Source organism: Macaca nemestrina, chromosome 3 (assembly GCF_043159975.1).
Source record: "Macaca nemestrina isolate mMacNem1 chromosome 3, mMacNem.hap1, whole genome shotgun sequence".
Classification (NCBI taxonomy): domain Eukaryota; kingdom Metazoa; phylum Chordata; class Mammalia; order Primates; family Cercopithecidae; genus Macaca; species Macaca nemestrina.
In genome coordinates this window covers 88,872,661-89,016,839 of record NC_092127.1, presented here as the reverse complement: position 1 = coordinate 89,016,839, position 144,179 = coordinate 88,872,661, and the positions used below count along the sequence as shown (strand labels likewise).

General features: G+C 37.8%; 1 protein-coding gene across 11 annotated transcripts; it reads right to left on the bottom strand.

Annotated features, from left to right (window-relative positions):
- Nucleotides 1-34,472: 34,472 nt before the first annotated feature.
- Nucleotides 34,473-126,944, bottom strand: LOC105486358 (DNA damage inducible transcript 4 like). 11 transcript variants are annotated; one of them, XM_071093258.1, is made up of 8 exons: nt 126,443-126,944; nt 126,016-126,155; nt 124,324-124,370; nt 95,884-95,974; nt 52,814-52,863; nt 39,313-39,462; nt 38,381-38,458; nt 34,473-35,234 (listed from the first exon to the last, which is right to left on the bottom strand). In XM_071093258.1, the coding sequence occupies exons 2-7, from the start codon at nt 126,104-126,106 to the stop codon at nt 38,408-38,410; spliced, it is 480 nt and encodes a 159-aa protein (XP_070949359.1). In that variant the 5' UTR covers nt 126,107-126,155; nt 126,443-126,944; the 3' UTR covers nt 34,473-35,234; nt 38,381-38,407. The 11 variants fall into 11 exon arrangements, 8 of the variants coding, with proteins under 8 accessions (XP_070949359.1, XP_070949356.1, XP_070949355.1 ...); XR_011621145.1 differs by lacking the exons at nt 34,473-35,234; nt 52,814-52,863 and adding an exon at nt 47,044-47,148; XR_011621146.1 differs by lacking the exons at nt 34,473-35,234; nt 38,381-38,458 and adding an exon at nt 47,044-47,148 and having other exon boundaries at nt 39,324-39,462.
- Between the last annotated feature and the right edge of the window lie 17,235 nt (nt 126,945-144,179).

Genomic DNA, 144,179 nt, shown 5'->3' with positions numbered 1-144,179 from the left:
GTGTCTTTCAGTTTCTCTAGAGGACGGTATTGTGGTTGTAAACATCATTTCCAGCTATGGTTATCCACTTGGGATCACATTGCCTTTTCCTGACAGCACCTGCTATCCTGGGTAGAATCAATGTACCCTGCTTCTTTTAGCACACTGCTGTCCCCTTTGAAAAGTTCCCTTCAATCCCCTACCTGTCACTGATCACCACTCCACCCACACTCCATACACTGGGAAGTGAGCAGTCTGCTACCTCAACACCCGGCTCTCTGGGTCTGACTGTTTCTTTCTGCCTCTGGCTGCACAGAGACCAAGTCTCAGGGAACTAACAATGCCTTTCTCTTTGACCAGGGGCAATTCTTTCTCTCCTTTACATTTAAGGCTTTTGGACTTTTCCTGAAGATTTGAACTCTCTGGCTTGAGACATCTCACTATGTTTTTGTTTGTTTTTAACTTTTAATTGTAAACTTCATCACATATAGAGTATATATTATATTTTGTACAATCTAAATAATATTACTAAAATGAGTGCTTGCATAGCCATACCCATACCCATACCCATCTTAAGGAAAAGCATGCTCCAGGGGCTCTGAAATCCCGTGTGCCCTGCCTTAATTCTGTTCATTCTCCTCCCTACCAGATGCTAAGTTGTTTCTTTGCTTGTCTTTATAGTTTTGTCATTACATCACTCAGAATTTCAACAGGAAAGAAAAGCCACTATAAATGATTTAATATAGGGGTTATTACAGGACTTACACGTTATGCCTCATATAGCTTTTCAGTGAAGATCTGAAAGGGGAAGTGCGAAAAATGGAGGAAAAACCACTAACCAGCCCTCCTGAAGCATCATGTCAATGGGTAAGTGAGAATTTCACGGAGGAGCTAAGAATCCAAGTGCATCTAGCAACGGGAGTGGGGCCACAAAGAGGGAGATGGAGGAGAATCCTATGGGAAGTGATTGCCACTGTAGCTTCCCCTTCTGTGGGTCTGTTATTGGTCAACAGGCCCCCAGTGAGGAAGAAGGGCTGGGAGCTGAGTTGAGGAGAGGAAGTATAAGGGGCAACCTCCTGGCACTTCTGCATCTGTCTATCACCACATTTGACGGCACAGTTCTTTTGAGAAAATTGGATGCTTCTTCACTCTGCTTCCAATATCTTGTTCAAGTTCCTCTTTTGACCAAGTTTAACTTTAATCTGCACAGGGTAGAGAACTCCAGGATATATAGTTCCTAGCTTAGTCAGGTTGTCAATAGAATAAACCAGCACTGCCATCTGTAAATAAATCCTTAGGCAGTATACTGTTTAGTTTTGGCTTTATTTTATCATAATAGGAAATATGCAGCATATTTTTTTCTATGACTTGCTTTTATCTTTTTAAATTATTGTTAACATAAAATTTGGGAAATCCTTCCAGTTGTTTCATTCACTTTTAATTACTGTATATGATATTCCAAAATATAAACATATAATTTATCTATATATAATTAGATATTTGTTTATCCCCCAAATATTGCTCTTCTGAGTAATGTTTCTATGAATATTGTATGTCTTTTCATGCACTTGTGCAAGGCTTTCTTTAATACATACATATAGGAGAGAAATTGCTGAGGAGTAGAATACGCTATATACACCTTATTATATATTGTCAAACTGTTTTCAAAGGACTGTTTTCAAAGGAGGTTGTACTGATATACTCCCACTAGCAGACTATAAGTGTTTCTGTTGCTGAACATCCTCATATGAAGATACTTGACATCATATATTTTAATATTTGCAAAATCAGGGCAGTATAAATGCCATTTGATTTCGGTTTTAATTTGTTTCCCTAATTACTAATGAGACTAGACATCCTTTATTTGTCTCTATTCACCATAAGTATTTTCTCTTCCCTGAAATATCATCTTTTGCCCTTTTTAATAGTTCTTCATACATTTTAGATAATGACTTTTTGTTGGTTATTTGTATTGCAAATATTCTCTTGCAGTTTATGGTTCATGACCAATATAAGACATTTCTGTCTTGCTGTTCTATTCCATTCATCTACTTACCTATCCCTGTTCATTTTCACACTGGTTTGTCTTATCATGTTCTTTATAGTGTCTTCTGATGAGCAGAAAGCCCAAATTTTAGTATAACCAAATGTGGCTATTTCCTCCCCTTATAGTAACGCTGGGTCTTACATAAAGCATCCTTGCTTTCCTCCAGTCATAAAGATATGCCTGGTATTGCCTGCTAAAATTGTTCTGGTTTTGCCTTTTACATTGAAGTCTTTAGTCCTTGTTATGGTTTGAGTGTTTGCCCCCTCCAAAACTCATGTTGAAATTTAATTGCTATTGTAACAGTATTGAGAAGTGAGACTTTGAAGAGGTATTAGACAAGAAGAGCTCCACCTTCATGGGTGGGATTGGTTCCCTTATAAAATGGCAAGTTTGGTTCCCTCTTTCTGTCTTACTCTCCCACCTTCTGCCATGGATGATGCAGCAAGGAAGCCCCAGCAAGATGCCAACACCTGGATCTTCAATTTTCCAGTCTCCAAAACTGTGAACCAATACATTTGTTTCTTATAAATTACACAGTCGGTGGTATTCTATCATAGCAGCGTAAAATGGACTAATATAGTCCTTAGTTTCCCACAGATAGGTAATACATATTTATAATAGAGTTTTTATATATTCATGGGTTTGTTTCTGGCCTTTAATCTGTTACATTGATTTTGATATCTGCAAAGGAAAATGTCTCCATCTTGTTCCTCTTTAGCATTGTCCTGGTACTTCTCATGTAGAAAAACCATATGCTTTTCAACAAATTTTAGAAACAAATTGTCAAGTTCCCTAAAAAAATTGGTGGTAATTTTGATTGGAATTGGGGAACAACGGAAATCTTTACAAACTGCTGATTTGTTCCCAAGAGATAAGTTCCTCCTACTCATAAGTTTATGGCTGCCATTTGAAGACTCTATCATCCTTTTTGGCAGCTAATTTTGGCCATGTGTGGTAGAGTACTTGTAAACTAGTTGCAATTATTCCTTTCCCTGTATTCGTACTCTTTTGCAATGTGATTTTGTTGCTTCTCCTTTCATTATGCAGAGTCTGTTTCACACCCTCTGAGTATGAGCTGGCCTCATGACTTGCTTTGCCTAATAGAATGCAGTGGGAGTGATATTGTGTCAACTCTGAACCTAGACCTCAATAGGGCTTTTGTGCCATTGCCCTCTCTTAGAATTTCACGGTTGTCTGTGACTAAGCTTGGACTGGCCTGCTGGATGGTGAGAGACACATGGTTAACCACCTCATCTCCTCAGCTGACAGTCAGTGAAAACCACCTAGCTGACCTGCAGATGATGAAAGATGTGTGAGGGATTCTAATAGAGACAGAAACTACCCAGCTGAATGTAGTCTATATTACCAACGCATGGGATAATGAGCTGAATAAAATGGTTGTTGCTTTAAGCCACTGAGTTTTCAGGGTGGGTTGTTACTCAGAAATAGCTAATCAATACCATGTGATCAAGTTCTTACCAGTATAATGTAAGCAGAAGTGACACATACTCATTTTGCTTCAATAGCTTTCCCCATACAACAGGCTGATATAGAGGTCAACTAACTTGGACCATGCAGATGCAGACAGAGCTCTAAGATAGTTGATCTTGAAGTGTGGTCTGCAGACTCTTGCAAGTTTGCATGACATTTTGAGGGTCTGAGAGGTCAAAACTATTTTCACTGTAATATTAATTTGTTATTTGCTTTATACACTATGTTGACGTTGACACTGTGGGTGCAAAATTAATGGTGGGTAAAACTGTCACCTTAGCACAAATCTAGGCAGTTCATTCTATTGTAAAAGTAGTCATTCGATTCATCACCACACAGTAGTGAAAAGTGCCAGTTTCACCTAAGGTTTTCCTTGATGAAGTAGTAAAAATCACTAATTTTATTAAATCTTGGACTTTGAGAATACATCTTTTTGACATTCAGTGTGACAAAATGGCAAGTGTACATCCAATTCTTCTGCTGCCTGCCTAAGTACGGTGGGTGTCTCAAAGCCCGTGTGTGTTTGAATAGCTGAACTTGCTTTTTGTTGTTTTGTGGTGTACCACCATTCACATTTAAATAGGTAGACAGAAAAACTATGGTTATTTAGACTTGGGGATTTCAGCAGACATTCTCTGAAAATGAACGAAGTCAGCCAATGTTAAAATTTGAGCAGATAAGCAAAAATATATTTAAAAAAAACTTATATTTGCTGCCACGACCTCAATAGCTTCCCAATATTTAAATACTTCTGTTGATTAAGTTGGCAGTATATTAATTAATATGTTTTTAAAATATTGCATAATGAAGTGTGTTAATCCTATAGGATTATAGGAGAGTTATACCAAAACTTAATAAGTTATAGGATAGTTGCAGGGTAGACTCTTAAACCTAATATTAATGAACTGTTCATGTCCTATGATATTAAAATCCATTGGTTTATCATGCAATTTGAACCTACATTAACTCAGTTCACCAGTATTTTCTAAGTGACCAATGTATGTTACTACCTCACACATAGTAAAAAAAAACCCATGTAAATTGCATGATAAACCAATGGATTTTAATATAATAGAACATGAACAGTTCATTAATATCAGATTTAAGATTCTACCCTGCAACTATCCTATTACTTATTAAGTTTTGGTATAACTCCCCTATAATTCTATAGGGTATTCTATCCTAACTATCCTATAACTTGTTAAATTTTGGTATAGTATCCAACAAGAATAGCCATAATTATCTCAAAAGACTATTAGAGTAGCCCTTCATTTTCCAACTACAAAGCTCTGTCTGGCTGGCTTTTATTCATCTGTTTTAATGAAAACGATACAGTGAAACTGACTGAATGTAGAAGAATATATGAGAATCTAACTGACTTCTATTAATCCAGGTATTTAATATTAAAGAGATTTCCAAAAACAGAATAATTTCACTCTTCTCATTACATTTGTGTTTTAGCAAATAGATCTATTTTTCCCAGAAATATATTACTTATTTTCATATATAATGAGTTGAGTACTATTTTTGAATGAATGAATAAATATTGTAAAAATTTTAGTTTTAATTTTGAATGCAATAGTCATTGATAGATATAATTCATAAAATCCAAAGCTCTTTGGGGTCCTCAGAAATTTTATTTTGACATGATTTTTTTTTTACAGAAGTTTTAGGTACACAGTAAAATTAAGTGGAAAATATAGAATATAGAGAGTTTTCATATACCCTTCCTCCCCAAATGCACACAACCCCCCCAACTACCAACATCCCAAACCAGAATGGTACATTTGTTACAACTGATGAATCTACATTGACACATCCTTATCACCCAAAGTCCATACTTTAGAGTTTATTCATGGCATTGTGCATTCTATGGGTTTTGACAAATGTATAATGACATGTATCGACTATTATAGTATCATACAGAGTAGTTTTACTGCCTTAAAAACTTCTGTGCTCTGCCTACTCATCCCTTCCTCCCCATAACCCCTGACAACCACTGATCATTTTAGTGTCTCCATAGTTTTGCCTTTTCCAGGGTATCCTGTAATTGGCACCATACAGTACGTAGCCTTTTCAGATTGCTTTTTTCACTGCATAATATGAGTTTAAGGTTTTTTCATGTTTTTTATAGCTTGAAAGTTCATGTCTTTTCAGCACTGAATAACATTCAATTGTCTGGATGTACCACAGTTTATTTTTGTACTCACCTACTGAAGGACATCTTGGTTGCTTCCAAGTTTTGGCAATTTGAATAAAGCTGCTGTAAACATCCACGTGCAGGTTTTTTTGTGGACATGTTTTCAATTTATTTGAGTAAATACCAAGGAGTATGATTGCTGGATCATATGGTAAGCATATGTTTAGCTTTGTAAGAAACTGCCAAACTGTCTTCCAAAGTTGCTGTACAGTTTTGTATTTCTACCATCAATGAATGAGCTTTTTCTCTTGCTCCGCATCCTTGCCAACATTTGGTGGTGGCAGTGTTTTAGATTTCATGGGTTCTCAATAATTTTTAAGAGTATAAAAGGGTTCAGGGGGCAACAGATTTAAGAGCTATATCCTTAGAGGATGGCTGGGTACATGGAAGAAAATTGAGTGCTAAATTAATAAAGAGAACAGTCTTTCTGATCCAGAAAGTCAAGCCTCAGTCTTATTTAATCTTTGTTGACTGGGTCTCTCTGTTACAGAAGCTTAGCCTTCAACTTGCTTTTATATTCATGTTAGAGTAAGACTCTTCATGCCTCAGTTTCAATAGAGGCACTAAGATAGTAGCTATTGATAGGCAAATGGAGAGTGGGACATATCTGTAAATAAAGACTTAGTAAAGGAATTCTCTGAGAACCAGTTCCCTGACTTAGCAGAGCAAGGAAATAAAAAATGTTCAGAAGATGGGAAGGAAGAGAAGATTGCTAAATAAATGTATTTAGGAATACTTTTTTTCATGCTCTAAAATCTCATCACCTGCCTTTGGGAGGGAGGTGGCAGGGAATTTTACATACTTGCCCAAGCTTAGTGAAAGAAAGGGCTATTTGGTGAACTTTGAAATGCATTCCCTGTAGTTAGGAGAACTGGTGCCTGACTCTCTCTGAGACAACTAAGGTGAACTGTGGTTTGGGGTCTGATTCTTGTCCAGAAAGTCTAGAAGGAGAGACAAGGGATGATTAATTGCTTTCACAGTGGTTGCTGCCACTCTGGGATCAGCCTGCATCAAATACATTGTCAAGGCAAGGGATGTATGTTTCAAATGCACTAGATGTGGGCTGCACAGGAGTAGTGATCCAGTGGAATTCTGCATCTGTCCCATAGGCCTCCTGGAATGAAGTCCTCAGCAGAAAGAGTACGGAAGTATGCCTGAGAAAGGAGTTATAAGTGACCACCTATAAGGGAAAGTCAGCCTTCTGGGTCAGGGATACTGCAGGAGAGAGTGGCACAGTGGTAAAATACAGAGAGAGAAACCCAGTAAAACCCCACCAGAGAGGGAGGTCAGCTGAAACCACTAGCCAGGAGCATGCAATATGAGACCAGTTCATTGTAAGTTAGTCCTCTCTTGCCCCTTTCCCTTTCTCCCTCCTCTGAACCCACACAAGAGGGCCAGGACTCATGACTCAGCTGGGGAAAGCATTTTGAACAAACAGAGAAGCAGCTACCACAAGTGCCTTTCTCACTCCAGACTTCCAGCCTTATGGGGGAGTCAATGAGAGCAGGAGCATTTAGTCAAGTTCAGAGTTTCAATTATTGTGTGTGGCTGCACATATAATATTTGAATTAGACTTTTTCCCCAATTATTTTTATGGTGGTAAAATACATATGACATAAGATTTACCAGCTTAACCATTCTTAAGTGTACAGTCTGGTGTTATCAAATACATTCATAATGCTGTGCAAGCATCACCATCATCCATCTTCATAACTCTTTCATTCTGCATAAACAGTAACTCTTCATTACCCTGGGCCCCTGGCAACCACCATTCTGCTCTCTGAAACTGAGGCTTTTTTTGATGTGACTAAACTCATTGTATAACTGTCACTGAACAGTGGAATTTAAAAATTCTTAGACCTGATAGAGTTTTTATTCTGGTGTAGGTAACTACCCAGCTGAATAAATTTTAGTAAGATAATGGAGAGCCAAAAGCAAAGTTGTATTTTAATTATGTCATGTATCATGCATGCATTTTCAACATACCCAATATTAAACTCATCGGTTTTGTATATATATTTTAATTTTTCAGGTTTTTTTTCTTTTTAGAGATGAGGTCTCACTTGGTAGCCTAGGCTAGAGTGCAGTAGTGCAATCATAGCTCACTGCAACCTCAAACTCCTGGACTCCAGTGATCTCCTGCTTCAACCTCCCCAGTAGCTAGGACTACAGGTATGCACCACCACATTTGGCTAGTTGTAAAAATTTTTTGTAGAGAGGCTCTCACTATGTTGTTCAGGCTGGTCTTACACTCCTGGCCTCAAGTGATCCTCCTACCTAAGCCTCCCAAAGCTCTAGGATTACTGGTGAGCCACTGTGCCTGGACCCAGATTTTCTTTAAGAGGGTGCATTTCCACCAATAAATAGTTAAGAAAATTACTCAAATGATTTGCAAGTTCATGGATGTGTAATTAAATAGGCAGCAGGTCGTTAGCCTGAGGCTCTCTGAGTACTTTCGGTTCTTACATAACAAATTACTACCTAACTTAGTGCATAAACAAGTTGAAACCTAAATTAGGAGTATATTTTTTTCTAACAAATAACCAGGTTTCAGCCAATGACAAGTAGTACAGCTTTAGCCAATCACAGGAAGCCAATTGATAATACCATGCCCAAATAAGGCAAATGCCTCATCACACCATGCCCAAATAAGGAAGATATCTAGCTGTAACCAATCAGGTGATTTCTCTATTTTGCTTCTGTGTTTGGCCTAGGAAACCTCACTGCTCACACTGCTGGGTGGAACTCTGTGAACCTGCTCTGGTTTTGAGTGCTTCCTGAGTCATGAGTCACTCTGTGCAAATAAATGTTGTTAAATTTATTGTGTCTAAAGTTTTTCTTTAAACATGGGAAGGGTAATGAATTTAGTTTGGAAATGTTGGCTTTGAATTATCTGGCCAGGGAAAATGTGGATTGGACAATTTACAAATAAAGTCTTAGAACAGTGATGAACAGATAGTAAGAATTACAAGTTATCTATTATAATGATTGTTATTTTGGATCTAAATGTATGATGCAAACCTATTCACTTCCCTGCCCATAGACCTGATGCTCATACCCAATAATTTAAAGAGGAAGAAAGCAATCAAATAAAAAATACCAATTTTTCTGTCTGAAGTAGAGTATGTTTTCTAATCTCTTCTCTTCCCACCTTCAAGCATTAGATTAAAGATTCTCTGAGATTGTAAAACCTGACTGTATTTCTGTGTGCTACAGGTGTCAATCACTATTCAGGCACTTCTTTGGCAATTAGTGGAGTATTCTTCTCAGTAAATTATAATCTAGTTCAGTTTATATTAATTATACTTTGGTAGCAATGCCATTATGTGAATGTTAATTTTATTAACAATATATTTTGACTATGGTGGATCTGCAAATTAGAGACAATTTCATTGTTTTTTAAAACTTTATTATGTTGTACTTTTGCTGAGTATTAAAGCATGAAAAATGTATTTGAGGCACATCATTGTATAAAAGCGTAGTTATCTTCATTTCATTTATGTTAATTGAGCTTTGTTTTCTGGAAAATGTTTTAGTATTTTGATTGAATTCTTTAAAAATAGGTTTGACAAAAATAAAAGGCAATTAATTTTGACAGAATATCATTTTTGTTGGCAAATTATATGTATAGTAATCTAAATTACTCACTAAGTTTTGAGCAATTATGTAATAAAAGAATCCGAAGAGTTGAAGTTCCAAATCTCAAAAAAGGTAGCACTTGCTTTGGTCTTAATTGATTCATACTGATTTATGAAATCATCCTGTATTTATCCATCATTAGTCTTTCACTATGCACTAGCCATTGTGGGAGAAAAAGCATCTTTTCTTTTCTCTTTTGGTAAGCAGTAGTATCCCTAAGGTTTTTTGAAATCGTGAATAAGATTAGGTTAATTTGTTAAGTTATTAATCTACTCAATAACTGCTTAGGAAGAACCTATTATGGGCTAGATACTCAACAAGATATTGGGCTTATGAAAAAGAAGAGGAAGAAGAAAAAAAAAAACTTGTGAACTTATATACTGTTCTTGCATTGCAAACAGATAAAAACCATGTAAATGAATAAATTAATAATATAGCTTCTAGAGAATGGTAGTGCTATGAAGAAAATAAAATATGGCAATGGAACAGAGACCAACTCTTTCTTTATTAAAATAACTATTCTTCTGTTATTCCAATTGATAAAAAAGCTTGTAGTTCATATTACTGTCATCTATCTTTATGTTAAATAATTTGCTAACATATATTGAGCATGTACTTGGTGCTAGGTACTGTTAAGCACTTACATGCATTATTTCATTTAATCCTCAACACTCTCAAAAGAGTGTTATTAATATTTGCATTTTACACATTAGGACACTAAAGTTTAGAAAGGCTTATTGCCTTACTTCAGGGCACATGAGTTGTAAAAGGTACAGCTGGGAATCAAATCTAAGTCAGCATGAGTCTAAAGTTGCACTGTTCAGTACGGTAGCTATCAGCACATGCATTTAATTTAAATTTAAATTAATTAAAATTTAAGATTTAGTTTTTAATTGTACTAGCCACATATTAAGTGCATAATAGCAGCATGTGGCTGGGGCTGCCATGTTGGACTGCATAGACAGTGTAATCCATAATCTCTCAACATTGAAGACAGTTCTATTGGACAGCATTGCCTAGAGAACAGCTCTTATCGATTCAACTATACTTCCTCCTTCTCACTATATGAAGAATTATTTTGTTCAAGTGTCTAAGTTTTCTGTCTTTGACTTTCAGAAGAGCAGTAGAAATATTTCTTTTTGGGTTTTCGATTGATATTAAACATTTACTGAATGTCTATTATAGGATTTTTTTCTATAACTCTCTTTTGTCCTCAGGGAGTGGTGCTTTCCTTTCCTTTGGAGAAACCCAAAGTTTTTGTATTACTCCATTGTGTGCATGTCTGCTTTCAGCTATTCCTTTAGCATCATGGGTCTTCTTCTACCCCAGCTTTGCTCCCAGTCATCTTGCAATAACACTTGAAGCTCAGCACCACTTAGTACCATTGACACCTTTTCTCCACTGAGGCCCAAGATGGAGGGGTGGGACAAGTTGCATTTTCCTGTCACCACCCACTGTCTTCAGCAGCCCTAAAGCACTATCTGAGACTGGGAATTTCCACATTAGAGAATGAAAGCAGAGGAAATTACAATTAGAAGAGACAGTTTAGCTCAATTGTACTTTACCTTGAATCTCAGAGAAATTAGACCACAACTCCCCAGTCACCTTAGCTAGCTGCCAGGGGATAGCATGCCTACCCTCAGGCTATTTTGGGCTTTTTTGGCTAATTGTCCCACAAAAAATTCTTTCTTTCTTTCTTTCTTTCTTTCTTTCTTTCTTTCTTTCTTTCTTTCTTTCTTTCTTTCTTTCTTTCTTTCTCTCTCTCTCTTTCTTTCTTTCTTTCCTCTCTTTCTTTCTTCTTTCTTTTCTCGCTGCCTGCCTTCTTTCCTCCCCTCCTTCCTTCCTTCTTTCCTTCCTTCCTTCCTTCCTTCCTTCCTTCCTTCCTTCCTTCCTTCCTTCCTTCCTCCCTGTCTTTCTTTCTCTCTCCTTTCTTTCTTTTGAAAGGGTCTCACTCTGCTGCCCAGACTGAAATGCAGTGGTACAATCATGACTCACTGCAGCCTCAACTCCCCAGACTCAAGTAATCTTCCCACCTTAGCCTCCCGTGTAGCTGGGACTACAAGCACACCACCATGCCTGACCATTTTTTATTTAAAACATTTTTTTTTTTTTTTGTAGAGACAAGTGTTCCAATGTGTTACCAAGGCTGCTGTTGAACTCCTATGCTCAAGTGATACTCTTGTCTCAGCCTCCCAAAGTGCAGGGATTATAGGCATGAGCCACCATACCCAGCCAAAACAACCCTTTTTCAAGCAAGCTTCTTAGTGTTAAAAAAAAAAAATCTAGCTCTCCTCTCTACTGCCAAGTATAAAAATCCCAGGAAAGCCTACGCTTTAAGGGAAAATGGGCTGTATGAGTGAAGGAAGTGTTTGGCTACAGTCCTCTAGTCAGGGGAGGCCTCAACATGAGTTTCCTTCTTAAAACTCCCACCAGCAAAGTTGCAGACCTGTTGGTTCCTTTACTGGATGTTTTAGTTCATTTTGTGCTGCCATGATAGAATACACAGGCTGGGTAATTTATAATGAACAGAAAATTCAGAAATTTCTTATGGTCTTGGAGTCTAGGAAGTGCAAGATAGAGGAGCCAGCATCTTCTGAAGACCTTCTTGCTGTGCCATCCAATGGCAGAAGGTGGAAGGGCAAGAGAAAGCAAGAGGGGGCCAAACTTTTCCTTTCACAAAGGCACCAATCCCACCAACAAGGGTGGAACTCTCATGGCTTCTCAAAAGTCTCACCTCTTAATTTGGTCATATTGGCAAATAATTTCAAAATGAGTTTTGGAGGGGATAAAAATTCAAACCATAGTACTGGCTAACCTATAATATAAGCAAAAGCTTCTAAGAGAAAGTGTTGATGTTATTCTCAGAGACGGTAAAATCTAAACTGATATTGAAGTAAGAACATTTTCTTTGTTGGTGAGAAACCTGTCCAGAGCAGCTCTAGGCATTAATAACCACCAGAGTAGTACAGGATGGCAACTTTTTGTTACTCTGGGATAAGTGCAGCATAGGTTATAGTCTATATTTAGCAATGGGGTTTTGTCAGATTAAAGGCTGTGAGTGTGGGGACAGGGTTCCTCAGCTAATTCCTCCAGCCACATAAAGATGAAGTCCATGGCCCTCTACTCCTAGCCTAATGAGAAGTCAAGTAAACACCTCAACACAATCCAATGGACTGTGTAATGTTAGGCAGAAGAGCCATAGGAGATACAGAAGAAATCTGTCACCATCCCTGGGGTTATTAGATGGACATCCTCAAGAACAGCCTTGGGAGGAAGTGACATTTAAGCTCAGTCCTTAAGGATAGTCCTTAAGGTAGATATTTGTCAGAAAAACAAAAGGGTGATTGGGAAAAATGATACAGTGGCAAGGATAAGAAAAGTCTTAGATAGTTTTCTCAGTTTATTATAACGTATTTTATTTGGACAAATGTGTTCAGTGACTTTGAATGTGGCATTAAAATATAATAAAATATCAGAGGATAATCCATTTATCGCATTCTTTTTTCATTGTTTGCCTCCTTTTTCTTCAATTTCCCAAAAAAATTTATTACATACCTGTTATGAATGAAACTACAAACTATGTGTACTGGGGTTAAAACAAAGATCAGTAATGAAAATAAGGTTCCGACTTTAAGGAGCTTACTTCAGGTAAGGCAAAGGCAAATACATTCAAATATAGACAGGTTAGAAAGTCAGCTCCATTAGAAGGTAAATATTGGCAAGAGGCTAGGGGATTTCAGGAGAAACAAGGATAGTGAGAGATCAAGAAAGTCTTCATATAGAAGGTGCCATTTGAGTTGAGACTTGAAAGCTGTATATGGGATTCAGAAATGCAGAGGTGGGGACAGGTAGAAGGAAGAGAATAGTGAAGCAGGGAGCATAATGATTCAGAACATTGCCCTGGAGCTAAACTTGTCTGGGATCACAGCCAGGCTTTCCTACATACTGTGTGACCTTAAGCAAGGTGCCTCAAGTTTTTCATTTCTAAAACAGAGATAATAGTGATAGCCACCTAACAATGTTGTAAAGATTACCTGAGTTAACATATGTAAAGCACTTAGAAGAGGGGCTGGCATACAATGAAGACTCTTTGAGGGTTGGTTATTATCATTATGATCAAAGATTGCACATATTAGGGAATAACAAATTGATTTGCCTAGAATACCAAGTGTGTGATGGGTTGGGAAGAAAGGGCTGGAAAGGTAGGAAGGTGCAAGATCATGACTAGCCTTAAATATCAGCCTCAGAAATATGGGTTTTCATTGTACAGATATTAAGGCATCACTGGAAGTTTTGAGCAGATAAGAAACATGGTCAGTCTATTTATATATTTAAATAAATTATCACATGAATAATCTACCATAATTCTACCATTCTCTCTAACAAATTACTTACTGAAGATACAATTGACGGCAAGAAATACAGAAGTATTAATTTATTTCGGAATTGGGATAGGTGGGTTGGTTTTGTTTATATCCACAAGACTGTAGAGCTGTTGCTTTTGCAACAAAAGTAGAAGAATTTGTGGTTTATGTTTGAGAATTGGGCAACTTATAGCAGGCCATTAATCAGTGTTGAAAGCATACCTTCATAGTTATTGTCCAGGTCTATAATAAATAGTCAATACATTCTTTAATATATATGAACATGAATTCTTATTTTGCTTGCTTTTGATGCAGAAAATAAATCAAGAGAAGACACAGTCTTTACTGTTCTAAAGCTTGTAATTCATTGGGCATTACAGACAAATGTATAGCACTTTTATAACATAGTATGGTAAATGCTATACAATAGGGTTACTGATTGGATAACTAGATTTAGAGAGATATGAAAGCTGATAAGTGATAGATGGTTCAGAGTTTGCTAGGCAGAAGCAGGCTGCAGGTTTCAGACAGAGGGAACAGAATGTGTAGAGACCTGAAGGCAAGAGAAAACATGGGCAGGGTTTTACAAATATGTATATATGAGTGGGAATATCATTTATCAATACTAATATTTTCACTTATTGTTTCTGCAGTTGTATTGTAGACAGTGTCACAAAGCCAGGTGGGCTGCATGAAGTCTGTTGGCTGTGAGTGCTCATCAATGCATTAGATGAAAGACACTTAAGAAATAAGTCAGTGAAGACCCAAGGAGGTAGCTTGAGTTAATAATCTCAAACTCAAGTGAGAAGGAAGAGTATCCATAATACATATCAAGATTTGTATGTGGAAGGAGAAGAGCTCAAGAAATCTTATGACTCATGCTTACCAATTTGCTGGAAGAAGATTTTTGTGTCATTTATATATAAATAGTGTATATTGCCAGACACAGTGAGTTTCAAACATAGGGCGTTCTAGTGTGTTAGGTTTTACAATATTAGGTTAGCATAGTGTTCCTTAGTGTTTTATTTTGATGGCTCTGCATGGCATATAGTAAGCACTCAATAAATATTTGCTATGACTCTATTATCATTTCATCATTATTAAGGACAATAAGATTCAAGATAATTTAGCAAGGAAGTCATGTAGAAGCCACAGTTGGAAAACACCACAAATATAGTCAGCTTTTGATTATTTGTTCTCTCTCCCGTAGTCATTTTATTTTTTGTGGCTGTTTTTACACAAAAGAAATATGGAAAGATGTGACTCAACTCCAGTAAAAGATTAGTTTTGGGAGTTGTTCAGTTTTGATTCCCTGAACAAGGCCTATTACCATCACCCCTAAACAGAAAGTGCTGGTAAATTGCACACGAGGGGATTTTTCAATAAAGCTGCTGATAGAAGACTATTCAAGTTAGAGGAATGAAATTGTTGTCTGTGTTGTTAGAATTACATCAGACTGGCTGAACTACTAAAGGAAGGCTGCTACTTTGATTAGAGTATATTTAGGAAATGTATTCAAGGATGACTCAATGCAAAAATTTAAAGCCAGCTGCAAAGGAGCTTGGGAATGAAGGAGAAAACACCTGGGAAGATTAAAAATAGAAATAAAACTCCTCCCCCACTGCCTCATGCCCACATTCACTAATATAAGCAACTACTACATATCCCTCTTCCCAAAAAAAGCTTCAGAGTTTCCAGATTATGGGCAAGAAAATATTCATATTTTTGTTTTGTATACAATCATAATTTAGGCAAGCGAAATGGAAAAAATAACTTTGTAATTAGTTGTATATCTTATACATCTTATATTTATCACAAATATGTTTTTGTTTACCTTCTAACTTACATTTTAGGTTCAAGGGGATACGTGTGCAGGTTTGTTACATGGTTATGAGTTACAAGGTTTGTTACATGGTTACTAGGGTTTGGTGTACAAATGATTTTTTCACCCTCCTCCCACCTTTCACTCTCAAGTAGTCCCCAGTGTCTGTTGTTGCCATCTTTATGTCCATGAGCACCCAATATTTGGCTCCTACTTATAAGTGAGAACAGGCAGTATTGGGTTTTCTGTTCTTAAATTAATTTGCTTAGGATAATGGCCTCCAGTTCCATCCATGTTGCTGCAAAGTACATGATTTCGCTATTTTTATGGCTGCATAGTGTTCCATGATGTATATATACCACATTTTCTTTATCCAATCTACTGTTAGTAAGCATCTAGGTTGATTCCATGTCTTTGCTATTGTGAATAGTGCTGCAGTGAATGCATGTATGCAGGTGTCTTTATGGCAGAATGATTTATATTCCTTTGGGTATATATCAAGTAATGGGATTGCTAGGTCCAATGGTATTTCTAAGTTCTTTGAGATATCTCCAAACTGCTTTCCAGAGAGACAGAACTAATTTACATTCCCATCAGCATGCGTAAACATTCCCTTTTATCTGCAACCTCACCAGTGTCTGTTATTTTTCGACTTTTTAAATAATAACTATTCTGACTGGTGCGAAATGGTGTCTCATGCAGTTTTGATTTGCATTTCTCTAATGATTAGTGATGTTGAGCATTTTTTCATATGCTTGTTAGCCACATTTATGTTTTTTTTGAGAAGTTTCTGTTTGTGTCCTTTGCCCCCAAAATAGTTTTTTTTTAATTTATTTTTTATTTTTTTTAGGGAATTTGGCACCATGTTTGTAAAGCAGACATTTAAATGGTATTAACTTGTTTAACTCATATTTACTGGACACCTTCTAAGCACCAGGTATTAAACAAAGTACTAGAGATACAGTAGTGAATAAGACAGACTTACTGCCTGAAGGAGGAGATAATCATTAATCAACTAACCATGCAAGTAAATGTCAAACTGTAACAGTGATAAGTACTACAAACAAGAAGGGTATGCACCCTGAGACCGTATAGTAGGGCATTCAACCTAGTTTGATGTAAAGGAAGGCTTTCCTCTGAAGGTGTTGTTTCAAGTCAGATCTGAAGGATAGATGGGGTTTATTAATAGATAGATAAGGACGGTAGGCCATGGGAGAAGAGTGGCTCAGACAATGAAAGAGAACATACAAAGACCCTCTGTTGTAAGGGAGCCTGATCTAGTCAAGGCACTGGGAGCAGGCCAGTGTGGCAGAGCTCAGAGAGTAGGGGTGAGCACAGTGAGATGAGGCTACACAGGGGTTAGCAATACAACCCCTAATTTTAAGCTGGCACATGACTACTTGGAAAAAAGACTACATTTCTCAACTTCCTGCAGCTGGGTTTGGCCACATGGTTAAGTTTTGGCCAATGAGGTGTAAAATGAAGTACAAGTTGCAATTTCCAGCAAGTGTCTTTAAAGTGAGAAGGCATGTCATTTCCCCCTACTTCATCCTTCCTGTTGGTGGAAATTTGGATTATGTGGTTGGTGCTCAAGTAGCCCTTTTGAACCACGAGGTGATCTTGGGACAGAAACTCTGCATGCCAGAACCACAAGGTGAAAGGAACCTGGGTCCTAACACTTGAGTGCCATGGTGGATGTGGCCTGACTACACGACTTTTTGGGGAGGGGAATTAAAATGTCCTTCCCTCTTGTTGATGCCACTATTATTCATGATTTTTTTTTATGTTACAGAAAATCTAATTGCAACTGATAACCCTGAGGTTTCAGCAGGCTAAAATTAGCCCAGCTAAATCCATTGAGGGTACTCTACTGCCACGTTTTTTTAAAATTTGTCATTGATTGTAGAGTGGAGAAGATTACTAGCTTTGTTAGTCAGTTTTTGTATCACTATAAAGAAATACTTGAGGATATTCTGCTTCTGGTGAGGGTCCCCCAAATCTCATGACCTTTTCACATTTTGAAATACAGTCATGCATTCATGACAGTTCCCCCAATTCTTAACTCATTCCAGCTTACTAAAAAGTCCCAAGTCTCAAGTCTCAAGTTCCAAATCTTATCTGGAGATGATGTTCTTTCAACTATGTGCCTATCAGATAAAAAACAAGTTATGTACTTCCAAGATACAATGTTGGTAGAGGCATTGGGTATACATTCCAAAAGGAAGAAATTGGCCAAAAGAAGGGATAATAGGGCCCAACCAAGTCAGAAATCCAGCAGTGCAGGCATTACATTTTAGAGCTTTAACATAATTCTGGACTTCATGTCCCACATCTTCGTGTGAGGCTTGGGATCTCAGGGTTCTGGGCAGCCCCGCTGCTGTGGTTTTGCAGGGTGCAGGCCATGTGGCTGGTCTCACAGGTTGGAGTTGAGAGATTGTAGCTTTTCTAGGTAAAAGGTGCAAGCTGCCAGTGAATCTACCATTCTGCAACTCCACTAGGCCTCCTTCCTGCAACTCCACTAGGCAGTGCCCCAGTGGGGATGCTGTGTGGGGGCTCCAAACCCACACTTCCCCTCAGTATTGCCCTAATAGTGCTTCTCTGTGAGGGCTCCACTTCTATGGCAGGCTTCTGCCGGGCACCCAGGCTTTTCCATACATCTTCTGAAATCTAGGTGGAAGCCACCAAGCCTCCTTCATGCTTGCATTCTGAGCATCGGAAAGCTTAACACCACATGGCAGCTACCAAGGCTTATGGCTTGCACCCTCCAGAGTCATGGTCCAAGCTGGATCTGGGCCTCTTTGAGCTGAAGCTGAAACTATAGTAGTCAGAATGCGGGATGCAGTGTCCCAAGGCTGCACAGGGCAGTAGGGCCCTGGGTCTGGCCACCAACATCATTCTTTCCTCCTAGGCCTCTGGGCTTGTGAGGGGAGGCTGCCCTGAAAACTTCTGAAATGGCTTCAAAGCCCTTCGTTCATTGTCTTGGATATTAGTAGCACTTGGCCTCCCTTTCAGTCACACTAATCTGTACAACATAGCCTGCTTGGATTCCTCTCCTGAAAATGCTTTTGCTTTCTTTACCACATGGCCAGGAGGCAAATTTTTCCATTTTTTTTGCTCTGCTTCCCTTTTCATTATAAATTCCAACTTTAAATCATTTCTTCACTCCTGTATCTAATCATAGGTTGTTGCAATCATCCAGGCCACATCTTGGACCACTTTGCTTCTTATAAATTTCTTCTGCCAAATATCTTAGGTCATCACTCTTAAATTCAAACTTCCACAGATCTCTAGGTCATGAATCCAACCCAACCACATTCTTTGCTAGGGTGTAACATGGGTGACCTTAACTCCAGTTCCCAATAAGTTCCTCATTCCCATCTTCCTCACTTCATCAGGCTCATATTCACTCCATATTTTGATCAGCATTTTGGTCACAACCACTTAACAACTTTCTAAGATGTTCCAAACTTTCCTTCATCTTCCTGTCTTCTGAGTCCTTCAAATTCTTCCAACCTCTGCCCGTTACTAAAAGCCACTTCCACATTTTCAGGTATCTTTATAGCAACATCCCTCTCCTCAGTACTAATTTTCTGTGTTAGTCAGCTTCTGCATTGCTATAAAGGAATATCTGAAACTAGGTAACTTGTAAAGAAAAGAGGTTTAATTGGCTCACAGTTCTGCAGACTGTACAAGCAGGGCTCCAGAATCCGTTTCTAGTGAGGGTCTTAGGAAGCTTACAATCATGGCAGAAGACAAACGGAGAGCAGATGACGTCACATGGTGAGAGTGGGAGCAAGAGAGAGAGAAGGGGGAGGTCCCAGAGTCTTTTAAACAATCAGGTCTCACATGAACCAACTGAGTAAGAACTCACTCATCACCAAGGGGATGGTGCTAAACCATTCATGAAGGATCTGCTCCCAAGATCCAATCTCCTCCTACCAGGCCCCACCTCCAACACTGGGCATCATTTCAACATGAGATTTTGAGGGGACAAACATCCAAACCATATCACCAGCTAACAAGAAGTTCTATTTGGCTGCCTCCTTGACTTTATTTTAGCACTGCTGTGAAGTAACTGTAGCATGTTACACGGGGTAGGGATTCTTAAAAAATATTTAGGAAAAGTGTGAAAACCTGAACTATTGTATAATGAGTTAAAAAATAATTCAGATGATCAATGTATATCTTTCAGTTAAGTAAAGCCTCCTTCCTCAAGGAATGACTCTCAATTAAAGGGAGACAGGAATCCAGGAGGAAGGAGAAAACATTCTATGTCCTTGTTTAGTCTACGTACGTCCTGATGAACTAATGGCTGTACTTTGAAACATAGAAGGCCCTGGATAAAACCATCTCTACGTTAGTTTAATTTCACATTTCCTAGGCTACATCAACTTAGGGCAGTGGTTTTCAAATTTTCTCAGTTGCAAAACAGTTTCTTAAGCAAAAGCTTACATGGAAGCTATAATACAGAAAGTTGGAGGGCATATAGCTGCTCTGATTAACAGAGATTTCAGGGACAAAGAACCCTGCCTCAGTCTCCTCCAGCCCCCCTCCAGCTGTGTGTGACTCCTGCACAGGTTTTAGTGGAACACCTCAGGGTTCCAAGGAGTATAGCTTGAGAAACAATTTTGGGAATTTTAAAGGTATATAGTAATGGCTGCAAAATATCATTTTTTTTTTTTTTTTTTTCTGGCTTTACCCTGATCTCTTGAAAAAGTCCAATGCCCCTAAGGTTCTTCTCAAAATTTTCTGGATATTTCTGGATGGAGTCAGCTAAATTGTCACCTACTCTTGCCTAATCATCCTGTCTGGAGTTGCATCCCTCAATTATGTTTTAAATATTGATAAGTGCTTCTATTTAAAAATTTTAAATTTCAATAGCCTTTGGGATACAGGAGGTTTTTGGTTCTGTGGATGAATTGTGTAGTGCTGAAGTCTGAGATTTTAGTGCACCTGTCACCTGAGAAATGTATATTGTACCCAATATGCAGTTTTTTAAATTCCTTACCCTCCTCCCACCCTTCCCGTTCTGAGTCTCCAGAGTTCCTTATTCCACTCTGTATACCTTCGTGTGCCCATAGTTTATCTCTCACTTATAAGTGAGAACATACAGTTTTTGGTTTTCTATTCCTGAGTTACTTCACTTAGAATAGTGGCTTCCAGTTCCATCCAAGTTTCTGCAAAAGACATTGTTTTGTTCTTTTTTAAGGGCTGAGTAGTATTCTGTGGTGTATATATACCACATATTCTTTATCCTCTCATTAGTTGATGGGCACTTATGTTGATTTTCTATGTTTGCAATCATGAATTGTGCTACAATAAACATGCCTGCAAGTGTTTTTTTTTTGTTTTGTTTTGTTTTGTTTTGTTTTTTGTTTTTTTAATATAATGACTTCTTTTCCTTTGAGTAGATACCCAGTAGTGGGATTTCTCGATTGAATGGTAGATCTACTTTTAGTTCTTTAAGAAATCTCCATTCTGTTTTCTATAGAGGTTGTACTAATTTACATTCCCACCAGCAGTGTAAATATGCTCCCTTTTTACCACATTCACACCAGCATCTATTGTTTTTTGACTTTTTAATAGTGGCCATTCTGGCAGGGGTAAGGTGGTATTTCATTGTGGTTTTAATTTGTGTTTCCCTGATGATTAGTGATATTGGACAGGTTTTCATGTTTGTTGGCCATCTATATGTCTTCTTTTAAGAAATATCTATTCATGTCATTTGCCTACTTTTTGATGGGATTATTAGTTTTACTCATGCTGATTTGTTTGAGTTTCTTGTAAATTCTGGATATTAATCTTTTGTTTGATGCAAAGTTTGCGAATATTTTCTCCCATTCTGTGAGCTCTCTGTTTACTTGGATGATTATGTGTTTTGCCGTGCAGAAGATTTTTAGTTTAATTAGGTCCCTTTTATTTTTGTTGTTGTTGCATTTGCTTTTGGGGTCTCAGTCATAAGATCTTTGCCTAGGTCGATATCCAGAAGAAAGTTTTTCCTAGGTTTTCTTCTAGAATTTTTATGATTTCAGGTCTTAGATTTAAGTCTTTGCTCTATCTTGAGTTGATTTTTTACACGGTGAGAGGGATCCAGTTTCATTCATTCTTCTACATGTGGCTCTTCAGTTTTCCTAGTACCATTTATTACATAGGGTGTCCTTTCTTCAATTTATGTTTTTGTCTGCTTTGTCAAAGATCAGTTGGTTGCAACTATTTATCTTTCTTTCTGGGTTCACCATTCTGTTCCATTGTTCTATGTATCTACTTTTATACCAATACCTGCTCTTTGGTAACTATAGCTTTGTAGTATAGCTTGAAGTCAGGTAATGTGATGCCTTCAAATTTGTTCTTTTTGTTTAGAATTGCTTTGGATATTAGGGCTCTTTTTTGGTTGTATACAAATTTTAGGATTTTTATTTTTAGTTCTGTGAGAAATGATGTTGATATTTTGATAGAAATTGCATTGAATCTGTATATTGCTTTGGGCAGTATGGTCATTTACATAATATTGGTTCTTCCATTCTGTGAACATGGGATGTGTTTCCATTTGTCTGTGTCATCTATGATTTCTTTCAGCAGTGTTTTGTAGTTCTCCTTGTACTAGGAGGTCTTTCACCTCCTTGGTTAAGTATATTCCTAGTTTTTTTTTTTTTTTTTTTTTTTTTTTGCAGCTATTGTAAAAGAGATTGAGTTTTTAATTATATTTTCAGCTTGGTCTTTGTTAGGGTATAGCAGTGATACTGATTTCTGTACATTGGTTTTGTAACCTGAGACTTTGCTGAATTCATTTATCAAATTTCGGTGTCTTTTGGAGGAGTCTTTACAGTTTTCTAGGTATACGATCTTCACCACAGGGCCATGTTTGACATATTTATTTGCAGGACTTTTCCCTCTCAAAAAATTTGTCTATTTCCCAGTGTATAATCTCTTTCTTCTTTGTAAAATAAGCTCCATGAGAGTAGGGACTTTGTTTGGTTTACTGCTTTATCATTGGCGTCTGGCACAGTGTTTGGCCTGGAGAATGTGTTCAGTCAATTTTTTTGAAAGTATATTAATTTCCTAGGGCTGCCTTAAAAATTATCATAATCTGGGTGATGGAAAACAACAGAAACTTATTCTGTTACAGTTCTGGAGGCCAGAAGTCAAGCTGAGGTATAAGCAGTTCAATGTCCCCTCCACAGACTATTAGCGAAAAATCCTTTCTTGCCTCTTCCAGCTTCTGGTGGCTCCAGGCATTCCTTGGTTTGTGGCTGTGTAATTCCAATACTTACCTCAGTCTCCATATGACTTTGATATCTGCTTCTCTATATCTCACCCCTGTACCTTTTTTTTTTTTTTTCTTGTTGCCCAGGCTGGAGTGCAATGGTGTGATCTCGGCTCACCGCAACCTCCAATTACCGGATTCAAGAGATTCTCTTGCCTCAGCCTCCTGAGTAATTTGGATTACAGTCCTGTGCCACCAGGCCAGGCTAATTTTGTGTTTTTAGTAGAGATGGGGCTTCTCCATGTTGGTCAGGTTGGTCCCTGTTTTTTGTAAGGATACTTGTCATTGAGTTTAGGGCTCACCTGGATAATCCAGAATGATCTCATCTCAAGACCTTTAATTTAATGACATCAGCAAAATCCCTTTTTCCAAATAAGATCATGTTCATGGGTTTTAGGGGATTGGACATAGACATATCTTTTTGGAGTGTAACCACTTAACCCACTACAAAAAGCATGCTTAAAGGATTCGTGAATGACAAGCTAGCCCTTGGAAACCTGTGCTGTCTGCCATTTTCTTTTTCTGTCCTGGCTGCCTGGGGTGATGCTTCCTGTCATATCTAATGCCAAAAGTAATAGCTCTATCTCCAGTGACCACTAAGGCAGGACAATCAGCCGGGAAGCCAGAGATATTGTCAAAGAAAAATTTTACAAAGATTTGTTTAACAGACTTTGTTTGATCAAAGAACAACTCGTGAATTGAGCAACACTCAGAACCAGAAGAGGTTTTAGGGAGCTCCGCCCAGCAGTGTGAGCAGTAAACTTTTACAAGATGAACACAGAAGAAAAATAGAAAAAAATCATCTGATTGGCTTCCGATAGGCGTTTGCCTTATTGGGCCACAGCATGTTAAGGCGTCTGCTGCCGTTTGTTATGCAGGACCTCAAAGTATGAGACAGTCCCAGGCCAAGGGTCTCCTGCTTATTTAATGTAACAACACCAAGATTGCAAATTTCTGAAGGTGGGTCCTTAATAGCTATGCCTAGGGTTGCTGTCTCTAGGCTATGCTGAAGCTGCTGGTGCCTCATCTGTTAGTGGACGTCAATCCCGGTGTTGCACTCTCTTCTCTAATTGCCAAAGGAGGAGTTAGCTTCCGGCCTTATCATTGCAAGGAAAGAACTGAAGCTTGGAGGGCTGAGTTGAAGATGAGTCTGAATGACTAAAACTGTGTTTTTCCAAAATCACCCCGTTCCGCTTTGAAACAAACTTGTGTTTTCTCAGTTTCTCCTGAAAAGGAAAAGTTTCTCACCAGGAGTGTCGTGGTGTTTTGTGTATATAAATCCCTGCTGGGTCCATATCTATTCCCCACACATGCCTGGAGTCGAGGCTGAGTCATTTATTATTTATTCCCCAGCATGATATAGCTTTATTGCTTATGTTCACTAGGGTTTGGGAAATGAAGACTCAGGAAGCAGAAACACACCAGCTACAAGAGTCTGACATTTGTTTATGAGCAGGACGGCCTTGACTTATTTTTCTACTTTTTCTCTTGCGTTTCTGGGAACGGATCTAAGAAGTGGGCCCTTGTATGCAGTCACCGAGACAGCTGTTCCCATGAAAATCAGGGCTCGTGGAGGACACGCAAATGCTTCTCTGTCAGTCTTCAGCCAGCTTGCTCTGCCTTCTGCTTTCCTGGTGAGGATTAAAAGAGGATTTCAGAGCTCTCCTCCAATTTGATGCCATCATTTTGATGTCTGTGCCACCCGTAACTCCAATTTCTAAACTTGAGAGCTGTACAGGCCTGTTACAAAGTGGTTACCTTCTAACCACTAACTTCCGAGAAAAACTTGGATCACTGAGGAGAGAACGAAGACAAATATAATTGAAGCCCAGGTAGTTTTTCTGAGGCCTCATGCTTTCTTTTTGCAGAGAAACCTATGATAGCTGGTGGCCACTAGGGGTCCCCAGCAGGCTTTTTTAAAGAACCAGAGGCTCCTGCGCTCCGCACGCCTCCCTTTCCTTCCCACAGATGCCAGGGGTAAAAACAACTTTAAACTCTGACGTCAGCCAGCCAGGGGAGCCACCCTGTTGTGCCCATAGGTATAGCTAAGCTTCTGAGGAGTGGGGCCTAGTGCTTTCCCTGTCAGCCCAATTTTCAGCTTAAATCATTGCCTTAATGTTATTTTAATGTGCTTAGGGTCCCTGGGGGACAGAGTGGGTGGCAGGGGAAGAGCATTTAATTTCCTTTGGAGTTTGGAATGTGCCTGACGCTTCTCAAGTACTTGGGTGAATATGAGAGTCTGCAATCCTTGCAAGAGCAAGCAACTTTGGGGGCCTTCTCCTTATTTGGCAAACTTCAAGGCAAAGTTAAATTTTTGCTAGGGGAGAAGAAAAAAAAGGAAATAAACATTTATTAAACATCTGATATATGTCATGTGCTTTACATTTATTATACTATTTAATCTTAAAAATAACCTCATCAAGTTGGAGTTATTGTTCTAAATGCTCATATTAGGAAGGAGACATGCAGATTAAACAATTTGCCTACTGTTGTACAGCTGATAAATGACCCGGGTAAGACCACAGCACTGGTCAATTTGGATCCACAATCCAGGCTATGCTATGGGTATCCTTCAGCCTTCTGGTTTTACTGTGACAGCTCTCGCAAAGGAATATACTCATTGTTTTACCTGAAGCTTTTAAAGTACATAACCAAATCCAAATCTATAAAGGTGAAATAGCGCTTTTCTGGATAACAAAAGTAAAGCCTGAATGTAATCAAGTGAATGCTTATTAGGGATATTTTGTCCACCAGGTGCTATGTCTAATGCAGGTTCTGTTGAGGGCCTCGTGTGCTTAATTCATAATAAGAAAAAAAAAAAAAGCACTACTGTTAGGATGAACGTATTGTTTTGACCAGAATGACATAGATTGGCTGTGTCCACATCAACTAAATAAAGTGAGCAATTATCTGATGAATTGCTGCTGAAGAGAAACACTTGATTCTTTACCACATTACTAAAAGAGTAGATTGACAAATAAAGAAGAATATATCAGGCTTGAAGGTTGGCCAAAAATTGCCAGCCAATACTCTGGAAGTTTAGCAACAGGGAAATATCATAAGGGTTTATTTTAATCAGCCGTGTCACAGTGCCCAATCCAGAGCCTGGTGTAGTGTAGGCTCTCTGTAAAGGCAGAATCAAAGTTGAATAATGTTTTTAAAAATGTTTATAGGCCCACTGTGAACATCCCAGTGTTCCTTCAGCTGAAGTCACTTCATGTTGACTCAGTACAATCTGCCCTCCAAGCGAAAGTGTAAAATAAGAAACCGAGGCTTAGATGCTTCAAACACCAAAGCACCCTCTTCTTGTATTCCCCCTAATTATTAGTAGAGTAAGGTGTTTGCCTATTATGAGTCTCCCAGTGCTTACATATTTGCAGGAAATATGCCTCGTCCTCAAGTATTACACTTTCTGCATAATCTAGTTTTATCATATAGAAATTCCAAGGATTTGTGAAGGTGAAATGACTCTGAAGTCCATTGGATGAGGCTTATTAAGTGGCCCATTTCTTCTGAAATTCAGGGAGCTGAACTACAGTAAGAAGGATGGATGGTCAAAACACATATTATGTAATTTTTAGTCACTTGCACATGACTAAAACCTTAACCATGGTCAATGTAGGAGAAAATGATAATGATGTGATTTATTTGTGCTCACGTTACCATCTCCCCACCCAACAGTGCCTTAAAATAGGTAAAACGGATAAACTAGTAGCACCCTTTGTAAAAACATTAATGCCCACTTTCAAAGGAAAACAAAGTAAGGAAAGGAAAAAGAAGATCTGAAAAGGAACATCCAAAGGTGGGGTCTTAATTCCATCTGTGCTCATAGGAGACAGGGGGTGACATCATTTGGTAGAGAGGATGTCTGAAAATTCAGACTCTTGAAAAGAACAACGTCAATCTATTCTCACTTTCAAAATGTGGAAAAGAGGAATGGTAATGACAACATTTACCATTTATTGAGCACTTCTTATGTGCCAGGTTCTAACCTGACCTGAACCCTAAAATAATTTCTCTTAATCCTTAGAAGTTTGATGTTATTATCCCAATGTGTATGAGGAAAAAACTTAAAGAAGTTAGTATTTGCCTACCCTCCTACAGCTCATGAGTTTTCATGGTTTCTCGAGTTGTTGGGAAGATTTGCTAACGCTGGTGGTCTCACTGTGCTTTTTCACTGGGGCATGTGGTTATGGGTTAAATAGTGGTGGCCTTGGCTTAGGGTTAGCAAAAGTAATATTAATAATAGCTGCAAGTTATTGAGTGTCCACTGTGAGCCAGTCTCTTCACACTGATCATCTCTTAATTTTCACCAAATTATCTGCAAGGAAAGTTTTATCTTTTCATTTCCAGAGAGGAAAGAAAGTTTCACTTGACTGAGGAAACTGAGGTTTATGTTGCAAGAAAGTGATGAAACCAGGATCAAAGCTGGCTTTGCCCATCCCCCAGCCTGTGTTCTTTCCACCTTCCAGGCCCTGCCGGCTGTCCTGTGAGGATAATTAGCAAACGCAGACGTGCTCGCTCGCACAGAACACGCTCCCTCTGGTGGAAGTCAGAGAGGTACACAATGAGGCCCTTGTATGAGTCAACCCTTTCTGGGTTTCAGGAGAGTCTAACCTTGTTTCTTACTTTGTCATCTCCTGTTCCTTAGCTAAAGACCCTAAATATGCATCTTCTATTTGTGACTCTGTTTTTCTGTTTTGCTTATTATTATTAAAAATAGCTGACAAAACAAACAGTAGGGTAACTTACAAAATATGAATGAATGACACATCCCCACAGTCTCTCCTTTTTTTGTTTTATTTTGTTTACTTTCCCATTTTAGACACCTTGGGTGGTTAGCAAACTCTACCAGAATATATCTTACTTGTTTTCAGGATCTGTCAGAAAATTGTTATGTTGTCTTGGATCCTGAGCCTGCTGTTTAGCCCACACCCTTGTTTGGCATGAGGTGAGACTAGGAATAAGAGAATAAGCTGTTGCTTGTATAACATTTCCATAGAGAGGAAGTTATTATATGACACCCAAGTGGAGAAACTCTTCTTCTTAATCCAGGATGACTGAGGAGGCCAGCGCTCTCCTTTCTGCTCTGGAACCATGAGCCTGCATTCCCTCGCTGCCTTTGGCACCCTGGCTTTCTGCCTTCATGTTCTGAATATGTTGTTTTTTTCTCTCCCGTTATGCTGTAAACTTTGTGATAGTGGGGACTGAGTTCCCTAACTGTTTTTATCCTGGTTCTAGTAGTAACTGGTTTTCAGTCAGGCTTGGTGGAAACAAATATAAAGAAGATAAATAGATTGGATATGAGTTTAAGTACCTGACAAGGAATTTGGACATTATTTTATAGTCCAGTAGTTCTCAACCTTTTTTTTTCTTTTTGCTAGGCCAGTACCTGGCGATGTGATACACTCTGACCAGTGATTATTATCCTCTTTTCTTGAGTGCATGCGAGTGTGTTTTGGGAGGTGGGGAGAAGGCAGGCACAGGCAGCCGTCTAGTAAGAAGTTCCAAAGAAAGGCATCAAGTTTTTGAAAAAGAAAAAAAAAAAAATCCCCTCATGGCATGTGAAAGCCATCCTCCCAGCCCCGACCAGGGCAGTGGAGAGAGTGAACAGCCACTGAAGTTTTTGAGTGGGAGCATGGGAAGATGAGACGTATTTTTGGAATGTCATTGCTCAGGTGTACTGGGCTGGGAGTAGGCACGAACTCAGACATAGAAGGAAACTGTAGTCCCTTTGTTTTAATGCTGTGAAAATCTGAGCTATATTGTGGTTAAGGAGCTGAAGAGGAGGGGTGAATGTGAGACATACAATGAAGGAATACTTGATAAGAGCAAGAAAGAAATAATTATTACTACCTTTAGAGAATCTGATCTTCCCTGATGGGGAAAGAGCGATTCCATTAACAGTTACAGGGCAGTAAAATGGAAAACCCAGGGCAGAAGACGTTTTCACTTTCTTAAGTTGACATCAGTTAGAATTAACTATTGTTTAACTTTCATATTTGTAAATAGTTTTGTAGTCAAGCATTCTTCCTTACAAATATTTATTTTGTTGGAGGATGTTTGCTAGGTACAAATAATTTGATGGCACAACTGTTTTTGCACATGTTTCATCCTCTCTGAATTAAGACCCTTTCTTTATTTTTCATGAGATCTTTATTGATGCTAACATGTGAGAGCATATACCTTACAGAAATATGTGTGAGTGAAAACAGTTTGAACAGATGGAATTAGTCAAATTCTCTTAAGTTCAGATTCTTGTCTATAGATCAGTTTCTACAATCCAGATCTTAGTCCTTTCTTTTCTGTGGAAAATATCCCATGGCTTAATGGGGCAGATACTCTTCAAAGATAGCTGTCAAATCCTCTCCTTCCTTTGTGCATGTGCTGCTTTTTTCTATCAGGAGGTGGGTGCTATCTCTGTTTTTCTAAATCTTGACAGGCTTTAACCAATAGGAAGTGGCAGAAGTGAAGCTCTGCTGCTTCAGGGCCTTGCCATTAAGAGGCCTGGCAGTGTCTGCTTTTGCTGTTTTGGATCTCAGCCTCGATGCTGTAAGGAACTCTAGGCCATCCTGCTGAAGAGGAAGGTCACGAGGAAAAGCTCTTGAAGATCATAAATCATGGAGAAGGAGATGGCATGTGAGGGAGAACCAAAAATGCCCCAGCTAAGAGTCAGCACCACAACTGGAGACATGCTCAGCCCCTCCACCCGCTGAGTGCACCACATAGAGCAGACACAATCCAAGCAATAATAAATCACTGTTTGCACCATTAAGTGTTAGGGTGGTTTGTACATATTGGTTAACTTACTCACTTATCTACTTAAAATTCCTTTTTATCATGTAATGATTAAAAGAGAAAAATAAATGTAGGTTACAATGCATGATAATAAAACAAGCACTTATGTGAACTCCCCAGGTGAGAACTAGAATATTTACAAAACTATTGAAGCTAAACCTGTGGCCCAATTAGAGATAATCACCATCTTCAATTTAGTTATCCCCTTGCTTAAAAAAAAAAGCATCATCATTTATCTGTCACCAAATAATGTAGCAATTTATTGGAGCAGGAATCTTTGAAGAAAACTGTATTCTGAGTCCTATCTCTTTGTTAATCTCTGAAAAGGAGGATATATGGGGATTATAGCTTAACTTCAAGATCTGAAAGAGAGATTTCAAGTGTATGACTCAGAGAGCTCTGCGTGTGCCCCCTACCTCTGGGAGTTGAGTGGACAGAGATGGACTGGCTAGCTGCTTTCTTTGATGGCATAGCCAGGCAAGTTTCTGTTGCTGAGGGATTAGCCTGAATTCCCAAGGTTTATCAAAGAAAAGGTAGTGCTAGAGTTTTTCATGGACCAAGGGCATTGAGAGAGAGAGAGAGAGAAGTTTTTAGTCATGACCAGTATGAGCATCCAGAGGGCCAAAGAGACCCCAGCAGCAAGAAACCAAGTTCTGAGGTTCTCAAGGGTTGGTGAAGGAAAATCAAATAATAACCCAGAAGACAGACTCACAAGCTCAGTTAGGGTAACTGCAGGACAGAGGGCTCCAATGATACAGATCTCTGAAAAGCCCAGGAGAGCCCCTACAAGATAGTTTTCTTTAAACCCCTGCCATGTCCAGAAGGCCTAAAGACAACTCACAATCATACTAGTCCAAGTCACACATTTCTTACACTCTTTCATCTCTTCTCTCTTTGGGCAGAGAGAGGAGATGAGCTGACCCTCTTGCTGCTCAAAGTGTGGTCCCAGGACCAGTAGCAAGAGCATCACTTTAGGGCTTGTTAGAAATGCTGAAACTCAGGCCCCACCCAGATCTATTGAATCATCTGCATTTTAACAAGATCTCCAAGTGATCTGAATATGCATTAGGGTCTGAGGAGTATGGAAAACCCAAGTTGGTGTTCACAAATTGGTGGAGGTGCAGTGGGGAAATCTTCCTGGGAATGCGAAAAATCAACTGTCCTCCCCCACTTGAAATAGAGGAAAGCCTTTCTCATTAACCAAATCTTAGAAAGTGGGTAATTAAAGTAAAGTTGCATTTCATTTACATCCCTCATGTTGTGTGTGTTCTAAATATCAAGCACAGGCATTTGATAAATGCTAGTTTATTTCTTTCCTTTTCCACTTTTATAATAGTTGTTTCTCAAACTGTGGTCTGCTTCAGAATCTCCTGGGCTGCCTGAGCTTCAGAGCTAATGACTCAGACTTTGGACTCCACATGTTTTGGTTTATTTTTGTTTTTTTTAAGAGAAAGAGTCACGCTCTGTCGCCTAGGCTGGTATGTAGTGGCATGATCTTTGCTCACTGCAGCCTTAAACTCCTGGGCTTAAGCAATCCTCCTGCCTAGGCCTCTCAAAGTGCTGGGACTGTAGGCATGAGCTGCTACTCCAGGCCTCATCTGCAATTTCTATAAACATCCTAGGTAATTCTTATACACTCTAACACTTAGGATGACTGATCTAGCACTCGCTGGGTTCCTAGACTTTGCCCTGTGGCTGCCATTTCTTTCTCACCCCAGTGTTCCTGTATTATTACTCTAAAGCTGGTCACATCAAAACCATGGGAGAGGGGAAGACCAGCAATGAGAGGAAGGGAGGGTAAATTCCATAATGTTGCTGAATGAAGACCATTACCCTCAATCTTTTCCCAGCTTCTGCTCTCTTGCTTTGTGTATACATAATCCCGTCTTTCTGTCCTAGCCCACCTGAGTTTCCTGTCTCCTAACCCTCTGATAGTCTTAACAAACACTAGGAAGCACAACCTGAAAATGGGGTAAATCCACTTGCCCTGCAACAGTTTTGGAGAGTGGGAGGACCAGCTCTCCCTGCCAGGGCTGTGTTTGTCGGTGGAGGTGTGCTCTCAAGCCCCGGTTGGAATGCCAAATGAATCTTGTTACAGAACCTAATGGAGTGTTCTTACTCACACTTTAGATCAGAACTGTGGACTGGTCTGAGAAAAAGACCAATATTAGCAATGGTTTTTAGTGAAAAATCTATCAATTTGACTTACGAATTTGGGAGACTTTAACCCATTTTCAAACAGGGGACTGCTTCTGATACTCTGTCAAAGCTTGCAGAAGTTAAGGGGAATCTGTTCATTCACAGCCTCCTTGGGATATGATAACGTCTTTCTAAACAAAAGAAGCTGAGAGACATCTCAATTACACCTATAGATGCCTCCGTCACTGGTATATGGCCACTCTGAATAACGATATGGCGTTAAATTCACCAGAAAGACCAGCTTGTTGTAAAAAGGATATTTTTGGTTCTGAATGCAATTCTCATTTGTAAAAAGGATTCCAGAATCAAATGTCCAATGATTTCTTTTTGTTTAAGACAGGCTTTGTGATATTTCTTAGGCTGCAGGGGAGGTGGAAGGCTGAAGGCTGCGGGAAGGTAATGGGCATGTGGAGAGCCCTGCTGGGGCTGTGTCTGAGCTCCTCCTGGGAATAGCTTTCCTAGAGAATGGGACTCCATGGCCTCCACATTTCTGAGGGATTGTCACAAACCTGTTTGCTGTCAGGAACAAAGCAAGAGGCAGAGTGATCCCAAAGCCCTCTTGCCCAGAATATCCTGCTGCTGACATGAAATGCAACTTACAGAGGAGGAAAGTGTCATTTTTACACACTTAACCACAGGTGTACAGAGGAGCCCTTGGTGTCTTTCTTATCTTTTCCATGAACATCTCACATCCATAGGGAGAGAAGCCAATTCTCTCCAACAGCCTTGGAAAAACACCTGCTCACCAGTGAAGGTTGTGTGAGTCCTACCTACAGTTTTATATAGAATTTGGGAAGAAGAAATTTGGAGGCCTTGATTTGGGAAACTGTGATGTTTCTCATATAAAATAGAGTCATGTATATTGCATTTTAATAAAATAATGTATTAGGTAGATAAATGTTATATATTATGCTTGAATATTTATAAAATATTTCTTCTCTAAAGCAATGTGGTTCAGTGAAAGAAATATGCATGTTAGCATGAGTCAGAGATAGGTACAAATTCTGATTTGCCTACTAGTGAGTTAAGTGTTTTGGGGCAAATCATTGGAAGTCTATCAGAAGTTTTCATCTACAAAACAGAAATAGTAATAGCAATCTCACAGAGCTATTATGGGATTAAATAATATAACAACATTTAGCATATACCTGCACACAACAAAGAGCCAATAATATTTGTTTAAGACGTTTCCAGCCAAATTCCATTTTCATATATACAGTAAGTTAAAAGCATCTTGTGTAACAAAATCAATTAATTGTGGTCACAATCTTAGGAATGTTTAAAGTACAGAATTTTATTTCATTTTTAAAAAAATGGAGTCAGGGTCTCACTCTGTTGCCCAGGCTGGGGTGAAGTGGCACAATCATAGCTCACTGCAGTTCCTGGTCTCAAGCAATCCTCCCACTGCAGCCTTCAGAGTAGCTGGAACTACAGGAGTGCACCACCATGTCTGGCTAATTTTAAAATTCTTTTTACAGAGATAAGGTCTCACTAAGGTTCCCAGGTTGCTCTTGAATTCCTGTCCTCAAGTGATCCTCCCACTTCAATCTCCCAAACTGTTGGGATTGCAAGTGTAAGCTGTCACATTCAGCCCAGAATTTATTTAAGATGGTGACCTACCCTATGGGCTAATGGAATAAATTTATTTTATATTTAATTAGGTTTCTTGATGGATTACCCATCGTGGAATGAAAAGTCAGGTCAAAACCTAAAAGGAATAAGAAAATCTCCATGAACTGTATATAAGTCTAAAAAATAATGTAATGATAGTGAAGAGTAAAAGATATTAGATTGAATGAAAAGTTGATTGCTCCCAACCTTCCTTTTATTTCCCGAACCTCAAATCAAGCTAAATCCCATTGTTTTTCATTTTGAGAATTTTCAGGAAAATAGGAAAAAAAATTCACAACGTGAGGGAAGTTGTAAGACATGGGAAATGATAGAGTGCTTTGCACCCAGGCCTGTGGAGCCTGACTCCCCTGCTGAGATGGTAAGTAGAAACCTCATTGGATTTTCCCCTCTACTTTTAGTTTTGAGGGTATTTTGAAACTTACCAAATGTTCTTATGTCTCTATTTTGTCACTGGACGACCACCTTGGATAATGGCTCTTCACTCCGGTCACACTTCAGAAGATGCCAACAGGACAACCGAGCAGCAGGTGCCCTGCCTCAGGTGGACAGCCTCCAGTCTTGGTGATAACTATACATTGTGTCATGTTCCACATATCCATATAAATCTCATACATGTTCACTTTTACTTTAAAATATTTATAAAAGTTTGTAATTTGAAAAATATTTACTTAAGAAGAACATATTAAGTGTCTATATGTGACTCTGTATTAAGTCAGCTTCACTAAACTGGAACTATGTTTTCCAGAATTCACTTTCCTGTATGTTTCAGGGTGAGGGATGTCCACAAGAGAAATTTTCATAAGATTTGGGAAACAGAAGAGAAGCCCAGCCATTTTTGTATGCTCTGAAATTTGGTGCATGGTGCCAGGCATGATGGCAGCCTGTGCATGCTGTCACTAATCTACTTGGCCTACCTGGGTGGCCAGGTGGATAGCACCTGGATCTGTAGCTTCTCCAGTTCTTGCTGGATTGTCTGCTCTGGTCACTCTGTTTTCTAGCTCTATGTCAATGGGGATTAGCTTCTCTTGCAGGTCACCTGTGTTGTGGGTTGGATGTAGTGAGAGACAGATATTGGTTCTAGTCTATCCTTGTTCTCTACCACTTTGCATCCAGCTGTTCTTCCCAACTACTGTTCCAGCTTGCCTATTGCAATCTCAGGCCCCACATCAGATGCAGAGAAAAGATCTAGCTACTTTGTTTTACATGACTCACAGTAGTACTGCTTCTCTGGTTGACCCCTGACTGATACAGCCTATATATGTCAGACACTGTGCTGTGTTTGGAGATAGCAATGGTGAGCCAGTTCAGTACCGACCTTTTATATAGAGCTTAAAGTCTAACTTAGGATATTATTATTACAATAAAAAGAAATAACACGTGTTCTTTTTAACTTTCAATCAAGCTGAGGGTGTTTAATAAGCTTTCATTTTTATAGCCCTTTTTTACTTTTCAAAGAGCTTTCTTGTTATTTGCTCACTATTACATCTTTAGAGCTGTGGAGAAGACTAAGCAGAGATTTAAGAACACTCCTATTCCAAGGTTGCACAATTTGTAAGTGGCAGGAATGTAGTCTTCTGGTTCATATTCCAGTGCTTGTCTTAATATGAAAGTTATGAAAATTAATCAAATTTTGTACTTTCTTGGAGCAAAGGTTACTATCAGATCAGTTGTGTCTACATTTCACCAAAATATTTACCAATCCAGAAAAAAAAAGCCAATATGAGATACTTGGCACCACGTAGGAAACCACATTGGATTTCTCAGTTTTCAAACAATTATCTTGACGTCAAGATGTGACCCTAGAAATATGAAAAAAATAAAATGTCATTTGTCTTGGTGACCTTTCCTTTGATGCTAAGCTTCATGTAATAGGCATCTACAGGTTTCACTTTTAGACTGTGTTCCTCCACAGAGTGGCAGGAGAGATGCTGAAATTTGTGCCAATATTTCACTGGAGGTGATCATTTTCAATCTATGTACACAGGGACACAGCTGGAGTGACAGACACTCCTGCCAATTATGCCACCTAGATGGATTTTGACAAAAAAAATGATAGTCATGACAGCATTTCCTCCAGAGCCTAAAAACTGTGAGTGGGTCAGAAGAGTTATCTAGTCAGCTCTAGATTCTGTCTCCTTCTAAGCAACCAAAAGCAGGGTTGTTCCCCTCTGTGATGTCATTCCCTGAGAGTCAGAGTATGTTTCTATCATCCTTAATGTGGTTTTAAAGACATTTTATTATAAAATTAATGTATGCTGTTTTGTAAAATTAAACTCTGTAGAAGGTTATGGAAAAAAAAGTACCTCCTGTTTCCCCTCCACTATTTTTACTTCCAAGAGTTAGTCATTCTCAAAAAGTTATGTGTGTGTGTATATATATATGTGTGTGTGTGTGTATATATATATAATATATAACTGGATATATATAATATATATATATAAATGTGTGTGTGTGTGTATATATATATTTTTCTATAATTTGGAGCTATTAAATATTTGAGGCCTATTTGTTATAGGTGTTGAGTTATATTGGCTAACAAACATGTATGTGTTACCAGGGACTAAAAGAAAACAAATATGTACATGTTGCCAGGAACCAAATAAGCTTTTGTCTGTTTTGTTCACTGCTATAATTCCAATACCATGAGTACTGCCCAGTATTTAGTAGGCATTCTGTAAATGCTTGTTGAATGAGTAAATAGGCTTTCAAATGTCTAGAAATGTGTGTGTATATATATATACACACACATATATACACACACACACATATATACACATATACACATATACACACACACATATATACACACATATATATACACACACACATATATACACACACATATATGTATACATACATATACACACACACACACACACACACACACACATTTCCAGACATTTTAAAGCCTATTTACTCATTCAACAAACATTTACAGAATGCCTACTAAGTACCGGGCAGTACTCATGGTATTGGAATTATAGCAGTGAACAAAACAGACAAAAGCTTATTTGGTTCCTGGCAACATGTACATATTTGTTTTCTTTTAGTCCCTGGCAACACGTACATGTTTGTTAGCCAATATAACTCAACACCTATAACAAATAGACCCCAAATATTTAATAGCTCCCAATTATAGAAATTTATTTCTCACGAATGTAGCACAGTTGGGCCATGAATAGTCAAGCAGGAACTCAGGAAGATAGAGGCACTGTATCACCTTTAAGAGACGGATTCCAAGTTTTTGGAATAGTGATCTCTAGGTTGGTCAGCGGAGAGGGGTTATGGAGGAGAGCGTGGGGGAGAATTTTTATGAGCTAGATTTGGGGGTTAGAGCACCACACATCCACTCCACATTTAATTGTCTAGAACTCTATGATTTCAATACACCATGTACGTGTGACCTTGGGCAAACTATTTAACATTTCTGTGCCTTAGATTCCTCATCTGTAAAGTGCAGATAATAAGAATTTGTTCTTTGTAGGGCTGTTGTGTTGATTAAATGATATAATACATATAAAACCTTTTGAACAGCTCCTACCACAAAGTAAGAACAACAAACATAGACCGGGGAATGTAGTCTTCTATTTGTGTGCTGGGAAAAAGAAGGGAAGATCATTTAAGGAAAAGGTAGTTGTTTCTGCTCAATAGATCTAAACTTGTTCCTTTGCACAAGTGGGATCAAATTTTAACTACTCTTCAGAAACAGTTTTTAACGTATTCCAATTAGTTTTCTATGTTAGAACTATAACTCTACCTATCATTTTTAACAGGTATTTAGTATTTGCTTCCATTCCATATAGATGTAACATAATATATTTAACTGTATTGATTGACATTTTGGTAGTTTCTAGTTTTTATATTACAAACAAAGCTTTAATTATTATTCTCGTTCACAGATAGTGGTGCATATCTACACTGTATGCTGAAAATTCTTGGAAATGAAATTCCTAACTTTAGAGCAATTAAATTTAGCAGAGTTTGATTGAGCAAAGAACAATTCTCAAACTGGGCAGCACTGAGAACCAGAAGTTAGAGAACTCTGCTCAGCACGGAGGTCAGGGAACATTTATAGACAGAAAAAGAAGGTACTCAAACAGCTTGCTTAGCTGCAGCTGGGTGCTTGCCTTATTTGGACATGGTCTGATGCATTGGTAGCCTATGACTGGCTGAAGCCCAGCTACTGTGATTGGCTGAGATTCAGTCTCTTGTTACTTGTAATAATTCCTGAGTTAGACTTTCAGTTTGTTTAGGTGCTAAGTTAGGTAGCAGTTTGTTTTGTAGGAAACTAAGGTACTAGGCATTCTCAGGCCAAATTTGTTTAACTTAACACCATATGACAACTAATAAAAACATTTGGCTACCAAATGCAGGAAAATTAGTCTTTTTTGAGGTCTTACGGATTAATTACAAGTCCAGCCTTATCGTTATTATATTATCTACTTTAAGGCAAAATGGGGGAATACTACAACTATTTAAAATTTTTTTTATCAGGGCAAAATAGTTCAATTTCTAAGGGAATAATATTAATAATAGCTGTGATTTATTGAATGCCCATTGTATGTCTAATTCTTATAGAAATCTCCTAAAATATTTAACAGATAATAAAACTAAGGATCTTAGAATTTAAGTAGACTGTCTCACGTCACATAGGAAGTTTATGGTAGAGTTGCTAGTTGAACACAGTTGTGCCTAATTCCAAAAGACATTTTCTATGTGAGTCAGTTTCCTAAAGAGAAAACTAATGCTCCTCAGGACTCATTCTGCCATGAGATGGGAATAGAGCTTGAATTGGCCTGGTTTTAACTGCAGTACTACTCCCACCTCGCACCTAGGAGTAGAAAGTTCCTACCTATCCCTCGGTCGTCAGTTCACCTTACCTTACCAGTTAACCCAGAGCTGGGAGGACCCGGGCTAAGTCAGCACCCAGCACCCAGGTACTTACCCGCTTGCAGCATCTTCCCCACCCTACTCAGATTGCCTCTTTCTTAGTTTCATCCATGCAGGCTTCTCTAGGTGTGGTCTGTAGAGAACCATATGGAAATCATCTGGTACACTGGTTTAAAATATGCTCTGGGTGTTGGATTCAGTAATCTGCATTTTAAATAAGCTCCCCAGGTATTTTTATGTACAATGATTTCAGAACCACTTTCCTTAGCTTTTCAAGGGAGAGAGACTGTCTTATTCATTGTTCTTTCCAGGGGTTCTGATATTTATTATGTGCTCATTAAATATTTCTTAAGAAAAACTAATGAACCAGCTTGTAGTTCCTGAACAAAATCTGGCCTATCTCAGTAACCTTGGCACTGAGCACATGCTTAGTGCATCATAGGAATTCAATAAGTGTTTGATAAAAGAAGTTTTAAATGGATGAATAAATGGCAAGGAATTACTCATTTTGGACTGCTTCTGTTACTTTGAGCAATTCATAAAACCTCTCTGAACCTGAATTTCCACATTAAATAGATGAGATAATAAGACTCATTCCCAAATCTCGCAGCTCATTGTGAGTACCAAATCCTTAAATGAAATTATATGTATAAACCATTTAACACGATGTCTGGCATAGAGCAACTGCTGAATTACATGGTGTCCATTATAAAGATAATAATGCCTGTAAAAATGCTCCATAAAGTTCCATGCAGATATCAAGCACTACAAGCACTATGATTATTTCCATTAGGCACTTTAATCAAGCTGACAATTGTGCTTTGCTTGCCTATTAAATAGGTGGTTTCTAGGAATACCAGCAGGTGTTTGACATGCAAAGGGTTCAGAGAAAGCAGGAGGTGAGTTGCAACCCCTACTACTTGCTTCCTGTGTGGTCCAGCAGAAAATTTGGGCCAGGACAATATCTAGACTGATTGACTGACTCACAGAAGCGGCGGCATCCTCCCTTGAGGAAGCAGCTGTCTTCTTAGCCAATTCTTCCAGAGGACTATAAAAGGCACTCCTGGTCAGGTTGGGAGGGGAAGGAGCTGATGAGAGAGCACAGGCTTGACGAGTAATCTCCAAGTATTTCTTGCCCTACAGTGAAAATAAAACAGAAATTTCACATGAAGAAGTCAATTTCAGGCCCTGGTTTTTGATATTTTGCCAGCATGAGGGTTTTATCATCCTTCCACTGACAAATCACATTTTGATCCACTTCAAAGGGCTTTTCCATTAAAGTAACAAATAGCTAGAGCTTAAGGGAGCCCTCATGTCTGCCACACATTTGCAAAGCTGCTCTGTGGGTCTCAATGGAAGATTTCAGGTTTAATGGATTTATTTTTTTTTAGTAAGCTACATGTTTTGGGGCTAGTGCTTAGAAGTTTTGGACGATGACAAAATTGTCTGAAGGAAGGAATTGGCAGTGGACATATTTTAGCTATAAGTGGAATCCTGTAGTTGAGCAAATACTTCCCAAGAAAATTCATGGAAAAAAAATGACCATCTAAAGGAAAAAAATCAATCATAAAACTAAGCAAATTCTGTAAATCATACAACATGACTATCAAAGAAGCAAATACTAGTTAATGTATCATATGTATTTCAGGACTCCCACTCATCCACACAATCTTCAGGGAAATTTTTTTCTGTAAAATCTCTACAGTTTACTGTCATGTTCTATGCTGAGTGACACTGTTCCACAGGTCAAGTGTAATTGGAGGAGAAATGGTGCCCAGAAAGCTGTTCGTGTAGGCTGGCCAGTGACCTACTACAGGTGTGGACTGGCTCAAGGTGATGAGCTAGTCAATCGGATATACAAATAGAAGGAAGTTGCAACTGGTGTTCAGCACAGCAAATTAATCTGAGCATAGTGTGGCCATATTGGCCACATGCAAACTCCAGGCAGAAGATGCCTGGCTGCTAGGAGAACTTGAAGCAGGTATACAGGGAGGTCACAGTGACCCCAGGAAGCTGACAGAGTGACCTTTGTTCCTTATGGCTTTCCAGTTCTGGATCCTGGAGGCTAGTCTGTTCTTTGCCCTTGTTCTGAGGTTGCTCCAAGATTCCACTCTGTATAAAATTCCCTCTTGCTTGTTCAGATAAGTTTTTGTTCTTCTCAACCAAAAGAAATCTAATGAGAGTCAATTTCACTCACTTCCCTAACCTCACGTCATGCTTTTCTCCCCTTTGCTCTCTGCCCTTTTTCTGTGTTTGGAACAAGTTGAGCTCTTGCTTTCTTCCAGTCATTTGTGTTTTTATTCTCAATACCTGGAATGCCTTTCTCCCAGCTCTTTGTACATGGGATTCATTCTTCTCCCTGCATCTCAGCTCTAACCTCCCCTCCCCAGAGAGGCCTTCCCTGACCACTCACTGTACAAGGTTATTCCCCAGTTATATTCAGTCTCCTCATGCTGTTTATTTCCCTCATAGCCTGAATCACAATGTATTCTTTCCCATGGTCTTTCTCACTGGAATGTAAACTCTACAAAGACAGGTTTATACAAAGACAAAGCCTATCTGGCTTGCTCACTGCAATTTCTTCTCTAATCAAGATGTTGTTAAGGGTGTCATTCATTGCATTATGTAAAGTCTTCTTTATTTCTTTCTGGATTTTTTTTTTTTTTTTATGGAGTTTCACTCTTGTCACCCAGGCTGAAGTGCAATGTTGTGATTTTGGCTCACAGCATACTCTGCCTCCTGGGTTCAATCGATCTCCTGCCCTAGCCTCCCAAGTAGCTGGGATTACAGGCACCCACCATCACATTCGGCTAATTTTTGTATTTTTTATAGAGATGGGGTTTCACCATGTTGACCAGACTGGTCTTGAACTCCTGACCTCAGGAGATCCACCCGGCTCAGGCTCCCAGAGTGCTGGGATTACAGATGAGAGCCACCATGCCTGGCCCGTTCACAGCAATTTCTTAGTGCTTGTGAGAAGCATTCAATAAATATTTGTTGAATAAATTGTTGAATGAGTGGGATCCTGATAAATTTCTTAGTTCCAGACGCTGCTGAGGATAGGCCTCGGTACTTGTGTACTGTGGGATAATTCTGTGCCCTTGTATTGAACTCCTTCTTCTAAGCAAGTTTGAGTGTGAGTTCTATAAAATCAAACATGTTTTGATAATTTTTCCCACTAATTTATATATAACTATGAGAGAAACATTTAATAAATATATAAATATTTGCTCAAATAAACACTGTTGCACATACAAAGATATGGCGCTATCAAATACAACCATTGGAGGCAGACAGCTTTCCCAAGTGGAAGCTTACAATTGTTCATTGGATGATATTCAAAATTCCTAATTAGGCATATGAAAAACAGTGCTGTTGTTTCAACCTTCAGTTTGTTTGAAAATTCAGTGCACAAAGTCATATATCCCCAAGGCTGTGTATGTCAAGCTAACCTGACAGGGAGCTATTCTGTTTGTGCCAACTTCATGCTTGAATTTCCTCTAAACAGCAGTGATTTGTCTAGAAAACCTCTCCTATCTCTATGTATGCAGAAAAGCTATACTCACTGAGATGCCTAGATTTATTGTTGATGCATTATTATGGTCTTGAACTTCTGGGCTCAAGTAATCCTACTACCTTGGCCTCCCAAAGTGCTGAGATTTTGAGCCATCATCCCTGGGCAAATTTTTTTTTTTTTTTGCTTATGAATTCACCTTACATACATATGTAACATAATAGTTACATAAACAATTAAATATATTTTATATACAAGGCAAATGATATAATCTTGCATTTCATGTTTTAACAATCTCTTTTTATTTATTTACTATATTGAATTTGAGCTGGACATATGGGATTGCCCATTTTACAAGTAAAGCTCAAGAAGCTAAATGCTTTCCAGGGTTTACAATGAGTGAGGGGCAAACACTGGGATGAGGGACTCCAACCATCCAACCATCCAACCATCCAACCATCTTATCAAAAGAGTAATTAAAAATTATTCATGCAGGATTTGCAAAGAAAGTAGAAAAACTAGGTTCTGCACCCTTAATCCAACACCTTCCTCAAGGATATAAAAGAGTTGAGGTTGAAGAAAGGGAATGAGAAAGTATCCTTGTGGAAAGTTTTTGGAGGCCTGTGGCATTTTCCTTCCTCCTCCTTTCAGGGATGTAGGTTGGGAAGTGCTTTCTTTTCACTTCAAGTCTAATGAGAAGGGTTTTGAAGGGAGTGAATTCAAGCTTGCTACGTGTCTCCTGGAATGTGAGGATACACAGGAGACTGGTGGTTGACTCGCACTGAGAAAAACAAAGGCAGATATATCAGGAATTGCTTATGATATCAGAGTGAGGACAGTGGGCAGCGCTGGAGCATGGATTGATGTGGGAAGAATGTACGAGCTCCTGCTGGCCAGGTGGCTCCCACAGAAGGCAGCCAGGTGAAAGCTATATGAAAAACCCTTCCCAAGAGGGGGGCCTGCCAGAATGAGGAGATCAAAGCAGTAGGAAGCTATGGGTCTACACTAGGGCAGGGAGGTAGGAAGTAGAGGATACAGAAAGGTTAGTTGGAGTGTGTATCACCCTTGAGGAAATGGTGCAGTTTAGTGTTCAGCTCTAATGATCCACTGTGGTCAGAAAGCACCAACGTTAGACCACAACAGAACTACTCTAGCAAGACCTTTTTTTCTTTTTTGTCTTCACTTCCTTGCCAGCCTGCACCTTTGGGTGGGGATACTGTGGTAAAGGTTGGATGGGTGAAAGAATTAGAAATGTGGCAAGGGACTTGAGGGACAAACTGGTGCCGTGGAAACAGAGAAGGTTGGTCAGACATCCCAGTCCCTTCCCTGCTGCAGATTTCTGCCTGAAATAAGTCTGAACTGACAAATAGAAGTAAGAGTATTACATTAAATGGGACTGTATTATGTCTAAAAGTAACTGAAAAAACTATGTGACCCACTCAAGTTTTTATCCAGGGACAGGAAGAAAGGTAAGAGGGTTTGCAGCAGGTATTTGTGATAAAGAATAGACTTGGAGTTTCCACGCTTTTGAATTCTATTTGTTCAACATAATAGTTACATAAACAATTAAATACAACATGATAATTACATATAAAATTTAAGCAATAATACATATAGTTTAATGATACATATTTTTAGTTTGTGTCTTGGGGACCACACTGTGAAACTCATTCACCTAGACCCCAGTCTAACTTGTTTCTCCCCAGACCATGGAATTTTACTTGTCACCAGTGACATTTCAGGTGTCATTAGTTTTAAAGACTATTTCTGCTTGTGCTACTTATGACCAACCTTAGCATTTCCTTTCCTAATACTCCTATGACCTCTTAGAATCTTGTGGGTTTTGATTGCCTTTCCTACCCAAAAAGAAAGATGTAATATTTTTTAGCTGAATTTTTCTTTTAGGCTAAGTAGGTTTTATGGTGTTAGCAAACAATACTTATTGAAGACTTTTCCATTAACAAAACAAAATAAAGCAAAATAATACAAAGATCCTTCTACTTATACCTCAGGTTACCTTCCAGAAGCTACCTTGTAGCAAAAGAATCACCTGGCTGTGTCTGCAACGACCACTTCCCATGGAGTGGCTAAATGTAATATTTGTTGTTGTTCATTTAATTTTCTCTGCCGACCATATTTACATTTAAAAAAGTAAAAATAATTGTTCCTCTTTTGGAAGGAAAAGGTTACTTTTTCAGTAAATGTTTTCTTTATAGAAGCATAGGCAGACATATTAAAGATTTTCCTGTCAAACAAGGATACCGCAGACTCAAATCTTGATTAGGTTTAAAAATATTCCAAAGATTGTACAACTTCTAAGTCTGCATATATTTTATATCACAAAGTCAGGTCTCTCATTTTGCTCAATTTCTCTACTTACTTGAACCATCATTCCAACTCCAAGTGGTACATCCTTGTGTAGTACTATGCTTCCCAACAGATGATAGAGTCGTCACTCTGTTTAAGGCTTGCATAGTTTTGGTGTATGTTATCGACATATAGAGATTATACACAGATGGCAGATTGTGGCCAACTTGCAAATATATTTCTATAATCATTTTTACAGATGGGAAATGCAATGATAAAAAAGGAAAGAATTGATTCTAAAGCACAGAAAATATGTTCAAGCAGCTTCCTTCCCCAAAACAAACTTGACCAACTTTGCATCTGATCTTGGCATGTGCTCTTATGTTTAAAGCAATGTTTGGTTTTCAGGTTTTCCATGACTTTTTTCATGCCCACTATATTTCTTTTCTGATTTTGGCAGTTCTCATTAGGTATTTCAATTACTAGTCAAGAAATCATACAAATAGGAAGTAACTTCAGTGAAATTATGAGAATTAGGTTGAAGATTATTTGACTGCTTGGAGCCAATATGTGTCTGTCCATCACCTTTTTCTTTTTCACCTTCTATCCTGATACAATTGGCCATCAAGATTTTAAGTGTAGCCACTCTGGAAGATTCCCAGATATCCCAGTATAAGAAAATGTGTATCCAGCATTTGAAGAACACTGTTTTGAGATTTAATCCATTTGCATACTGTGGTTAGCTCTGTTAATTCAATTACCTTAAAAAGTAGCAAAGATAAGGAGTAAGGAAAGGATCCAGTTTCAGCTTTCTACTTATGGCTAGCCAATTTTCCCAGCACCATTTATTAAATAGGGAATCCTTTCCCCATTTCTTGTTTCTCTCAGGTTTGTCAAAGATCAGATGGCTGTAGATGTGTGGTATTATTTCTGAGGACTCTGTTCTGTTCCATTGGTCTACATCTCTGTTTTGGTACCAGTACCATGCTGTTTTGGTTACTGTAGCCTTGTAGTATAGTTTGAAGTCAGGTAGCGTGATGCCTCCAGCTTTGTCCTTTTGACTTAGGATTGTCTTGGAGATGCGGGCTCTTTTTTGGTTCCATATGAACTTTAAAGCAGTTTTTTCCAATTCTGTGAAGAAACTCATTGGTAGCTTGATGGGGATGGCATTGAATCTATAAATTACCTTGGGCAGTATGGCCATTTTCACTATATTGATTCTTCCTATCCATGAGCATAATTCAAGATGGATTAGAGACTTAAATGTTAGACCTAATACCATAAAAATCCTAGAGGAAAACCTAGGTAGTACCATTCAGGACATAGGCATGGGCAAAGACTTCATGTCTAAAACACCAAAAGCAACGGCAGCAAAAGCCAAAATTGACAAATGGGATCTCATTAAACTAAAGAGCTTCTGCACAGCAAAAGAAACACCATCAGAGTGAACAGGCAACCTACAGAATGGGAGAAAATTTTTGCAATCTACTCATCTGACAAAGGGCTAATATCCAGAACCTACAAAGAACTCAAACAAATTTACAAGAAAAAAACAAACCACCCCATCAAAAAGTGGGCAAAGGATATGAACAGACATTTCTCAAAAGAAGACATTGATACAGCCAACAGACACATGAAAAAATGCTCATCATCACTGGCCATCAGAGAAATGCAAATCAAAACCACAATGAGATACCATCTCACACCAGTTAGAATGGCGATCATTAAAAAGTCAGGAAACAACAGGTGCTGGAGAGGATGTGGAGAAATAGGAACACTTTTACACTGTTGGTGGGATTGTAAACTAGTTCAACCATTATGGAAAACAGTATGGTGATTCCTCAAGGATCTAGAACTAGATGTACCATATGACCCAGCCATCCCATTACTGGGTATATACCCAAAGGATTATAAATTATGCTGCTACAAAGACACATGCACACGTATGTTTATTGCAGCACTATTCACAATAGCAAAGACTTGGAATCAACCCAAATGTCCATCAGTGACAGATTGGATTAAGAAAATGTGGCACATATACACCATGGAATACTATGCAGCCATCAAAAAGGATGAGTTTGTGTCCTTTGTAGGAACATGGATGCAGCTGGAAACCATCATTCTTAGCAAACTATCACAAGAACAGAAAACCAAACACCGCATGTTCTCACTCATAGGTGGGAACTGAACAATGAGCTCACTTGGACTCAGGAAGGGGAACATCACACACCGGGGCCTATCATGGGGAGGGTGGTGGGGGGAGGGATTGCATTGGGAGTTATACCTGATGTAAATGACGAGTTGATGGGTGCAGCACACCAACATGGCACAAGTATACATATGTAACAAACCTGCACGTTATGCACATGTACCCTACAACTTAAAGTATAATAATAATAAATAAATTTAAAAAAATAAATAAAATTACCTTTTTTAAAAAAAAAAGAAAAAAAAGTAGCAAAGATAAAATTCACCAGAATCTAATTTCATTTCATTTCCTTTCTCTCTTTCCTGAGTCTTATTACTGGTTTATTTGCAATTGGTTGGAATTTTTGAGAAATTTCTTCATTTAGAGCATCTTCTTCATTAAGTGCAAATTCACAAAGTTTACATTTAAAACAACAAAAAGAATTTTTATCACAAATGCTACTCAATAAGGAGTCATAAAAATTTAGAGATAACTTTTTCTAGAAACCTTATTTTCTTTTCACTTCACATAAATCAGTTGTTCTTCCTTTTAAGTTACTTCCTGAATAACAGAAACCTCTGTTAGATATACTTTTCTAAAGGTCCAAAATACAACCATGAAAAGTCTTTGAGAGCCCTTTCTTTCAGGCTGAGTCAACATGAAATAAAACTTTATAGTAGACTGAGTCTCTTGGCCTCTGCATATCTACCTTTGATGTCTCCCCTCTTATCCTCCAGTGACATATCAGGACAACTCACAGGTTTCACAGCTCCTGCAGGACACCCAGCTAATATATTTGCACAGAAAATATTACCTAAAAGAAAAAGAAATTCATCTCCTTATCTCTAAGAAGAGCTATGTAATAAAATATTAAACAGGTTTACATACATACCACCCTCCCCTCAGTAGATATTCCAGCACTAGAAAACACTGGCAGATGGAAATGATGTAGATAAATAGTTTCATGCTGCCATTAAATTTCTTGGAAACTTCTAGAATGACTGCTGGGGCAGTCAAAGGTACTTTCCTCTGAAGTCTTGGATAAGAGCAGTTTTTTGATCAAATAATTCACTTTCATTTTACTTTTAGCAAGGAATGTCTTTAACACCCTTTCTTCTATAATGAAAAAAATATTAACGATGTGTTTTAGGACATCTGCTACAGCAGTAGCTGATTGGCCTAGAAATAGATAACTGACCCAAAGGCCAGTAAGCCATGGACTGCTCAGCAGCCTGTCAGGGCTAGCTGTAACAGATAACCAGTCAGATTCTCTCTGGTGATCGTTTTGGATTAAGAAACTCAGAGACAACTGAAGCCAGCTACAGGACTTGAGCTGAAAAGTCACATGAATAGTTGTTGGAGCCATTGTTTTGGAGCCATATATAAGATAATCAAACAAAGAAAGCAGATCAAGAGACTGAAGAATGAAGCCGACTCATAGAAAAAAGCAGATGAGAGAAATGGTAAAGTCCTGGGATGGGAAGAGAGAGCTAGGACTTTGAGTTTCCTGGTGTTCATATTCCAAGAAGCCCAGCTTGCCTTGATTCTTGAGATTGAAATCCATGAAATCTCTGTATTCTCCTTTTTTTTTTTTTTTAACTCGAATTAATTTGAGAATGTTTCTGTTCTTCTATAGTAGGATAATATTTTGACATAGTAACTGAGGTTTTATTTTTGCTCCAGACTTCCTGTTCTTCCTTCGCCTATTTAGGTAGCAGGGAGGGCCTTCTATGTTCATATCCATGTGTAGGGGTTTTAACCTCAGAAATGTAAAGGAAGGAAAAGATTCAAGGCTTAACACTTGAATTTATCCAGTAGACATTCACAAATGAATGGCAAAGACAATCACTTTGACAGAAAAGACTTTTCAAGGATCAAGGGCCAAGACCTTGGCATCCTTGGACCACAGAGGAGGACTGAAGGAAGGAAGACATCCTGAAGGGCTAAGATTTGCCAAGATCCTGATTAAACTAAGACATCGATGAATATGTCTGAGTTTCACCTAGAAATAAGTGAATCAAGTTTTCTGCCATCAGGGGGAAATTGAGGCTTATAAAGAAAAGAAATCTATTGAAAATTTTAAATTTGAAGTCAAAAAGATTTTTAAATTTGAAGTGAAAAAGTTATCAATTTTTCTGAGTTTATAGCCTGTTAAAATCATACCCAGAATATCAAGACATAAGAAAACACAGAAATTTCAGGAGAGAAGTTATACAAAGAATTAAGGCCAGGCACGGTGGCTCACACCTGTAATCCCAGCACTTTGGGAGGCCAAGGCAAGCAGATCACTGGAGGTCAGATGTTTGAGACTAGCCTAGCCAATATGGTGAAACTCCATCTCTACTAAAAATACAAAAATTAGCTGGGCATGGTGGCATACACCTATAATCTCAGCTACTCAGGAGGCTGAGGCAGGAGAATTTCTTGAACCTGGAAAGCAGACATTGCAGTGAGCCAAGATTGCACCACTGCACTCCAGCCTGGGTGACAGAGCTAGACTTCATCTCAAAAAAAAAAAAAAAAAAAAAAAAGTATTAAAATATTTCCGCCTCCAAACATGTACACATAACAGGTTGTGATGGGCATTCTTGCATAAAATACTGTGGGAGTCCCCATCTATCATAGATCAGAATAATAGCTGACATTTACTGAATGCTTGCTGCTATTGAGGTCTGAAATAAAAATTTTTCTATAATATCTCATTTAATCTATATCTATCACATGGCAGTACGCTAAGTAGTATCCCAATTTTATAGATGAGAAGCCTGAGGCCTAAAGACGTCAATGCCTGTGGTTTCAAAGCTATCGAGCTAAGTTCTGTTAAAATTGTATTCCAGCTGCCTACCCTGAGACCATAAGCTCCTTTCACAAGGTCTGAGTCCTAGCACAATCAAAGATCTATCTTTGCAGTTATTTGTGAAGCACTTTGGCATCATGAAAAAATTATGGACTTTGGACTCAAATTTGAGTTTTAACTTTGGCTCCATTAAAACAAAGTATGAAAACTTGAGAAAGTTAACAAGCCTCTTTGATCCTCACTTTTCTCAAATATAAAAAGTGTTATGCTTCACTCGTAACAATGTGAGAATTAAATCATCTAATGTAAGTAATCAGTACATAGTATGTGTTTTTTTGCTTGGTTTTTGTTTTTGTTTTTGTTTTTTCCTGAGATGAAGTTTCACTCTTGTGGCCCGGGCAGGAGTGCAATGGCGTGATCTTGGCTCACTGCAACCTCTGCCTCCTGGGTTCAAGTGATTCTCCCACCTCAGCTTCCATAATATGTGTTTTGATGCACGCTGCAATGGACTGAATGTTTATGTCCTCCCAAAATTCATATGCTGAAATCCTAACTCCCAAGGTAATAGTATTAGGAGGTAGGGTGCTGGGAGGTGATTAGGTTATGAGGATGGAGCCCTCATGAATGGCATTAGTGCCCTTATAAAAGAGACTCTAGAGATAACCCCTAACTCTCTGTCAGGTGAGAAAACAGCAAGAAGATGCCATCTATGAGTAGGCCCTTACCAAACACCAAATCTGCTGGCACTTTCCTCTTGGACTGCCCAGTCTCCACAACTGTGAAGAATACATTTCTGTTGTTTAAAAGCTACTGTATTTACAGTATTTTGTTCTAGCAGCCTCAATGGACTCAGACAGGAGCTATTATGCACCTGATGCCTACCTTATAGGGGACACTCAACAAATGTTTGTTGAATAAATGAGTATGTAAAAACCACCCATACCCAAGCATTCAGAACACAATATTTATTTCATAAAATAAAGATTTTGAACTGAGAAAATAACATTTTTAGAGACAGCATTATCCTTTAACTGAATTGGAAGAAAAAGGAACATTTCAACTGTTTACTGTCTCTTGATTCCTACCCATATTTTATTTAGAAAATATGCCCATACAAAAGATACCCTGGTGGTAAAGCATTAACAATCTAAACCAAATGTCATTAAGTCTGTCTCATTTCTCAATCATGTGGAACTTTAGTAGCTCCCACAAGTGGGCATACTAATTCACTGTGCTCTGTATTTTTCCATTTGTCAGTTGCTTTCTATTTTGCTCTGCTTTTTGAATTAAGGATTGGCTACTTAGGCTGTAGAAGAATCCTTTTTTGTTGCCTTCTGTTTTCCAAAGTTTAACAGGAGGTGTCTCATTTGTATTTCTCAGACACCTCTGACTTGTCTTATTCATATTCATGAACCCTCCTGGTTGTTCCTTCTCTCTGTGAATTGCTCTTAACAGACCATTCTCCCTCAAACCCTTTGCATTCACACAAAGCTGCTTCCAAAACCAAAAGGAACATTAGCAGCAGGTGAAATCTCCATTACTGGTGGTTAGAAAAGAATGCTAATTGATTTAAAATATTAAACATAATTTCCTCTAAACATTTGCCCTAAATATTTTACCTACAGGTATTCAAATTCAGGTCTTTTCTTAAGATAAGAATGCTTCTATCTGAATAGGAGCCTTATAGTAGTAAGATAATTGTGATGGATTACTTATGTTGGGACACAGAAAACGACACCCTAAAGTATGCTGCTTTGGTATGCTGAGTACTTTGAACTCAAGAAGATTGGAAGCCCTCAGAAGCACACTCAGAAGCAAGTTCCCACTGACCTCCTGCCCTTCTGTCTCCTGCCCATTCTTCTCCCACAAAGCGAGTCACAGACACCAGAATTCTTCTTCCCTACTGTGGGTCATAGAAACTAGAATCTCTCTCCCCAGAAAGCAAACCATAACACTTAGAAATATTATGCTAACCTTTCCCTGACTTTCTATCTAGGAGCTGGCCACAAAGAAACTTTCTGACCTACTTTGTCTAATAGTTTGTCATAGACCCGCATTAAAGAGGGACATAAGATCCTCATTCCCGTTGGTCATAAGACCCCCATACCTGGTAGGAAGAAATGCTACACAGAGAGGCCAAGAAGTATCTGGACAGACTTTGCTGGGTATCCCTCAACCCCCAATCTACAATCATTAGACTATACCTTTTTGTCCAAGCATACTTTTGTACAGCTATTCATTCGTCATTGAACTCAAGCACAAAAAAAAAAAAAAAGGTTTCAGTATGTCTTTGGATCTTCATTTCTGAAAGCTCCCATATGACATAAAACTTTGATGAAATAAATGTATTATGCTGTTCTCTTGTTAACCTGTCTATTGTTATGAATGTGTCAGCCATGACCCTGATGATAGATGAGAAAAAGTATCACATCTTTTTCACCCCTAAACTTAGAGAGCTGAAAAATAACCCCCAGATTACTGTAGGATTGATTGATACCAGCCTGACTATGACAAAGATTCTTTTCTCAACTAAACTTTAGTCAGGCTTCTAGACCCATCTGTGTGGTTTTGTAAAGTCAGAATTTAGCATGAAGTTTCCATCCTCAATATCTGATCACTCTCTTTTTTGTTTTGTTTTGTTTTTAAACCAGGGTCTTACTCTGTCATCCAGGTCAGAGTGCAGTGGTGTGATCACACAGGGATAATATTTTTATTTTTAATTATAATTTAATTATTATTATTGTTATTCTTTTTGTAGAAATAAGGGGAATAAGGGGGTCTCACTATGTTGCCCAGGCTGGTCTCAAACTCCTGGGCTCAAGCGATCCTCCCACCTCAGTTTCCCAAAGTGCTGGGATTGCAGGTATGAGCCACCATGCCCAGCTGTGATCACTCTTGACATCTGATTGGGTGCCTCTCTTCTGCCAATCCCAGTTGATGTTTGATCACCCAGGCTTGTCTTCAGCAAGGATGTTGTAAGGTCAGTTTAGTAAGAATCCTCCTTACTACTAAAGCTTCCTCTTAGTAATTTTCCATCCACTGACCCCAACCCTGCTTCTTGACCTTCTTGACTATAAATTTCCACTTGCCCATGCTGTATTTGGAGTTCAGCCCAATCTCTCTCCTTCACTACAGAATCCCGTAGCAGGGTCCCTATGCTTATTGCGATGGTCCTGAATAAAGTCTGCCTTACTGTGCTTTCACAAGCGTCACTGGGTAATGTTTTCTTTAATAACTGAGAAAAAAGACCTTTCTCCTCCTTCTTCACTCTTAATTTTTCTAGTTCATCCTGTGCTTGTAATTTATGTTTCCTGGGCTGTAGCAGTGCTATTTAGGAAGATGATTAGAATTCAGTCTTTTAGCATAGGTCTTAGAGATCATAGTCCTGTGTTTGTGTTTGTGCTTTTGTGAAACTTCCTCAAATTTAAATATTAAACAAATGGAGATTCAGGGAAGAGATCTGACTAACACTGCATGCTGTGGTCTAAATGTTTGTGTCCCCCTCAAATTCATATGTTGAAATTGTAACCCATAAGGTGATGGTATCTGAAGGAGGGGCACTGGAGAGGTCATTAGGTCATGAGGTTAGAATCCTTATAGAAGAGACCCCAGAACTCTAGCTACCCACTTCCATGCTGTGAGAAGCCAGAAGAGGGTTGTCTGTGAGGCAGTAGGCCCTTACCAGGCACTGAATCTTCTGATGCCTTGATCTCGATCTTCCAGCTTCCAGAACTGTGAGAAATAAATTTCTGTTGTTTATAAGTCACTTGGTCTATGGTATTTTGTTATAGCAGCTCTAGGACTAAGACAGCCATACTTAGTGTCAGAGCTCAGTGTAACACCCAAGTCTCCAAACTCTTTTACTAACTACAATACGGAGTGTAGTCTTCATGAAGTCAGGGGCAAGTCTAACGGGAACCATTCAGCGGGCTTAAATTGTATTCAACACACAAGCAGTTCCTGATTTAACTTCACCCACCCATTTTATATTTCCTTTTGAATGAGCACTTGGGACAACTTCTTGCTGCAACAGGGGCTTATCTCTTGGCAGCATCTCAGACTGGGAGTTCCCTCTCAGGGGCCTGAGATTCCCTCTCTCCTGTTTGCCTTTTTCCTGCTAACTTTTCTGACAATGTTTTAGCATTTTCCCTACAATGGAGAATTCCCTCTCAAGGGTCTGAGATCCCTCTTTCCTGTTTGTCTTTTTCCTGCTAACGTTTCTGACAATGTTTCGGCATTTTCCCTACAACAAATTGGCTCAGAACAGGGAAATATCTCCTCTAATTGCTTAAGAGGGGACTAGCTGGGCACAGGTAGGATCCACATTCAGCTTTAGGGCTGCCAAGGTGATGGGGTGTTGATATCTCCAGTTGGAGCTCAGGATACACTGTCTCAGAAACATGACTACAGTGGGGAAGTTAGAGGGAGTACTCTGTAGTGGTTCAAATGATGAGATTATTTTGAAGTCAGTAGGCCTGTCATGAGTCGTTTCACCAACAATTAACAACTTGAGCTTGAACTTCAGTTTTCCCAACTATATATTAGAGATGATGATGATAAATTACATCTAATTTATTAGGTATAATTTATTTATTGTGGTAAAGATTAAATGAGATAACTGGAAAATATTAAATGTTTAAAGCATGCTAGTTTTTTTTTTTCTTTTAGTTTTGTGATATGCTAGTACCACATCCAGGTCCAAAGTGAGTTTAAAAAGCCTTTTGTGGATTTGCCTAGAAACCAACATACGTTTTATAAGGTTATTTTTATGAGAAACATTCTGATTTCTGAAAAGATTTTGAAAACTTGCCTGTTTGTAAAGTAGCGCTGCCCATTTTCTCTTTCTCTCTATCTCTTTCCTCCTTCATGTATCTTCAATTGGATATGATGACTGGAATATCCTGGGCCATTTTGCAGATTTATTTCTCGCATAAATCTGTTTTTACAAAGATACTCTGCACTTCTGTACATATACAAAATTAAACAAATAATCTGGTTTTGCTCTTTACAGAGACCAAATGGATGGGATGGCCAATTCTCTCATTCACTTTGCCCTGTAGATGCATTCTACAGGGTATTCACCCACTCCCTCCCACCATGCATGTGTCCTTGCCATCTGCTGGCATGGCATGAGGGTGAGGGCTAGTGCCCTGGAGGCACCAAGGGAAGGGAGTTCTAATTCGTGTACTGGGACCCAAAGCCCATTTTAAACACCCTGAGCAGTTTAAAGGCTGTTTTCGAGAGGCTACTTTTGAATGATAGAATGTTTGTTATTTTTTTGTTTTAAGAGATAGGAGTCTCACTATGTTGCCCAGGCTGGTCTCTAACTCCTGGGCTCAAGTAATCCTGGCACTTCAGCCTCCCAAAGTGCTAGGATTACAGGCGTCAGCCAACACACCCGGCCATAGAATGTTTTAATACTACAATTTTCAAGGGAAAAAGAGGCCCAGGGATAATGAACGTTTTGGTATCTCCTTTCATTGTATGTCTGATCCCTCTTGTGATACAGTTTTGCCTAGAAAACATGATTTACTCTATACATACTTCAAAAAGTACAAAAGTCTATAACCAAGAGTTTTTGTTGTTTGTTTGTTTTGGTTTGTTTGTTTTTGTACACACAGAAAAGTATGAGACTCCACAGCTGTATATATGGCATGGGGATAGATAGTAGGTTCCCAGAAGGAATGGAAAAGAGAGTGGTAACTGTTAATGGTAATTCATAGAGAATCCCTTTGCTTAATGTGCTGTGGAGCAAATTAGTGTGTTTTATTAGTGCAGATTTCATAAACATCTGGCATTACAGGAAGTAATACATTTAAGTAGAACCGTATGGAATTATAGTTGTTTCTTCTTATCTACGGGGATATGTTCTAAGACCACCAGGGGATGCCCGACACCATGGCTAGGACCGAGTCCTATTGCTGTCAGTTGGAATCCATTTCTGTTCCTGTCTTTCACCTACAAATTTAATGCCTTTTTCATTAGAGCTAAGCACTTATCAAGCCATAACTTTTGCAGTTTGAGGTGCAACAACAAAACTAGCATAAATTTCTTTCCTTATTCACAATTTCACAGATAGGAGATTTGTTGTTGCCAAAGATCTTAGTAGCTTCAGCGTATAATTTCTTTCCTTAAGTCAGTAACTTCTTTCACCTTTTCACTTAAAGGAAGCACTTTACAGCTTCTCTTTGGCATATCTAAATTGCCGGCATCACTAATCTTGAGCTTTGGAGCCATTATTAAGTAAAATAAGGGCTACTGGAACACAAGCATTTCCATACTGTGACAGTCAGTTTAATGGCCCAGCCAGCTACTAACGAGCGGGTTGTGTCTACAGTGTGGATTTGCTGGACAAAGAAATTATTCATATTCCCCGCTGGAACAGGAGGGCACGAGATTTCACCATGCTACTCAGAATGACACACAATTTAAAACTAATGAAATTTAGAGCTAGCCTTAAGTGAAATAATAAATCAAAGAAAAAAATAACATGACAAATTGCTTATTTCTGGAATTTTCCATTTAATATTTTTAGACTGCAATTGACAGGAGGTAACTAAAGGCAGGGAAAGTGAAACTGCGGAAAAGGGAGGACTACAGTACTTGAATTCTTCCTGTGTTTTCTAAAGGTTTTGGATTTTAAGGAGACCCTAGATGAATGTTAAAAAATATTTAGAATTCAGAAACAAATTTAAAAAGATACATTTTTTAAATTTAAATTTAAATTTTAATTTTTTTTAAATAGGAAGACGGAATACTGAACAGAAATCAAGTGGCACTTTGGCACTTTTAGGATCCAAGAAAAATAGTAACTTTCAGCAAAGGTGCCCAGAGCAAAGGACACAGGCAGAGGAGCTGACTGCAGGCTCACATCCTCATCTCTCCTGTCCCCTACACACAGCGGGCCAATTGCAGGTCTGAGAACACGATACCAGCTTAGAAAGTATTTGAATGCTGGAGTTGTAAGACGGGGCTCAATGGTGGCTTAATGGAAAGAAAACTCGACCTGTCAATCTTATTCCACATTTGAGCAATTCGAATCATTAAAAGTTTCCTCATAATATGGAGATCAAATCTGCCAATGTGCATTTTTATCCATCGCTTCTAGTTCTGCCTTCTGATACAAAGTACTAGCACATTTCCTACAATTAATTGTGATATATAATACATTGTATGCTTCTTTTAAATGACAACTCTTCAAATATTTAGACAGCCAGGTTGCATCTCTGTGCGCTTCACTCCATTTTTACCCTGTCCCCAGTCATTTTAAATTTGATTTATGTAATTAAATATCGCTAGTCTCTTCACCTATTCTTTATATGATCTGTTTTATAGACATTTTTTTCTCCTGGCTTCTGGAGGCATTAGTCAATGGACCTTTTAAAATGTTGGACTGAACAAAATACTTCTGATCGAGGGTGGCCATTTAAGAATACTAAGGGACTTGTTCTTGTCCTGGGCTCTGTACCTCTATTAATGGAAGCTAAGTTTCCATTGGAGTTTCTTGTAGCCACATCTCACTATAGGCTCAATCTAAACTTTCACTCAATAAAAATCCTAAGTCTTTTTCATGGTGCATTCAATAAATCTCCTGTATCCCTCTTTTCTGAGGTTAATTGAAAAGTATTATCTTGGAATGGTTTGGCTCTGTGTCCTTACCCAAATCTCATGTTGAGTTGTAATCCCTAGTGTTGGAGGTGGGGCCTGATGGGAGGTGATTGGATCATGGGGACGGACTTCCCCTTTGCTGTTCTCATGATAATGAGTGAGTTCTCACAAGATCTGGTTGTTTAAAAGTACATAGCACTTCCCCTCTTAGTTCTCCTTCTCTTGCTCTCCTGCTGGTCATGTGAATATGTGCCCAGTTCTCATTTGTCTTCCACCATGATTTTAAGTTTCCTGAGGCCTCCCAGAAGCAGAAGCCTGTATAGCCTGCAGAACCATGAGTTGATTGAACCTCTTTTCTTTATAAATTACCCACTCTCTGGTAGTTCTTTATAGCAATGTAAGAACAAATTAATACACACCACTATTAAAATTTATTTTATTTGTTTCATCCTATTCCAGCATGATCTCTTCTTTTTGAATTTTGATTTTTGCCATCAGCAGCATGTGTCCTGTAGAGGGGCATCAATGCCTCTTCCTTTTTATTTTTTACCCTATTAGAGGTTGTCTTAGGCTGAGTTCCTTGGAGACAGACTCCGATATGGAACTACATGCAAAGGTTTAACAGGCAGTGCTCTCAGTAACCACGCTTGTACTGGTGTGAAGGAAGCAGGACTGACAGAGACCTCAGCCAATCCTATGGGCATCCCTGAAGCTGGGATGGTCATTCAGATATGTTCTGTATTCAAGCAAGGGAACCAGGCTTTGTACACTGGTCTTGATCAGTCATTGGATGTGGGCTTCTCTGGCGGGAAACATAATTTTGGATGAGACTGCTCCTTTTGACTGAAAGAATTGCCAACTGGAATTCTCCAATTCATCTGAAGGAACCATCAGCAGACAATATTATCCGCAGTTGGGGGAATCAATACGTCCCTCCTGAATGGGGAAATCTAGGTGGTGCACCCCAGCATTGATTAGAGAAGGATACCAGTACACTCCTGCCTTTTGCCACATTTATGGTTTTTTCTTAAAATGAAAAAATAATTCTATATTTCCCCTCACAATCCTTCCCTTCTTTGTCCCTGCATTTACAGATTCCCACAGTCAAGGCACCCTGATTCAAATATAATTCTATGAGAAGTTGGACTAAGGACATATATTCATTCATTCAATATTCATGTGTGTGTGTGTGTGTGTGTGTGTGTTAGAGACAGGGTCTTGCTCTGTTTTCCAGGCTGGAGTGAAATGGCACAATTATAGCTCACTGCAACCTCAAACTCTTGGGCTCAAGTGATCCTCCTGCCTCTGCCTTCCAAGTAGCTAGGACTACAGGTGTGCACCATCACACCTAGCTAACAATATTCATATTTTTTGAGCACCTACTATTGTGCCAGGCATTCTTCTACATGATGGGAGTGCCACAGGGAGCAAAACTTCCCTCTCTCATAGATCTTATATTCTAGGTGACAGACTTTTGGCCATACTTAAATTTTTAGGTCTCCTGTCATCACTGAGGTTTTGTTGTTGAGCCAAGTTAACTGATACTCTTTGCCTTTAAGCTAAGCATACAACCTTTAAGAAGTGCCTTAGTCACACATGGGTATAGAGTCCTGGCTACTTTCTCAACTATTATATTTTCAAACTTGCCCAGAAAAGTTTGAATCTTAACTGTGGATTCAACTTTTAGCAAAAGGAAAGAAGTGAATGATAAATTAAAAAACAGACTAATTGTTTGATATTGTGCACACATAATAGCCAACTGACTGATAATTATTCCATTCTCCAGCACTTTTATGGATATTTAGACACAACTGTCAGAAAACCTCAGGTGATATTGTTCTTGAATAAACACAAGACTCTAAAATGTCTTTCTTTAATTCTTCCTGCTTGGCACTTCTAGATAAATATGATTTGCTAAGATCTCAGTCTTAAAATGAAATTGAGAAAGTAACTTTATACTAAGATCAATCTTAAAAAATGGAGGAAGATTAAGATCAATGAGATAATTTCTTAAAGTGGCACAATCGCCACATTTTAGAAAGTAAGGCTACGTTATTTCAGATGGAATGAAGAAATAACTTCTCTAGCTATACGAAATAAAATCTAGTGGAAAGAAACAAAAGCGGGTGGTTAGAATAGGAACGGCTCACTTTTTTCCAGACTTTTTTTTTTCTCCAGACTTAATGAGTAGTTATCCATATAAACCATACTACATGTTTTGAAGCTTACAATAATTTTTTCTTGATATTGTTGTTAAATAAAAATTTGGTGACTAAATTCAACTTTTAAATAAGTAACATCACCATTTTTATGTTTTCATATGAAGGTGGGGAAGGATAATTGGTGTAACTAATAGACGTAATTACTTTTACTATTAGTCCTGCTTTCATAGTTAGAATCTCATTAAACTTTCTGTGAGTATTGTGAAAATGACTGAGATACTTCTCAACTTGTTCATAGATTCATATCAATTTTCTCTTTAAAAACAAAGCAAAAGTTAATTATGCAGATTTATATTCTGATCCATTATTACAGAATAAAAGTTCCACATAAACAAGAAACAGGAAACATAGTCACAAATCAGACACTGTTTCTTCTTTTCGGTGGAAAATTGTACTTCCACACTGGTGAAAATCTAAGGCTGAGAATGTTGCCATGAAATATTAAAATAATACCATTAAAAATTACCTAGCCAATTTCACAAATTTGTCAAAGTAAATCTCCTAACTAATCCTCACACTTAAGTGAGAGTTCAAGTTAAGTTCACTGACCAACGTTTTACAGAATAAGTAATTTTCCATGTAAGACTACTTGGTATGAAGCTAGTAATGGGATCATTGTTAAATCAGAGAATTTGGTCGTTTCATTCCTGAACTTGTCTGTACTTTTTAAGATACTAATAAAAAAATACCTCAAGAAAAAAATGCCATGGAGATTTAAGTTTTTAGTCAACTACATTATCACCATCACAATCTTTATCTCACCACCATCATCATCAGCAGCAGCAGCAGCAGCATCAATTTTACAAAAGTATTACTAATGAAGTATTACTTCATTAGTAAAGTTGATATTTTGTGATTTTTCCCATTATAAATAAGTCATTTTTTGTGTTACATTAATTAGTTCCAAATCACTTAAAATGAAAGATTTTAGTTATGAATGATCCTTTTTAATATTTATTATCTTATTTTAAAACAGTTTATGATTAAGATGTCATTAAAAAGAACTGTGTTATTTTTGGTGTAGATGAAAAATACTGTTAACTGGAGGAATGCTTCTTCAAACGTTTATTCAGGAACTGGTTCAGTCAAGTTTCCAGGTATATTAGTCAGAATTTTCCAGAAAACAGGACTATCCTATATGGATATTCAAATATTTATTATAAGGAATATGCTCACATGATTATTAAGGCTGAGAAGTCCAAAGTCTGCAGAGCTGATATTCCAGTTTGAGTCTGAAGGCCAAGGCTGCTATAGAACCAGGAAGAGCTGACATCTGATTTTGAAGGCCATCAGTCAGGAAAATTCTGTCTTGCTTGAGGGAGGCAGGGTTAGCCTTCCATTCTAGACAGGCCTTTACTTGCTTAAATGTGTCCCACCCATATTAGAAAGAACAATCTGCTTTACTTGGTCTACTGATTAAAATGTTAATGTCATCTAAAAAACACATTCACAGCAACACCCAGAATAATGTTTGAGCAAATACCTGAGTAACTCATGGATCAGTTAAGTTGACACATAAAATTAACCATCACACTTGGTAAGCAGAGGATATCAGGCAGGGTTAGGGGAATTTAAGTCCTGTCTCAAAATAGATGAATGGCAGAGATTGAATTGCATAACTGAGTCTAGTAGGGGACTCAATTTACAAATCGACCTTCAGATGAGTACGTGATAGATACTGATGTCTGGCTAAGCACATTATCCTTTAGGCCATTAAATAGAAAAGGTGTGGTAATTTGCTTTAAGGTCTCAGTCATACATGGCTTATTTTCATAATTATTTTAAAGATTTTTTAACAGTCTTCTCCTCTGACCTTCACACATACGAAAAAGTATTGGTAGAGGATGAACCCCATGCTACTGCAATGATTAGAAGAAAGGAATCATAATTTTTCCCACTGAGAACATTTCCTTTAGCCTGAATTTATGGCATAAGCTATTTTTGGTCAAAGTGATGGTTTATAAGTAAAAAGTCCATGGGGAAAATCAAGTACCAGTCAGTAATTTAAAATAAGTTAACTTTCACTCTTGAAATATATTTTCACTGCATACAGAATTTTATGGTGACAGTATTTCATTCCTTTCAGTACTTTTAAAGTGTCATTTCATTTTCTTCAGCCTTGCTTGATTTCCAATGTCTGCTGTTATTCTAATCTTTGTTCTGTATGTACAGTAACTTTTTTACACTAACTGTCCTCAGGATTTTCTCTTTATTTTTGTTTTTCAGAGGTTTTAAAATATTTGTATTTTTTATTTTTAATTTTTATGAGTACATAGTAAGTGCATATATATAGGAAAAAGATTGAACATGATGTGTCTAGTGTTTTGGCTTTTTTGTTTGTTGTTCTTTTGGTTTATCTTAATGTTTTCTGAGCTTCTTGAGTATGTGATTTTAGAAATCTTTTATTAACTTTGAAAAAGTTTTTGTCATTATATCTGCAAATATTTCTTCTGCCCTGTTCTCTCTTCTTTTTCCAGGGTTCAATTACCCAATTGTTTTAATGTTTGATATGTTCCCCCAGCTTTTGGATTCTGTGTTTTCTAAATTCTATTTTTTTTTCCTGTTTGGGTTTTGGTTTGAGTAATTTTTATTGACATGCTTTTAAGCTTGCTATTTTTTGTCAGCTGTATTGCATTTATGGATGAGTCAATCCAAGATACTCGTTATCTCTGTTGAAGTATTTTTTATTTCTAGCATTTCTATTTGACTCTTTCATATGATGTCTATATATCTGCTGAATTTGTCCATCTGATCATATATGTTATTGATGTCTTTTGTTAGAGACTTTGATGTAATAACATTATTTTAGATTTCCTGCCTGGTACTTTCTATACCAATGTGTCATAGCTAAATTTGGTCCTGCATTATTTCTTGATAATGAATCATTTTCCTTTGCTTCTTTGTGTATCTTGTCATTTTTTGGTTGAAAACCAAACGTCTTATATAAAAGAGTACAGTCTAAAATAAATAGTACATATGCTTGGGAATGGGAATACCACATTTTCACTAGGCTTTCATGTGTGGCAAGTTGCATTAATCTAGTTAGAAGTTGACTTGATTTGGGATTTTGTTGTTGCTTTAGTTACTTTCAGTGCACTATTGGCTTCAAATTTCTTTAGTATTACTTCGAGTTTAGGGTGGAGGCTAGTTTGCCAGGGTTTCTTTTTTCTTGATACCTGCTTCATCCTGAGTTTAAATCATCCCTTTGTGCTTGTACCTCAGAGAAAGTATCTCTTTATTATTTTGAATCACCTCAGTTGTGAACTGCTGTTTTTTAACGCATGTTAATCTGGTGGTGGTAGGCAGGGGCCATTCTCAGTTGTTTTTGTTTAAGCTTAGTCATAGGCAGGCATTGGTCCCTTGGTCTTCTTAAGAATGTTACTCCTTTGCCTACTTTTGGAGATATTTAATTGAATGCTTGCACCTTTACCAGAGATTGATCGTTTTTTCACTGGTGGTGGTGATAGTGCTCTCTACCCCCAGCTGTAATGGGTATTGACTTGTGCCTTAGAGGTGATAAGATTTATTATCTTTGTCCTAGTGCTTCAAGGCTTTTGCTCCCATAGGGAAGAGAGGGGAGAAGGACCCAAGCTAGCTTTTGTGTCTTTCTAGCACCCTCTTTTCTCTCTCCCGGCATGAATCTAAGAGTGAATTTCTCAGGTCTCTCAATATGCTCCCAATCTGTCTTGTGGGCACCGAGTTAGGTTCATATGAAGAGCCTGTAATCCCACACATCCCTGTAGCTTCCAGGTTATAACAGTTTTATGCTAGCCTACACTTGGCCTAAGTAGTTAATTCAAAAATCTAGCTGAGCCAGGTGTGGTGGCTCTACACCTGTAATCCCAGCACTTTGGGAGGCCAAGGGGGGCTGATAACCGGAGTTTGAGACCAGCCTGGGCCAATAAGGTAAAACCCCATCTCTATTAAAAATACCAAAATTAGCTGGGCGTGGTGGCAAGTGCCTGTAATCCCAGCTACTCAGGAGTCTGAGGCAGGAGAATTGCCTGAACCTGGGAGGTGGAAGTTGCAGTCAGCTGAGATCGTGCCACTGCACTCCAGCCTGGGCAACAAGAAAGGAACGGGTCTAAAAACAAAAACAAAAACAAAACTAGCTGAATTCTTACTGTCCTTAATAGTGACCTTCCCCCCGCCACTCCCTGATTGTGCTGTGCCACAGAAAACATGTGCTGGTTTTCCATTTGTCCTTGGAATCAGGTGTCTTACTTAAACTGCAGGTTATTTGGTGGCCACAGTGAGGATCTCAGTTCTTTGGTAAGTTCAAGAAAAGTTGTGATTTTGCAGATATCTAATAATTTTTTTGATGGAATTTGGAATTAATGCCCTTTTCAGCTTTCTACATCATAAGTTGAAGCTGGAAATCTAGTAATTAATTCTTAAAGGTAAGGTGAATAAGTGTGAACTGGGTTTCTCAGATGAGGCTAAGATGAACAGGCTCTAATCACCTTGGGAGATGAATAGAAGTTATTATAAATTGGTAATTTTCCATGACAAAAAAATGACCTAAACCTTGTATGGCAGCTTATAAAGAAACTCACATTAGGGATAACCTTGTAAATATTAAAACTAATTTAGACATTTAGTTATTCAATATCAGAAAATTATCAAATGCCAAAATGAGCAAAACTCAGGAAGTAAAGTGACAGGAAAAACTAGAATAGATCTAGCCAAGATATTGATGGAAGCTAGACATCTTTTGTTCAGGGAAAAAAATAATAGAAGAAACCTAAGATCAGACAAGAGATATCTTCATTATTTTCTCTCCTCTAATCAGGGCTCCTTCTGATAGCTATTTAGCATAACAAAGTTTTGTAGGTTTATATTGTGCCTGTCCCATCCCATACCTGGAATCAGCTATTGCTCAAAAAAGCTTTGGCTTCTTTTAGTTGTAAATGGTATTTACTTGAGCACAAGTACAAGATGTGCTCATTGCTACTGGTTCAGTCATTGCTTCGAGATCTCTTAGAGTACAGAGATACACACACAAACACACAAACACCACATATGCACACAAACACACATACTATAATAATACCTTAGCAATTCAATAACATTTAGAGCTATAGAATTTTTTACTTAGTCTCTCAGTTTATATATCTCCTTTCTTCCACACTAAAATCCTCAATTCTTGAAAACACATAGAATAATAGAATTTGAATGTCACTAATTTTGTTTCATATGGCGGTCTCAATAACAATAATATTACCATAGCAATATAATTACTAAGAACTGTCAATTTTTTAAGGTTTTTCCCATTTTACATTCTTTTTGGAGTTATAGTATATCTACATTTTCTAAACATATGATCATTATGTTCAATATTCTCTTCCTTTTTGCCTTCATTTTTGTCTTAGCTGTACAAATAGTTCTGTATAATCATCCCCACCAGTTCTTATGTTGATGTTTCTTTAGTCATCTTAGTCTTTTGAGGCCTGTTCTCTAGTAGATTTCTTGGGAAGGATGCATGAGAACAATATTCCCTGAGTTCTGGAATGTTGATAATAGTTTATCTGTATCATTTATACTTGAAAGTCCATTTTTCTGGATATAAAATCTTTACCTCACATTTTCATTTCTTGATTTATCTTAAATATGTTACAACATTTTTTTTTTTTTTTTCTGGCAAAAGTGTTGCTTTTGAAAAAAAAAAAGAAATTTCTTTTAGCTTATAAATCACTTGCTCATTTTGTCCAGATGCCAAAAAAATTGTTTCCTTTCCTTTCTTTTTAAATGTCTTGTAATTTTATTAAAATATGTCTTGAGGTTCATTGTTTTGGGTTGATATTCTCAAGTACATGGTATGTGCTTTCAAAATAGTTTCAAATCTTCTTTATTCCTGGGATATGTTCTTGAATTACAATCTTTCGTATTATTTTGTCTCATCGTTTTTTCCCCCTAGAGAATCCAATTATCCATATGTGATTTTTTTGTTCTATTCTCAATATTTGTCCCTTTCTCTTAAATCCTTTTTATTTTATTTTTTATTTATTTTATTTTTTATTTTTTGAGACAGAGTCTTGCTCTGTCGCCCAGGCTAGAGTGCAGCGACCGGATCTCAGCTCACTGCAAGCTCCCTTTGCCTGGTTTACGCCATTCTCCTCCCTCAGCCTCCCGAGTAGCTGGGACTATAGGCGCTTGCCACCTCGCCCGGCTAGTTTTTTGTATTTTTTTTTAAAGTAGAGACGGGGTTTCACCGTGTTAGCCAGGATGGTCTCGATCTCCTGACCTCGTGATCCGCCCGTCTCGGCCTCTCAAAGTGCTGGGATTACAGGCTTGAGCCACCGCGCCCGGCCAATCCTTTTTATTTCTTTTGTTGTGTCTTTTGATTTTTTTTTTTTTCCTGCTTTCATCCTCTATTACTTTTAATACATTTGCTGCTGTATACATTCATTCCTATAATCCTTATTAGACTTTATTTCTGAAAAATTTTTTATTCTAAATTATTTTCCTCAGCTTTATCTCAGCTCTTCTACTTCTGCTTTGCGTTGTTCTTTCATATTTAGAATCATTGCTATAAGCTAGCAGAGGTATCTTAAATTCTTCAGGAAACATCCATTGTTTGGTCTGGATGCCATCCTCCAACCACCTTTTCTGGGATTCTAATCCCTTTTCTGGGAATTAACTCTACAACCTGTCATTCAGATACTTGCTTGGGAGCTGCTGTATGTAGTTATCTCTGAATAATTATTGGTGGCAGGTTGGGTAACAACTGACTGAATCTGAGTCCATCTCCATGGCTTTTGATCTTGCCCTTGAGCTCAAATTCTTTCTTTCTTTCTTTCTTTCTTTCTTTCTTTCTTTCTTTCTTTCTTTCTTTCTTTCTTTCTTTCTTTCTTTCTTTCTTTCTTTCTTTCTTTCTTTCTTTCTTTCTTTCTCTCTCTCCTTCCTTCCTTCCTTCCTTCCTTGCTTGCTTTTTTCTTTCTTTCTTTCTTTCTTTCTTTCTTTCTTTCTTTCTTTCTTTCTTTCTTTCTTTCTTTCTTTCTTTCTTTCTTTCTTCTCTTTTCTTTCTTTCCCTTCCTTCCTTTCTTTCTCTCTCTCCTTCCTTCCTTCCTTCCTTCCTTCCTTCCTTCCTTCCTTCCTTCCTTCCTTCCTTCCTCCCTCCCTCCCTCCCTCTCTCTCTTTCTCTCTTTCTTTTTCTTTCTTTCTTTTCTTTCTTTTCTTTCTTTCTTTCTTTCTTTCTTTCTTTCTTTCTTTCTTTCTTTCTTTCTTTCTTTCTCTCTCTCCTTCCTTCCTTCCTTCCTTCCTTGCTTGCTTTTTTCTTTCTTTCTTTCTTTCTTTCTTTCTTTCTTTCTTTCTTTCTTTCTTTCTTTCTTTCTTTCTTTCTTTCTTTCTTTCTTTCTTCTCTTTTCTTTCTTTCCCTTCCTTCCTTTCTTTCTCTCTCTCCTTCTTTCCTTCCTTCCTTCCTTCCTTCCTTCCTTCCTTCCTTCCTTCCTTCCTTCCTTCCTCCCTCCCTCCCTCCCTCCCTCTCTCTCTTTCTCTCTTTCTTTTTCTTTCTTTCTTTTCTTTCTTTTCTTTCTTTCTTTCTTTCTTTCTTTCTTTCTTTCTTTCTTTCTTTCTTTCTTTCTTTCTTTCTTTCTTTCTTTCTTTTCTTTCTCTCTCTTCCTCCCTCCCTTCCTTCTTTCTTTTCTTTCTTTCTTCTTTGTTTATAAATTTTACTTTAAGTTCTGGGATACATATGTAGAATGTGCAGATTTGTTACATAGGTATACATGTGCCATGGTGGTTTGCTCTACCTATCAACCCATCATCTAGGTTTTAAGCCCCGCATGCATTAGGTATTTGTCCTAATGGTCTCCCTCCCCTTGCCCCCCATCCCCTGACAGGCCCTGGTGTGTGGTGCTCCCCTCCTTGTGTCCATTTATTCTCATTGTTCAACTCCCACTTATAAGTGAGAATATGCGGTGTTTGGTTTTCTGTTTCTGTGTTAGTTTGCTGAGAATGATGGTTTCCAGCTTCATCCATGTCCCTGCAAAGGGCATGAACTCATCCATTTTTATGGCTACATAGTATTCCATGGGGTATATGTGCCACATTTTCTTTATCCAGTTTATCCTTGATGGGCATTTGGGTTGGTTAAAAGTCTTTGCTATTGTGAACAGTGCTGCAATAAACATACATGTGCATATGTCTTTATAGTAGAATGATTTATAATCCTTTGGGTATATACCCAGTAATGGGATTGCTGGGTCAAATGGTTTTTCTGGTTCTAGATCCTTGAGGAATTGCCACACTGTCTTCTACGACTGAACTAATTTACACACCCATCAGCAGTGTAAAAGGGTGCCTATTTCTCAACATCCTCTCCGGCATCTGTTGTTTCCTGACTTTTTAATGATTGCCATTCTAACTGGCCTGAGATGGTATCTCATTGTGGTTTTTATTTGCATTTCTCTAATGACTAGTGATGATGGAGCTCAAACTCTTTCTTGAGACTTTCGGCAGCTAAATTTTTTTGCTGTGTGAAGAAAGTTATTCTGTACTCTGTGAGAAAAATGATGCGAAATGCTGAGATGCAACAAGGAGGATGGAGAAAGTTTCTAACTTCATCTGGACTTAATTTGGCCTGCAGTTATACCTGAGGTCTGGCTGTTTCCATGACCTTCCCCAGCTTGGTGGTTCTGCCTGATGCCTAAGTATCCTTTCATAAAGCATATTTGAGTAGGAGTCTGTTAACAGAGAGAATATATCTTAAATGTCTTTATATTGCTTCTCATCCAAATAATAATTGAACCTGAACATGACAAACTGTTTCAGGCTCTGTAAGAACCATACTTTTCTTCATTTCTGCCGTACTTTTGGTAATGTCTTAATATTAACTTGGTGCAAAAGTAATTGCGGTTTTTGCTATTAAAAGTAACAACAAAAACTGCAATTACTTTTGCACCAGCCTAATACTTCTGTTCAGAGTAGTATCATTGAGAAGTATCACTTAAATGTATTTCATTCGGAGTATTCACATTTGTGCTTCGCAGACACCTTGAAGTCTTAGAGTGGGTGCACTTTCTCTCTCTGTGTCTGTTTTGTTCTTTGTGATGTTGTCTCTGCATTTTCCCTCTATGTTTTACATAAGTTTTTCGAATTTGTTATTCTGCATAATTTTCTTAATTCTCTGCAGTATCCATTCTGACTTTTACTGTACCAAAAGAAGATTTTCATTATACTATTGTATTATTTTCTTATTTCAGCCAATATTCTTCATATCTCTGTATTTAATTCAGCCTTTTTCTTTCACAGGGATGCCTGCTCCTGCTTTTTAGAGGCTCCCAGGTCTTTGTTAGGAAACAGAGTCTTGGAAAATTCTTATATAATTTTGAAGAAAAGAATTTTAAGAGCCATGAACTCCCTCTTAGTCTTTAAGGAACTCTCTCCTTCTCTAACCATCCCCTTGCCAATGTTTTCCTTCTCATATATTAGTAGGTTCCATTGTTTATTTCCTGGATGCACTGCCTGACTGGGGAAGAACTATTTAGGTTTGCATTTTTCTGTAAAGTGTGGTCTCCTTAGTTCCCTTTTTCTGTTCTTTTGGGCTCAGGCAACTTTTCTCTTTCACATCTAAACCCGAAAGCCAGGACGTAGCCTTTTACTTTTATTCTGTTGGCATTCATCAAATGTGACTGTGCCAGTACTAAATGGAATCTTGTGCTCTCAGTTGTGGTAGGGAGCCAATTGAAGTTCTTTGAACAGTGTCATACATGAAAGAGTATACCCATTTCAGCACTCCCAGCTCTCCTGTGTCTAATTTAATTTTTTTCAAATACAAAACATCCTAGGATACTAATTTAGTACTCATCTCTACTCTGTACTGGTGGAATAGAAAAATAAAAAAAGAAAAGACTTGATAGAAGCGATATAAAGAGAGGACAGGACTCTGACTACTTCTGAAAATAACAATTTTTTTAAGGTTTCAGACACAATTCTGTCATTAGGTGTGCAAAGGAGAAGTGAGTCAGAGACTTTTTTTGGTGCGTGTGTGTGTGTGTGTGAATATCTTTTTGTTGTGAGCCAGATGATATGGTATAGAGCCCGGTAATTTGCTTTTCAATCTGTCCTCACTGACAATGCATTTAGAGGAAATTGCCTGGAAAATTTGGTACATTTTTTTTCTTTTTCTTTGCTGTTGTCAGTTTTTGTCTCTTTTTTATCTTCATGGATATTTTATGGGAGACAGCATACCAGACATCTAATCTGTATTCCTGTTCTGCATTAAATCTCATTTGATTTTGGAGAATTGTACTAGTGGTGTTTGTGAAAATAAAAAATATTGGTAAATTTAACAGAAATATGTTTGTATTTTTATTGCAAAAGACAATTAAACAGAGATAGCTCCTGTTCCCAGAGCCCAGGCTTAGTTTCAGGAGCACAGTCTCTGTAGCACAGTGATTAATAGCATGGACTTTGAAGTCAAACAGACCTGGATCTAAATGTAGGTAATAGTACTTTCTGTAACACTAGGCTACTTGCTCAATCAGACTGAGCCTCAGTTTTCTCATATGTAAAATGGAGATAATATATCTATCTTATAGGGGTGTTGTGAGGAATGCACTTAGTATTGTGTTTGGCATATCATAAATACTCAATGGATGACAGCCATAACTGATTATTACAAGTATGATAGGAGATAATTTCTTTGAATTTCTTGAGTGCATGTGAAATTCCTAAGGCTGGTAAACAAGATGGTCTTATTGAATACTTTTAGAAAATTGTGTTTATGATAAAGATATATGCCATTGTATGCACTAACATATAATTATTGTAACAATATACCAGAAATAATGTTCCTGTCCTATTCACCTTATCCATACAAGTTAGCATGCAAACATGTTCCTAGGCAAATTGTATAGGAACTGATTACAGGTATTTAGTTATTTGCTTATGTAAGTGGCAATTAGAGTACATTTCAGAGTACATTTTTAAAATAAAATTTTTAACCTGCTTTCCCTAGAAGCACAATATGATAATGGTCTCTTAAGAAAGCAAAAAGTCTCCCACACAGGAAAGAAACAAAAAGTCTTCAACAAAAATATAAACAATTTTTCACTAGTCATGTGGTGTTCCCTTGAATACTAGCCAAGGAAGATAGGCCACTGGAATGCATCAGTGGAGTAGTCCAGCAGATGCTTGGCTCACGGTTGTTGGGTTTCAAGGTCTTAAGGCTTTGTCCTGACACAGAAAGGTAGGCATTATTGATCAAAGAACATGATTTTCATTAAAACTGGCATAATGCCGAAAAGAGAATATACATACATTTTCAGTAACTTTACCAAATCATTTCATGTGCCAATAAAATTACTAACCATATCCACTTAGAAACAATTCTTGATTTAAAGAAATTAAAGACATAGTTTACAGCTTATGTAGCTATTTTTTTGCTTATCCTTATTTTCATCTCCCTCTGCTGCCTATTTCCTTTCAGTTTCATTGTTTGCTAGCTCTCCCATCCATGGAGTAAGTCACCTTCTAAAATTGAAATTTTACTCTTTCTTCTAACTACTCATATAAGAGTTTTTTATAAAGGGAAATTTGAAACTATTGTTTATAATGAGGCCTTGAAATATGTGAATTTCATTTGTTTTAAACTATTATCCTTATAAAATTGACAGAGAGAAAGAGGAAGAGAAAAAAGTTGAGCAAATGCTAGGTTATAAAATAGACATGGACCATCAATTATTTTTCTGTTGTGGGAAACTGTTGCCTTTTAAATTTTATTATTTTATTATTTCAACTTCTAGCGTACATGTGCCTGTGCAGGTTTGTTACATAGGTAAATGTGTGCCATGGTGGTTTGCTGCACCTATCAACCCATCACCTAGGTATTAAGCCGAGCATGCATTAGCTCTTTTTCCTAATGCTCTCCCCTGTAATCCCCGCCCTGCCCTGACAGGCCCTAGCGTGTGTTGGACCATCAATTTAAATGAACAGTTGGTTCAGATAAAAGAAGACTTACACAGTAAGGGCATTAAGATACAATGGAAGGATAACTGCACAATTCACATGTAGGTCAATACAGATGTATATCTTTAAGAAGTTCTAGCTGCCACTTGCTAGGTGTGTGGCTTTAGGCAAGTTCTTTTTTAATATTTTTGAATTTCAGCGTTGTTAATTGTGAAGTGTGATATAAATATGAACTCCACTGTGTTTCCTTCTAATGAGGAGTGTGAGAAAATGCAAGGGTTTAAAGTTTGAAACAGCACAGGAAATGAGACTTTTGCTTGGAGAAATTAAATGTCGAGTCTTGAAAAATAGAGGACATTCTGAGTGAAGGGCAAGGCAGCATAATATAATGGATGTGAGCATGAACTCTGGAGCCAGACGGCCTGGATTTGAATGTCACCTCTACCACTTATCTGGTAAGTTGTCTTGAAAAAGTTACTCACCTTTCTGATCCTCAGTAGCCTCTTCTATAATATAGGCATGATAATTATGTTAGGCTGTTTTACAGTGTTGTAAAGGAATACTGGAGTCTGAGTAATTTATATGGAAAAGAGGTTTAATTGGGTCACAGTTCTGCAGGCTGTACAGGAAGCGTGGTACCAGCATCTGCTCCTGGTGAGGGCCTCAAGAAACTTACAATCATGGTAGAAGGTAAAGTGGGTGCAGTTGTGTCACATGGCAAGAGTGGAAGAAAGAGAGAGTGGGGGAGATGCCATACTCTTTTAAACAGCCAGATCTCACACGAACTAACAGAGTGAGAACTCATCCATTACCGTGAGGATGGCACCAAGACATTCAGGAGCAATCCAAACACTTTCCACCAGGCCCCACCTCCAACATTGGGGATTACAATTCAACATGAGATTTGGAGGGTACAAACATCCAAACCATACCACTAATGGTAGTACTTACTTTATAGTGTTGTCATAAAGATTAAATAAGTTAATCTGTGTAAAACACTTAGCATCTGGCATATACTGCATGCTACGGAAATAAATACATTTTGAGGAAAGAAAAATCAACTCTTTTTTAAAAATTATACTTTAATTTCTAGGTTACGTGTGCATAACATGCAGGCTCATTACATAGGTATACATGCGCTATGCTGGCCTGCTGCACCCATCTACCCGTCATTTACATTAGGTATTTCTCCCAGTGCTCTCTCTTCCCCCACCCCTGACCCCACAACAGGCCCTGGTGTGTGATGTTCCCCTTCCTGTCCAAGTGTTCTCATTGTTCAATTCCTACCTGTGAGAGAGAACATGTGGTGTTTGGTTTTCTGTCCTTGCGATAGTTTGCTGGGAATGATGGTTTCCAGCTTCATCCATGTCCCTGCAAAGGACATGAACTCATCCTTTTTTAAGGCTGCATAGTATTCAATGGTGTATATGTGTCACATTTTCTTAATCCAGTCTATCATTGGTGAACATTTGGGTTGGTTCCAAGTCTTTGCGATTGTGAATAGTGCTGCAATAAACATACGTGTGCATGTGTCTTTATAATAGCATGATTTATAATCCTTTGGGTATATACCCAGTAATGGGACCACTGGCAACCTACAGAATGGGAGAAAACTTTTGCAATCTACCCATCTGACAAAGGGCTAATATCCAGAATCTACAAGGAACTTAAACAAATTTATGAGAACAAAACAACCCCATCAAAAAGTGGACAAAGGATATGAACAGACATTTCTCAAAATAAGACATTTATGCAGCCAACAGACACATGAAACAATGCTCATCATCACTGGTCATCAGATAAATGTAAATCAAAATCACAATGCAATACCATCTCACACCAGTTAGAATGGTGATCATTAAAAAGTCAGGAAACAACAGATGCTGGAGAGGATGTGGAGAAATAGGAATGCTTTTACATTGTTGGTGGGAGTGTCAACCATTGTGGAAGACAGTGTGGTGATTCTTCAAAATCAGCTCTTAAACAAATAGTCTTGATGACAGTTTTATGTTAAGGGCTTATACTTCATATATGAGTGCTTATTAGGTGAGTGTTTATTACTCTAATGTGAATATTATGTGGTTTGAAGAATAAAATTGAGAAAATTTTCTGTTTTCAATTTGCATATAGGATTTTTAAAAAAAATAAAATGAATAATTGCAAATTGAAAGTAGTGGTTCCTAGGGTATTACTACTGTTGAATCTTTGCTCCAATCATAGGACATCTAGATTGCTTCAGCAACCCACCTGAATTTGAATGGCCGCACACTTCCCTAAAGTCCCAAAGATGGATACTAGTGCAAAAGATATTTGGAGAAAGAAGCCCTTGGTTCCCCAAAATAGCACTGAAAGCATTCAGGAAGTATTAAAAATGGCTGCACACAGTTCTACAAGAGAAAGTTATATAGGAAAGTGTCATGTCTAGCTTTAGCTCCCACTGTGTCTAAAGAATTCTTGGGGGTGGATAGGAGATATCACTGCAGCATAGTATAGTGATAGGCTGGATTTTTCTCAATTGTTTGCTTTTTGTCACACGCTCTGGCCAATGAGATGTGAGTGTATATCAGCTGTCCCATCCAATATTAGCTTCAATGCACCTGGGTGCTTCTTAGGATTCCTGTCTCCTGCCTTTTACCATGAGAACAGCAGGTCTCAGATAGTGGCTACTCCTTCAACCTAGCTTTTGGAATGGGAAGACACAAGAGGTCTGCTGAGCCCAGCTGAGTTCGCAGGACCCAGCCTAGTCCCACAGTCTTTGAGTAACAAGAGGAATTAATGGGTGCTTGTTGTAAGCTGCTCAGCTGTTACACTGTTCTGCAGCAAAAGCTATCATGCACTGTATTACTTAGTATAGATTCTTCAATTTCCCCCCTTGAGAACATGGCCAAAGTGGTCAAGGGAAATTTGGAGTGCTGAAAAAGCACTATGGCACATCAGTCTAATTTAAATGTCCTTAGTGTCATCATCAGAATACCTTAATCTTTATCTTGTAAAGACAGTAAATCTTCATTCAGAGTTTGTAAGTAAGTTTTCTTTCTTTTGTTTTTTTTTTTTTTTGGTTTATGGTTTTGAGAGATCGGTAATAGCTTTGAGGAACAAGGGTATATTGTCTTTCTCTAATGCTATTGCGAAGTACCACATACATTGGTGGCACTACTTGAATTGTTACAGTTTATTTGAAGTAAGTGAAATGATAATACTCTGACATTACATTTCCAGAGCTGCATTTGTCTAAAGCATTCAAAGAACGCTTGAAACTCTGCCTCAGGATTCTTACAATTTTACAAGCAGTGAAGTAGCTCTAATTATTGTTGCAACATTTATTAATAATATGAATAATCATTATGCAATGTTCACAAGGTGGAAATATGTAAACAATAACTTTGGAAAATAAAATGCCTGGGTGTTTGAGGTTACATAACAAGTATCAATGGCCAATTAAATTTGAAATAATTTCTATGATAAATTCCTACATATAGTGTACTATTTTGGGACTATGACTATGAAAAGTTCAGCTTTTTAGTGTAATAGAGCAAGAACAAGCTAGATAAGTAATGTCAAATATAAGACGAAATATCTGTTTTCACCACTAGTAATAATATTCTGACAAATTTTCCTATCTTATAATTTCTTTATTTTCCATATAAAGTGATATAATTGCTGCAAACTTGGCTTTAGGATTCAAAATTTGACTTCTTAGTGACTCCTAATGACCCCCAGTGATTAGTTTTTAGTGTGCATCTGATGTGTCTTGGCTCTGTGTCCCCACTCAAATCTCATCTGGAATTGTAATACCCATGTGTCAAGGGAGGGACCTGGTGGGGAGTGATTGGATCATGGAGGGTGATTCCCCCACGCTGTTCTCACAGCAGTAAGTGAGCTCTCACGAGATCTGATGGCTTAATAGTGGCACTGCTCCCTTCTCTCTCTCTCTCTTTCCTGCCAACTTGTGAAGAAGGTACTTACTTCCCCTTTGCCTTCCACCATGATTGTAAGCTTTCTGAGGCCTCCCCAGCCATGCAGAAATGTGAGTCAATTAAACCTCCTTTTCTTATAAATTACCCAGTCTTAGGTAGTGTCTATATTGCAGTGTGAGAACAGATTAATGCACCATCTTTAACTACTCAGTGGCATTTTATGTATGTATGTATGTATGTATGTATGTATGTATGTATGTATGTATATATTTATTTATTGAGATGGACTTTCCCTCTTGTTGCCCAGGCTTTAGTGCAATGGCAAGATCTCGGCTCACTGCAACCTCCACCTCCCGGGTTCAAGCAATTTCCCTGCCTCAGCCTCCCAAGTAGCTGGGATTATAGGCATGCACCACCACACCTGGCTAATTTTGCATTTTTAGTAGAGGCAGGGTTTCTCCATGTTGGTCAGGCTGGTTTCAAACTCCTGACCTCAGGTGATATGCACACCTCAGCCTCCCAAAGGACTGGTATTACAGGTGTGAACCACCATGCCTGGCCTTTAGTGACATTTTAAAACAATAAATTGCTCCTTCCTTGAAATGTTTCACTTAACTTCTGGGGCACTACACTCTCCTAATTTTCCTTTTACCTCTGTGAGATTTCCTATTTAGTCTCCTTGATGGCTCTTCTCCTCTTTCTCTGGTCTAAATGTTGAAGAGCCCCAGGGCTCAGGACTAGGCCTGTTGCTCTTCTCCATAGACAAGCTTTTTCTGATTTTCTCAACCAAGGCTTTCATAATGGTTTATACATTGACAACTTCCAAAGTAGCCTCTCCAGACTTGGCTTCTCCTCTGATTATAGGCTGCATATCCCGCTTTCTACTCGATATTACTTCTTAGCTGTCTGATGGACGTTTCTAACAGAACTCTTAATTTTCTATTCACATCTGCTGCTCTCTTTCCCATCACTGGGACACTAACATTTAACTAATTATCTGTGCCACAAACTTAAAAATTATCTTTCATTCCTCTCTTTCACTCATATCTCACATCAATCTATGATCTTTAAACTATATCCTGAATCCAGTCATTTCTTAATCTTTTCACTACTACCACCCTGATCCAAGCTGGCATCATCTCTCCTTTTTATTACTACAACAAGCCTCTTAACTTGTCCTCCTAGTTTCCACGTGTACCTCCATTCAGCCAGTTATCTAGAACATCAGTTGGAGTGATTTTTAAAAAATAAAATCTTAAAATCTTTATTTTGTTATTTCATTAACAAAATAAAAATTTCCTGCAATACTTTGCATGGCCCTGACTACCTCCAACTGCATCTCCTACTCTGTGTTGCTCCATCAGTTTTAGCCACACCATTCTCACTGGTCTTTGAACATTTCAAACTTGTCCCTGCCTGAGGGTCTTTAGTCCTGTTCTTTGTGCCCTCTGTAATGTGTTTTCTTGGACCCCCAGGTTGCTTTCTAGCTTCGTTCAGCTCTGCTTAAACAGCGCATTTTCCCAGAAGCCTTCCTTCACAATCACATCCTAGTCTTCAGTACTCTTCTCTAGCCTCTTCTCCTGCTTTATTTTGTTGTATTATGTATTTCTTTTTATTGACTATTGTCATTCACACTAATACATAAGGTCTATGATTGTGAGAAACTTGTCTGTCTTATGAGAATTGGTCTGTTCACTGACATGTCTCTATGAATAATGCTGAGCAGGTTTTAGATGCTCAATACAGACTTGTTGAATATGTGCATGAATTTTTTCACATTGGGCATATAAACATTCTTATATCATCTTTGCAGATTGTAGATTTTATAATTTAAAAACTGTTATTACTATTACTTGAGAAAGAGTTTTGCTCCGCTGCCCAGGCTGGAGTACAGTGGCGTGATCTCTGCTCATTGCAACCTCTGCTTCCCAGGTTCAAACAATTCTCATGCCTCAGCCTCCCGAGTAGAGATTGCAGGCATGCACCACCACACCGAGTTAATTTTTGTATTTTTAGTAGAGATGGGGTTTCACCTTGTTGGCCCAGCTGGTCTTGAATGCTTGACCTCAGGTGATCCGCCCACCTTGGCCTCCCAAAGTGCTGGGATTACAGGCATGAGCCACTGTGCCCAGCCTAAAAAAAAATTTGTTCCAAATTAATGTCTGGCCTTAGATTCTAGCTTATTTGGTATTCATACTGCTCTTCCTGTTTTCTTTTGTTTGCGTTACACCACTGTAGCTTTGTGCATCCATTTTTATGTATTAATTCTTATTCATAGTGTTCTCCCCTTTTTCATTCCTCACTTGGTAATCTGTGTCTTCTTTCTTCTTTCATTGTCAGTGTATCTAGAATTTTGTCAGTTTTATTGATCTTTTCAAAGAAATATCTTTTAATTTTGTTTATTTTTACTTGCGTTTATGGTTTTAATTTTACTGATTTTCACTCTTATCTTTGTTATGCACTTCCTTCTCTTTGCTTTAGGTTTATCTTGTTCTTCTTTGTTAAAGTAGGAGCTCAGATTATTGATTGATCTTTTCTGTTTTCTAATATAGGCATTTAGTGCTGTAAAGTTTGTTCTCAGCACTACTTTCCCTGTGTCCCACAAACTTTGATATCTCATATTTTCATTCAGTTCAGTGTATTTTAAAAATTTCCTCTGAGACTTTCTGTTTGACTCATGCATTATTTAGAATGTACAGCTTAGCTTCCAAGTGTTTGGAAATTTTTGTTATTTTTCTCTTATTAATTTCTATTGTCGCTGGAGAATACACTGTAAGATTTCAATTCTTTTAATTTTCTGAGATTTGCTCTATGCCCAAGATATGGCCCATCTTGGTATATATTCTTTGGGTACTTGAAAGAATGTGTATTCTGCTGTTTTTGAATGGAGTGTTTTATAAATGTTGATTACATAGCTATGGTTGATGCTGTTGTTAAGTTCTGTATCTCTGCTGAGTTTTTGTCTAGTTGTTTTATCCATTATTGGGAGAGAGGGATGATGAAATCTCTAGATTTATTTACTTCTTTTTTCAGTTTTGTCAGTTTATGCTTTACCTATTTTGCAACTCTGTTGTTTGGTACATACATATCTAAGATTGCTATCCTTCTCAGTGAATTGACCTTTTTATCATGATATATTCCTCTCTATGTATGGTAGTTTTCTTAATTCAGTAGTTCACATTTTTGATATTAACATAAACACTCTTGCTTTCTTCTTAATGTTTGTATAATATACCATTTTCCATCTACCCTTTTGCTTTCAACCTACATCATTATTTTTCAAGTGAGTTTCTTATATACAGCACATAGTTTAGTTATATTTTTTAATACATTCTACCAATCTCTTTCTTTAATTTGTGTATTTAGACTATTTACATTTAATTTAATTATGAATATGTCAATGTTTACATCTGCCATTTTGTTTTTTGCTTTCTGGGTTTTTTTTTTTTTTTTTGTATGGGTTACTTGAACATTTGAAATTTTTAAATTTTGATTTACATGTAGTGTTTTTGAGTGTACCTCTTTATATAGTTTTCTTTATGGTTGTCCTAAGTAAGACAACATCTGTGCATAACTTATCACAGTTTACTGGTGTTGCCATTTTACCACTTGAAGTGAAGTATAGAAAAGTTAACTCCTTTTATTCTTCCGGTTTATAGCATAATTGTCTTCTCTCTAAGTATTTAGAACCACAGTTCTAGAGTCAAACTGTGTCTTATATTTTGTTTTAACCATCATATGTAACTTAGAATTCTCAAGGGAAGAATAAAAGTTTATTGTATTTACCTACATTTTTGCTTGTCATGCTTTTTCTTTTTTCCCCTTTTCCCAAGTTTCCTTCTTTAGTCATTTTCTTTCAGTTTAGAGAATTTTCTTTAGCCATTGTGATATAAGTCATATTAAAAAAATCAGAAGAGACTAATTGGGAATTTGTATCCTGTTTAAATCTTGTTTAAACTTATCACCCTAAAAAATCTTAAGTGCAATACATCTATTTGGAAAGTCTGGGTTTGGCCATCAAATCCTATAAACAGAAAAGCTTCTAAGACACTTCCTTATAGTATTTATTTAGTGAGGAAGGTCACATGAAATCAGGTCTACTGGACATCAAAGCTTGCTTAGCTGAGATTTACAAAACCAACTCAATTTTCTTGAACTTTTATATTTTAGGGAAATTTCTGACTGGGTTAGCAATTTTTCTGTATATTGTGAAGCTGACAAAAAAATAAAAATATTCAGGTTAAATTAAAGACCCAAGGAAGATTTTCTTTCCCTACTTTCTTAGGTAGATCCTCTTTCTTATAAATCCATCAACTTTTTTAAAATCATGTCCTAGGTATTTATTTATTCATTACTCACTCATTCATTATTTGCTAAGTAACTTCAGTGTGCTAAGAACTGTTCTAAGATTTGGGGGAAGATCAGTGAACAAAATAGACCAATTTCCTGCCTTTTCGGAATGTTCATTTTTTAAAGGGCAATCCACAGTATTTTAAAAGTAAGCAAATAGATATGGAAAATAATGTCAGTTTATTTGCCAAGAACCCAGAGTGTTCTCTGTGTTTTGTTAGAGAATAATATTCTCTAATGTATTATTAGAGAATAATAAACTTCTTCTTCAAATTATATAATTATTAGACATCCCCTTTAAAAGATATTTCAGGTATCATTTTGATAAATCACAAAGCTTATTTTTATTTCAGGATAATAACTCTATGAGAGTTACTACTCAGAATGACTGCATCAGATTTTTCTGGAGGTTTCCATTAAACATATAGATTCTTGGATTCCACTCAAGATGGATTAAATCATAATCTTGAGGGCTGGGGGCTAAGTATGTGTGCTTCTGAGTGTTTTCCCTGGGTCGCTGGATATGCAGCCAGGAAAGGAATCACTGCAGCTACATTAGAAACAAAAAGGACTTTAGACACACTTATTCTCTTTATTATTAGCACAAGGAAAAATTAATTAAGAGTAGGACAGAATTTGTGGTTTCCCTCATCCTTCATCTCTATCTGCAGGCAAAGGTGAGAACAAGTTTCATGACCTCAATATAGAAGTTTAGTTACCAGACCTCCTACGGTACCTCAATACTACTTTGAAGGTCAGAATCAGGCAGAAGTGTGTCATGATGGAATTTGTAGCAATTTACAGTTAAGCACCACAGTGATGTGATTTGTTCTTATAACTGTCTAAACTGGATATATAATGATTTCAGTCTAAGATGAGCTGTGTATGTGCCCCATACAATATAGAATAAAAGATTATCAATCTTTTATATACATGGCATGGCTTTATTGTCACAAACTATATCGGCCTTAGTAGAAAAGAAACAGACCGAAATTTCAAAAAGGATGAGAAAATTTTTCACTGAAGTTCCTCAATTTTTAAAAAAGACTCTGGCTAGTTATCCTGCATGTAGCAAGTGACATTGTTAATGACCTAGCGAATTATTTGTAATCAGGAAATCCCAGAGGATACATTAGGAAGTTACACTACTCAAGGTTAAAAATTCTGTGAGGGATTTATTTATCGTGGTTATGCTCTGTTGTGTTTTGCAAACCTGCCTTCAACTTGAAAACTCAGCCAAGGAGCTCAAAAAAATTTGATATCCAGGTCCCACCTCCAGATGCTCTGAATTAAATTGGTCTAAGGTGGGAATTAGGCATTCAATTTTTAAGAAAGTTTCTTCATGATTCTACTATGATTCTACTATGTGGCCCAAGTAGAGAATTACTGCCCCATGGCTTAGAAATTTGGTGCCTAAATTTTCCTATATTGTCATGTAGGCACAGGTCCCGTTTGTTCTTAAGCCCATGTGTTTTACCCAATTTTCACACTTAAGCAGAAACATGGAATGCATTGATCATACCCAAGTACTTGTCAGGGGATGTACTCTTGAGCTCATGATCATTCAATATCCACCAGAATTAGAAAAACATTCTTAAACATAGTCCAATAGAACTTCATTGGGTTTTCGGTAAGTCAAAAAGTGAGAATCACAAGTAGTGTTATACAGCCAATAACCACTAGGACCTAGGTATTAACCACCAGCAGAACCTCTTAGTCACTGTAAACTCTTTTATCTTTCTAATTTAATTTTATATATTATCTTGCACAATTTTAAAATTCATATATCTCTCACATACCCATGAACTTAGATAATAAGCTATTGAAAGAAGAAACTGTCTTTTATGTCTCTATATCTTTTATTTCTTTTGTATTTCATTAGAATAAAAACAACACCAAGAATCTAGGAAATGTTTGATAAATATTTTTAAAAGAAAGAATAAATGAATAAATGAACAACTGATCCTTGTATCTCGGGTGACAGAATGTAATTGTGTGTCCTTAGAATTGTAAATATCTTAAGACAATGTGTTAGGAATGTTAAGTACAAAATAAAAGCAAGGGTGGTAAGTTGTATTAAAAATAAACAAACAAAATAAATCCTACTAGTAATATCTGCTATGGTTTAAATGTTCCTCGCAAAAACCAAGTATTGGGCCTAATGGGAGATGTTTAGGTCATGAGGGCTCTAACCTAATGAAGGGATTAAAGTCAATTGTAAAAGGACTTGATGTTGTCAGTTTACTCTCTTGCTCTCACTTAACTTCTCTTTGCACCTCTGCCATGGGATAAGGCAACAAGAAGGCTCTCACCAGATGCCAGCCCCTTGAGCTTGGCCTTCTCAGCCTCCAAAACCATGAGCCAAATACATATCTGTTCATTATAAATTACTCAGTCTCTCCTAGCACTTTGGAAGGCTGAGGTGGGCAGATCACTTGAGGTCGGGCGTTCCAGACCAGCCTGGTCAACATGGTGAAACCCTATCTTTACTAAAAATACAAAAATTAGCTGGGCATGGTGATGGGTGCCTGTAATCCCAGCTACTCAGGAGGCTGAGGTAGGAGAATTGCTTAAACATGGGAGGTGGAAATTGCAGTGAACTGAGATTGTGCCACTGCACTACAGCCTGGGTGACAGAGCAAGACTCTGTCTCAAACAAACAAACAAAAAAACTCATAAAAATAAATAAATACGTACATTGCTAAGTAAATAAATAAATTACTCAGTCTCACATACTCTGTTTTAGCAGCACAAAGCAGACTAAGAAATTTGGTTCTAGAAGTGGGGCTGTTGGTATACCGAATAATTGAAAATGTGGAAATTAATTTGGAATTGGGTAAAGGATAAAGGCTGGAAAAGCAGGCTAGAAAAAGCCTAGCAAGCTAGAAAAATTTGGAAGAGCAAGCTAGAAAATTGCAGTGAATGTAGAGCTACCACCACGCAACTCCAGCCTGAGGGAGCTGCAGGCATGCAACTCCAGCCTATGAGAACTGCAGCATGACCTGTGCTCAGGAGAGCCATAGGAGTCAGGCAGACTGAGGCCTTGGGAGTCTAATTCCCACTCCAGTGTTCCCAGGATGCAAGTCATAGAGTCAAAAGAGATTATTCTGGCATCTTAATATTTAATGTTGTTGTACCCTCTTGGGTTTTGGACTCACCTGGTACCGGTTACCCCATTCTTCTTGCCTATTTTTTCCTTTTGAAATGAGAATGTCTATCCTATCTATCCTATGCTGGTCCTACCATTATATTTTGGAAGTGGATAACTTGTTTAATTTTGCAGGCCTACAGCTAAAGGGAAATTTGCCTTAGGATGAATCTTGTCTTGAGGCTAACCTGTATCTGATTTAGATGAAACTCTGGACTTTGGACTTTTGAGCTGACACTGGAGCAATGTAAAACTTTTGGCACTATTGGGATGGGATTAATGTAATTTGTAGGTGAGAAGAACATGAATTTTGAGGGTAGAGGGGGGAATGCTATGGTTTAAATATCTCCCTCCAAAAGCATGTATTAAAAACTTAATCCCCAATGCAGTGGTGTTTGGAGGTAGTACCCAATGGTAGGTGTTTAGGTCATGAGAGTACCACTCTCATAAATGGATTAATGCTGATTATAAAAGGGCTTGAGGCTATGAATTTACTCTTGAGCTTTCTCTTATTCTCTCTTTGCCCTTCTGCTATGGTATGATGGAGCAAAAAAGACCCTCACCAGATGCAGTCCTGCAATCTTGGATTTCCCAGACTCCAGAATCATGAGCCAAATGAATTTCTGTTAATTATAAATCACCCAGTCTCAGGTATTCTGTTATAGAAGTACTAAATGGGCTAAGAGAGCCTTCTTCTTCTTCCTGCTTAGTAGTCTGTACTCCATACTGTTAGCAAGTTTACAGCTAAATAAGAATCCGTATGTGTGCTTAGCAGGAGGGGTGATGGATGGCAATTTATCAGTTTCTTTCTATACTGGTGACTGAAACTTATGGATCTTAGCACTTCCCAGTTGCTGGTGATTAATGGGTTTGTTTACATCTTCTCCCTTTAGTCTAGAGGGAGATACTGAGTGGGGTTCCTGCCAGCACTCTGGAAGGTTTGGCTCAGTCCCAAAGCCAAGAGTTCTGTAGCCCAAGCTGTGTTTATGCCATGGAAGCCCTTGGGCTTTTTTGGATTTTAATCACTTTCTGAACAGATGCATTTCTATTAGGACGAACAAGGTATTGAAATTTGCACTCTGCTCATTAAAATCAAAACTCTGGTTATAAAACAGTGTTCACTTTTGCTCCCAACAAATAAATAAAATAAAATAAAATGTGATTTATTTCAATCTGATTCCTGATGCCACAGTTACACTTTTAACAAAAATTACGGGGACTACTACATTATAATATCAGGTAATTGATAACTCCTTTAGGTTGAACAATGATAAGAGTAAAGTAGAAATAAATATGAAAAATCTCTGTGCACAGCAAGGGATATAAGGTCACAGGCTGTTTCCTGTCTTTGGGAAAGTAAAATGTGTGTGTTCATGCATGAATAATTATGCTCTATGTGCGCAAGCAACATGTGTTACTTTTCATTATCTGACAAGGTTCAGAGTGTGTTATTTAATTATGAAATTGGCTTTCACAAAAAAGTAGGAGTTACTTTTAATTTCATAGCACTTCCCTGTTAAGAAGGAGGGTGGAAAATTATGCCAAATTAATGGATAAACTTTTGCAACTTCTCGCCATCAGAAAACATTGTATGCACACTCTGATAATTGACTTGTGTAGCTTTGTATGCCTAGAACCCTCTCTTTCCTCTTTCTTTCTTTGGTAGTGTTTATTGCCTTCTCTGGAAAGCCTATGAAAACCAGATCTGATATTTTTATTGTGTTGAAATAATTCTGGTAAAAACAAGTTCTAAATAAACACAACAGGTGTCATGAAAAGCAGCTAGATCTGGTTTAGAGTAGCAGATGGGAAAACACTGAACCAGGAAAGAAGAGAAAGGACCTTTGATTCTCTGATACAGACACTATTGTGGTTGTGGGTTTGTGACAATTGCCAAGAGCTTCTAGCCACTAGCCTGCATCAAATTGTGACATAGAGTTAGAATTTAAAAACGACAAGAGAATTAAGTGCAAGAGAGATATCCCTTAGAAGGATGAAAGGAAAGAGGGTGAGGATATATCTAGTTGACCCCAAGTTTTGGTTAGAAAAATATGATGCTTTGATGATTAAATCTCTGATGACTAAAGCTTCTGTATAAAAAAATTGCCTGTGCTATAATAAGTAACAAATAGAAATTTCATAAACTGTGTAAAATAATGTTACTATGTCTCCTACCCTAGTAACCTCTGATTCTTCAGATCATACCAGTTGGGAGCTAAACACTGAATCACTTTGGCAATAATAAATTATTTAATTAGATCTATCCCTTCTTGCAGAATCTACCCTCACTCTCATATTTCTGGACACATTCAGAGCACATTTTGTCCAAGCTCACTAACAGCTATAACAGGTCAACAGCAATTTTTTTTCCCATTTTGCTCTCATTCTTCCTGTGGTGCCTGCTACTGAGGGCTTCAATTCTCAATAAGTCTTAGGAGAACTCTTTCATTGCAGCCACAGTGGGCATTAATATGTTGAGGGATTTTGGCAGCAAGTGACAGAACCTGGTTAACCTTGGTTAGCTGATGAAATCCCATGGCAGGATTGCAGTGGTCTCAGGAGCAAAGGAGTCAGTGAATTCAACCAGATCAGGAGTCTCCTCCTCCCTTTTCACCTTGTTGCATCTGCTTTATTCTCACCTCTTTCTTCAGGTTGGCTTTTTCCAAGACATATGCTGATAGTTTCTGATCTTTGTATTTTGTGAACTAGGCATCCACAAGGCACCGCCAACTCTCGCAATTCTAGAATTTCCAGGCAAGGCTCTCATTGGCTCAGTGTTGGTCAGGTGCTCTTTGCTGGTACAATCAAGCATGGACATAAAAGGGTAACACCATGAATGGCCCAGCTGGACATAAAAGGCTAACAACACCGTGATGGGCCCAGCTGGAGCCATGTGCCCACTCCTGGACCAATCCATGATGGTCAGGGAGCAAGCTAACATTGTAACATGGCCACTAAGCAATATGTGGTCAGGAGTCACACCAGTCTTCCTGACCACTAAATCCTGAGCATATAGCATTGACCATCACCCAGGCAGAAGTACAGCAGCGCAATCTCAGCTCACTGCAACTTCCACCTCCTGGGTTCAAGCAATTCTCCTGCCTCAGCCTCCCAAGTAGTTGGGATTACAGGCTTCCGCTACCACACCTGACTAATTTTTGTATTTGTAGTAGAGACAGGGTTTCTCCATGTTGGTCACACTGGTCTCAAACTCCTGATCTCAAGTGATCCATCTGCCTTGGCCTCTCAAAGTGCTGGAATTACCACACCTGGCTAATTTTTTGTATTTTTGGTAGAGGCCAGGTTTCACCATGTTAGGCAGGATGGTCTCGATCTCCTGACCTTGTGATCCACCTGCTTCGGCCTCCCGAAATGCTGGGATTACAGGCGTGAGCCACTACGCCCAGCCCCTAGTGGGTATTTTTTAAATTGCAAGATGAATGGGTTATGAGTGTGCATGTTTTTGCATAGGGTGTGTGTGTGCATCGTAGACTAGTGGTCAGTAGAGAAAACCAAGGGTTTCCTATGTGCTCATGTTACTGTCACTTCCCATTGATGCCTACAGTGATGACACTGAACCAAACTGCAAATATTCCACCGTGCCAACATCATACTGATTTCTGACACTTCAAGATCTTGTGGTAGTTTCTTCTATATTCTGTGCCTCAATGAAGTAAAAAAAAATTTCCTATTCATGCTACTGTTGCCATGGTCTCTGTTCACAGCTGCTGAGGTCAGGCTTTGCTGGAGCTGTTCTTCCATGTTAAGTCACAGGCATGTGGAGAGTAACAGTATACGACAGATGCATGTGCATCTCTTCCACATAGACCATGTAGGATCATCTGTTTAAATGAGAACTCTCTCTTGCTCTTGAGGTGTACGCCCTACAGAGCTGTTGTCTTGTCATTCTAAAGTTTTTGAAAATTTTATGTACTCTTTCAGTATTACCTGCATGCCTTACTCCCTGAGACTCATGGACTCATTGCTGGAGGGCAGTCTTAGACCTCAGTATGATGCTGGCTAATAATTCCTTTTTCCTCTGAAGTTGGGGCATCCAGACTGAGTCAAATTTGTGTTCCTGAGTAACTCTTCCCTTAGGATCAGTAATTTTCCACATGTGGCCTGTGTTCTTCATGCAACTCCTGCTATGGTGGGGCTGTTCTACCTCTAGACACACCTTGACATGTCCAAATCTCAAGGCATACATAATTTAGGCTGGAACCATGACTCCTGTGGATGTCTGGCTGAACAGGATGGAATGGCACAACACACAATTTCCATTTATCTATTTCAAACCCCCACCCAGGATAGTAAACAGGACCAAGCTTAGGTATGTTGGTGAATGGTGGGAAAATGTCTTTATTGGTTTCAACTTTCCCATCTTGTGACCATTTATACCCCTCTGGATGATGATCTTCTCCTGCCTTAAGGTATAAATCCACTTAGGTATTTGCATTTTTAGCCTTTTAAACTTTTGATCCCATAGTATAACATAATTGCTTGCTGATACAATTGAGGGAGGGGATTTCATTTAATTGATTCCAGACAGTGGAAGGAGAGATAGTCTTCAATTCCTGGTTGAAGTGGAGGGAGGGTAGGATTGAAGTCAGCTCCAAAGGCAACCAGAGTTCAGGCTTTTAAAAGGGGACTAGATTTAAAGATGAATGATGAGCCCTGTTCCTTTTCCTCTCTCAATATTCCTTCTTTCCTTGGAGAGAAAATAAGGGAATCTCCCGAGTCCCCTGAGGTTGTTTTCTTGGAGCTTCAAGAGTGAAGTAAGTGCTCATCATCATATGCTCCTTGAGGACCTGGAGCTCAGCCTGGAGTTACTCGGGAACCCTCCACCACCAATGACTGTCCTTCCAACTTCCCCTGTCCTTATATCCCTAGTTTAAACTCAGGTCAATCTTCTCTCTTAATCTCTGTCACTCTTTACCTTCTTGTTTCAAAGTGAATTTTTTTTCAGATTTATTATATTTATTTATTTTACATTTGAAAATAGTACCAATAAAATGACTCACAATTCAAAAACAGAAAAAAGTGGAAAAAATATAAATATGCATCATTCTAACGTAAAAATGAAGTCCAACATTTTGTCTAGATGGTAATTCCCTTCTGTTTTTTTGTAAGCATAATTTCTAAAAGGTTATAAACATAAAATAGTTTTAATCACTTGGAAATACACTTTTTTTCTTACTTTGTAATTTATGCCTTTATATGCCTTTTGCGCATTCTCACATGGTCTTTATAACCAGTTGGTATGTATTTAACATAAATTAAGTTAGTATTTAATTATGTTTTCACCCCATGATCCAGAATGCTTTCTTATTTGATTTTAACTTCTGGTAGTAAAGTTTCTAACAATGAAATCTGTTTGTAGAAAATTCTTCTTTAATAATAGATATAGGGTTGCAGTTGGTTTGGAGCTGAGAGCTCCCATAATAACTGAATTAGGTCATAAGACTGAACAATTTTGCTCTTTGAGATAGTCCAAAACATCCATCCATCAAAACGTTCAGTTGAATAGTTATATAACCCAATGTAAGGGAAATGAGAGAAAATATCTTGTATTTAAGACACACATAAATGGTTTATAAACCTAGTGAAAAAAAATTGTGCTTCTCATACTAGGTCAGGGGCATTTCGAGGTTTCTTCTCATCTACCATTCCGTTTCTTTACATCTTCCCCAAAAAACTAAAAACAATTAGATGATTTCCTTTTCACTGATGATCTAGGTAGAAATGAAAGCATCTTACTCGTGATTTCAGCATGTGTAAAGAATTCAGCTACTTTTCAGGTATTTCAACTTATCTGTCAATTCTGATTTCCCAAAGAAAACTCCAGAGCAATTTCCAACTGCCTCAATTTTCTGTTTCAGGTGAATGTGGATTATTTTGGCCTAGATTGTTTTCAAATTACACTTTGAGTATGTACATCCATTTACTTAAGAGAGAAAAGTATACTGTACATATTATCGCAAAGGTTTGAAATGACTACTTTAGAAATGTATTCTGACCTAAAATAGAGGGCTGGTATTTCCTAGTTGTCTGTTTTGAAAAAAAAAAAAAAATGCCAGAAAACACCTCTGAATGATCACTGCAGCTTAATTCCAGAGCTCTGCTTCCCACAGCTTTAGGTGTGACATTCATTAGCTTTGCAGCACATAGGCCATCCTCTGAACCAGGGGAGGGGTTAAGAGTGAGGTGCAGGAATATATTGAGTCCTGTGGGATCAATCATCTCAGGGCTGCCAGTGTCCTCAGAGAGCAAGGGAAAGGCTTTGGAGACAAGGTGCTCTTTGGTTCTTTTCTTTTTCAGTGTGGACAAAACCCCTAGTTTATTAGATTTCAAGTTTTATTATATTTTATTTGTACCCATAAATAATTTTAGGGTACAAATAAAGAGAATTTATGTGAAGTAAATAATTTGTGAGACCAACCATTTGGCTTATGTGTTTGAATTCTGTCTTCTTCATTCTACCCTCCAATTTATTTTTATTCTAATTTTGCCTCGTAGAGGAGGTTGAATTAATGTTTTGTATTTTAAAGGGTGTTTATAGTCCTAACAGCTATAATTGTGCCTTTAGAGCCAGATCATGGCAAAAGAATTGAAAATCCTTGTAACATGTCAGGAACACTATATGAAACAGTAAAGAGTGGGTTCAGATTTCAAAATGTGGCCACTGATGTATCTGGAATGAGTATTTGTTTTGTTATGTTTAAATATTTGAATATTTGGTGATATCTAGGTTAACAGCTCTCAAACTTTTTGTCTCAGAGTGATTTTACACTTTTAAAAGTCACTGATGTTCCCCAAGGAGTTTTTATTTACTGTAGTACTCCATTATTCATGGAGGTTGCATTCCAAGACCCCCAGTGGATGTCTGAAACCTTGGATAGTACTAAACTCTATATACACTATGCTTTTCCTATAAATACATGCCTATGATAAAGTTTAATTATAAATTAGGCACACTGATAATTAATAACAATAACTAATAATAAACTAGAACAATTATAAAATTATACTGATACGGTTTTGCTGTGTCCCAACCCAAATCTCATCTCGAGTTGTAGCTCTGATAATTCCCACATGTTGTGGGAGGGACCCAGCAGGAGATAATTGAATCATGGGGGCGGGTCTTTCTTGTGATAGTGAATAAGTCTCATAAGATCTGATGGCTTTATATGGGGAAGTTTCCCTGCACAAACTCTCTTCTCTTGTCTGCCACCATGTGAGGCGTGCCTTGCACCTTCCGCCATGATTGTGAGACCTCTCCAGCCACATGGAACTGTGAATCTATTAAACCCTTGTCTTTGTAAATTGCCCAGTCTCGAGTATGTCTTTATCAGCAGTGTGAAAATGAGCTAATACATATATACTGAAATAAAAGTTATGTAAATATGATCTCTCAAAATATCTTATTGTATATAATATTTTTGAACTATGGTTGGCCTCAGTGTTACTGAAACTGCAGAAAGTGAAACCATGAATGAAAGGAATCTACTGATATTTACCATTTTAGAAATTAAAACAGAAATTGGTAAAAAAGAAATTATTTAAAATTCTAAAATAATAATCGAGTTGGATGTTAATATAAATATTTATATTAAAAATTCATCTTTTCTAAAATAAAAGAACAGCAATTTAGTGAGAAAAGCAACATTGGTTTACATTTTTGAAATCTCTTTAATATTGAACTGTTCAAAACAGCTGGATTATCATATTTGCTTCTGAATTCAATCTGTTGTAATATTTTATTAAAGTATATACACATACGTAGTTAGAAAGGATATTTTAATAGCTTTAAAAAGGTAACAATGGAAAATCTTCTTTGATATTATACCATAACTAGGCATGTGGTAGTTTTTTAAATGTTGGTTGCAATGTGGATTCTGAAGCCATATCAATTAATTTTTTGTGCACTGTTATCTTAAAGCTACATTAAAATCCTTTTGTCTATCTTGCAATGTGAATGATTCTTTTAATCATGCTTGGTTGGTAATACTGCATAGATTACTTGGAAAATATTGTTTCACATGCACATTTTCCCAATGTTGACGCATTTATTATAAGATATGAAGACATCACTTCTTTATTATACTTTAAGTTCTGGAATACATATGCAGAACGTGCAGGTTTGTTACATAGGTATACACGTGCCATGGTGGTTTGCTGCACTCATCAATCCATCATCTACATCAGGTATTTCTCCTAATGCTATCTCTCCCCTAGCCCTCCCACCCCCTGACAGGCCCCGGTATGTGATGTTCCCCTCCCTGTGTCCATGTGTTCTCATGTTCAACTCCCACTTATAAGTGAGAATATGTGGTGTTTGGTTTTCTGTTCCTGTGTTAGTATGCTGAGAATAATGGTTTCCAGCATCATTTATGTCCCTGCAAAGGACATGAACTCATCCTTTTTTATGGCTGCATAGTATTCCATGGTGTATATGTGCCACATTATCTTGGCACATATTTGGATTGGTTCCAAGTTTTTGCTATTGTGAATAGTGCCACAATAAACATACGTGTGCATGTGTCTTTATAGCAGCATGATTGATAATCCTTTGGGTATATACCCAGTAATGGGATGGCTGGGTCAAATTGTATTTCTGGTTCTAGATCCCTGAGGAATTACCACACTGCCTTCCACAATGTTTGAACTAATTTACACTCCCACCAGCAGTATAAAAGTGTTCCTGTTTCTCCACATTCTCTCCAGCATCTGTTGTTTCCCAACTTTTTATTGATTACCATTCTAACTGGCATGATATGGTAACTCATTGTGATTTTTATTTGCATTTCTCTAATGACCAGTGATAATGAGCTTTTTTTCATATGTTTGTTGGCTGCATAAATGTCTTCTTTTGAAAAGTGTCTGATTATATCCTTTACCCACTTTTTAATGCGGTTGTTTGTTTTTTGCTTGTAAGTTTGTTTAAGTTCCTTGTAGATTCCAGATATTAGCCCTTTGTCAGATGGATAGATTGCAAAAATTTTCTCCCATTCTGTATGTTGCCTGTTCACTCTGATGACATCTTTTGCTGTGCAGAAGCTCTTTAGTTTAATTAGATCCCATTTGTCAATTTTGGCATTTGTTGCCATTGCTTTTGGTGTTTTAGTCATGAAGTCTTTGTCCATGCCTATGTCCTGAATGGTATTGCCTAGGTTTTCTTCTAGGGTTTTTATGGTTTTAGGTCTTACCTTTAAGTCTTCAATCCATTTTAAGTTAATTTTTTGTATAAGGTGTAAGGAATGGTTCCAGTTTCAGTTTTCTGCATGTGGCTAGACAGTTTTCCCAACACCATCTATTAAAAAGGGAAGCCTTCATTGCTTGTTTTTGTCAGGTTTGTTGAAGATCAGATGGTTGTAGATGTGTGGCATTATTTCTGAGGCCTCTGTTCTGTTCCATTGGTCTATATATCTGTTTTGCTACCAGTACCATGCTGTTTTGGTTACTATAGCCTCATAGTATTGTTTGAAATCAGGTAGCATGATGTCTCCAGCTTTGCTCTTTTTGCTTAGGATTGTCTTGGCTATACAGGCTCGTTTTTGGTTCCATATACAATGTGATGTAGTTTTTTCTAATTCAGTGAAGAAAGTCAACAGTACCTTGATGGGGATAGCATTGACTCTATAAATTACTTTGGGCAATATGGCGATTTTTACTATTTTGATTCTTTCAATCAATGAGCACGGAATGAATTTCCATTTGTCTGTGTCCTCTCTTATTTCCTTGAGCAGTGGTTTACAGTTCTCCTTGAATAGGTCCTTCACATCCCTTGTAAGTTATATCCCTAGGTATTTTATTCTCTTTGTAGCAATTGTGAATGGGAGTTCACTCATGATTTGGCTCTCTGTTTGTCTATAGGAATGCCTATGATTTTTGCACATTGATTTTGTATCCTGAGACTTTTTTGAAGTTGCTTATCAGCTTGAGGAGGTTTTGGACTGAGACAATGGGGTTTTCTAAGTATACAATCATGTCATCTGCAAACAGAGACAATTCAACTTCCTCTTTTCCTATTTAAATGCCCTTTATTTATTTAACTGGCCTGATTGCCCTGGCCAGAACTTCCAATACTATGTTGACTAGGAGTGGTGAGAGAGGGCATCCTTGTCTTGTTCATGTTTTCAAAGGGAATGCTTCCAGCTTTTGCCCATTCAGTATGATATTGGCTGTGGGGTTGTCATAAATAGCTCTTATTATTTTGAGAAATGTTCCATCAATACCTAGTTTATTGAAGTTTTTAGCATGAAGTGGTGTTGAATTTTATCAAAGTTTTTTTTTTTTTCTGCATCTACTGAGATAATCATGTGGTTTTTGTCATTGGTTCTGTTTATGTGATGGATTATGTTTATTGATTTGTGTATGTTAAACCAGCCTTGCATCCCAGGGATGAAGCCCACTTGATTGTGATGGATAAGATTTTTGATGTGCTGCTGGATTTGGTTTGCCAGTATTTTATTGAGGATTTTTGCATCAGTGTTCATCAGGGATATTGGCCTGACATTTTCTTTTTTTGTTGTGTCTCTACCACGTTTTGGTATCAGGATGATGCTGGCCTCATAAAATTGAGTTGGAGAGGACTCCCTCTTTTTCTGTTGTTTGGAATATTTTCAGAAGGAATGGTACAAGTTCCGCTTTGTACCTCTGGTAGAATTTGGCTCTGAATCCCTCTGGACGTGTGCTTTGTTTGGTTGGTAGGTTGTTAATTACTGCCTTGATTTCAGAACTTGTTAATGGTGTATTTAGGGATTTTACTTCTTCCTGGTTTAGTCTTGGGGCGGTGTATGTGTCCAGGAATTTATCAATTTCTTTTAGGTTTTCTAGTTTATTTGCATAAAGGTGTTTTTAGTGTTCTCTGATGGTAGTTTGTATTTCTGTGGGATCAGTGGTGATACCCCGCTTATCATTTTTTATTGTGTCTCTTTGATTCTTCTCTCTTTTCGTCTTCATTTGTCTGGCTAGCAATCTATCTATTTTGTTAATCTTTTCAAAAAGCCAGCTCCTGGATTCATTGATTTCTTAAAGGGTTTTTTTGTGTCCCTGTCTCCTTCAGTTCTGCTCTTAGTTATTTCTTGTCTTCTGCTAGCTTTTGAATTTGCTTGCTCTTGCTTCTCTAGTTCTTTTAATTGGACATCACATTTATTAATATCACCACAGATCCCATAGAAAAGCCTATCATTATGGGGAAACTGCCAACCTCAATGTTGGATATGAGTTTTTCAAAATTCTATATTTTGTTGAATATGCAAATTTATTCATTGGCAACAGATTCAATTGGTTGTTTACCTTAAGGTAACAGGCTTACGTTGTTCAGTTTTGAGAAAATATCTGCCAAATACCCAAGTCTGAATAACCATAATCAGAACTCTCAGTTGATCTTACAAGTAAGAATGTTGTTCAATGAAAAGAGGCTATTTCAGCTCAACTCGAAAGCCCCAAGGCTTTTCCTGTAGTAACATTTTATTTTGGTTTGTGACAGAAGTACTTTACATATACTTCCCATGTCTACCCACAGAATAATATTAATAATACAGACACTTAAGATTTGAAATTTAATATTTTCACTGTTTTATGAAGAACTTCAAGTGAAACTTCCACTCACTGTCATTATTTTTATTGCATACACTGTAAGAACATTGGCTGCCACTGCCTTCCTGCTTAAGCGCTGCAGTTTTTCTCATGATTGCTTAAGCACCATTGGTGCAAATGTCAATACTGCGAAAAAGTCATGAACATCATTGTATTCTTATGAAAAAGACTCTGAGTTTGTATACCTGAAAGTGTCTGAGGGATTTCCAGGGGTCCATGTACTATGTTTTTGGAATCACTGATCTAGATCCTCATCTGACTTTTTCTTTGTCAGGGAGAGGTCAATATTTTTCACTAGAAGTAAAGTGAAGCAAGTAAAACACATTTTGGGACATAAAATTTTAATGGCTTGACAGATTGCAAGTTTTAAAACAGGTTTTTTACTGAAATGGAACAGTGGTATATTTTCCTCTATACAAAAACAATTTCCAGAGACTAAAAACACACAGTTCTCAAATTAATACCATACTAGAAAATGAGCCTTCAAAACAAGTAAAAATTTCTAGGACTTACTCATTCACAAAATATTTTAAAATGTATAACATTAGCCAGGTATATAGAAATGAGAAATAAGGTGAAATGTAGAAGTGATAGATGTATAGTAATATGCTTTTATTAAAATGATTTTTATGATTAATTTAAAATCTATTCTTTGTGCTTATATTCCACAGAATTAATTTCATTTGTTTATTTAAACCATCTACTTTCCCTCTCAGGTAGAACTTTGGTATCAAAACAATTATGTAACAATAGCCAATGTGGCAGCAAAGTTAAATGGAAATATTATGTGACCACAGTCCTTGCTATGTAAAATTCTTATTTTTAAAGTTTTTCTTTTTCTTTCTTTCCTCTCTTCCTTTCTCCCTCCCTCCATTCTTCTCTTACTTTCTTCCATTCTTTCTTTCTTTCCTGTCTTTCATTCATTGCAAAACGTTTATTTTGGGGCACTGAGATGTGGCTCATGCCTGTAATCCCAACACTTTGGTAGTCTGAGGCAGGAGGAATGACTGAGGCCAGGAGTTTGTAACCAGCCTAGGCAATGTAATAAGACCCTCATCTCTACAATAATTAAAAAAAAATGAAAAATTAGCTGGGCATGATGGCGTGTGACTGTAGTCCTAGCTCTCAGGAGACTGAGGCAGAAGACTCACTTGAGCCCAGGAATTTGAGGTTACAGTGAGCTATGATCACATCCCTGCACTCTGGCCTAGGCAACAGAGTAAGATCTTTAGGTAGGTAGGTAGGAGTGATGGATTAGAAGTAGGACTAAAAGGAAGGTAGGAATGATTCATCTGAGAATGAATCTGAAATAATAATCACACATCACTCCTACCTTCCTTTTTATTTTTATTTTTCAGCTTGAGAAACTCTGTGAACCTCTGTGTACATATTGTACAGTTATTGTAAATCTCTTTCATACAGCACTACTAATACGAACATGATGGATAGGTGGCTCCACTCTCATACTCTAAGGAGGATATGTAGCTGTTAAGAGCTCAGACTCTGAAGTAAAACGGCCTTATATTCCAATCTCATATGTACTTTAGTGAAATTATGAAAAACCTCAAAAACCTTGGTCTCTTCATCCATAAAAATGGCCTAATATTAGTTTAATTGAGATAATGCATGTATAGTACTTAGCACAATGACTGACACATATGTATGTATTTGTTATTATTATTTCTGAGTTTCGGTGTCTTCAGCATTTGTATTAGATAAGATACAAGGGCTCCAATAATAAAGGATAATTCCTTTCTTAAAGATTGACTTCTATGCTAGTAAAATTTCTCAAAACTCCAGCTGCTGTTCAAAGAGAAAATCTACTGGTATGAGAATGGTCACCAATTTACATACACCATACATAGCTGTAAAAAGAAAATGTAGTTTAGGCTGAAGTTTCATTTGTGCCTAATCTACTGAATAGGTGGGTAAAACAGTTTATTCTAATCCAGTAACTTTAGTCCAATACAGTGGTTCGAGTATTTAGGCAACTTACTGTTTTTTGGTCTAAATCCCAGTATTTTGGTTTTCTTCTTCTCAACCTGCTTCTCTCCGACATGGAATCTGGGTTTATTGAGAGGGAGATCCTGTGGTAAAGGGAAAGGGACACTCCCTCAGATTTATTTTCAAGGCTGTGGATGATTCCTTGGTCCTTATGGAAATGCCTCTTGTTTTACTATGACTATTGCTTGCCTCTTATCCTTAGAAGCTGAGGTTGTTGTCTATTCTCTATAAATGTAGGATCAAGGCCAAGTGGTTCTCTTTGGTTATTGGCTCTAAGATGTCTATGACATCCATTCAGTCCTTGGACAATTTGTCCTCACCATACTGATACCACACTCAGTTTCCGGAGACCCAAGTCCTGTTATGAACTGACTTCTGTGTGCCATCTTGGGGTCAAGTGGGCAAGTCTATATTAGAACTCAACTAAGACCCTTCTCATATCTAATCACACTTTGTGAACAACTTTTACGCTATCGCTACCACACCTCTCCTATGTGGATTAGGCATCCCGCTAAATCTAACACACTTCCCCTATGGAGAGGCAGGAGAGCAGAACGCATATGTCTCATTTTTTACAGCTTCTCTTCACCCAGAATGGAAGGGCAGGATTTCCACTTCCTTTCTGTCATACTGTGGGCTTTGTGATCTGCAGTGCCAGCCTTACCTGTCCACAGGCTTAAAGTGGGGTTTTGTGATCTAAATATCTCTCTCTCCTGACAGCCTAGCTTCCAAGTGCACTGTCTCCATAAAGAGGTCAGCTCTGAGAATCAGAGCTAATCAATAGTATCTTTATTCTAGTCTCTTTCTTTCTCTAGAGCAATAAACCTCAAGGCTTCAACTGATGAGGAAAAGCTGCAAGGACTTAAAAGGGGTAGAAATTAAGAACATTGCTTTAATATTTGCAAAATAATGCCATCTGCCATATTAATTTACCAATGTTTGTGTAACTACAAAAGCCATACTTTTTTTCCAATGTACAATGTTTGGAACTGGGTAAGTCTATGGTCTTTCTGGGCCAGAGAAAAGAAAATAAGAAATTGGAGGATATAAAGAGCTTCAATGCAGTTGCGACTTGGTCACAAGCACTGAGACAGGAGGAAGGAAGAAAGACATATTTAAGATGCTCTGAAAGTGCTCATACCAAGTATTACTGCTGTGGAAAATGGAAGTATCCACCACATTTTATGCTGTTGTCTTTAAGACTTAGGTATTCCCATTCTGAAGACTGGTAAGAAAAATGACTGCTTGGGATCCAACACATATAGGTCTCAAACAATAACATACCGGGAATATTTATGGTAAAATCCCAAATGTTATTGCTAGGTAGAATGTATTTAACACGTCAACATTTCTTTTAAGACCACCTAAAATGAATTAAGCCACTGAAGTCAGCCTGTCTGGATTTGAACCTAGGGGCACACTCACATGTCATGTGAGTTCAGAATATTCACTTACCTTTGCTAAACCTCATTTTTTTCATCTATAAAAGTAATCAACAAATATAGAGTGTTTTTATATGCCACACACTGTTTTAGTCACCTGTATTAACTAGTTTAATTGATAAATAGCCTCAAGATATTTTATTTTCATCTGTTTGCAGATGAAAAATCCATGCCACTGAGAGATTAAGTTACTTGTTCACGATCACATAGGTAGAGGTGAAGGTAGGATTAGAATACAGGCAGTCTGTTGCTATATCTCAATGATAACAGCAAAAACTTTCAAAATATACTCTATACCAGACAGTTATCTAAGAAGTCTATGAGAAAGGAACTTTATTTATCCCATTTTACAGATTAGAAAACTGAGCACAGAAAGGTTAAATATCTTGCCCAAACTGACACAGTTAGTAGATGCTATGACAGATCGATCCAGTATTACTCCAGAGTTTGTGCTCATAGCCTCCATGCTATACTCAAAGGGTTTTTATGAGCAATAACTGATAAAATACCTGTGAAGTTCTTAGAATAGCACCTGACACAGAGGAAATGCTTAATACAAATGAATGAATTATTAACGAAGAAGCCCTACAAATGGGCAAATGAGAGATTCTGTAAGTCTAGGATAGCACTGAGCATTCTGTACTGGTAAACATTCTTATATGTGTTATTATGACCCCATCGTTTTGTCTTACATAATTTCCTTCACTCATTCATTCTTTCAGTTAGTCAGTCTTGCCTTGCATGGCATTTTTAATGTACCAGCACCATGCCAAGTGCTCCAGTATGTGATGTAGAGATATCTCTTTGACAAAAGGCTCATAGCTTTGTTGTGTGTAAATTAAAGAAGCACTAAACAATTTTAAAATATTCTATATTAGCACTTTTTTCTAATTAGCTTATTTCAGTTTCTTGAAAGAGACTAATTCTGCAATTTGGTGATGCCTAGTAATATCATGCCATTTAGCTTCTTCGGGCTAAGTTTCAGGCACATATCTTGTAACATTCTCACACATATGACTCTGAGACGCTTTATCTTTTAATCGGGAAGCTGTGCACTAGAGCTGTTACAGTCCAATGGGTTCTTCTTGCCAGCTGCCCTCCAAAAGCCAATACAGTGAGAACAGCAGGTGTTGCAGCAGAGAAACAGTTTAATAATCACAGGACAGATGTGAGAGGAGGACAGAAGATATTTTTCAAATTCACCTTCCTGAGAATTCAGAGGCAGGAATCTTTAAGGATACTTTGTCAGGCAGTGAGCTGGGGAACTGAAACAATTGATTGGTTGGGGATGGAATCACAGGTATGTCGAACCTAGAGCTGAATCAGTTCCCAGCCAGGGGCTGCAGGACCAGTTGAGTCAGTTCCTTGGTATGGGTCACAGGTCCGTGTCTCTTAATATGCCAAAATGCTAAATCTGAGAAAGATCTCAAAGACCAGTCCTTTAGGTCTAACAATAGTGATGTTATCTATAGGAGCAGTTGGGGAAGTTAACACATCTTGTGACTTCTGGTTACATGACTCTAGGGCAATAAGCATCTATAGAAAAGCAAGTTAAGCAAGCAATGAATAGTTATTGTTTAACCATGCCTGTTCTTTAGCAAAGTCCAGGCTTCTGCCATGATTCTAATCTTGTGGCTTTTTATTAGTTTTAACAAATACAGTTTCAATCTTTGAACAACGAATGGATCAATTCAAGGAAAGGGCTATTATGTTCTCTGCACAAGAATGGGCAAAAGCAATTGTGCCTGGTAGAAGCAAAATGGAGTCAATTATGTTAAATTTCCCTTACTACTATAATTTTTCAAAAGGTGGTTTCAAAGCCTTATAGCTTTTCACTTAATATCCTGCTCACTGTTATTTCCTTAAATATTTTTAAAACAATTTCTGTTCCAAATGCCACTTTGCTCCTGCTAAGGGGAAGAAATCTGTATGGCCTAAAAAACACAGAATTCAGAATCATAATATTACTTCAAGGTGAATTCTCACAGCTCTTTAACCTCTAGCAAGTTATCTAACAGAGCTTAACTTCAGTTTTCTTGTTTTTGGAATGGGGATAGTAATTTCCACCCTGCAGGTTTGTTGAATGACTAAATTAAGCAGTAAAGGCAAAACTTCTAACCAGTGCCTTGCTCCTCTAAGGCACTCTGCTTGGGTTATGTATTGCAGCTATTATTATTCTAATAATTTTTAAAAAGTAAAATTTCATCTTTTTTTGGTTTGAAGTAGTAAACAATTTGTCATTTATAAAAATGTATTTGCTTTTTTATAGGTGAATTTCGTGGGTTTTTTTCTCTTAGTTTTTCAGACAGTGATGAAAATGGAGTGGTGAAGTGAAATTTTCTGATGCAGGTACATGTTTTAGGGAGAATAACTTATCATTATGAGCACCAATATAATAGATTAGATAGGATCGCAATGGAAAAAAATGACCCAAGTAGAATTCTAACATAATAAAAAGGAGAAAGGTAAGAACAACAACAACAACAACAACAAAACAGATTTCAAAACCATTTTTAAACCATTTTATGAATAAAGAGAAGCAGCAAAATAATGGGAACTACCTTGACTTTTGCAAGGCAACACTTAAAATTATAAAGCCAATTGGATGTTAGAAGTTGAGGGGCCCTCAAAAGTCAAAGAGAGTTCTTCAATGCCCACCACAGTCTTGCCATTACAGCATCTGTGCTGAGTGATCATCCAACCTTTCTTTCCAGAGAGAAGCAGCTTATCTCCTTGTAAAGTATTATAAGGCAGTTCTGATTGCTACAAAGTGCTTGTTCATCTGATCGAGGTGCCAATTGGCACAACCTATCATTCTCAGAGAGATCACATAAGCGATCTTATCTTTTATAAGAAAGTCTTCCGAATAGTCAAAGATGGTCCTTACTTTAATCCTCTTCTCTCTTAACTGCTCTCTATAAGCTGCTAATGATTCCCTCAGAATGGAGAACATAGAACAGGCATGATTAACAAGTATTTTCTCACGCAAACTGTCAAGACATGTATCTCGTCCTTTACTGTCATTTTTTTTTTTTTCACCTAAAAGCAGCTCATTTTGTTAATGCCTGCATAAGAATTTAAGCCTGTATGATTTCAAAGATCTGCTTTTCCTAGCATCATATTCTACTATAATGACAGTCTAGGCTTCTGTCTGTAATGTTTTCACTCATTTCTGTGCATTGCAAACTTTAACTCGATTATCCAAACTCAGACCCCTAACTTTTGCTCCCCAGGCACCACTCTGCCCCTGGAAACAGACAGTTCTTTACAATCTCAGACAACAGCTCTTGTATACATTTATTGGGAAGAAAGTGGAGGAAATAGTTAGGTTGTTGTCATTTGTAAGTTTCCTTCATTTTATTTAGAATAATTTAAGCTTACAGAGAGTTAAATGTTAGCAATGCCTTTGAACCAAACGTATTTGAAATATTTTTGCAGAATTTATTCATTTTAAATTGATCTGAAAATGTTTTAGGATCAGATGTTTAGATGTTTCTAAGTAGTGTATTCTTTTTCTTAATCAGGAAATCCTATTTTCTCAAACCGTATTTGTTTTCTAAAAGTTTTCAATATCATACAATTTTATTTCCTAAATAATAGAAATAAAGGAAATAGGTTTCTTTTGGTATTAGGTGCATCTAGACATTTTTAAACAAGAAAATACTTTAAAATTGGGTTTTTCCTTTTTAAAGTATCAAGTAGCTTGCTTTCCATAAATTTATAATTTACTATATATTTTCTTACTGGATAGTGATCACAAAAATGAGTGCTTTCTTTAACAATATTTAGCAGACACATTTATGAAAGCAAACTAATATCACATTTCTTCTGAGAAGTTCCCCGAGGATTTTCTTATTTCCTCTTATTAAGAGGATTATCTTATTGAGTTTTAAGGACAGTGAGACTGCGTAATACCTAGTGACCGAGAGGATTAATTTACGTTATATTTAGAAACATAACCTCCCACATGTTATAACCAAGTTGTAGTCAACAGTTTTAGCTTTCATAAAAACAAGCTTACTACGTTCTTTACCTAATACCCACAGACTTTTACTAGGTTACTTTTTGCTATTGTTTTTGGTTTTTTTTAAATCACCATTTTGTTTTGAACAATGTTACTATGATTCTGTTTTTTTTTTTCTGATGAATGATAATAGTATGGTCAGCTCTAACACATTAATTAAACTATTTCTTTTGTGATGTTTATTTTCTCAAGAATATAAATCAATAAAATCCCCAAAGTGCAAGAAAAGATTTTTGGTGTCATTGAAGGTCAGGAAATTCAATATATTTAATTGGAACATGTATTGAAGTGATATGATGGAAGTCAGTTAAAAATAGATAGCTGTTGTAGTAATTTACTCTTCAACATGCATTTATTAGCATAGGAGTGCATCAAAAAGTTCTTTTTGAAGCACTTGCATTTCCTGTCCTTATTCTTAAAGTTACTTTGAAATTTGAGAGAGAGAGGCGTTGCAGCTGCTGGCCAAAGAGCTGCCAAATAAGACATATGTTTAAAGCAGAGAATGGTGCTAGATTCTTATTGAAAAGAACACACAAGGCTTGCTACCTTCATAAACAACTAAAAGCAAAAATAGAGATTGTTGAATGACATTTAGGCTTAAAAGATTAGAGAATCAGAGAATCTTAATGATGGAAAAAGATCTTTCTTTGCATCTATTAAGAAGATTATCTGAGACATGAACTCAGATGCCTTCTAGGCGCAGGTGATATAAACTAGTGACATTCCAGGTGACCGGAATGTACATATCCATCCACAATACCATCAGGGAATGCTGGCTGTGCTGTACACCATTAGATTTCTGAAGAAAAGAGGGAAATTTGGATTATAATATGAACATTTCTGGGTCACTGAACACAATTGCACAGATTGTGGAAGTTCAGCTGCACAGCAGCGTGCAGTGCTGTGTGACTATTTATAAGCCAAACAAAAGATGGCATGAGGGTTAAATTCAAACCACCGATAGGAAGTTTGTAACCCTGTGGTTTAGACTTTTAGAAACGTTTCATTATTATTATCGAACTGAAAAATCTGTTTTTCAGCAGCTTTGGTTCCCTGGATTTTGGAGTCATGTTGAATGACTGTAATCTTCATGCACACAAGTGTTTCAAATATTTGAAGTCAGTTATTCTATTTCTTTAGACCTAAATTTATGGCCTAGGGAGACAATCAAAGAAATAAATTAGATTAGTCTGTTATAAATGAATGATAAACAGGCTGTTATAACAGAATGATTAGTCTGCTATAAATGAATGATAAAAAATGATAAGAAATGAAGGCCCCTAGTCTTCATTTCTTTCCCATGTGAGTGCTAACAACTACTTTAGTAATGCATTTTAGAATTTTGCCTTAAATCAAAGTCAAGATGACTAGTGTATTGTTGGAGAATCTGTCAATCTCTGGCCTACACGGTGGAGAGTTCTAAAGGTCTACCACCTGTGGACTCCTTCCTGCCAAGTCCTTGAACCCTTGAGAGTGTGGCTTGCAGGGTATTTGGTGAGTGGGATCCTAAAATAGTCTGCTGTGTCCACACCTGGTGTTCAGGGAACTTGGAGATAATTTAGACTCTTGATGACTTTTTGAGCTTTAGATTACATCCTCTGCTGCTAATTCCCTCTGTGTTTGTGGCCATGTTTTAGTTCATTTTCATGCTGCTGATAAAGACATACTCGAGACTGGGAAGAAAAAGAGGTGTAATGGACTTATGGTTTCATATGGCTAGGGAGGCCTCAGAATCATGGCGGGAGGTGAAAGGCACTTCTTACATGGCAGTGGCAAGAGAAAATGAGGAAGATGCAAAAGTGGAAACCCCTGATAAAACCATCAGATCTCATGAGACTTATTCACTATATAACAGTGTTCACTTATAACAGTATGGGGAAACTGCCCCCATGATTCAGTTATCTCCCACCAGTTCCCTCCCACAATGCATTGGAATTATGGGAGTACAATTCAAGATGATATTTGGGTGGGGACACAGAGCCAAACCCTATTAGTCCTGTATCTATTGGACTGAAAGGTCATGCTTAGAAACAAGTAGTAAAGACTACTAAGTTTGTGCTTTGCACAGTTCCAAGAGCTTGATGTATATTAAATCATTTAATCTTCACAATGACTCTGAGGTATTAACCTTCTTTTTGCAGACAAGAGAACTGAGGACAAGAAACTTTACCAAGGTTACAGAGTTAGTGATAAATCAGGGATTCCATCCCAGGCATTTGGCTTTGGATTTGTGCATCTTTCAGAGTGTCAGATGGCAGTGGAAGTCCAGGGACCTAAGGTAGACTATAGGAAGGAAGATGCTCTGTGAAAAATATCCACTTGGATAGAGACGCTGATCCACTCTCTGCCCTGCATCTGGCCTTAAGCCAGCCTGCTCATGTGCTTCATACCACCTCTAGACCAGTCCACAAAGACAATGGCAAACTCTCCTGGGTGTGCATGCAGTGGCCAAGGAAATCTTATTGCTTATTGCTGCCCTCACTTTCTCCTGTCTTCATCCAGTGTTGAACTCTGGGTTCTGCAGTCACAGTCTACCTGGACTTTAGAACTTGGTGTTTGTGTTTGGTCCCCTCTACATTTGAACCTTGCCTTGATCTGACTAGCTTTGCCTTCCCAGCATTTAATGCCTCATGCTGGTGTGGCCCTGCTATGAACCCCAAGCCAACATAAGTTTGGATTCCACAACCTCATCAATGGCTGTGAGTCTTTGAAGAAGTTAAGTATGCCTTTGAGGTTTACCCCTCAGGAAAACGGAGAAATTATATCTTGCTTATTGGGTTATGAAGATTAACCAGCAACATTCTAGTACAGTGTCTAGTACAAAGTAAGTGTTCAAATGATACTTCTCATGAAGTGGGCCATCCTAGACCTTGAATTGAAGGATAGAGCATTGAAGAAGCAGGGCTGTGTGGAATTCATGTGCCAGAGGAGTGGCAATCAATTTCCCATGTGGGCAGTGGCAGTGAAGCCAGTAGCAAGACTGGGATGCTTGCAAGGAAGTCACGGGGTTAGAAAGTATGAAGATTTCAGGCCTCTTCATCCTTATTTAATATGTTCTTAGAAAGGCTACTTTAACTTACATCGCTGTGGCTATGAACATACCCAATCTAAGTCCATTACTTCTATAACCTGTGTTTCTATAACATACATTACCTCAAAATCTATTGTTAAATAGGGGGAAGATGTCAATATGACATGGAATTTGGTCTGGTCATAAGCAATTTCACCACAGATGCCTACAAGTCACAAAACTGAGTGTAAATTACATGAACACTGTGGGAGGCAGTGCCTCAGGAAGATGCTGTATGGAGCCCATTCACCTCCTGGGGTTTCTCTAGGATCAATTTGGTCGTACTTGAAAGTGCATATTATTGGGTTCTCCCTATCCTTTTCTTTTGTCCTTATCTTCGTGATTCAACAAGGAGATCCTTCCTTACACACCCTTTCATTTTTAGCTTTCACCTTTTCTTTTAATAATAAAATCCTACATTTACCACTGTAACATTTCTTTATGGTTGTAGCTTTTTGTTTGTTTAATTAGGACTGTTATTATTTTTGTTAGTGCTCTGGTTACAATATTGGTTTTGAGTGACTAACTCTAATCATTTTTTTTTTCTGTGAATGCTGTTATTTTTAGAGTGCAGTTTGGCAGAAAGGACGATTTCTTAGGAATGTTGTATTAGAATAAGCAGAAGCACTGGTAATTCCTTCACTTGCCCAGTCACATCAAATCCCAGAGAGATTTGTTAAGCACAGAACTGACCTCAGATATGATTCACAATCTCCCAGGGATAGCTCTGGAAATTTGTTAATATGTGACCCAGGTGATTCCCACGTTACACAAATTAGGGAAACTCTGCTTTACCTTGGTTGGGAATAGGCATGCTTTTTTTTTTAACACTAATATTTTTTACATTTATTTTTACATCAGCACAGTATTGCTTTCAATTAATACCCCCCTTTGTTTTTATTAAGTAGTTACAGCTCTACCACTTTATGATCTAAATTGTCCTGATCTGTACAATCTGTACAACAGAGTGAAGGATGCTTCACTCTGCTTGGTTTTATTTGCAAAGGTCCTTTCTAAGGCAAGTCTTCACAGCCTTCATTTTATTTGTTCACGATAACATTGAATCCAACCACCCCGTGTAAAGGACTGGCTCATATTTCCTATAGTATATTATCAAATATTATAAATTAACAAAAGCTTTCATTTAAATGATTTAGACATGATACATGAGTTTTTAAACTGCCTTACAAATAAGTGCAAATCTTGTGAAGATAGGGTTCAGGTGAGAAGTAAAATAAATAAAGGTGATGGGGGAAAAGTACTTATTAACAGAAGCTTTAAATGCAACTACATAGAAAGGCACGTTGAAGAGGAAGTTTTTGTTTGTTTGTTTGTTTGCTTTCTTGCTTGTTTTCACATTTTTTGCTTGCTTTCTTATTCTAGTCCTGAATTTTTTAAAGAGGAAACTTTGTTTTGTTTATTTTTCCTACTTGAATTAAAGTATAGAAAAGACACATTACAAGACTATCATAAAAGGTTTGTTGTAAACTATGTAATTTGTTGTAATACTCTGGAAACTCAGAGTAATAAAGATAAACCAAACCATAATGGCAATGCTTGGATTCCAGAAATACATTTTTCCCCTAACAATCTTGTTCATTGCACTTCTACTTACACCTCTGAGGCCAGAAACCCCACAGTTTATATTAGCATTCAACTGGATTTACTGTTACTTCCTCTGCTTATTAAAGAGAAACACAACATATACCAGTCAATAAGCAAAAAGAAATCATTTCTAAATTAATAAAATTCCACTCTTTGCAATGACTTAAATGTTGCTAGACGAAATAATTTGGGGTGCAGCCATTTGAGTTGATTACTATGAAAAACTAAAGCAATGGTTTTCAGGGCTCTCAATCAAGAGCAGTCTTGAACTTTGGCTCCCATGGTGCACATCGGTAGTTCTGTGACTCAGGCAAATAAAGTGTTCTTCGCCCCCACAAGATCTGGGAGAGGCCATCTGGTGTGGTGCTATACTCAATAATATGTTATTTTGGGCTTCAACTTCAACTGGGACCCTTTACGTTTGTAGACTGGTTATTAAAAATCAGTTTTCTCATCCTCTGTTGTTTTTCATCACACCTAAGATCATAAGTGGAGAGTTTTGGACATAAGAAGTTTGGAGAGGTGGTACTGCCATTTAGGGAGTTATCCTTATGTCATTTTCAGTGAGTCAGGTCAAAACTTCCTGGATGTTCTCTCCGCCCTCTACAAAGACATGAGACCCTAGCAAAGCCTTTTTCACTGGCAAACACTTCCTTTGTTTATTTATAGATACATGCTAGGCTAGTTAGACTTATGTTTGATATGTCAGAATTGTTCCACACAAACCTGAGAACATTATGATGTAAGTTACCCGAATGAGATTGATGCAGAGCTAAGACCAACAAGAGCCCTAATAATTTGGAATTTAAACTGTTGCAGACTTATCTCCTTTCCATCACTTCAAACAGACATTAATTTCTCATTTCTACATTCACCTTAAAAGGAGTGGCAATCATAATGGATGCCACTGTGTGCCATACATGTCTGGGACACTCATCTACTCAAATGCTGGATGTTTTGGTGGCTGACAATTTTCAGCTGAGACCTTCTGCAGAGAGTGCCCTCACCCAAAGTTATGTCTCTTCTTGGAGGCAGCCATTCCAATAAAAAGTCACAATCTTCCATCCAGTTTCCAGAATTAAGTCAATATTTAGAATAGAACCTATAGACAAGCATATTTTGGTGATATTGTGGATATCATTCCAGACTACCACAATAAAGCAAATATTGCAATAAAGAGTCCCAGAAATGTTTTGGTTTCTCGGTGCACATAAAAGATATGTTTGCATTGTAGCGCAGTCTGTTAAACAATGTACACCCTTTAATTTAAAAATATTTTATTGCTAAAATATGCCAATGATCATCTGAACCTTCAGGGAGTCATAATCTTTTTGGTAGTGGAGGAGGGTCTTGTTTCAATGTTGGTAGTTGCTGACTGATCAGGGTATTGGTTGCTGAAGGTTGGCAGGGCTGTGGCAATTTCTGAAAATAAAATAACAATGAAGTTTGCCACATCAACTGATTTATCCTTTCACAAAAGGATTTCCTGTAGCATGTGATGTTGTTTTACAGCATTTGACTCATAGTAGAACTTTTTTCCAAATTGGAGTCAATCCTCTCAAACACTGCCATTGTTTTATCAACTAACTTTATGGAATATTCTAGATCCTTTGTTGTCATTTCAGCAATGTTCATAGCATCTTCACCACGAGTAGATTCCATCTCAAGAAAACACTCTTTGCTCATCCATAAGAAGGTACACCTCATCTGTTCAAGTTTTATTGCAGCAATTCAGTCCATCTGTAGGCTCCACTTCTAATTTTGGTTCTCTTGCTAATTTTACCACAGCTGTAGTAACTTCCTTCACAGAAATCTTGAACCCCTCAAAGTTATCCATAAAGACTGAAGTCAACTTCTTCCAAACTCCTGTTAATATTGGTAGTTTGGCTTCCTCCCATGAATTACAAGGCTCTTAATGGCACCTAGAATGGTGAATCCTTTCCAGAGGGTTTAAAGTTACACCCAGATTTATCAGAGGAATTACTATCTATGGCAGCTGTAACTTTACAAAATGTATTATTGAAATAATAAGACTTGAAAGTTGAAATTGCTCCTTGATCCATGGGCTGCAGAACAGATGTTGTGTTAGCAGGCATGAAAACAACGTAATCTTGTACATCTTCATCAGAGCTCTTGGGTGACTAAGGGTATTGTCAATAAGCAGCAATGTGTGGAAAAAATCTCTTCTTTTGATTTGTTTGTTTTGGTTTTGTTTTGTGTCATTTTTGTTCTTGAGATGGAGTCTCACTCTGTCACCCAGGCTGGAGTGCAGTGGCGCAATCTTGGCTCACTGCAACCTTTGCCTCACGGTTGCAAGCGATTCTCCTGCCTCAGCCTCCCAAGTAGTTGGGATTACAGGCTCCCACTACCATGCCCAGCTAACTTTTGTATTTTTAGTAGAGATGGGGTTTCACCATGTTGGCCAGTCTAGTCTCAAACTCCTGACCTCAAGTGATCCGACTGCCTTGACCTCCCAAAGTGCTAGGATTACAGGTGTGAGCCACCGCGTCCAGCCAGTTTTTGTTTTATGAGCAGTAGGTTTCAATGGGGGGTTTAAAATATTCAGTAAGCCATGCTGTAAACAGCTGTGCTGTCATCCAGTCCTTGTTATTCCATTTATAGAGCACAGGCAGACAGTATACTGAGCATTTTCCTTAAGGGTGCTAAGATTTTTGGAATGGTAAATGAGCATTGGCTTTAACTTGAAGTCACCAGCTGCATTAGTCTTTAATAAGAGAGTCAGCCTGCTCTTAGAAGCTTTGAAGCTTGGCATTGATTTCCCCTCTTTAGCTATGAAAGTCCTAGATGGCATCTTCTCCCAATAAAAAGCTATTTCTTTTCCATTGAAAACCTGTTGTTTAGAGGAGGCACCTTCTTCAATGATCTTAGCTAGATGTCCTGGATAACTTGCTGCAGTTTCTATATCAGCACTTGCTGCTTTACCTTGCACTTTTTTTTTTTTTTTTTTTTTTTGAGACAGAGTCTCTCTCTTAACGCCCAGGCTGAGTGCAGTGGTGTGATCTCGGCTCACTGGAACTTCTGCTTCCCAGGTTCAAGCAATTCTCCTGCCTTAGCCTCCCGAGTAGCTGGGATTACAGGTGTCTGCCACCACACCTGGCTAGTTTTTGTAGTTTTAGTAGAGATGGGGTTTCTCCATGTGGGCCAGGCTGCTCTTGAATTCCTGACCTCAGGTGATCTGCCCACCTTGGTCTCCCAAAGTGTTGGGATTACAGGCATGAGCCATCGTACCTGGCCACCTTGCACTTTTACATTAAAGAAATAGCTTGTTTCATTAAACCTAATGAATCAACCTCTGCTGGCTTCCAACTTTTCTTCTGCAGCTTTCTTACCTCTCTCATCCTTTGTAGAACTGATGAGAGTTAGGGTCTTGCTCCAGATTAGGTTTTGGCTTAAGGGAATGTTAGGCTGGTTTGATCTTCTCTTTAGACCACTAAAACTTTCTACCTATTAACAATTCGGCTGTTTGGATTTCTTATGATTCATGTGTTCAGGAGTAGCACTTTTAAAAAATTTAGCTGCATTCACAGCTTAGCTAACTGTTTGGAACAAGGTCTATGTTCTGCTCTATCTTGGCTTGTGTGACATGCCTTTTTCACTAAGCTTAATTATTTCTGGTTTTTGATTTAAAGTGAGAAATATGTGATTCTTCTTTTCACTTGAACACTTAGAAGCCATTGCAGAGTTATTAATTGGCCTAATTTTAGTATTATTGTGTCTCAGGGAACAAGGGGGCTTGAGGAGAGGGGAGAGGTGGGGGAAAGGCTGGTTGGAGGAGCAGTCGCGATACAACCTTTATCGATTAAGTTTACCATCTTTTATGTGCGTGGTTCTTGGTGCCTCCAAAAAATTACAATAGCAAGATCAAAGATCACTGATCACAGATCACCAAAATAGATAAAATAATGAAAAAGTTTGAAGTATTGTGAGAATTACTGAAATGTGACACAGAGACCCGAGTGAGCACAAGCTGTTGGAAAAATGGTGCTGTTGGCTTGCTTGACACAAGGTTTCCAAAAACCTTCAACTTGTAAAACACGCAGTATCTGCAAAGCTCAATAAACAGGAGTGCACTAAAATGAGGTGTGCCTGTACTAAAGGGGAGGATGAAAATTTTGGAGGGAAAAATTCAGCAATCCCATGGCACGTGTACAAAATAATGATGCCTCTAGTCCTTCCCCAAAGTGACTGATAGCCATTTGTCTGGGTTGCTGTACAGTAGAAATGGAGAATGCATAATTTCAAAGTCTTTTGGACATGGAGTCTATGACAGTTATGTGTCCATTTGCCTGGGCCACAGTGCCTAGATATTTGGTCAAACCCTATTTTGGATATTTCTGTGGAGGTTTTTGTTTGTTTGTTTTAATATGGGATTAGCATGTCATTTATTAGACTCTGAGTAAACAGATTACCCTTCATAATGTGGGTGGGCCTCATTCAATCAGTAGAAAGCCTAGATAGAATGGACTGACCTTCACCAGGCAAAAAGGAATTCTCCCAGCAAACTGCTGTTAAATGAAGTTTAGCCTAAAGCCGCTTCCTTACATAGTTTAAATTTGGCCTGAAGGTTTCTGCATACATAGTAAACTATAACCTAACTGGATGTGTAAACAGGCTATAACCTACTCATCTACCAATCACCAAGTTTGGTCAATCAACGGCAGCAAATTGTTCAAACCATATTCAAATAAGTCAAATGCCAGGCTGTAACCAATCTGGCTGTTTCTGTACCTCACTTCCATTTTCTCTATGTCACTTTCCTTTTTCTATCCATAAATCATCTTCAACCACAAGGCAATGCTGGAGTCTCCCTGAACCTATTCTGGTTTGAGGGCTGCCTTATTTGCGAATTGTTCTTTGTTCAATTAAACTTTGCTAAATTTATCTAAGGTTTTTCTTTTAACACTGCAAACACACACACGCACACGCACACACACACCACTTGTCAGCTGGTTTTGTTTTCTGAGAACCCTTACTAATAGAGGGTCTGAGTTGACATTTGACAACTTGAAACTTAAAAAGCATCATAATGGCCCCTGAGTTATTACTATTTTAAATGGGGTCCTGGGCTATGTCCAGGTCACAGTGTGTCCCCTGATTTAATGGATGTGGGAGGGCTATAGTTGGCCCCATTAAGCTTTTCTGTCAGTTTTCTAATTCGAATCCTGGAAGAGCTAGGCCCATAACTTATTATATAACATAAGTGGATCCAAATGGCATAAGCAAGGGACTAGGGTGGACACTGTGATGTGTCACCCAGGTTCTCCCTTCATGTCTGGAGCAAGCATAACCCCTGCTGATGGAAGTGTTGGGAACTGACTGCTCACAGACAAGCCAACACCTCAGGAATTGCTTTCCATTGAAAAGAGCTGCCTTGTCCAAAGGCACATACTCCGACCCTGTGGCAGCTCATTTCTAGTGTCTAGTCAGTGGGGCAGGAGATAAAGGTCACACCTTCTTGCCTCAGGGTAATTAACTCTAAATGGCATCCTAACTCTAAAATTCCCTGAGACATCAGTTAAGAGCCTTTTTCTTTCTTTCTTTCTTTTTTTTTTTTTTTTTTTTTGAGATTGTATCAACCATTCAACCATTTCCTCTGCTCAGTCCTACTCCCTTTTCTTCCAGTGGTGTTGACTGGAAGGACATTAACTTCCTGCTTGCAAATAGACACTCGTTCTCAGTGTCTATTTCCTGGGAACCCTACTTAAGGCAGTTATTAAAATGGAAATAATGCTAGATGTAAGATGTGTGGTTGCTATCTTGTTTAAGGTTCTCTAAGTTCTCTCATTGCCTATTGTGGATGACAATATTGCCTTCTACATTAAACAAGCAGCAGAAAAACCTGAATACCAGAAATTTACTGATACCCTCCTTTCTCTCTTCCTTAGACTCATATCCAAAGCCAGTTCATTTTTCCTTATAATGGCCCTTGAACTAATTATTATTATCATTATTATTATTTTAACATAAAATATTTCTATTCTAATTTAGACATGTCTCCTCTCCTACCTAGGCTACCTCAATAGGTTTTTCACTGACCTCATGCCTCTTGGCTCTTTAAGGCTATTAAATTATTATATATAATATTGTCTGATTGATTTACCCAAAATTCTATATTGTAATAGCATATAAACATGAAAGCGCTCAATGATGTAACTAACTATACATTTCTTAGTGTGGCATTGCAAAGGCCTCCACATTTCAGGCCATATTCACCTCTTACTAATCTGTTAAACAAAGAAATTACTAAACACTGACAAAGATAAAAATCCAAGTCTCTGCCTTCAAGTTTTTCAGAGTAATTTCAAAACCTTTTCTGTTGCCACATTATTTCTATGTACAACTCTATGCCTTGAGTACATCCAGTCCTTTACAAAATTACAAAATATTCAAGCAAATAAAAAAATATAGAGAATGATAAAATAACTGCATTCCAGATTAGAGATATTTTTATACTGATTTTTCAGATCTCATTCCATGCTTTCTCTGGAGGTAACTATTACACTGAATTTAGATTTTATTTTTTACATTTATGCTTTATAATGTTACTATATATATATATATATATGCACACACATAGATTCATGAATAATATGTTATACTATACTGATCATTTTTCCTCTTTTTTTCAGTCAATGCAATATCGAGATTTAGTTTTGTTGCAGTATGTACTTCTGTTTTTCGTATATTATCTATTGTATCTGTCTATATATCCACATTTTCATTTTTGTAGCTGCTGATGGATGCTTTCCATTATTTTCTTGTCCATTTTCACAGTTTGTGAATTTTATTAGTAGTCTTTTTAAAAAATTGTACTTTATTTTTTTTGTGATCCTTTCCATTGTTTATATTTTTGAAGTCATCAATTTCTGCTCATATCCTTATCATTTCCTTCCTTCTAGTTTTTGGGGTTTCTCTATTTCTTTTTCTAACGTCTTCACTTGGCCATTTAGCTCACTAATTTCATCTTTTTTCTTTTCTCATACAAGGATTTAAGGCTATATATTTCTTTTCATGTACTGCTGTGGAGGCTAACGTGACTCCATCTTGGATGTGAATCTGCCATGTTGACTGCTGATTAACCCCAGTACTAAATTTATGAGCCTCTTTCTTCGGTCTCTCAGCTGGGACAGATATGCATAGACCTGCTTACCAAGGAAAAATGCTTTAACTGCATACCGTATGTTTTGTTATGTAATAGTTTCATCAGCCCCTTTCTTCTGGAAATGCCTGTACGATTTCTGCTTTATCTACTGTGTACCATAAACGTTATTGTAAACAGACACCAATCACAAATCTGGCCCACAGGCAAATTCCCTGAGAACCCCTGGTTCTGGGGGGTATTAGCATGAGGATTCACCATCTCTTCTCATGGTGGCTGCACTAGACATGGCTTCTGTTGTAAGTCTCTATTACATGTTTCTTTCTGAGAAACTAGACTTATTAGTCTCTTTCTTCAGCCTCTCAGCCTCCTTGGATCTTTGGAGACAGGTATGCATAGACCTGCTCACCAAGGAACAACTGCCTTAACCGCACACTATATGTTTTGCTATGTAATAGTTTCATTGTCATTAAATTTCAAGTTCTTTCTAACTATCTTTTTGACCCATGAGTTCTTTAGAAGCATGTTTGTATTTAAATTTCTGAATTTATGAGGTTTTTGTGGCTGATTTTTAGATTTTTATAATTTATTTCACAGAACAGTCTTTATTAATTTAAGGTTTGCTTTGTATTATAAAATTTAAGTTTTTGTGAATTTTTTATGTATACATGAAATAATGTGTGTTTACTAAGTGGAGGCTTATAGTTCCATGCATGGTCATTAAATATGGTGCATAAAACTAATATTTATGGTGTCATTCACATCTTTCACTTCTTTAATTCTCTTTTTGATTGATTGATTGATTTCTCAATTATTGAGAGATGTGTATTAGTATGGTCTACTATGATTGTAAGTTGCTGAATCTACTTTCTAATTTTGCAAAATTGTACTTAATGTTTTGAGACCATATTATTGGGTACATAGGTATTAATCAGGATAGATCAGATTATGCTACAATATCAAAAATCCCCCAAATTTCAGTGGGTTAACAGAAAGTTTATTTCTTACTTACACTATAGCTCTAATTTGAGTTAGCAGTAAAAGAACCGGATTAATTTTGTTTACTCAGTGACTCAGACTGACAGACGTGCCCTTTTGTCGTTTCTGGTCACACTTCTTTGGTGAAAGCATTTCAGATGACCATAGCTAATTTTAAGGGGGTTTAGTGGTGGAGAAATATATTTATATCTGATCTCCAGAAGAAGCAGAATATTTGGGGAAAGTCTAATGACTACTACAACATACAAGTTCAGGACTACTATATTTTCCAGGAAAATTCTTTAATTATTATATTGCAATTCACTTTATCTCTAATAATGTTGGTTAAGATTATAAAAAGACAATAGAGGAAGCAGTGTAAAATATGATTAAGATATCTGTGTTCAGACTTTATATATATATACACACACACATATATATATACACACACACACATATATATATATATATGTATGACTTGCTTTGTAAGAACTAATACAGGCCCAGTTCTTACACTGACTGTGGGAGATAATTCTCCATGGTTCTCATATTTCTGCTTGTCTTACAAGGGAGGTAGTGATTGCCTTTTGTTCTGGACTCTCTTTTCAAGGATATTTTTATAGTGGAAAACTGTGGAAGATAGTGTCTGAAGCAAAGGGTAGGCATACCCTTGGGTTGTCTAAGCTCAGGATTCCTCTCCTGCAGTGTAACCCATAGTCATACAACTGGGCCTAACCTTACTACTCCTGTGGGACTTAAAGGGAAGAGTGGACTGATGCAAATATGCTGATGTTCATGCTGCTGGCTATGGAGGAGTAGTAAAATCCTTGGAGTCTTGTGTTTTCTACAAGTATCCATGAAACCATGGCAGGCTAATATGTTACCTTGAAAGTTGGGTTAATTTTAGACCCTTGAGAGTTCTTTGACACCAGATTCACTTCCCTTCATGTTAAACTTGTCTGTCCTGATGCTGCTGGTACTTCCTTCAGACTTCACAGTGTCTGCGATAGCAAGTTCACTTTGAATTAGGTGGTAGCTATCCAAAAGATTCTCTGACACAATAACAGTTGACTCAATATCTTTATGCTATTGTTGACAGGATACTGCAAAATGCTCTTCTATACTCCCTTCAAATGGCTTTAATCTAGAGTTTTGCCTTGAAACAAGTTTAGAAAACTTCTTTCTCAACAAAGCCACACTTGAGCTATAATGTGGTTTATATGAATCAAACCATCTGTCTTTGCTTTTCCTTCAGCATGTTTGGATAGAGTGAAAAAGTATCGTTTTTATATTTGTAAATTATTAATAAATATTTTTTATGTAAATAATTCTACCTAATTATCAGTTCTGAAAATAAGATCAAGTCTTAGTTATCCAGATGGTCAAATTCTTCAGTAGCCTCGTTTAACTCATTTGCATTCCTCAGCATAATCTGTCAGAATTTTTCAGATATTCCATGTTCAAGCAATAAAAATCACTTTATCTTTGGCAAAGGTAAATCTGTTGCAAGATTAACAACATGCAATGGTAATAATTTTTTTCTTTTTTTTTTTGAGACAGTGTCTTGCTCTTTCGCCCAGGCTGGAGTGCAGTGGTGTAACCATAGCTCACTGTAGCCTTGAACTCCTGGGCTCAAGCAATCCTTCCACCTCAGCCTCCTGAGTAACCTGGACTACAGGGTCAGACCACTGCACTCAGCTAATTTTTAACATGAAAGGAAGTGCACTTCAGCCTGGGCAATGGAAGGAAGATGCACTTCAGCCTGGGCAATGGAAGGAAGATGCACTTCAGCCTGGGCAATGGAAGGAAGATGCACTTCAGCCTGGGCAATGGAAGGAAGACGCACTTCAGCCTGGGCAATGGAAGGAAGACCCTGTCTCAAAAAAAAAAAAAAAATCTGTAGCTGGTTGTAATACATTGCTTGTAAACATCACTGCACTCAGACCAGCCTCGTTTGTAATTTATTTTTTATTTTATTTTTTTCCCTCTGTTCTTCTTCTTTTTTTAAAAATTATACTTTAAGTTCTAGGGTACATGTGCACAACGTGCAGGTTTGTTACATATGTATACATGTGCCATGTTTTTGTGCTGCACCTATTAACTCGTCATTTACATTTGGGATATCTCCTAATGCTAACCCTCCCCCATCCCCTGACCCCACAACAGGCCCCAGTGTGTGATGTTCCCCTTCCTGTGTCCAAGTGTTCTCATTGTTCAGTTCCCACCTATGAGTGAGAACATATGGTATTTGGTTTTCTGTCCTTGTGATAGTTTGCTCAGAATGACAGTTTCCAGCTTCATCCATGTCCCTACAAAGGACATGAATTCATCTGTTTTTATGGCTGCATAGTATTCTGTGGTATATGTGTGCCACATTTTCTTAATCCAGTCTGTCACTGATGGACATCTGGGTTACTTTCAAGTCTTTGCTGTTGTGAATAGTGCCACAATAAACATACATGTGCATGTGTCTTTATAGCAGCATTATTTATAATCCTTTGGGTATATACCCAGTAATGGGATGGCTGGGTCAAATGGTATTTCTAGTTCTAGATCCTTGAGGAATCGCCACACTGTTTTCCACAATGGTTGAACTAGTTTACAGTCCCACCGGCAGTGTAAAAGTGTTCCTGTCTCTCCACATCCTCTCCAGTACCTGTTGTTTCCTGACTTCTTAATGATCGCCATTCTAACTGGTGTGACATGGTATCTCATTGTGGTTTTGATTTGCATTTCTCTGATGGTGAGTGAGCATTTTTTCATGTGTCTGTTGGCTGCATAAATGTCTTCTTTTGAGAAGTGTCTGTTCATATCCTTTACCCACTTTTTGATGGGGTTGATTTTTTCTTGTAAATTTGTTTGAATTCTTTTTAGATTCTGGATATTAGCCCTTTATCAGATGGGTAGATTGCAAAAATTTTCTCCCATTGTGTAGGTTGCCTGTTCACTCTGATGGTAGTTTCTTTTGCTGTACAGAAGCTCTTTAGTTTAATTAGATCCCATTTGTCAATCGTGGCTTTTGTTGCTATTGCTTTTGGTGTTTTAGATATGGAGTCCTTGCCCATGCCTATGTCCTGAATGGTATTGCCTAGGTTTTCTTCAGGGTTTTTATGGTTTTAGGTCTAACATTTATGTCTTTAGCCATCTTGAATCAATTTTTGCATAAGGTGTAAGGAAGGGATCCAGTTTCAGCTTTCTACATGCCTCATTTGTAATTTAAAGTCCATTGTTATTGCTGACCAGCATTCCATTTATGACGATACCCACAATTCATGTACCTATTCCACAGTTGATGGGCAGTCCACGTTGCTTTTCCAGACAGTTGTATTGCTGAACTCCTGTGAAAGTCTCCTAATGCATTAGTGTAAGAATAAAAGGCAGTAGTCTTAAAACGGGGGTGTACGTATAAGGATATACAAATGTTTCTTATGTGATATGTGGATATGTAGGGCGCAAATAGTTTTAGGGGAACCAATTTCTAAATCTTTTGCTTCTATACACACTCTTTTCTAAAATTGATCTCTCTGAGACTTTGTCAGAGACACAGGTCCTGATTTTATATTTGCTCTTTATCCTCTTCCCCAACTTTACAAAATGACATACCTTTCTCTTAGTGTTGGTCAATCTTACTTTACAATGCTTTATTCTGGGGTGTAAACACTCCTAGAGTGCTAAAGAAAGGGACAGTTTGAAATATTGCTCTAGGATAGTATTGTGTATTATTTGAATGCTTGGTTTTATGGCTGAATTATATTAACCCCAAATTCTTAGGTTCTAACCACCAATAATTCAGCATGTGACTGCATTTGGAGATAGGGTCTTTAGACAGGAGACCCTATTCCAATGACTGGTGTCCTTATAGGAAGAGGAGATTAGGACACAGACATGCACACAGAGTGAAGACAATGTGAAGACACAGGGAGAAGACGACCTCACCTACAAGCCGAAAAGAGGGGCCTCAGAAGAAACCAACACTTCTGACACCTTGTTCTTGGACTTCTAGCCTTCAGAACTATGAGACAATACATTTTTGTTGTTTATGCTCTCTAGTCTTTGGTACTTCATTATTGTAGCCCTAGCAAACTAATATACTTAGGTAACAAGTACTTTTGTGAGTCAGGTGGTTTCTTTTTTTTATTACAACAATATTGAAAGGAAACCTGATTGAATTATGTGCAGATTGATCATTTAAAATAATCTTTTGGTGATATATATTTATGTGATTTGAGTATATACCTTGAAAGTAGTTCAAAGATTGAGTGATACTATAATAACCAAATCTCCTACATTCCCATCTTATTGATGTGAATAGATTTTCTCAGAGCTTACATCTATAGAAACAAAAAATAGATGGCCAGGTATAGTGGCTCAGGCTTTTGACCATATAGTTTTGGGGGGTTGTTTGTCTTTTCTTACTGCTTTGAAAGAATTCAGGACTTTGGGAGGCTGAGGCAGGAGGATCATTTGAGGTCAGAAGTTTGAGATCAGCCGGGGTGACATAGCAAGACCCTATCTCTACAAAAGATTAAAAAGTTAGCTGGATGTGGCGGTGCACCCTTGTAGTTCTAGCTACTTGGGAGGCTGATGTCGGAGGAAAGCTTGAGCCCAGGAGTTTGAGGCGGCAGTGAGCTAGGATTGCGCCACTGCACTCCAGTCTGGGCCAGAGGGTGAGACACACAGAGAGAGAGAGCGAGATAGAGATAGATAGAGAGATAGAGAGAGACAGAGAGAGAAAGAGAGAGAGAAGGAAGAATGGAAAGAAATAATGCTAAACTCTTAATTCTAGCAAAAAACCAATATGAAACCATGAATTAATTAACTAATTAGTCATCTCATTAAGAAGTAGCTTATTATTATTATTGTGTTTAATAGTATTCAAAAATTTGGAAAACATGTTACTTTGGCCATTGTATATTATTACTATTTGCAAAGTTAACTGACTCAAAAATTGACATTTAAAGACTCAGTCACAGAAAATTTGAAAAAATTTAATTTCAGTTTATAATCTTATTTTTTTACAGGGAAGAAATAATAAAAGACTTTTAGGTTTAAAAGATATTACATTAAAGAAAAGTCAGCATAAAATGTAGACTTTGAAAAGATACAGGAATGAAGAAAAAGTAACAGTGAAAACGTTTAATTCTGTTGAAGACCTTATTTATAATATTTTCTAAATAGATGTTGAATGTCAAATTACTATGCTACTTACATTCCATTGGAAATATTTAAAAGATGATGTAATAGTTTTATTTTAAAAGGCCAGTATTTGTCACATTCTGGACTTTACATCATTTGCAACTTTTTAAACTTAGGATAAATAATTTGAATGACAATTAAAAAAATTTGACAGGCAGGGCACAGTGGCTCACACCTGTAGTGCCAGGATTTTGGGAAGCCAAGGTGGAAGGATAACTTGAACTCAGCAGTTTAAAACCAGCTTAGGCAACATAGGGAGACCCTGTCTCTACCAAAAAAAAAAAAAAAAAAAAATTGGCTGGGTGTGGTGGCACACGCCTGTGGTGTCAGATACTTGGCAGGCTCAGACGGGAGGATCACCTGAGCCTGGAAAATAGAGGCTACAATGAGCTGTGATCATGCCACTGTGCTCCAGCCTGTGTGATAGAGCAAGACTCTCTCTCTCTCAAAAAAAAAAAAAAAAAAAAGTTTGAAGAACACTCTTTGATATTTTGGTTCACAAAATATACTTATCATTCAATTTTATAAAATAATGCCATATACATATACTGACTTGTTGATTTTTTTTTCTTGTGTCCTCACCAACTTTTGGAATTATCAATTTATTTTTACTAATGTGGATGTCTATATTGATATTTTATTATTGCTTTTAACTTGAATTTCTCTGATTACTAATTAGATTGAGGATCTTTTCATATAATTATCAGCCAGATTGGCTTCCTTTTCCATATAGTGACTATTTGGGCTTTTGATGACATATTTTTTGGGGGGTTGTTTGTGTTTTTCTTATTGCTTTGCAAGAATTCTTGATGTATTCTGGTTACAAACCATTTTTCAGTTATATGTGTTGAAAACACTTTCTTCCAGTTCCTGAGTTTCAATTTTATCTTCCTTACAGGATTATTTGAAAAAGAGATGTTTCAGGGCATCTTGACATCTTATTTAAGAGTTCTTCCCGCCATGTCAAAATTATGAAAATTCCATCTTCTAAGTGTCCCTTTCATATTTAATTCCTTAATCAACCTGAAATTGATTTTTATGCTCAATGTGTATGCATTCAACTTATTCATTTCCTGTGAAAAGTTGTTACTGCTCCGGTTATTGAAAGCAACCTCCTTTACCCATTCTGAGAATACTGAAGGAAAAAAAATCATACTTGGTTTCTCCTATACCTTCTCACTCAAAAATGAACACAGAAGCCTTGTGTGACCAAATGTGTGGGTTTTCCCGACATACCAGGCAAGCAATCAATTCTGCATCTGACATCAGCTGGGTATCCTCTAATGCAACTCCATTCTGACATTACCTAGAGATAGCATCAAATACCACAGGTAAAGGGCTCAGTCCCCAAGAGTGTCCCCCTCACCCAACTTCCAATGACAATCTCAAGCCCCAGTTTGCTTGACCTGTGCTTCTGACCTACCTGCTATAAATTAGGGTTCCCATGACTCCCTCCTGGGATTAGATTAATTTGCTAGAGCAGCTCACAGAACTCAGGGAAACACTTATGTTTACTGATTTATTATAAAGATTAATAGAAAAGATGCTGATGAGTGCCTGTGAAGAAATACATAGGGCAAGAAATGTGGGAAGGGGCAGGAGTTTCTATGCTCTCCCCAGGCCCACCATCCTCCACGAACCTCCAAGTGTTCACTTCTCCAGAAGGTGTTTTGAACTCAGTCCTTTCAGATTTTTATGGAAGCTTTGTTATGTAGAATTATGTAGACTGGTTAAATCACTGGCCATTGGCTTAATCTTCAGACCCTCTCTCCTTCCACGTGGTTGTGAGGGTGTGTTGGGGCTAAAAGTCTCAACAACCTAATACAGCCTTGGTCTTTCTGGTGACCAAGCCCCATCCTGAAGCTACCTGGAGGAATCCAGCCATCAGTCAACATTAGCATTACAAAAGACACTTAGCACTTTGAAGAATCTAAGTAGTTCAAGAGTTTTATACCAGGAAATAGGGACTAAGACCAAATGTATATTCTACAACATATATTTGAAGACCATCCTAATCTTCCAATAAGGATTCCTTATATCAAAAGGACATACAACTTAAAAGATACCGCAGCACTCCTAGAATCTCACTGAATCATTTATAATTAATCATGTCCATTGTATAGTATAAATATGTCTCCTAGAATGAGGTCACTCAAGTTTGTAGGCTTCCATTCGATCTTGTCTGATTTCAAAACTAGTCTCTGCAAACATAGCTTCACCTTTTCAGGCATCTGTTATCTGTTATAGTTGAGCGGGAAGACATCATCATCACTTGCTCTGATCCTCTTTTGAAGGGATAATATTGGATTCCCCTCCTTATATTATTCATTTATTAATTCCTTTAACCTCAGTGACTATTCTTCCTTCTCTTCATTTATACCCCAAATCTTCCACCTTTGGAAGCGAAGGTTTGCCTCCATTTGCCCACCTTGTCTATCTAGGTGGAAGGCAGCAATGCCAGTCTAGCTGGTGCTCCTTTCAGTCCACTCATATTCAGATAGGGTTAGGCTACACAGGCCCAAATTGGTAGGTTGTTTTTACTACCAGGCAAAACAGCTGCATTCACTGTTAACCCCAATTTTGCCAAATGAGATGAAGGCACAACCCACTTCTATCAGGCCCATAAGGAATTCTGATATAAGGTTTATTAGGAATGAGCCACCTCTAGTTACAGCCCTTGTAATTGCAGCCCTGATCCTGTGACCACTGCATCAAGTAGGGGAACGAAAAAAGAGGACAAGATAATTAAAAATATATAATGCTTTATTGTCAAAAAATAGACAAATTTTAATTTCCTTTAACAGGAATATTAATTTAACAGCCTCCATAAGCCATCACCATTTTGTAAGCATAACAGGCAAGAGAGTCAAAGATAACTGTTAGTGGAAAAAGGACAACAGTTCTACATCCATGCCCAAGAAGCCTTGCCCAGTCAGTGGTGACAACTCCAGGACAGCGGCAGAAACACAGTGAACCTTTGGAGCCTGACAACAGACATGCAAAATGACGTTGATTTATCTTGGCCCAATTCTATAAAGATTGGCTTTGTAGTATCTTTCCAAGCATTTGAAGAGTTTAGTTTGTTAGAACACTTGCTAATTTGAACAGTGACATTTTAGGTCACTTATAGTATCAGTAACAGGATCACACCTGTTTTTCAGTAACACCAGGATGAATACATCTGTCCCTACATCTGTTCCAGTATGTGAAATGGAGCTAATAGCTAGGGCAGGAAACCTGAATAAAGCTCCTTATCCATGAGCCACAGCAAGGATATGAAAGCCTTGCTGAATTGAACATTGTTGAGTAGAGGCTAAATTCTCTCATTAACATAAAAAAGGAAAGAGATAATGATCTACTTAGTCGGAATAAGACAAAAAGTAAGGCCTTTATTATTCCCTAGTGACAGGTATCCAAGGTGGAAAAAATCTGGGTGCGCGCATGGTTATCTGGACTGTGAGTTTCACTCTCTAGGCTGTACTATAAACCATATTTCCATGGCCAATGCAGACTTTGTAAATTGACCCGTTTCAATAATTCAAAGTGGTAGTATACAGCTACTGCCCTTGACAATTGGGGTTAAGGAGAGATTCCTCAATTCCCAGAAAAGCCCAGAGATGAGATAATACTGACATGGTGAAATCGTTCATATGAGATTAAGCATATGTAATACTGAAAAGAAGATAGATTACTAAGTGAATCAGAGAGGGACTAGATCTCAGAACTAATTTCCTATCCTCACAGGTATTCATCATTCACTCAGTGTAAGAGTAATCAATTACACACAAAAATATCAGTTCAATGTTTTGCATTTTTCTAGTTTAAAGACAATATTCAACACTTAAGAACAAGGGAAACTGAGCTTTTAAAGGCATCTAAAACAACACCGTGGTTACTGAAATGGTAGCACAAGCTTTCGTCACCTCTTTAAAACATTAGAGTGAGGAAGTCACCAAGAAACAGTGAAGCAGTTCCATTATTGCCATAATATTTCTCATTCACTCTTACCTAGGGTTAAGTTTTAATTAAACTCACCTACTTAATCCTACCCTCCTGTCTAAGAACTCTTCAAATTTGAGTCATGAACTGGTGGTGTGGGCTTCTGGAAGTTTTGATCAGCTAAGTATCATTGAGTAAGATTCTGTGATTTAAAGAATCACCCTGAAAACTTACAGAAAAAAAAGTCATATGAAAATCAAACTAGGCAAATCTGGTTTATATAGTCTATTACCAAGCCTACCTGAAACAAAATTGTGGAATCAAATGTAAAACTCAAATGGACTTCTACTTTTGCTTACCTATTCTATCCCATTCAATTCTGTACAAAAATGGGATATATGCAGAAAATGTACACTATTTCGGATCACTTCTCGAAAGGCCAGAAAATCAGCCTGTTAGCTGCAGTTACTAAGAATGTGAAATACAGAAAGAAAATGGACTACATTTGGGGTTTCTTACTGAGGACAGGTGGGGCAAACTACAAATGACTTTAGCTGACTAGCTGAATAGTTTTACTACCCAATCATGAAATAAGCTTTATATATTTTCCCTTTTTAGGACCCTTCAATGACTGTTGTTCCAATCAGTGAATAAAGTTTTTTCTTAACAAGTCGAAATCCTGAGCTGAGGATCAGAGTTCTCCTGAAACCAGATGAGAAGCGACCCCTACTAAAGAAAAAGTCCCTGAAGCTAGTCCATGAGCAGTTCTCCTGCTTAAACACAAGTGTAAGCTCAAAAGTAGGCACCACGCTAGAATCACACACAATCCTATCCAGCTTTTTACATACATTTTCAATTTCCAAGTTCACGTGCATAACACAACCTCGCAAGCCACAGGGCTCTGTTGAGGAAAGCCGCAGGACATCTTGAGCAATTCTCTGGGTCAGTTTCTCAGGGACAAGGACCTTTGAGCAACCAAGTTTAGTTTGCTTTGATTTGGACAGACAGTTCTCCAGCATTTTAACCAAATTCTGGCAAGTTGATTCCTCAAATATTACCTCGTTGAGGTTGGGTTCAGGAACAACATAATCCCAGTAGTCAAAATCTGTAAGAAATGGAGTTTTCTTTTTAGATAAAGAAAAAAAAAACTCACAGTAGAAAAAACACACCAAGATATCAACATTGGTTACCTCTATCTACCATGTAATATAGCGAATAATTTAAGCTCTCATGAAAGTTCATGTATGAAATAAAGGTTTAGATAAATAGAGTGGATAGGATATAACCACTTTTCTTTAAATTCATGTGTGTACAAAGAACACACACAATCTTAAAGACTATTCATCAAAAATCTACTTGGGATTATCCCAGATTATTGGTGATTTTCTTTTCTTTCTTGCCTACTTGCTTATGGGGGTTTTCTAATTTTGTTTTACAGAAAACATTTATTACTTCTGGGATAAAAAGTTAAAACTTTGTTATTTGGACTAAGGGGTTATTACTTTCTAACTGTAGGAATACATGTATTGTAAAATAAAGAATTTTTGCTATTATGTTTAAAGTCCATGAGCTTGAAGAGTTACATTAAAGATCTATCAAATTTGTGTCTTTAAGTCTTTACTGGAGTGGCCTGTAGGTCCCAATTTTAGCTTTAACCTCTTTAATTAAAAATTGCGCAGAGAAGACCTTTGAGGTTCATGAGGATATTTATAACCGGTTGGGTGGTTTTTCTTAGCCAAGCAAAACAAAATAGTCCTAAGGAAATAAAATTAGATTGGCTGAAAGGAAAAGAGATAGCTCTGCATTTGGTCACCTACTCCTCAAATGAATCCTACCACTTGGCAGGATTGCCACGCTACAGGGAGTCAAATGAACAAGGTGCAGGCTGACGCCCTCCCGGCTCCTCTCCCTAAGCCTACTTCACCTTCATCAGCTACTGGGTTTTCCTCTCCACTTCATGTAATTTTGGAGTTCTGGCCCTATAAATTAGGTCATCAACCACTTCACCTTGAAAGGAGGAAAACACGAAGAGCCTAAGCAGTTTATCTATGCTCTTACAGCTCTAGTGGCAGAGCAGTGTGTTCACTTAGAAACTGCTGTTAAAATTGCAAATGATAGCAAATCAAGCACCACTGCTGTTCAATAGTTTCCTTCTCACATTAAAAATGGAATAATGGGTATATCCAAGACTGAAAATCCTACTCAGTAATAAACATGAACACACTGATTTAAGCAACCACATAAAAGAATCTCAAAAACATTAGGCTGCGGGAAAGAAACCAGACACAAAAGAGTACCTACTTTATGGTTCCACTTACCTAAAGGCAAAACTAACTTGGAGTGATAAAAATCAGATCAGTAGTTCCCTGGAGTCAGGGGGGAGTGAGAAATACCTAGCAAATGGGTGCGTCGGAATTCACGGGGAGGGGTTATGTTGATTACAGGGGTAAATACATTTGCTAAAACACACATAACTGTGTTCTTCACAATCATGTAAGATAAGGACCTTAATCCTCAAGAGCCTACAGGCACCAGCCTAGAAAGATGTAGCCCTTGGGTATTCTACTTTTGCTACTTTTGTTTCTAGCATGAAGAGAAGATGTTAGAAAATTTGGAAAGGATTCTCCTCAGACGGATTTTGTGGCACCCCCTACATAGAGGTAGGGGAGGAAGTCGAAAGCCCGCCCACCCGGTAGATCGAGAGGCACCGACCTTTGGAGAGGAGAAGGGTGGGCAGCGGGGACACTCACCACTTAGCAGGCTCTCTGGGTGATAGCCACAGTCCAGCAATTCTGAAATGCTGGCCGGGTTCTTACTGCTCAAACTGCCAGTTGCAACCATGGTCAACGGCTCTGTTTCCCTCGCGGGGCGCAACGGCCTTTCCTGTGCGCTGGAAAAAATGAGGCGAGAAGAGACGGATTTGCAAAAGCAGGCGAGTCGTGCAGAGACTCCTAAAATGCCCGGCGACGCGGGAGCGAACTAGCGGAGGAACTCCTTTGCCAAAGGGGAGGAACCGGCCTCTGCAACTCAAGTTGACAAAGCCCTGTGAGCAAGGCCGCCAACTACAGCAACAACCTGAAACTAACTCAACAGTTCGCAAAACTTGGAAGCGACCTGCCCAGCGGAACGGCCCCCGACCCTGCTGCCCCCACCAAGGCCGCAGCTTCGCTCACCTACCGGGAGTTCCCGGGGGCCGGCGCGCTCGCTGCCGGGTAAACACAGGCAGGTGCCTTCTTAGGAGTCCCCTCTCCTGGGGACTCGGTGACCTGCAGACCCCAGCAGCCAGCGGCACCCTGCTCACCCCCCCGACCACCCTGCGCCGGCTCCTAGCAGTAGCATAGCCTCCGGGGCAGCGAGAACTTTATACGTCCAGTCCCCACCCTGCCCAGGCCCGCCCACCTGCGCCGCCCCTCCCCGGCCGGCGCCCCGCCCCTCTCCTGCAGAGTCTGGTCCCCTTTCAACCCCTACACTTCCAGGGAGCCCGAGCCTAGTCGCAGGGAGTTGCGAATAAGCCTGTGGTACGGACACCTGTTGTTTCCAGGGTAGATCTCGGGCCACTGTGACCTCAATTCTGGGCGCACGACTCTTCAAAGCCTGAACCTGATTCTTCAGTGCGACCCCTCCCCGAGCACCCGCGCTTTCACACTCAGGCTGCTCCAGGCAGCAGCGGGAAGCTTTAAGCCGTCTGTGTATTTCCTTGTCCTGAGGCTTTGCTGTGTCATCCTGAACACTTGGCTTAAATCTGTTGCAACGTTCACTGAGCATCATTTATGCACTTATTTATGGCCTCTAACCCAGTCAACTCTACTCTGCCTCCCAGGGTTTCTGTATCCTCCTCTGCTGCACGCGGTCACATCTAGTTTTCCTTTCCCGCAACGAAGGCTCCTAGCATTTTAGGAAGGGCCTTAATGACCCCATGCACTCCCTTGCTCCCTGGCATCCTTCGTGCCCTTACATCTGTGACTAATGCGTTTTCTCCGCAGGCAGGGTGAGCCTGGCACTCTTCTAATTAGACCTTGCCCCAGAGCGCGGGCAGCTTGAATTGAGCGGGAGCTTGCCAAGAAACACACAAAACCATTAGTAGGATCTTAGGTACTCCTCCATCCGTGCATCATTGATAGCAATTGTCGTTTCCGGAGGCAGAAGTTTCTGGAGAGCCCTGTTGGGAGGATCTTGGGTTTGGGATGTTTTGAAGAGGTTTCAGAGAATGAAGAAAGAGTTTTATATTCTGCTGGGGATCAGCAGATAATCCCTGTGAGGCCTCCTTGCGGTCCTGCAGAGGAACACACAGAGGGGCAGAGGAGCCCTGGAAAGAGGCAACATGCCCGCACAACCCATGAGCAAGAAGCCAAACCTGAATTTTTTCTTCCAAAGTTACTAAGCCGCGGTTGTCTTGCTTTAGTGTGCCAGTAGGAGATGATCTGTTCAGAGAGTCAGCTTGGGGTGGGTTAGGGGATGCCTGGAGGGAGAAGGTTGTTCCTACAGTAGAGATCCTAGTGTTGGCTCCCAGGTCCTCTAGGATTATGTGTAGAAGGATTTGCAGGTTAGAGCCTTGAAAGGCAGTTTCGGGCCGGGCGCGGTGGCTCAAGCCTGTAATCCCAGCACTTTGGGAGGCCGAGGCGGGCGGATCACAAGGTCAGGAGATCGAGACCACAGTGAAACCCCGTCTCTACTAAAAAAAAAAATACAAAAAATTAGCCGGGCGCGGTGGCGGGCGCCTGTAGTCCTAGCTACTCAGGAGGCTGAGGCAGGAGAATGGCGTGAACCCAGGAGGCGGAGCTTGCAGTGAGCCGAGATCGCACCACTGCACTCCAGCCTGGGCAACCGCGTGAGACTCCGTCTCAAAAAAAAAAAAAAAAAAAAAAAAAAGAAAGGCAGTTTCGCTGTCCTGGCATAAAACTCTTAGAAAAACAACAACCCGAGGGGTATAGAGGGTGTGATAAACAGATCAGTGGGAGGACATTCGGAGGCAGAGCAGCAGAAATTAAAGCCAGCTTGACAGTCCATTTTTAACTCAGTTCAGGCAGCTGCACTGCCTGAAGGTCAGGCGAGCCAAGGAAGGAGATGTTGATAGGCTGGTCTTTGAAGGCCAGTTTCCACTTCTACTTCAATAAACAGAAAAGTGGAAAATAAACAAGCCCATTTAAGCCAATTAAGAGCGGTTTCAGTGGCTAGTGTGTTCAGGACCAATGGATGGGCCCCTGGTCAGGTGTTGGATGCCAGCTGCCTGACAGTCAGTCCCTGGGCAGGCCACAGAGCCTCTTGTCCTTCCTGGGCAGCATTACTAATAAGGCTGCCACTTACCTGCCTCCAAGGAGAATTATTAGAATTAATATAATGAGTGATCTGAACCAATGCTAGCGAAATAAAGAAATTACTAGTTTCAATTTCCTTAGGGTATTTAGGCATAACTCATAAACTAAATGCCTCCATAGGGCCAGAAAGCTTATTGGAACTTATAGAAAGTAGTAGTTGCTCTTGGCTCACCTGACTAACTGAAATTTTGCAAAGCCCTTTGGGATGTGACTACCGAAAACAATTTACTTATGTACAAAAGACTTCAAATAATATCTTCTTGGCTCAATGGGCCTTGCTCTCAGGACTTATAGGGCATAAGGAATGATTGAAGTAAAACACATACCTGGAATAATTAAGAATGTCCTTTTTTATGTACTTACAAGTGTAGAAAATCCATTCTATCACTAGTTTGCATCCTCGCAAGGTTAAATAGAACTGATTTTTTTTTTTTAATTGAAGCATGGAGAAGATTTAAGAAATACTAAGTGCCATTATAGGCTAAGTGTAAGGTGACACAGTCTATCAGATTTCAGAAAAATGTGGATACAGTCAATTGTTTATTACTGAAAGTTCATCACATTAGGGAACTTCAGGTGTTTATTAAGTGCAGTGATAAAGAAGTTTGTTTGATTGCTCTTTCATTATACCCTCTAATACTATATAAACAGTTCATGGGAGTGCTTACTGGAAATAGTTGTGTATGAATAGAAAATCTAGTCAGTTAAATAATTTGATTTCCTTTCGTACACCAGTGTATTATGACAAACTAAATCATAAGCAAAGCCTTTAACTTAAGCATGCTTGCTTTTTTATTACTATAATTCACTCATCCATCTTCTTATATAAAGAAAATGAGATAGCAGTAACAGCTGGCAACAGTATTTTCATCTGATGTATTTGCAAATATTTAAGTTCTAGGCTTCCTCAGGTATAAATATAGTATTCATAATGTCATTGCTTACCTAAAGTATGAATTCACAATGCCAGGGATACTGCAAAAACAAAAAGCAAAACTGATGCTTTCATGTATTATTACAGGAAATGTTGGTGTCTTTTGCATTTGTGATTTGGAGTGTTGAATGTTTATTACATGTTTCACTAGCCACCTTTCTGTCTTTATTTGGTATGAATCACTTATTTTTGAATCTTATTAATACATTTACATTCCACATATTGCTTATTTTATTTCATAAACTATGACACCTGAGGGAGAATTACTGGGTTTCTTAATCCGTACAATTCAGGGAAAACTTATAGGACATGGAAATTGATCTATACATTAGCAGCAAGCTCATGGGATTGTTGTAAGGACTAAAAGAGAAACCCTTAAAATCAATGCTAAATATTATCTCTTTTTCATAAACAAATATGAGATCTTCAAATGCATACTATCTCTGGATTCCTTTAGTTGTGCTAAGTTTGTAAATTTGGTGTCCCATGCCAAGTGCTTAGAACCAAACTAATACTGATATTAAGCAAGAGCTTAATGAGTGATATTATTATTATTGCTGTTGTTATATTCTGAGATTGTAGTTCTCTGAGTCAGCGCAACATGCAAGTGGCTAAATGGAGTTGGGGAAGTATTGTTAAAGTATAAGAAAATTTATGATCTTTCCTGTTTGCAGGAAATCTGGAAATTATTGCTACTGATTAGGAAAATCTTTTTTTATTATAATACATCCATCGCTGTATGGGAAAGCAGGAAGGGATCTGCCAATGATACGTAACAAAATAATGTGGGTAAAAAATTATCTTGGTGTAAAACACAGAGTTTTATATGTTAACTTTCCTCTTAATCTAGAAAATACTTTTCACGAAATAAATAACATTTACAGACAATTGAATTGAAACTATTGACTATAGAGTGATGCAGTTGTTTCAAGATATGTATGATCATCTGTTAACAATCTGGGTGAGATATTTAATCATACTTTTAATTTGTCTTTGAGGGTGCATCACCCAATACAATTTCCATTTAATGATTAAATATTCAATATGACTTATTCTATTAAGTAAAGTAACATGGAAACTTGTCTAGTATAAGACAAAAACCGGCCGGGCGTGGTGGCTCAAGCCTGTAATCCCAGCACTTTGGGAGGCCGAGATGGGTGGATCACGAGGTCAGGAGATCCAGAGCATCCTGGCTAACACGGTGAAATCCCGTCTCTATTAAAAAAATACCAAAAAAAAAAAACAAAAACAAAAACAAACAAAAAAAAAACAAACTAGCCGGGCGACGCGGCGGGCGCCTGTAGTCCCAGCTACTCTGGAGGCTGAGGCAGGAGAATGGCGTAAACCCGGGAGGCGGAGCTTGCAGTGAGCTGAGACCCGGCCACTGCACTCCAGCCTGGGCAGCAGAACGAGACTCCATCTCAAAAAAAAAAAAAAAAAAAAAAAAAGACAAAAACCAGGCCCAATATATAAAATAATACATAATGCTTGCTATTAAAAGCTGAGACAGTCTTCCAGTAACAGAAGGAATTGCCTCTCTTTTTAAGCAGAGAAATAGTTACCATAGCAGCTTGTCTCAATATAGTTGTATGATTTTGTTCTCTTCATAAACAATGCTGTGTATTATCAGTCTTTAAATATAGACAATATGTTTAAATGCATACAATATCTGCTTTTCCTTAATTATGGAAAAATGTGTAATTCAGGTGACTATATCAGAGGATGTCAGCCAGGAACATGAAGTGGGTCCTTGACATTTGTCTAGGGGTGCATCTTAAAACCTTTACAAGTTCCAAATTTGAGAATACCACTATACCATACCATTTTTCTGGAATTTTAATGTGCAACAAGAAATGAGGAAAATAAAGCTACATGCTCTTGTCGATGTTGGGTTCCTCACTGCTTTCCCCTCCTGTACCAGCCAAGTGTCCTATTTTGGTAGGCCAGCCTTGCACAGCTTTTGTCATTGACATTTGTATCCTAGCAAAACTACACATTACTTCTTGACATAAACCTGTGGGGTTGCTCAAGAAGAGAATTGAATCTGAGAATGCCTGAGTGTCGACTAGATATGGAATTCTGTATGGTACTTTTTAGAATGAGATCTAATCTCCATTCTGCAGATTTAAAGCACATTAAGGTTAAGAAACTTGACTAGTCCAGAGTGATTCAGTTTTTTCATCTTCATGGTGTAGTAGTTAGTTGCATGAACTGTGGAGCCTAACTCCTAGCAGTGACATTTACTAGCTGTGTAAACTTGGATTAGGTACTTACCATTTCTGTGCCTCTATTTGCACCTTTAAAATGGGAATTATGGGGAAGGAAGTGAGAGGGAGAGATTTGTTAAAGCAGTGGTCCTCAACCTTTTTGGCACCAGGGACTTGTTTCGTGGAAGATAATTTTTCCACGGTTGGGGATGCAGATGGTTTGGGGATGAAACTGTTCCATTTCAGATCATCAGGCATTAGTTACATTCTCATAAGGAATGGGTAACCTAGATCCCTCACATATGCAGTTCACAAAGGCTTCACGCTCCTATGAGAATCTAACGTTGCAGCTGAGGCAGAACTCAGGTGGGAGTGCAGGCAATGGGGAGCAGCTGTAAATACAGATGAAGCTTTGCTCACTCGCCCACCCGCTGCTCCCCTCCTGCTGTGCACCCAGTTCCTAACAGGTAATGGACTGGTACTGGTCCATGGCCTGAGGGTTGGAGACCTCTGTGTTAAAGGATACAAAATTATAGCTAGATAAGAGGAATCAGTTCTAGTGTTTCTTCCACTGAGGGTGACTATAGTTAACAATAATATGGTGTTTTAAATAGATAGAAGGAGGATATTGAATGTTCCCAACGCAGAGAAATGATGAATATTTGAGATGTTAGATATGGTAATTATCCCAGTCTGATCACCATACATTTTATGTGTTGAAACATTACTATGTACTGCCTGAAAATGTACAATTATTACTTATCAACTAAAAAAATTTTAAAAACTACACTAAATAAATAAAATGAGAATTATAATAATTTTACCTTACAGGGCTGTCGTGGGGGTTCAGTGAGTGAATGCATAATGTACTCAATAAATGTTAGCTATTATCATAATGATGAATTTTACTCTGACCTTGAAAAATTCTCAAAGTCATAGTGACATCTTAATGAACAGGTAGCTAGAGGAGTGTTTACATATGATCAAGGGTGTGTATAAAAGCATGTCTTTTGTACATATTCATTCATTTGGTCAATTGACATTCAATAAATATTTGTTGTGCATTAATTATCTGTCAGGCCCTGAGAATACAACAGGAAACCAGATACGTTTGGTGCCCATCACCAGACAGATTATGGTTTAGAAAGGTTTATAGGCAAATGAATACAAGATTATAAATAGTATGATAAAGGTAGGGGAGGTACAGTGTGCTCCAGGAGCACAATGATGTAAACACTAATGTGTTTTGAAGTCAGATTTATAACCTTGCTACTCATCATGCATATCACAGAACAAAAGCATAGGCATCTCTTGGCAGAGTGTAAGAAATGCAGAATCTCAGGCCTCACCCTGCACTACTGAAACAGAATCTGCTTTGTGGTAAGATTTTTAGGTGATGCATATTGTATGCAATTAAAACAGATTTTAGTTAAAGAGAATGAAAAAAACCACAAGACAATCTAAACACTTGTACAGCTATTTCTTGGTCAACTAAGAAAAAATATTTCTTGAGTACCTACTACGTGCAAGGCCTTGATGCAAGGTGGATAGAGTCTCAGCTGGGTAAGTGTTTGTTGATTCTCCATAGCTCAAGTCAGATATAATGGCTGTAATGAAAATAATTCATCCTGTGTGGTTTTCAGGTCCTGGACCTAACTCACAGACCACACACAGCTATGTGAAAACAGTCTGGTTTTCAGAGAAGACTGTCTTATGTAAAAATTAAGTCCTGTTTTAATAAAGTTGAGACATTATCAAACCCTGAATTATATTCGACCTTGATGGAATGGAAGCCTATAATATAACACAAGGAAGGGGCTTATATAATAAAATGTATTTAAAGTAATTGGTCTATGGAAAGTTGCATTTGGAAACCACAAATTTAGAAGGAAGAGAGTAACACAGAAAGATATATCTTATTACTTCCAAATTTACTACAGAGGATAAATAGAGTTATGTATGTATTCATTTCTTCTGCTGCAACTGTATCATAAAATATGTTTTAAAACAGTGACTTAGTTTTTGAAATATTGTACTGGTAATTGGGAACTATTTTGTAGATGTTATCTATTGGGGCAGAAGAGCTAAATTGTAAATTGCTGAAGAAGCCTTTCAGGGGATGTCAATATTAGCTATAAGCATGATGAAGTACATTCAGTTTTGTGACATTATTGATGCATCATATCTAAATTAAGCAATAAATGGTACTTAATTTATAGCATCACATAATTACCTTTGCAGTTAGCTTAGATGTTCATATGCTAAAGGCTTATAAAACAGGCCTCACCTCTGAATGTGTAACAGAGTAGTATACCTTTAATGGTTTGACTTTGGGCTCTAACTTAATCAAACTTGCCTTCAAATTCTGGCTTTACCATGAGTGGGCACATTGTGAAATTAACCGAAATCCTTTGAATTTCAGCCTCCTTGTCTGTAATATGGAAGATTCAATGATACAATACATGTTAACTTTCTAGCAATGCAACTGGCACATATTAAGAGCTAAGTCAAAGGTGGTCATCCTAGACACTCATGGCTATATAGGTTTGTTCCTGTAAATGCACAAAATTCAACTGTAGTAAATAATTCATCAAATGGTGTGACAGACATTGCAGATGGTTGTAGATTTTAGTGTGCACATAATGCATAATAAAGAGTGCACATGCTGCAGAATCAGGAGACCTGGCCCCAAATACAGCTTTTATATTAACTTGGTCTCTGACTTTGGACAGGATGTGTCAACAGAATTTCCTGGATGTAGTGAGAAACTAAAAAGAGGTTCACGCAGGCTGGGGGAGAGATTCACCTACGGATTTCAAAGCAGTAGAGACCAGGGCCTTACTTTGTGGCTATGTCTAGGAGGTGGCAAGATCTTAGAAAGGACTGGATAGAGTTCCTATTTGGAAAAGATTCGTGCTGTTCCTGAAGAGCCATATGGAGCAGAAGAAAATAGCCAGATCAGATGGGATGCTGAGGGCACAGGTGATGAACATCTTAGCTGTAACCTATGCATGATCAATGACTAGAGAGTACAGTCTCCATCCCTGCCCCTCTCCTGAAACCTCAACATTGCACAGGCTTTGAAACCCTTGACACATGTATTGAATCTGGGGGGTAGGAGGATAAGAATGGTAAGGGCAAAGAATGAGTGACATTAAATTTTCTATTCCTCAGTTGAGTGAAGGGTAAATGTCAGAAATTAAGTTAAATAACAAACATGAAGCAGTAATGTTGCTTTATTGCACAATTCAGTCTGTGGACTAAGATTGATACTCTATCTATCTACCAGCATAGCTGTAGTTGTACTTCTGAAAAATATATTTTAACATTTTTCTTTCTAGTCAATTTAAGGCAGCATTCTTGGAATCCCTGCTTTTAGTGTCTACAGTCAACATGAGTTCCATACATAGCACATTTTTAGTTTATTCATTATTGAAAGATTGCTGCCTACAATGAAACCTATATATAAAGTACTTTTTAAAAAGTGGTTTTCATGTGTTCTGTATTTAAATAGTTACTATGAAAACTCCATAAATCAGGACTATTTTTGTATTTTCTAAATCAGGGAACTGTTTTCAATTTTGAAATTTACAAATTGGCTATTAGTTTAGAAATTTGAAGCAAATCCTTCTTTACTAACTTTATTATTTTATTTAATTTTTTAGTTTTCTGGACTTGCTTCTGTAACACTTTCTCTGGATTGTTTAACAGGAAGATAAAAGCATAAGAATTATTATTTTAAAAGTAATTTTTATTGTTATACTTGTTAGATTCCACTTGCATAATTGCCTATAAGGGTTATGTCTTTATAATGTCTATCTACAAACAGTTCCCTGATTTAGAAATGAAATTAAATTTTTAGAGGAGAGATTTCTGCATTAAAAAATAAATATGCTAAGTATAGTTTTCATATATCTTGATAAATTATCCTTCATAGGAATTGTACAGTTTTGGGCACCTACCAATAAAGTATGAGAATTTTTGTTTCCTTTTTCTCTCCAACATTTATTCATTCATCTACTCTACCTTTTTATATAGTTTAAATATGTTCTAGAAACCTATTGGTTAGGAGTTGTAATTTCTCTCATGCTAGTTAGAAGAGATATTATCATAATTTTTAAAAGGCAAAACTATAAATGGAAATTATTAATCATAACTTTCAGGCAAAATTAGAAATGCATCATTTTCTTTCTGATTTCCACTTTTGAGGAAAGCCTTAAGGATGCATCTACAAAGGCCATTATAAGTTCACTGGTTGATCACCTCAGGCACCAAAAATATATATATATTTTTACCACGCTACACTAAGTCATCAATCAACTGTTTTCTTGTTATGTGCGGACACTGGTGTTCATTTAAGCCAGTCTTTTTGCTGTCTATGAGGAAAGAATTTTCATCAAAAAGATAAAACATTCTTTAATATAAAACTTACAAGTTGCCAGTAATTTGATTTCAATTTCAGATAGTTAAATAATATTTCCTTCTTTTTAACCTCAGTAGAATCATGACTTTGTTATAGCCCACAGTAGAATATTCAGTTAAGTGCAATTTCATTCATCAAATGTTTGTGGATGTTACTACAGAGGCCAGGGCAGGGAGAGCAGAAGTTCAAATGCAGCTTTGGAGAAGGTTCTAGGTCAGCTCCATCCAATCCAATAAGTACAGATAAATTTGTGATTGAGCACTTTAAAATGTGACCAGTCCAAAGTGAGAAGTAGAAAATACACACCAGACTTTTGAAGATTTAGTCAAACACGAAGAATGTAAAATATCACATTAGTAATTTTTATATTGCTTATATGTTGAAATAAGATTTTTGATATGTTGGGTTAAATAAAATACACCACTAAAATTAATTTCACCTGCTTCTTTTTGTGACTTAAAAATGTGGCTATTAGAAAATCCAAAATTTCCTATGAGGCTCACACTAAGAAATACAGGACAAGGGCTGGGCGTGGTGGCTCATGCCTGTGATCCAAGTACTTTGGGAGGCTGAGGCGGGCAGATCACTTGAGGTCAGGAGTTCAAGACATGTCTGCCTTTTCACCAGTATTACACTGTGTTATAATACATCCTGAAATCAGATAGTGTGAGTCTTCTAAATTTGTTCTCTTTAAGAAATATTTTGCCTTTTTTATTCCTATGCATTTCATATATATTTAGAATCAGCTTGTGGATTTCAAAAGAAAATGTCTACTCGGATTTGAATGGAATTGCGCTGCATCCAGATCACTTTGGGAGAAATTTGCATCTTAATTCTATTGAGTTTTCCAACAATAGACATGATGTAGCTCTCTATTCAGATCTTCTTCAATTTCTTTTGCAGTTTTCAGCACAGAACCTGCATATATTTTGTCAGATTTACAGCTAAGCATTTTATGTTTTTTATGCTATTTTAAAATTTCAGTTTCCAACTGTTTATTGCTAGCATATGAAAATAAAATAGAAATACAGAAATACTATCTAGAAATGCAGAACTGCAATATACAAAATAAACTTGACCTTTTTTTTTTTCATTCTTGCTAATATCACTTATTAGTTCTACTAGGTTTTTGGCGAGTTCTTTGAGATTTCTCCACAAGCAATCACGTTCTCTAAAAATAAGGACAGTTTTAGTTTTATTCCATTCATTCCACTCTGGATGCCTTTATTTATTTTTTTTTTTCCTTTTATTGCACTGACAAGGACCTCAAGTACAGTGTTGAATATGAGTAGTAAGAGAGGACATTCTTGCCTTGTTCACATTCTGAGGGGGAAAGCCTTCAGTCTTTCCTCACTGACTATGAAGTTAGCTGGAGGTATTTTAGAGATGCTCACTATGAAGTTGAGGAAGTTCTCCACAATCACTCTTTGCTGAGAGGTTTTATCATGAGTGGGTGTTAAACCTTGTCAAATACTTTCTCTACATCTTGTGAGATGATTATATGGTTTTCTACTTTATTAATATGGTGAATTATATCTATTGATTTAAAAAGTTCAACCAGATTTACATTTCCTGACATATTTAATCATGGTATGTTATCTTCTTTTTAGTTCTGAATCTACTTGTTCGTATTTTGTTGAGGACTTTCACTTCAAACTCCCAATATTATTGGGAGTTTTCTTTCCTTTCTTTCTTTCTTGTAGTATCTTTATCTGGCTTGGGTGTCAGTACAGTGCTGGCCTTATTGAATGGTTTTTATACAGTGTTTCCTCCTCTTGTATTTTCTGGGAGAGTTTGTGTAGAATTAGTGTTCGTGCTTTTCAGTTAAATTTTAAATATCATATTCTTGGAAAGATTTTCCTAACATTCAAATCTAAATTAGATTCCTTCTGTCTTTTAGTGTCTTTTTTGCTTTGTACATTTTATTATAACTTATCATTAAAAATGTATGCATATGTTTTAGGCTTATTTCTGTAATGTTTTCATCTTGTTCCAAGAGTACAGGCCCATTTCTCTGTTGTTCACCATGATATGCTCATTCTTTGCACAGTGTCCGATACGTAATAATTATTGACTGAATAAATGAAAACCCTGAATCTCTAGGGTATAACAAATGTAATTATTTATTATTTATCATTACAGTGGTGAGTATTATACCTATAATTGCTTACTATGTATGTGTATAACTTTACTATAGTGACAAGGAAAGGACTTAGCACACAATCTTAATGGGTACTAAAAAACATAATATTGTGATAGGACTAGATCATTGCTTACGTAGTGAATGATAATGTAGAGCTAGAAGTTCCATAAATTACTTTCACCCTGATAAAAATGTTTTTATATTTTGTCATGTGTTTTGAAAAAAAAAAAAAACAAAATTTTGTAAAATGTTAGATCTCACATTTAGCCTTAGCATGAAAAAAATATAATTTAGTAGAAATGAGATTTTAGTTATTTAGCTTTCAAAGATCAAATATGATCAATTTAAATAAAGACTTCATGTTATATAACACTTTGAGTATTTTCTAACTTTCTTTTTTCAAATAAAATCTACAAAATATGCTTTGGTAACACAAATAGCAAATTGGTCAGAGCAGGAAACTACGGAGCATATGGTCCCAATTTTGGGGCACAGAAGCAGCCTTATCTGCTGAGGCATACAAAGGAAAAAGATTAAGGAAGTGTTTACAATTCATTCTAGTGGCTTCCATTTCAAATAAGTTTTCAACTTGTTCCCAGTTAAATAGCTGCTGGAAGTCCTCTTTTCCAGAAGCGTCAGTAGTTTTGGAGGTAGAAGAGAAATGACGCCTACGGTTAGCTAATTGAACAGGCTATAGAAGTGTTATATGAAGTCGAGCCTACAGCTGTCTCTTTACAATTTTAAGTTCTGCCTAATGGCTTCTCTGTACATAGTGAACTGTAACTTAATTAGACGTGTAAACAGGCTGTAACCTACTCTTGTACCAATCACTGGGTTTTAGGCAATCCAAGGCAGACAACTGTTAAAACCATGTTTAAGTAAGGCAAATGCCAAGTTGGAACCAATCCAGCTGTTTTTATTCCATTCCAAATGTTCTTCTTCCATTTTCTGCACATTTTCCTTTTTCTTTCCATAAATATTCTTCAATCATCTACTGCTGGATTCCTGCATTATTCTTTGCTTAATTAAACTCTGTTAAATTTAATTTGTTTAGATTTTTTTATTTTCACAGAAGAGACCATGACTGTATTAAAAATAAAGCAAAAAAACAAAAAATCTAAAAGCCAAAGTGACTTTCCCTTGCTAGTTGAGTTTCATTCATTCATTCTTTCAACAAACACAAAAGGTGTAATACGTAGCAAGTGCTATGACAGAGGATGGAGGGAGATTAAATGGGGAGTCGAATAAATGTAGCACTTGTCTTTACAGAGCTGCCAGTTTAGTGGGAGACTAGGAACAACATACAGGAGATAATGGCAAGTGATGTTAAGTCCTTTGATATGGGATGTGCAGTGATTACAGTCATACAAAGAGGAATATTCACCTAGGTAGGGAGGGGTTATTTGGGGGAAGGTTTCCTTTTTAAGTTGGTGTTTGAAAGATGCATAGAAGCTAAGTATGTGAAAGGAGATGAGGAGTGGAATAAATATTATGCACAGAAGAATCAATACTGTTAACAACAACCAGTATTTATGGGCATTTACTAAATGAGGTACTACAATAAGAATTTCACATAAGTAGTCATAATCTCATTTGATCTTTACAGTGACTCTATGACTTGGGTGTTACTGTTATAAATTTAGAAACGAGGATGAGGAAACTGGGTCACAGAGAATTTAGAAACTTGCTTCAGGTTACTCAAGTAGAGCCAGGATTGGAAAAGTGTTGCTCTATGAGTGGCTGGTTTCAGGAGAGAAGTTCAAAACAGCTGAAGTGCATAATGTGGATGGATGGAGGTTGTTAGAGGAGGGAAGTGGGGAAATGATGAGAAATGAGATTGGAAAGGGTGGATATAGAAGTCAGATTCCAAAGGGCCTTGCAAGCCTCATAAAGGAGCAACTTGAATATCACTTAAATGTTAGCCATCCTAACTGCACTTTAAATTCCTGCTTTAAAGTATTTCTGGAGCTCCTTTATCTTACTTGATGTAGTGAAGAATATAGTCCTGACTCAGCTGCCATGACTTGAACATGACAGACTATATTCTAGTAGAAACTGATTTTGGTTGAGAAGTTTTTATACCCTTGAGTAAAATAATCAGAAAAATTTACTTATAGGAATTTATATCTTCCTGACACAAATAGCATTCATTGTCTGTAGTTATTTTTGCTGAAGTGTATTTATTTTATTTTAATCTTTGGGTTAGATAGGACACAATGGACTGTTCTTTTTTGTTGTAAGGGTACCTCACAAATAACCTGTTATAAAAAATAAGGTATTACATTTTGTGAATGTTTAAATGTAATTTACAAAGTAAGTTCAGGTTCAAATTTTTCCCTATATGTAACCAGTATATTAGAATTCTCTCTTTAAGTGGGAGAGAAAAGGGAGTTATTTTTAGTATGGAGGTGTTCTATGCACGAAAATGACATTTTTCAAGTATATTAATGCAAATGATAATTGACAAAAAGTGTGGTGTTCTGAGGGATTGAGGGGGGACTCATTAAATCAGGAATGAGCTAGTGGGTACAGGAGGCTATGTTCTTAACCCTAGCCAATCATCTTTTACTGAAAGAGCCAGGGAGAAAAGTGTATGTATTAGGGTTCTCCAGAAAAACTGAACCAAAAGGAGACAGACAGACAAAAAGCGAAAGAAAGAAAAGAAAGAAAGAAAGAAAGAAAGAAAGAAAGAAAGAAAGAAAGAAAGAAAGAAAGAAAGAAAGAAAGAAAGAAAGAAAGAAAAGAAAGAAAGAGAGAGAGAGAGAGAGAGAGAGAAGGAAGGAAGGAAGGAAGGAAGGAAGGAAGGAAGGAAGGAAGGAAGGAAGGAAGGAAGGAAAGAAGGAAGGAGGGAGGGAGGGAGGGAGGGAGGCAGGGAAGGAAGGAAGGAAGAAAAAGAAAGAAAGAGAAAGAAAGAAAGAAAGAAAGAGAAAGAAAGAAAGAAAGAAAGAAAGAAAGAAAGAAAGAAAGAAAGAAAGAAAGAAAGAAAGAAAGAAAGAAAGAAAGAAAGAAAGAAAGAAAGGAAGGTGATCTATTATGGGAATTAACTCAGGAGATTATGGAGGTTTTTCTGAAATGAAATGGAAGTTTAGTCTTTGTGTTTGCTTGCGTACCTGCTTGGGAACCCTGACCTTAGTTCTAGGAATGCAACAAATTCTGATTTTTGGTTTGCTAATTCAGGGTTAAAGAAAATCTTCTACATTTCCACTTTATGATCAACCATCTAAAATGTGGATAAAGGAACCTGTAAAATTATGAGTGAGGTGAGGGCAAGGGGTAAATATGGAAAAAAGAAAGGTAGCTTCCCTTTATTCATTAGACTTTCATTTAGTTTCAGGGTTTATGAAGGAGCTAAGAGAGTCAAGGCAGCTTTCTACAAATTGAGCTGTCACATTCATTCTCTCATACACTGGAGTTGCCACTTAAAAATATTTTTAAAAAAATAAAAATAAAAAAAGTAAAACAATGTTGACCAGGACTAGTTGACTCAGCCACCAAGTTACCAAATTGCTTCATTTCTGGAAGAATTCCAGCATCTGAGAATTTGAGTTTTTCTAGAAGTTGGCTTGGTAAAAGTGGGTCAGTCCCCTTGGACTTTGTCTCCTCTTAAAATAGGAAAGCCTTGGTCTGACATAGCACAGTTGGTCTCCTTACAGGTCCGTTGAAGTCAACGAGATACAGCAGAGTTTGCCAATACTATTGGTGAGTATTTGTTCACTTTGGGGTCAAGACACCTTGTGAGTCTCTGCATATGGCCAACATTCTTCAACAAATATTTTGTATCTAAATAGGGGTGAAACCATAAAGTAGGTGAACTTTTCCTTTGGTGATCCTCTGCACTTCTCCTCTATGCAACCTGGAGTCCTGTGACATTGTAAAATATGTATTTGGCTTTTGACCCTGTTTCCTCGCATGCAACTTCTAAAATACTTAGGTCCTCCAAAGTGATGGTGTTTGTGTATGTTAATGATTAACTGATGGCTGGCTGCCTTTAGGTAGCTTTAGGATGGGGGTTGGTCACCAGAAAGACCAAGGATGGATTAGAGGGTTGAGACTTTCAGCCCCACCCCTGACTTCTGGGGAGGACAGAGAAGCTGAAGCACTGTGAGGTAAAAACAACTCAAACTGCATTTTTCCTCTGCTGTCACACCACAATAACCACAGTCAACACAGAAGACTTCTGTGACCAACGTGTGGGTTTTTCCCCCACATATGAATTCTACAGCAGACACCAGCTAGGTGCCCTCCAATTCAGTTTCCATACCATCTACTAGAGACAACCAGTGGCCAATGGTTTAATCAATCATGCCTATGCAATGGTATGAAAACTCCATAAAAACTCAGAAGGAAGGAATTGGAGAGCCTCCAGAGAGTTGAGTACATGGAGGTTCCTGGAAGGGGCTGCACCCAGGGAGGGCATAGAAGCTCCATGCCCCTTTCCCCATACCTTGTTCTATGCATCTCTTCATCGGTTTCCTTTGAATAATCCTTTATTGCAAACCAGTAAATGTATGTAAGTGTTTGAGTTCTGTGAGCTGCTCTGGCAAATTAATCAAGATCGAAGAGGGAACCTTAGGAGCCCCAACTTGAAGCCAGTTGGTCAGAAGTTCCAGAGGTCCGGACTTGAGACTGTTTTCTAAAGGCAAGAGGATGGGGGAGCTGATCTTGTGGGGCTGAGCCCTCAACCTGTGGGATCTGATGATGTCTCCAGGTAAATAGTATGGGAATTGAATTAGAGGGCACCTAGCTGGCGGCCGCTGCATAACTGCTTGTTTGGTGTGTGTGGAAGACCTCACACATGTTTGGTCATGGAAATTTTTTGTGTTGATTGTGGATGTTGTGGTGTGAGAGCATAGGAAAAACGCCGTTTGAGTTGGTTTGTCTTCACAGCACCTTTCGCTCATTTCCACCCTGGTTACCTCAGCGTTTTTGGGCTTTCTGATGTACTTAGCCTGGGAGTCCCAGCTTCTTCATTGTTGGAAAAGTTTGCACGCTTTTACAGTACCTCATGCTCCAAGTGTTTCCCATCTACTTCAATTCCCCTTTCAAAACTGCCCGGCTTAGCTCCAATCCCTCAATGCTCTTATTTTTAGGCAACAATGGGTAGTACACATCAGATATACTATAATTTCTGTTAACACGTTAGATTGCTTATATTTTTATCTCTCTTGCATAATATAATGTCAGCCTAGTTAAAAAGGTAGAAAATTAAAACATTTCAACAAACAAATGGGGAGGGCCTTTATAGGGCATTTATTTTACATTTTTTAAGTAATTGCCTGCTCCTCAAATACCTAGAACTCATTTTGTGGTTATGCTTCCATTTTTCTTCAAGGCATTTTTGAGCGATTATAATTTAAGTATTTGGGGAGTTTTCAACATAGAGAATAATGGAACATAAATAATACTTTTACATGTATTCTAGATAAGTCTTCAGGACTAAGAGTCCCAGTGACTATGCAAATTTCATTCATCAATTTCAGTAGACTTTAAGATAAAAGCTAATCTAATTGTATTACTTAACAGCTAAGAAACAGGGATTCAGGGATGAGGGAAGTCTTTATTAAGGTCGCGGAGATGTTGATTGGCAGAATGGGAACTGGAACTCCATTTTAATATGATTGATAGGATATATTTTATTTAAATAAAGATTAATAGCTTTAAATATTTATTACAAACATTGAGACATATTTCCAGTTATAAAGATAATTGTTTTAATACTATTCCCCGTTCCATCTATCCACTACATTTCTAATTTCCTTTTTAAAATTATTTATTTATTGTATTATGAATTGATAAATCATAGTTGTACCTATTTTGCGGAGGTACATGTGATATTTTGATGCATGTATACAATTTATAATGATCAAGTCAGGGTAACTGGGATATCCATCA

Bases quoted from the DNA above. Each gene is read 5' to 3' on its own strand.
- LOC105486358 (XM_071093255.1), bottom strand. From the start codon at position 126,106: ATGGTTGCAACTGGCAGTTTGAGCAGTAAGAACCCGGCCAGCATTTCA. The intron at 95,975-124,323 runs GTAATATTTGAG...CCTTTACCACAG, and splicing joins CTGAACCCAACCTCAACGAG to GATCTCCCTCTCAATAAACC. The intron at 39,463-52,813 runs GTAAGGGCCTAC...TTTTCACTGTAG, and splicing joins ATCAGAAGATTCAGTGCCTG to GGCAAGAAATACTTGGAGAT.